The sequence below is a fragment of the Dendrobates tinctorius genome, unplaced genomic scaffold (assembly GCF_039654945.1).
Source record: "Dendrobates tinctorius isolate UK_male_01 unplaced genomic scaffold, ASM3965494v1 ptg000143l, whole genome shotgun sequence".
Lineage (NCBI taxonomy): Eukaryota > Metazoa > Chordata > Amphibia > Anura > Dendrobatidae > Dendrobates > Dendrobates tinctorius.
The window spans coordinates 32531439-32675617 of NW_027361810.1; the positions used below are offsets into that span (position 1 = coordinate 32531439).

At 44.7% G+C, this 144179-nt stretch overlaps 1 protein-coding gene across 1 annotated transcript; it reads left to right on the top strand.

Annotated features, from left to right (window-relative positions):
• The first annotated feature begins 15194 nt into the window (after nt 1–15194).
• PSMD14 (proteasome 26S subunit, non-ATPase 14) lies at nt 15195–101241 on the top strand. Its single transcript, XM_073545731.1, has 11 exons — nt 15195–15350; nt 29735–29786; nt 47359–47430; nt 50854–50973; nt 53243–53313; nt 57149–57299; nt 86156–86263; nt 93328–93402; nt 94404–94529; nt 97490–97552; nt 100610–101241. The coding sequence occupies exons 2-11, from the start codon at nt 29739–29741 to the stop codon at nt 100706–100708; spliced, it is 933 nt and encodes a 310-aa protein (XP_073401832.1). The 5' UTR covers nt 15195–15350; nt 29735–29738; the 3' UTR covers nt 100709–101241.
• The last annotated feature ends 42938 nt before the right edge of the window (nt 101242–144179 follow it).

Consider the following 144179-nt stretch of genomic DNA (forward strand, 5'->3'; position numbering starts at 1 on the left):
ATGTATAGTATAAAACATAATCAAACAATAAGGGGGAGAAGGAGGGGGGATGGGGGGGTGGGGAGGGGGGAAGGAAAGGGGGAAAGGGAAGGGGAGAACAGACAAAGGAAGGGGGAAACAATCAGCATCTCATTCAGGTAGTTGGAATCCACCGGGCAACCGACACAGAGTTGGCAATATCATAATGTCAGAAACTAAATCAAGAAATCTTGCTGATTGTTTCCCCCTTCCTTTGTCTGTTTTCCCCTTCCCTTTCCCCCCTTCCTTCCCCCCTCTCCCCTTAACCCCCACCCCCCCCTCCATCCCCCCTCCTTCTCCCTTGTTTTCTATTATTACATGGATATACAGCTTTTGCTCTTTTTGTCCACACCTGGAGTATGTCATATGCATTATGCTAATTAGTTGCTATATGGTATATTTGTCATGCAATCTATTGTATCACCAATGAATTATTATTATTATTTAGTTATTTAATTGTTTGATAAATCGCGGATGCGTCACTTCCGGTCAGATGGCGCCGCCACTTCCGGTTTCTCCGGTATTTAACTGGCATCTTCATTTCACTGGTTATGCCCCCTGATGAAGAACTAACCCTCCGAAACGCGCGTCAGGGTGGGTGCTTGGACACTGGAAGCCGCTGGGAGTTGTCATCAGGTATATTACATTTGGTTCCTATACCACTATTGTGGCGCCCCTATGGTTAATTTGCACATTTGTGTGGCGTGAGCGCTATATTTGTAAGACATCTCTATTTGAGGACATAGTGGATCTGTGTGTATATCATTATATTATTATATTATTATTACCTCAGACCGGCTCTCCAGTTCCAGACCCCTTTGCTGCTATGCCCATTTTGTTTTGGTTATGACACTGCATTGTCCCTGTACCCCTACCTGTCCATTGTCTTTTGATATATGTAATTATCAACACTAATAAACTTACATTTTATGATATTAAGTGTGGACCTTTTGTCGCTTGTTTCTGGAGCTTTGCTCACGTGTTTTGTCATATAGTGAACATAGTAAATACTCAAAAGCCAATTGTGGAATTGCACTTTTTTTTCAATTTCAATGCACGTTGATTTTTTTTTCCCTTTTTCCAGTATGCTATATGGTAAAGTCAATGGTGTCACTCAAAAGTACAACTTGTCCCACAGAAAACAAGCCCTCATACAGCTATGTGAACAGAAAAATAAAAAAGTTATGGCTCTTGGAAGATGGAGAGGAAAAAACAAAAATGTAAAATTGCACAAGGGTGAAGGGGTTAAAATACTTGTAATAGCCATATAATAGCAGCATGAACGCACCCTGAAGGCTTCATTCTTTGAATGTTCATGATGGGTTTACTAACAAACTAAAAAAAAACCTATCTGTAAAATGTAATTAGGGTTAGTGTACCTCTTTAATTCCAGTGTAGACAGTTCTCAGGTAGAACTTACAAGGCATTTAGTTCAACATTTCCACTAGTGACCACGTAAGAGTGTAGGAAGATGGACCGGGTCGGTGGTGCTTCTCTTGTGCCGGTCTCGGAACCAAAGGGACTGTCACCATTATTGCAGGGGGGGAAAACATTTAGACCTGGATCAACCTTTGCACTGGACTAAAGAGGGCATGACTGATATAAAAGGGGCTGTGCGCGGGAAGACAGAGTACGCAGCAGTAGACAGTTCACTCTCACTCCTTGAGACGACGCCTCAACAATGTCGCTCTCTGCCGTACGCTACCTGGCACCTCTGCTGACCATGAGGGAATTGACTACATGCCCTCACCTACCTCTGAGACGGAATTGACCGTGTGTGCCGTTCCGCAGACTAACGTGGGAGCGCGGCCCACTTCTGAACAGTACTATCAGCTGGAGCTGGATGGCTTACATCCCACCTCCGCCACTGAACTTTGTGGTACTCTGGCGGAACCAGAGACTGCTGCAGGGCCTCGCTCAAGGGAACCCGGACACACTACTCCCGTCACGAGACAGTGTCTTGATTATCTTCAGGACCAAGCAAGAGACTTCACGTGCTTTCTTCGGTGCCACTGTGGAAAAACAAGCCTGCACCGCCCTGAGAACTTCAGATAAGTTTGCCAGTTACTTAGATAACTGTCTTTGTTTCCCCTGTTTTCATGCATTTTGCTTCCACCCCCTTCATCACCAATACTCTCCCTGCGTGGAATATCCCCTGTAATAAGCCCCTTTTAACTCTAGATCTGCCTCATGCTCATCACTGCATCCCATGTCCCTGTGCTTTACTACAAGAGCACAATACAGGATATATTGTCGTAGGGATTTTGGAACAGCTGGATCATGCTTACTAATTCAAATTTAGATTAATTGAAGTAGATAATCCTATAAAACGTTCTTCCAACTGACTCTCCAGTATGTTTAACCTACTATGTTAAATATTTTTGGGTCATTCTTAATTAATACAAGGAGTCCTGTGTTCAGCATCCTCATCTCCTAGACCCCCTTCACACGTCAGAGTCTCCAGTATGTGTGGTGACAGTTTCCACATGTACTGGAGACACTTACACATGTAGAACCATTCAAATCTATGGGTCCGCACACTTGTCAGTGTGCCAGTGTGTTTCTATGGACTGTGTCTATAAATAGATGGAAAAAAAACGCGTGGGGTTCCACTTAATTTACCTAACTAGCTGAGGTAAAGCAGACAGCTGGGGGTTGTTATTATTCTGGGGAGGAGCCAATATCCATAAAGGTTCCTAGCCTATTAATACCAGCTTACAGATGTCTATGTAGCCTTCACTCATTAGTAAAAAAGGGATCCCCCAAAAAAGGACTTGGAGTCCTTCTCTATTTTTAATAACCAGCAAAGGCTAAACAAACAGCTCTGGGTTTATATTAAAAGCCTGTGAAGGGGCCAGAGATATTGTTCCCCCAGGCTACCAACATCAGCCCTCAGCTGGCCCCAAAAAGCCGCATCCATAAGATGCGTCAACTCTGGAGCTTAGCCTCGTTCTTCCCACTTGCCCTGTGGCGGTGGCAAGTGGGGTAATATTTGTGGGGTTGATGTCAGCCTGTATTGTCAGCTGACATCAATTCCAGGGGTTAGTAATGAAGAGGAGCCTATAAGACACCCCCATTACAAACCCGATAGTAAATTTTGAAATAAACACATAGCAATAATAAATTCCTTTATTTGAAATAAAACAAAACACCCTGTTTTACAAATTTATTTAAAAATAAAAATGCAAAGTTATACTCACCTTTACACCTAATCCACATATTCTTGCTATGTGTTTATTTCAAAACTTACTATGTGGCTTGTAAAGGGGGTGTCTTATACTGTAGATGCTTCTCCATTACTAACCCCTGGGCTTGATGTCACAGAGATGGATTACGGTATGGGACATTATGGATTATCTTCACGTCGGACAGGTGAGGGATATGGTTATTTATTATTTTTGGTGGGGTTTTTTAGAGCGGACATGGGCATCAGAGGATTATCTTCACGTCTGACAGGTGTGCACCACTATTATATACAATGGGTGTGCGTGTGTCCATATTTTCAGCCCTTAAAAACCGAACCTCATACGGACACAAAAAACAGATGTGTGCAGGGGGCCTAAGTCAGAGTATAAGTGGTTACAAAGAGCGTCTCTCTCTCTTTGAGGACCTGTCCTGTATGACACAGACAGCTCAGTGATATGAATGGCTGTGTGTGGTGTCTGTTTGTCTTTGTGTCTCTGTGTATGTGATTTAGTGTACAATGCATGGACTATTGGTGGTATATACATAGATGAACAAAAGGATAACAATGTTTTGCACTTTTGGCTTTCAGGCTCCATTTCTCACCATCCAGTACTGCTTCGGATGTGAGACTACCATCATTTTATAGACAATAATCTTGGCTATATTATACATAAATTTGACTTGCAACTATTTTGCATGTGATTAGTTATGCAGATTCTTGTCATGTCACTGCATTGTTTCTGTTTTGATCCTTAAAAATCAAAATTTTAGGGGAGGAAAAGGTGGGATTTTGGCTTAATGTCATAAATATACTGTAACTGTACCTTTTCCTTGTTGTTAAAATTGTTAAATTAATAAAAATAGTTTAAAAAAAAAAATCAAAATTTTTAATTTTTCGTTAGTATTTTGTGAACCCACCTTTGGTTTTCAACACTGTCTGAATCCTTCTGGTCATGCTCTCAATCAGATACAAGCATGTCTCGACTGAAATCTGATCCCAGGTCTCTTCTGCATGTTCCCAAAGTTTGTGCATACTAGTCTACTCACTTGGGTATATATAGCTTTCGCTTCAACTCTACCCACAAGTATTCAATCGGGTTGAGATCTGGGAACTGTGGGGGCCAATCCAGCACTACTTCATTGTCAGTGAACTATTTCTTCACCAGTCTCGATGCTTGCGTCGGATCATTGTCCTGCTGGAACCCTATGTTGTCCTTTTCATACCCATAGTACTCGAATGAATGAAGTAACTCGTCTTCTAGGATGCTCACATATAGCTCAGCATTGAGACCACTATCAATCTTAGTCAAGTATCCAACGCCTTTGGCTGTGAAACAATCCCATATCATCAGGCTTCCTCCACTGAACATGACAGTTCCTTCAATTTCTCAATCCATTGGCCTCTTTTTCCTTTGTTTCTTCCAGACCTAGTTGTACAAATCAGAACTTAGTCTATTGACTTTCGACTCATCGTTCCAAATCACCCATTTTCAATCTTCTACTGTCCACTTCTCGTACTTTTTTGCAAAGTCGAGCCGGCACTTCTTATGATAATATTGGAGTCGAAGCTTCTTCACCTTTTTTGGGCCACCATTCCAGACCTGTGTAACGTATGTCGCATGGTGCTTACATGGACGTCTGTGATCTCACTATTATGAAGCATACGAGTCACCTCCACTGCTGTTTTTGTTGAGCCAGAATTGATAAATCTTGGGATGAGCCAACTTGTTGACTCTGATATTTTCCTGGACGTCCACCTCTTGGCTTCTGAATGGATGGACTTCATTTCATATTCTTCCAACTGTCACGGCGCTCACATGATGCAGATTGACCATTTTATTGGCCAAGAGACTGCTATCAATGAGCTGGATGATGCTGTTTCTCTTTTCTTAGGAAATCTACTTCACAGCTGCTCTTCAGTTTCGAAACAGTGACCTTTTACTTGGGAATCAACCTAATATCACGCTGAGCTGCTAGAGAATGTGAGAACAGGTTGTAATTTGTAGTATACAGGAAGAAAATTATTTTCCACCACCTTGAGCAAAACAGTAACAATGCGGTGACATGACAAGGATCTAATCATATGCTAAAAAGTTACAAGTCAAATTTATGTATGAGATAGCCAAGATGATTGTCTATAAAATGATGGTTGTGTCACTTTCAAAGCAGTAGTGGATGGTGAGATATGGAGCCCTGTCCTCAAACCAAACATCCAAGCACTTGCCACCTCCTGCCGCCCCCAACTCAAACAATAATACATGTAAACACGTCACTAAACGCCCAACGAACGAGGAAAATACTGCTCATTCATTAGATGATTGGGTTGTTTATAGTGGAAAGGTTTGCTGGGTGAGAGACTACTGTTAAGGAGTCTAATGGGGCAAGGATTTTAAAAGGAAAGGATCGATATTGACTTATAGTATTGCTATTTCCAATATGCGGCACTAGAGACTCCACTCTCTTGCTCCATGAAAAGGTCATTTGAAAATTCCCTAGACCCTCTATTCTGCAAAAGTGATGATGACATACTGTAAAGATTAACAAAGGAACCTCTGCATGGATTCTGGGCAGAAAAGGTGAAATATAGGTAAGACCCTATTCAATTTTTCATATGTGTGGTTGAGAAAAAACGCTCCAGGAAGGGCAAGGAGAAGACTTTTATTTTTTTTTTATTTTTTTTATAGAGGGCACCTGTCAGCAGTTTTATAGCTCAAACTGTTATATAGGGATTAGGGAGAAATTTAAAGACATATCCAAATATAGTTCCAGTAATAATGATTACTTTAGAAAGAGAAGTTTTAACAACTCCTGCATTGTAGGCAAATTACTCTCCAACTGTCCACTGGGCATTTCTTCACCAGGCGAGTGTCCTGAAATCTTGGTGGTAAACCTTAGGATCCAAACATGATCAATATCTCTTATATGCCCTTCTTCATCTACTATTCCCTCCAAGATTAGAGTATTCTGTACATATAAATTGCTGACCAATCATTAACATAGGTATTCCCTACCTCCCATATAGCATAGCAGAGGGTATAAGCCACAGTACAAGACACAGATACATACAGTATTTGCCCCTGGATAATCATTAAAGTGAAGGTCTTGAGAGTTGCATCCCACCAATCACACGTTGATGACCTTTGTTCCTATTGGTAGCAGATTGGCACTGATGTTATCAGTGTACTCCAGATTCGAGATAGTGTTTGCAAGCTCAATAGAAATGATCTTGTAAGCACTGCATCTATGTGGCCACCACTGCTAGACTGCAGCAGTGGCCGGTGCTCTAGGCAATATGCTATAATCAATAAATTACAAAAAAGGAAGATCTCTTGACCACTGTCTCAAATTTTAATAACATGTAAATTAGAAAGTTGCTTATTTTTATGCTCACTTTCCCATTATACCCAACTTTGAAGATGGGCACAATTTACTTTAAATTATAACTTTACAAATACGCTGTGCCAGCTTTTTCCATGTTCTTTCCTAAATTCATAGATACAGACATTTTTTATTCCATAAACCAGATAATCTGGCATTTGCTTCAACACAGAACTGTAATAAAAAACTAGAATTTCAGCAGAGAGAACCAATAAGGAAAACAAAAAAAAGTAAAGTTTTCCCAAAGTTACTACACATTTCATCTAGAAAAGTATATAAAATCAAAGAATAAGTACCGTAATCTTCGTTCCTCTATACAATGATTTTTTTTTTCTTTTTGCACTCGTTCTTCTTGACCAGAATAAAAATGAGAAATAAACTGCGCTTATCAATACAAACCCCAAACCGACTCGTATCCAACATGTTCTGAATAGTATTGATGCAAATAATTTGCACTAAGAAAAGAAATGGCAAAGAGACAGACAGACAGCTGCAAAACTGGAAAAGAAATGGACACATAGCATGAGGAATAGTCATCCTAACATAAGCAAACATAAACAGATGGGAGCAGAAATATAGCAGTGAGAAAGAGCGGCACTGAATTACCAGAGTACACATTACATACTCACAGATAGCAGTGAAGAATCAACAGATTTTCTCTTAATATAGCCTACATTGGAGTCTTTGACTTTACTGGAACATCAACATTTTATTTGCATTTTTATCCTACCCTATGGATTTGTAATTATCGCCAGCCCAAAACTCCTGCGGGTATTAAAGAGATGAGGAAATTTTAAATATTTATAAAGAAATCTTCATCATAAACCTTTTATAATAAATCAGTTAGAGAATTTTAATCTCTTCAAGGGAATGTCCCTTTTTTCGGATCTTCTAAAACTATCCTAATCACTCCAGTGTGCGGGACCTAGCTACATGTGTTCAGTTTCCCATCAGCGCCATTCGGGGATGAAACTTGTAGCTGCTGTATTTTTAAGTATGACAGCTTTTTTTGTGCAATTGTTGCACCATATACAAAGCGTGATACTTTTTTGTACTAAAAAGTCGCAAAAACTGTTCAAGATGTTAAAAAAAGACCATTTTTGCTTTGCGCCAAGTTTATGAACCGCAAGTGCAATTTTGAAGAATTTGGCACAAAAGAAGGCAATGGATACACGCCAAAAAAGGAAAGTGAATTAAAGAACAAATACAAATGATGAACCCGGGCCCAGGAGTCTTAAATTAGACCTAGTAGCTGGGTCGCCCTCCCAGGGCCGTGGGGTACTCGGCACCGGGCCGGCGTCAGGGGGAATGTGTCACAGCAGCGGTGACACGGTCCGTGGCCCTGGGCGCCCAAGTAATCAATGGGAGTTTTATAATGTAGTTTAAGTGGAATAGTTAGTGACGCCACCTGTGGTGCTCGGCAAGGGAGGTGTTAGGCCAACGCTGCATGCGGATCCTCTAGGGCTGGTGGTGTGTTGCAGCATAGATGGTGTAGCTCCCCACAGGTGAAGCTTTAGCCCCAGGGCCGTGTAGTTGCAATGGATAAGGAGAGGTGCAGGCGGTGTAAATGATGGTACCCAGATGTAGCGGTGCTGAGCGGGTTGGCACAAGAATGAATGGAGGACACCGGGGCTTGTAGTTCCAAAGCTTTACTCACAGTCTGCGATACACAAGGGTGCCTGCCTCCGGGCCGTGTCCTCCGGGTCAGAGACTCAGTCAACCTCCAGGCAAGATGGAACACTCCCCTCCAACACTCCGCCAACATGTGCCTTTCTGAACGACTCCTCTATAGCGCCTTAAAGTGTGAAGATCTCCTAGTACTGAGTTACACTGGAGTTCCTCCTGACTGATGTTCCCAAGAACTCTACTTGTACGGCAGACAGCTGTAGCCTGATTCGGGGACTCCCTTCTCCTGAGTCCCGGCTCTCTATCCAGTTGCTGTTGTGCCCCAAGTCTTAGATGGGAGTAGTGCATTTACAGCCAACTACTCCACCGGTGTCTGCTGCAGAACCATAAGTGTCCATACAACCTCGGGGACCGGGCTCCGGCCTTGCGCTGAGAACCTATAGGCATGGTTCCTCTTCTAACTCACGTCCTCTCTGTTCTCCTTACTCCTTCGTTCCGTACTTGTCTTTCTCTCTCTTTTGGAAGCTTAGGTTTCAGTTCTACGTCTTTCTCCTTCTTTTCTTTTCCCGTGCCAGCTGGCTCATGTCACTGAGGCAGCTGCAGCACTCCTTCCTCCATCCCTTCTTCCAAGGATCCTCACTCCTGTCTGAGTGACTTCCTACCCGACTGACCTTCTGTCAGACTGACCTGTCATCCTACACTTTCCCACTCTTTTATGTATCTTAACTCCACCCACCTCCCAGCACATCCAGTGTTCCAAGCAGGGAACCACCAAAGGTGCTCTGCTACTCTCTAAGCACTGAGCCTCAATGTGGTTGTGCAGAACTACCCTGTTGTGTGGGGTGCGAGTGTTGGAAAGGCATTCCCACCTTACCTGGACGGTGGGACACTACACCTTAGGAGAAGGTGCAGTACCTCTGTGGCGACTGAGCCTCAGGGGCGCCACATAGCCAGTGTGAAAATTGCAAGATTTTTTAATATTTTTAAATAACATATTGTCACAGGTTTACCACGACAGAAAGGAGCCAGGAGACTGTAGCGTCTGAACTCTCCTACTCCTGCACTGAATAGAAGCACTTCATCTTCTTATTAAATGGTGTAAATTTCTTTGGACAGTGCAGGGTTTAATCTGATCTCTTGAGAACTCTTGGAGCTAAGGCTCTCAGCTGTGCACTGTTAGCCACTCCCATCCCCTATATAATCTGGGTCCTGACTGACACACACCTTCAGAGCTAGCTTATGCTTCATGGCTAGGAGGATAGGTTGTGGTGGTTATTTGAGTAGTCGGTTGTTGGATTTATCTTTGACAGTTGCTTGGTTTTATGAGTGTGATAATTCCTTTTATTCTCTTACTTTGGTTTAACCCCATCCTTCACTCTCTGATGCATTCCTCTGTTACATGTGAGTGTATATTTGTATGTTTGGTATTTTCCGTTACTCCAGTTCGTATTACCTTGTTAGTCTGTTTGGTGTATTACGGTGCACTACTACTGCCCTCTTCCCTGGGTGGGGGAAGGGTACCGACTGAAGGTAGATTCAGGAGATAAGGCAAGGTACGTGGCCCTGGCATTTTCACCTTCAGAAGTAACCCGGGGAACTGGGCGAGTAAAGGCGCCCCCTAGTGTTAGGGACAGGGAAGGAGCCTCTTTTCCAGGGACACTTAACAGAGTCGTAAACCACAAATATGAAAAAAATAAATTTAAAGAGAGACTGTCACCATTAAAAAGCAGTCCAATTTGCTGTCTTTAAGTTTTAGAGCAGTAGGAGAAGAGTAGATTGATATATACCTTTGTGAGAAAAGATTCAGTATAATCTGTGATTTAGTCAGTTAAACCTCTGCTCTTTCTGGGATTTTGGGTCTAGTGGGCGGTCCTATCAGTGCCTGACAGCTTTCTTTGTATAATGCATAAAGAGATAGCTGTCAATCACTGATAGGACCGCCCACTGGACCCAGAATATCAGAAAGAGCAGAGGATTAAATGATTAAATCACAGATTATACTGAATCTTTTCTCTTCTGCTCCGAGTGCTGTGTCCCTATTATAACTTATGACACTGGAAAGCAGCAGTCAATCGGTCGCTGCTCATCAGCGGCAGCTTTCACCATTCCGTCTGCGCGTACTATCCATAGGATATGTCATCAATATCATATTATAGGGGTCCGACATCCAGCACTCACTCCGATCATCAGTTCTCATTGCTGGTGGATCCTGGATGTTAGCACATGAGCAGCTGCATAGCACTGTTCCATCAACTTTGTAGTGACCACTGCAGGGTAGGAGCAGATATACAGTAGTAATCATAGTAGCCAACACCTGGCATGCAATGGCACTCATGGTAACTTTCTTGATGGCAGTGGCTGAAATTAATGTGGACTTTGCTCCAACAAACTGTCAAAGGTCAACATAAATACCAGGTAGCGTAGTAATCACCAATAAGCCTGATTCACACATTCGATAGTCATGATCTAAGTATGGACCAAGATGTCCGGGCCAGCCACGGGTCTCCTACCTGAAATCCAATATCTCAATAAGAATGTAGAGTCTGGATCAGGAGACCTGCAGCTGGCCCAGACATTGCAACCCATAACTGGACAATGAATGTCAGGTTTGTGAAGCCAGACTTAAAGAGAATGTCCATAAACAAAAAATTATCATATTTCTATAGAAAAGGTGATCTTTCGGGGTCCAACTGTTGGGACCCGTGTAACGTGGCACGGGACAGTAGTCATGGGCGAGGTACTTGTGTTTCACATGCTGGTATGCTACATGAAAATGTGGGTACTGGCTGTGTGTGAGGACTTTAACTATGGGGGCGCTTTTGTGATGGTGACTTATGCTGGCTAACTATAACATTGGAAGGAAGTATGTACAGAGAATAGCGGGTGAAAATCTTCATGGACGTCTCTCTTAACACATGGAACATCTTTATACACATTCTTTCTTTCTTTACTTCCTAGACTTAACCCAGCACAAGGCTTCGGCAGCTTCCCTTGTCCCCAGTAATGACACTACAATTCAGTAAGCGAGACTCCTAATTCTCAACCCGCGGCTTCGCATCCTTTCCCCTTAGGGGAGCTACTTCTGGTCTGTACTTAGCTTCTTTGCTTGCCGATACCATGGAACTGGGTCACCCTCCCAGGGCTGTGGGGTACTCGGTACCGGGCCGGTGTCAATGGGATGTGTCACGGCAGCTGTGACCCGGTCCGTGGCCCTGGGCACCCAAGTAATGGGGGAATGTATTTAATGAAATGGAATAGTTCGTGACGCCACCTGTGGTGTTTGGCAAGCAAGATGTTAAGCCAACGCTGCGTGCAGATCCTCTGGGGCTGATGGTGTGTTGCAGCATAGATGGTGTAGCTCCCCACAGGTGAAGCTGTAACCCCAGGGCAGTGTATAGACGCAGGCGGTGTGAGGAATGTTGGTACCCAGATGTAGCAGTGCTGACGGTGTTGGCGCACAAAGGAATGGAAGACACCAGGGCTTGTAGTTCCAAAGCTTTACTCACAGTTCGTGGTACACACTGGTGCCCGCCTCTGTGCCGTGTCCTCCGGGGCAGAGACTCAATCAACCTCCCGGGCAAGTCAGGATTCTCCTCTCCAACACTCCGCCAACATGTACCTTTCGACGACTCCTCTATTGCGCTTTTTAGTGTGAAGAGCTCCAGTACCGTGGTACTCTGAAGTTCCTCCTGTCAGATGTTCCTAACAACTCTCCTTGTACGGCAGACTGCTGTAGCCTACTTCGGGGACTCCCTTTATCCTGAGTCCCGGCTCTCTATACAGATGCTGTTGTGCCCCAAGTCTTAGATGGGAGTAGTGCATTTACAGCCAACTACTCCACCGGTGTCTGCTGCAGAACCATAAGTGTCCATACAACCTCGGGGACAGGGCCCCAGCCTTGCCCTGAGAACCTATAGGCAGGGTTCCTCTTCCAACCCACAACTCCTCTCTGTTCTCCTACTCCTTCGTTCCGCGCTGTCCCTTCTCTCTCTTGTGGAAGCTTAGGTTGCAGTTCTACATCTTTCTCCTTCTGTTCCTTTCCCGTGCCAGCTGGCTCAGGTCACTGAGGCAGCTGCAGCACTCCTTCCTCCATCCCTCCTTCCAGGGATCCGTCCTCAGTCTCTCCTGACTGACTGACCCTCAGACTCATCTCAGACTGATCTCTCAGACTGATCTGTAATTCTAAACTTTCCCACTATTTTATATCTAACTCCACCCACCTCCCAGCACATCTCGTGTTACGAAGCAAGGACCCACAAAAGGTGCTCTGCTATCCTCTAAGCATGGAGCTGCAATCTGGTCCATTGCTGAACTATCCTGTGTGTGGGTGCAGGTGTTGGAGTGTGGAAAGGAGCTCCCAACTTACCTAGGTGGTGGGGCACTACACCTTAGGAGGTGCAGTACCTCTGTGGCGACTGAGCCTCAGGGGCGCCACAGAACTACCACACGGGGCACTCGCTTCCTCTCGTGTTTGCGGTTCTGATTCATCCTGTTACCTCCTTGGCTTGCAAACTCGGGACCGCTAGGCCTCCTGTCCCAGATCCCTTCTCCAGTGAATCACTCACTCCTTCGATCAGTTTCCCTCGTCTCTACTCTTGATGACGCTATCCTTTGTCTTGGTCTCCTCTCACTTCAGGGACATCCAATTCATTTGGTCCTGCTCACTGTTCAGACCATAGGTCTGCTTCCACTCCACGGTGTGCCCTATCTACCTTCCTGAGAGGAAAATGTCTCAGCACCTTCACTTTTATCGCTCCCACTCTGGGCTAGTCCCAACTGTTAAACCTAACTGTCCCTAATAGCTCCCTACTGCTGGGCAGATTGCAATATATCACAAATAACACACATTACTAAACATGTCAAACATTAAATACATTGCAGCAATGCATATGTCTTTCAGGGGAAATGGGGGCAACACTTCTATCTTCTCACAACTGCATTGATCGGCATAACGGGGAACACTTAAGGATAAATTCACACATACATGTGAGGGTTACTATCTGAGGGAAACAAACTCAACTGGTCATGGTGGTGTCCGAGGACCCCCACCATCAATGTCGATATGGATCGCCCAGCGTGACAGGGCATTCCAGGGCCGTGGAGTACTCGGAGCCAGGCCCGGTGGATTTCAATGGGAGATGTCACGTAGCTGTGACCCGGTCCGTGGCCCTGGGCGTCCATTGTAAAAAGGGGAATGTTGAGTGTGCAGATGATGATTAAAGTTTATTAGTGAATGATTCGTGACACCACCTGTGGTGTTCGGCAATGAAGATGTTAAGCCGACGCTGCAAACAGATCCTCTGGGACATATGGTGTGGTGCAGCAATGATGGCATAGCCCTCCACAGGCAGGGCTGTAGTCCCAGGGCAGTGTAGATGGAGAGATAGGGAGGAGACGTAGATGGTGCGGGTCAGGCACAGCGATGTAGCCGTGCTGAGTGTGCTGGAGCAGGAATAAGTGGAGGACACCAGGGCATGCAGTTCCAAAGCTTTACTCACAGTCTGTTGTGCATACAGGTGCCCGCCTCAGTGCCGTGTCCTCCAGGTCAGGAGCTCAGCCAACTTCCAGGCAAGATGAAGTACTCCTTTCCATCACTCCGCCAACATATGTGCCTTTTCTGAACGTCTCCCTCCTTAGCGCTCGTAGTGAAGTACTCACAGTACTGAGTTACACTGGAGTTCCTCCTGTCAGATGTTCCTATGACCTCTACTTGTATGGCAGACAGCTGTAGCCTGCTTCGGGGACTCCTTGTTACTAAGTCCCGGCTCACTCACGTTGCTGTTGTGCCCCCAAGTCTTGTGAGGGAATAAAGTGGTGACAACTTCTATTCCTCCGGTGTCTGCTGCAGGACCATTAGTATCCATACAACCTCGGGGACCGGACCCCGGCCATGCGCTTAGAACTTGAGGAAGGGCTCTGCTCTTACCCTAATCCTTAGTTCTCTTCTTCTCCTTACGTTCCGTACAAATCTTTCTTTCTTAAGGAGAATTAGGCTTTCTGAATATCTCTTTCCTGTGCCAGCAGTCTCAGGTCACTGAAGACTGCTGCAGCACTTCCTTCCATCCATCCCACTCAGGGGATCCTCTCTCTGACTCCTAGTCAGACTGACTCCTAATGAACTCCCGCTCTTTTGTGCAGACTAAGCTCCATCCGCCTCCCAGCATTCTTCGTGTTCCAACTTTCCAAGCAGGGAGCCACCAAAGGTGCTTTGCTACACTACTATGTTGTGTGGAATGCAGGTGTTGGAGTGTGGTCAGGGGTCTCCACCTTACCTGGATGGTGGGGTACCACACCTCAGGAGGAGGTGCAGTACCTCTGTGGCGACTGAACCCTCAGGGGCGCCACAGATAGGTGATAACACACAGTGCGTTTGATCCAAATTACGGTATTGATTCCGCACCAAAATCCTCATAAAAATGGTTAAAATTCCCTTAAAATAATCCTCCCATTACTTTCATGGGAAAACATGCCTTTAGAGGAAACTGTGAAGGCTTTTTTTCTGCAATTAAAAAACACAAAACACGGCGATTCAAGTTGCATTTTATGAGCAGAAAATATCGACTGAAATTAAATGAAAGCGGAAAAATTGAGCCCCTCACATTTCAATGTCATTTTCCCGTGAAGATATTTCGGACAGGAAAATTAAGCTAAAAAATAATCTGTGTGAACATTCCCTTATCGTAGCATTGTCGCGCGCATGTAAACAAAAATCAGCTTCCCTTCTGCCTACAGGATGCTGACTGGTACCTATTTTATAATTATTTTCAAATAACAACATACACATCTATAGGAATAGTGGGGTGCCCAGTGGCCATTTTGTCGTAGCGTTTCTATTACTTAAATAAGGAAAGGCTCACGAAACATGGCTCCTGTGCTGCGGACACTTTATGTCAATTGTGCTTTCCTCTAATGTTCCATGAAAACGTACGTCACCTGCAGAGTATTACGGCTGACGTAAACGACGTAATAGCTTATGCGTTCTCTGATTGGCTGTACGGAAAGGAGCGGAAGTGACGTTTTAGTGCACCCGGAAGTTCACTGGACGCATTGCTTTGAATGAAATTCGGCTGATTCACTGCCGTTGCCGGAGAAAAGAGAGTTCAGAAAAACCTTCATTCTTCTGCAGAGAAATTTATTGACAGGTAAGGCGCCCGCTAGACGCCACCAAACCGCTGCATTGCCGCTAACGTGCTGCTAATGAGGCGCATAGGTGAGCGTGTTTTAGGACTAGGCCGCAGCTTCATCCTGGGACTCGAGTATTGATTCACACCGAGCGTTGTACGGGGCTGCGGCGTTCACTGGCAGGTCCATTATGGAGGATCCCAGTATTATTTTCCATGCCCGTCTCTTACCGCTGATATTCGGGAGGGCAGAGGTGTCATGTGGAAGGAAATGCCGACTCATGCTGCCTCCTCTGGCTGCTGCTTCTAGTCACTGACTGCTGGAAGAGGTATTGAAAATGGGGGAAAACAAGAGCACAAAGGAGGAAATTTACAGAAATCGTCAGCGCAAGGGGGAAAGCTGGATTGTTGCCAATAGCAACTAGATTCAATGTCTGACGGGACCTTTAAAACAAAAATACTGGGACCTTACAGGTTGCTATAGTGACTAATGTTTTACAGGGTAAAAGGGAGCTGCAAAGTCCAAGAAGAAGCAAAAGGGATCTGAAAAAGTCACCTTCACTGCAATATATTAAAATCCATAAAGTAAAAAATTAGGCGTGCTTCAGGCCGTGGGACGTGCTTCGGGCGCTGGCCGTGGGACGTGCTTTCGGGCGCAGCCGTGGGACGGGCGCAGCCGTGGGACGTGCTTTCGGGCGCAGCCGTGGGACGGGCGCAGCCGTGGGACGTGCTTTCGGGCGCTGCCCCTGGCCGTAGGGAGTGCTTCGGGCGCTGCCCCTGGCCGTGGGACGTGCTTCGGGCGCTGCCCCTGGCCGTAGGGAGTGCTTCGGGCTCAGGCCGTGGGACACGTATCACATCAGATGCAATATGTTAATGACATTTCACTCTAGCTCTGCTGGAATCAGGATCTGAGTATCTGTGCTCTGTTCCTCTCACATGAGAGGATCGGAGCACGACTGTGGAAGAGACTGAGAAATTAATTTCTCCATCTCATCTGCTGCCAGCGTTGGTGGGAATTACACTGCACTCGGGTGATATCCGAGTACACTGCAATGTTTCACACGCACCCATAGAATTGCAATCTGAATTCAGCATGCTGCTTTATTTTTCCTGTCCAATCCGAGCAATGACATTTCTATCCAGCTCTATAGTGACAGCGGTTTGTGTGGGGAGGGCCCGTTTCTCAAAATAAACTTCGCTGTCATTGGCGGGACCTGCATCTACGATAGCTATGACCTATCTCGTGGAAGTGCCATAGATTTACTACATTTGAATACCTGTTTAACTTATCCCCTATCTATAATGTAGGGGAAATATATTCATAGCTGGGGTTCCGACTGCTGTGAGTCCCCATCTTCATTAGAGTGAAGGTTCCCATGCTTGGCCTGTGCTCTAATTCTCCATGGGAATTCTAGAGAAAGGGAGTTCAGCGCTCGGCGCTTTCCTGCAGTCCCATAGTAAGTCAATGCAGTCGAAGTCCAGATTGCTAAAGAAGCCTTATAGAGCTTCATTCTCTGAATCACAGGGTGTTTCAGCAGGTTGACCCCCAGAGATCATTAGATTATCACCAATTCTGTGGATACAGAATAATTAAAAATGTAAGGAATAACCCTTTAATTTCAGAAGCCTGTGATACACACACTAAAAAGCTCCTTGGAGCCTCCAGTTGCTTCTCACTGCATAACTGTTCTCTTTGATCAGACCTTTTATTACGTGTCCTTAAGTTTGGTGGTAAATGTTTTTTCTTGAAGTATACCTGTTGGGATAACTAAACATTTTAGGGGAAGTTTCTATGTCACAGAAATCAGTTGGGTATTACAGTACCAGCACTGTGAATAAGACTTAAAGGGGTTAACCCACAAACAAAGTTAATTTTAAAGTTGATTTTAATCAATACATCTTGGAGTAATAATACTTTCCACAATTGTATATGTTTAAATAAAATGTTCAGCTGTGATCCCGTGCTGTCCTGTCTGTATACTCTTTTGCTTCCACCCTGCCCAGTAGCTGTGGTAGGATCAACCCATGTTCCTGCACAATCAGACACAGCCATTACACAGTACATAGCAAGGGCACATTTGTAAGATTTTCTCAGCACGGGAAATGTTTTTGTTTTTATATATATATATATATATATATATATATATATATCACATCCAATTGTGGAAGTTATTATTATTCCATTATCTATTTGTTAATATGAATTTTGTTCATGGGAAAGTCCCTTTAACTAAGTCTCATTCCGCATAAAATATCTACAGTGTATATTAACTAGTACTGAGGATTTGGAATCTGCAGCATCACTTTATGCGGCTTACAGGCATCCATGTTTCCAGGTTTGATTCCTGACTGCAATATGTAGACTGGCCTTGGCTCTCCTGACCCCAACTCAAAAAAAAAAAAAAAAAAAAAAAAGCCATAAAGACCTATACAAGGCTGTTTAGTTTGTTCAGGTCATAAAATTTTCACTTGTGAATCTGGCTGTGTTCTGCAGTTGTCCACTATCATTTTAACAACCTTGCATAGATGAAAACTAGAAGCTATTATATGAAACTCTAATATATTTTATCAGAGAATTTTGATTTGGTTTTTTTTTTTGCCACTTCTTCCCTTCACCATTACCTTACTCTTTTCATCTACTCTGAAAAAGCAGTTCAACTCTGTCTTGGTCACTCTGAGGGGGGGTCAGGCTACATTCCCTAATATATAAACGTGCACTGCGCTAAAGCTGCTGCTGTATAAATAAAGGAAAATCTATTAACAATAATGGGTAATAAAACAAAGTTGAAAGTGCGGCATACAAATGAAATCCTGCCCACCTTCAATCAGAGCGGTACTTCGGTAGCAGAGAGTCCTTGGCGCTGGAGCAGGAAGACGTGATCTGACCAGGCACCGGGAATCACATAAGATCGTGCCGACACGTGAAAGGAGTGTGATGTACCAGACGGAGGGAGGCTGGGGACCGGAGAGCGTCCTCCCCTGGATGGCATTACATCAGCAGCGCGTCGTTCGGCCGGCGTACGCCAGTTTTTGGGAGGGCAGGTGGGAGCCATCCAGGGGAGGACGCTCTCCGGTCCCCAGCCTCCCTCCGTCTGGTACACCACATTCCTTTCACGTGTCGGCACGATCTTGTGTGATTCCCGGGGCCTGGTCAGATCACGTCTTCCTGCTCCAGTGCCAAGGGCTCTCTGCTACCGAAGTACCGCTTTGATTGAAGGTGGGCAGGATTTCATTTGTATGCTGCACTTTCAACTTTGTTTTATTACCCATTATTGTTAATAGATTTTCCTTTATTTATACAGCAGCAGCTTTAGCGCAGTGCACGATCTATTATATTTTGGAACTACTACTATTGCCAGTCATTTGCACAGTAACGGCCTGTAGCACTTGCAGCTTTAGCAGTTACCGCCGGTGTATTACGGTTATATTTATTTTTTACATTCCCTTATAGTTACTCTTGGGGGGGGGTGCAAAAACAAGCATTGGCAGAATTTTCTGCAGTTATTGAAATTTGTCCCAGAGCTGGATTCACAGCTACACTGCTCAGAACTGTCTTTCTTGCTGCTGCCAATCCTGAACATGTGCTAAACGACTCAGAGACAACTAGGTTTCTGTGTATGGGACGCATCATTAGCAGCTTGTCTCCTTCCTCCCTTTAGGTCAGAGACAACTGAAAATGAGAGCCTGTAGAGTAGGAAGCTAGTGAAAATGCAGGATACAAGTCATGTAGTTACCAGAAATAGTCTTGTTCCTCATGTACATACACAGGACAGCTCATTGGTAAAAAAAAAAAATACCTGCAATGACAGGTCCACTTTTAAAGTGTAACCAAATGTTGAAATAATGTTTTAAGAAATCCTAGTAAAGTAAGATGTTTTGAATGGTGGAAGATTGTGTGAGTAAAGTTGGTGAAAATCTGTTCGCTGGAGTAAGTCAATCAGCAATGACAGTACTTTGTGACCACTGGACAGTAGCTATGAGAACTGCCTCCCATCACCTGGCGTCCACAGCTATACTTGTATATTAGCTGGCCTGTTGCAAGGTCAGGTGTGTCCCTTCACATCAATATCATCATGCCAGGCCATATGATCAAAATAAGAGGTGATGGATGATTCTGCTAGTGACGCTCTCATTTAGAACACAGTAGCACTCAGCAAAGTCAAGCACTGATGTGTATGGGCAAATCGGGACCAGTCGCTGTGGGGCAAACAATCGGTCAGTCAACAGCTATCTAATCTGTATAGCCAGCTTTAGGCTTGGTTCACATGAATGTATTATATAGTCCGTATATAGGTTAAAATGCTCACACCCAAACTTTTAGCCTAATATATTCTTATGACATTTAGTTTGGTTCAGGATTCCCAGTCTGAGCTTGTAGAGGTCTATATACCAGTCGTGCAGTGCATTCATGAGAATGTTCCTTTAGGCTCTTATTCACACGAATTATGGAAAACTTCTGTTCTTCCTTGTAGTCTGTATATTCCATTGTTCTCTAGCCTAATGCCAGTGGTGTATAGAGGCTTGAACTGACGGTCCATGATGATGAAGTGTGCACATGTGAATTGGCCCATTGACTCTAATGGTTAATTATTTGTGCCAGTGCTGTCTGTTGTTCACCCTTGAGAGTACTCGCACGGGAAAATAGTTTGTGTGAATACAACCACAGCAGACCCAGAGATACTATGAAGGGTGTTAATAGCTGCCCCATTATAGTAGAAGGTTGATTGTTGAAAAAATAATCCCGATTGACCCTACAAGGCCATTTGTGCCTTTATGGATGTCAAAATAAAGGCCCCGTCACACATAGCGACTCACCAGCAATCCCAACAACGATATCAACGTGTCAGGATCGCTGGTGAGTCGCTACATGATCACAGGTGAGCTGCCAAACAGACAGCTTCACCAGCGATCAGTACTTTAGTTACCAGCGCGCTGATGCAGGGAGCTGGTACTAGGGTACACATCGGGTTTCTAAGGGGCGTGTGTCACTTAGAAACCCGATGTATACCTTGGTTGCCAGCTCCCTGCATCAGCGAGCTGGTAACTAAGGTACACAGAGGGTTTCTAAGCACAGCGCCGTGCTTAGAAACCCTGCGTTTACCTTAGTTATCAGCTGATCGCTGGTCTCCCGCCTGTCACACGCAGCAATGCGTGCTGGCCAGCAAGAGACCAGCGACCAAAAAAATGTCCAGGGCTTTCCAACAGCGATCAGCGATACCGACAGGGGGGCAGGTCGCTGTCACACACAGCGATCTCGCTGGTGAGATCGCTGTTACGTCACAAAACTTGTGACTGGGGGCCCTAAGGCAATAACGGTAATACACCCATCTGGGCCAAAACTGTAGCTATGCCTCTTCTGCCCTAAACTGTGTCTAATGCATGAAAATGGATATTGCACATAATTTTAATGTTCATTTTATTTTTAATATTTTTTTTGTAGTATTTTTCCTTTAGTGGGACTTTTTGTGCTGGTAATGAAGGCTCACATGATGGCATTTACGGCCATATTTTGTCGTTTGTAATATGTCTGAAAATCGCGGCCTGTCCGCGAATCACAAATTCTTAAAGTGATCGCTAACAGTATCCTAGGTATATATTATGCCATTAGTTCAGGTCATAATATTCTCAGTCTGGATCAGAATATTGGCAGCAATACAGATAAAATATGGCCAAAATGTGAGTTTTTTTTGATGACCCTTGTCCACTGCTGAAAGTTCTTACAGTTGGCACATCAGAGCTAGACTATGGAGCGATGGCCTGAAAATTTCCAAGATCTCAATCTGATTGTCTGTGAGATCTGCGTGGGAGGTTCCAACTCACTAAATACTATAGTTCATCAGATTTTGCATAAATCAACAGTACAATTAAATATAAGAAACTTTGTTCTATATCTTATCTGAGAAATATACTCCCCTGCGCCCTTTTTCCTCCCCTCCGCAACTCCATTTTCACTCTGAAAAACAGCTATCTTCCTTGTTCAAAGCAAGCTGCCTATCAGTGTCTATGGAGAGAGTGTGAAAGAAGGAGAGAGAGAGAGAGACCATGCTGGATTCACAGCTACACTGCTCCTAACTGTTGTATAATGTCCTTTATGTTGCTGTTACTGAACATGTGCCAAATAGGGACAAGGGAGTAATTTTTATGTATGCTATGAATAAGAAAAATCATAATAGCTACCCATTAGCTAAGAGACAACTAAAATTTAGATGTAGAGCCTGCAAATAAATCCAGTAGATTTCTCAATATTGGTTCAAAGTAAAGCAGTCATTGCTTTTAATTTTCTAAGGGGCTTTGGAAATGTAACAATAGAATCTTATTGGTTGCTACTAGTAATAGCTTCATCTTTTATTTGGACAAATCTTGATAAATCTCCCCCTTTTAATTGAATGACATAAACAAAACTTCATCTCGAGCTCTGAGATGCCTCCTTTTGTAATTTCACTTTGCCAAAAATGATGACTGATATGTGACATCGCAGCAGCGTCCTCATCAATGCATGGTTGTGACATAAACATCCGGGACGAGGCTCTCAGACTTCAGTGTCTGTTGTCATTCTTCCCTTAATGTCAGACTATACTTCATTCTTCCAGTGTAGTGGTAGACGTAGATATTGGATGACTTCCATGCAAAGAGTGTTTTTTTTTTTTTTTGTTTTTTTTTTTTTCCTTTTAATTCAAGAGCATATGTGTTCTTTAAAAATAATCAGAATTACCAAACATATCATTGTTCCCAGTGATATCTCAGGCTTGCAGACTTGTATATCTGGAGAATGTGCTGTTTCTTATGTAGAAATTATTTATATATAGTGTGTGTCTATGGTATATGTCTATGGTCGTCTTAGTCTAATGACTTCTACAATATTTGTCATAAATACGGCTGCTGTGCTTTTATCAAGCAAAAAACGGGCCACAAAAAATGTGTGAATCTTCGTTTCCAAATTGGGTTGATGAGCGGCACTTTTTGTCGGCACTTCACAGCCAGGACATGGGAATGTTTCCAATACTAATGAATGCCAGTGCGACGTCATCTGCGCCATTTGCCTCCTGATGCCAACGTTACAGCCCTTTTAAAGGGCTGTAATTTGGTGCCCAAAGACTTCGACCAAGAGATGGCCTCTGTCAAGCAGTGTGGTACAGCAGCGTGCCACCTGTTGTGCCCACAGCTCCTGTATCTTACAGAGCCATAGGGAACGTGTGTGTGGCATGTCTTTCTCCTTGTCTCCTGTATATGTTTACACAGCATTAAAAACAGAAAATTGCACCTGCCGATTTGGTTGTGATTCAGGCTGGCTTCACACTTTCGACATTCACGGTCTGAATGTGGCCCTCAATATGTGGATCGGCTACAGGTCTACTTATCCGACCACACATCCTTATCTGTGCCTATAAGGTAGTAGAGTTCTGGGCAGGAGACCCGCAACTGGTCTGGACGTCATTTCCTGTACTCCTACTCTTAATGTCGGACTTGTGAAACTGACCTTACTTTTATTTACATGCCAACTATCCAGAAGGCTTTTTTTGGTCTCTCTTAGCTTCAGAAGAGGCAGCTACCCCCTCTGTGGGTAGGGATCTTGCTAGTTACTAATGGGAATTGTGCACTTTTTTTGACAAGCTGATTGAAAAACAAGATATCTTTGTTTTATAAATGTAATAAATATGAATACAAAGTACGAAATGTATATGTAATGTCAGTTGTGGGATGGTGAGAGATCAAAAAAAGTAAACAGATTTTTTTATTATTAAAGAACAAATTGTGTTCATTCTGATTTCCTTTAAATGTATTGCCTATTAGTAGTTTAGTTAACCCCTTCACTACCAAGGGTGGTTTGCACGTTAACTACCGGGCCAATTTTTACAATTCTGACCACTGTACCTTTATGAGGTCATAACTCTGGAACGCTTTCATGGATCCCGGTGATTCTGACATTGTTTTCTCGTGACATATTGTACTTCATGTTAGTGGTAAAATTGCATTCAAATAACTTGCGTTTATTTGTGAAAAAAACGGAAATTTGGCGAAAATTTCGCAATTTTCCAACTTTGAATTTTTATGCCCTTAAATCACAGCGATACGGCACACAAAAAACTTAATACATAACATTTCCCACATGTTTACTTTACATCAGCACAATTTTGGAACCAAAATTTTTTGTTAGGAAGTTATAAGGGTTAAAAATTGACCAGCGATTTCTCATTTTTGCAACACCATTTTATTTTTAGGGACCACTTCACATTTGAAGCCACTTTGAGGGGTCTATATGATAGAAAATACCCAAAAGTGACACCATTCTAAAAACTGCACCCCTTAAGGTGCTTAAAACCACATTCAAGAAGTTTATTAACCCTTTAGGTGCGTCACAGGAATTTTTTGAATATTAAAAAAAAAAATGAACATTTAACTTTTTTTCACAAAAAAAATACTTCAGGTTAAATTTTCTTTATTTTACCAAGGGTAACAGGAGAAATTGAACTGCAAAAGTTATTGTGCAATTTGTCCTGAGTACGCTGATACCTGATATGTGGGGGGAACCACTGTTTCGGCGCATGGCAGAGCTCAGAATGGAAGGAGCGCCGTTTGACTTTTTCAATGCAAAATTGGCTGGAATTCTGATCGGACGCCATGTCATTTTTGGCGAGCCCCTGATGTACCTAAACAGTGGAAACCCCCTACAAGTGACCCCATTTTGGAAACTAGACCCCCCAAGGAACTTATCTAGATGTGTGGTGAGAACTTTGAACCCACAAGGGTTTCACAGAAGTTTATAACATACAGCGGTACAATTAAAAAATCATATTTTTTCAACAAAAATGATCTTTTCACCCCCAATTTTTATTTTTCCAAGGGTAACAGGACCCTAAAAGTTATTGTGCAATTTGTCCTGAGTATGCTGATACCCCATATGTGGGGGTAAACCACTATTTGGGCGCATAGCAGAGCTCGGAAGGGAAGCAGCGCCATTTGACGTTTTTGGCTAGAATTGAGATCGGACACCATGTCGCGATTGGAAAACCCCTGATGTACCAAAACAGTGGAAACCCCCCACAAATGACACCATTTTGGAGTCTAGACCCCCCAAGGAACTTATCTAGATGTGTGGTGAGAACTTTGAACCCCCAAGGGCTTCACAGAAGTTTATAACGTACAGCAGTACAATTAAAAAATCATATTTTTTCCACAAAAATGATCTTTTCACCCTCAATTCTTATTTTTCCAAAAGTAACAGGACCCTAAAAGATATTGTGCAATTTATCCTGAGTACGCTGATACCCCACATGTGGGTGTAAACCACTATTTGGGCGTATGGCAGAGCTCGGAAGGGAAGCAGCGCCATTTGACGTTTTTGGCTGGAATTGAGATCGGACACCATGTCGCGTTAGGAAAGCCCCTGATGTACCAAAACAGTAGAAACCCCCCACAAATGACACCATTTTGGAAACTAGACCCCCCAAGGAACTTATCTAGATGTGTGGTGAGCACTTTGAACCCCCCAGTGCTTCACTGAAGTGTATAACGTCCGGGCGTGAAAATAAAAAAAATCGTATTTTTTCCACAAACATGATATTTTAGTCCCCATTTTTTTATTTTCCCAAGGGTACCAGGAGAAATTGGACCCCAAAAGTTGTTGTCCAATTTGTCCTGAGTACGCTGATACCTCATATGTGGGAGAAAACTACTGTATGGGCACACGTCGGGGCTCGGAAGGGAAGTAGTGACGTTTTGGAATGCAGACTTTGATGGAATGGTCTGCGGGTGTCATGTTGCGTTTGGAGAGCCCCTGATGTACCTAAACAGTGGAAACCCCCCACAAGTGACCCCATTATGGAAACTAGACCCCCTAATGAACTTATCTAGATGTGTGGTGAGCACTTTGAACCCCCAAGTGCTTCACAGAAGTTTATAACGCCTGGGCGTGAAAATAAAAAAAAACAATTTTTTCCGCAAAATTATATTTTTGCCCCCAATTTTTTATTTTCCTAAGGGTAACAGGAGAAATTGGACCCCAAAAGTTGTTTTGTAATTTGTCCTGAGTAGGCTGATACCCTACATGTGGGGGTAAAACACTGTTTGGGCACATGGCAGAGCTTGGAAGGGAAGGAGCACCATTTGACTTTTTCAACGCAGAATTGGCTGGAATTGAGATCAGACGCCATGTTGCCTTTGGAGAGCACCTGATGTGCCCAAACAGTGGAAACCCCCAATTATAACTCCAACCCTAACCTCAACACACCCCTAACCCTAATCTGAACCCTAGCCCTAACCCTAACCCTAGCGGGAAAATGGAAATAAATACATTTTCTTTTAGTTTTATTATTTTTCCCTAACTAAGGGGGTGATAACGGGGGGTTTGATTTACGATTTATGGCGGTTTTTATGTTTGGCGGCTGTCGCACGCTAAAAGACGCTTTTTATTGTAAAAATAGTTTTTGCATCACCACATATTGTGAGCTATAATTTTTCCGTATTTTGACCCACCGAGTCATGTGAGGTCTTATTTTTTGTGGGACGAGTTGACGTTTTTATTGGTACCATTTTCGGGCACGTGACATTTTTTGATCGCTTTTTATTCCGATTTTTGGGACGCAGAATGAACAAAAACCAGCATTTCATGAATTTCTTTTGGGGGGTGCGTTTACACCGTTCCGCGTGCGGTAAAATTGATAAAGCGGATTTATTCTTCGGGTCAGTACGGTTACAGCGATACCTCATTTAGGTCGTTTTTTTATGTTTTGTCGGTTTTTTGCAATGAAAACAATTTTATATAAAAAAATAATTATTTTTGTATCGCTTTATTCTGCGAGCTATAACTTTTTTATTTTTTTGCGGATGATGCTGTATGGCGGCTCGTTTTTTGCGGTACCATGCATATTTATATGCGTCTTTTTGATCGCGCGTTATTGCATTTTTTGTTCGGTGGTATGATAATAAATCATTATTTTTTGCTTCGTTTTTTATTTTTATTTTTTAAGGGGTTCGCTAAAGGGGTCAACTAATGGGACAGTTTTATAGGGCAGGTCATTACGGACGCGGCGATACCAAATATGTGTACTTTTATTGTTTTTGGGTTTTTTTTTTTATTTTGAAAAAATGGATTTATTGGGGAATATTTTTTTTTTTTTTTACTAATTTATTTAGCGTTTTTTTTTTTGTTTGTTTTTTTTTAATTTTTAACACTTTTTTTTTTTTTTTTTTTTTTTTTTTTTTACTTTATTACCTTGTCCCAGGTGGGACATCACTGTCCTGTGACAGATCGCTGATCTGTCACATCACAGATCACTGTGACAGAGCAGCAATCTGTCACAGGCAATGCTGCAGACTTCCTCATGCCTGCGCTTTGCAGGCAGTGAGGAAGTCAGCTCCCTGCAGGCCCCCGTCGCCATCTTGGATCCGGGGGCCTGTAGGGAATAAGCCCCCCGCAGCAGCGCTGCACATTGCGCTGCCGTGGGGGGCTCAGGGAAGCACGGAGGGAGCCCCCTCCCTGCTGATGCTTCCCTTTAACCCCCGGTACACCGCGATCGCGTTTGATCGCGGTGTGCAAGGGGTTAACGTGTCGGGGGCGGTCCGTGACCGCCCCTGACACATTGTGCCGGGTGTCAGCTATGATAGTTAGCTGACACTCGGCCGCGATCAGCGGCGCTCACCACGTGGGCGCCGCTGATCGCGATGATGTAATATTCCGTCCATGGTAATTAGGTCCATGGTCACATGGACGGAATATTACGTCAATTGTAGGTAAGGGGTTAAAGAGGGAACCTGTCACCATTTTTTTTTTTTTTTTTTTCTTAAATGTCTGAACAAAGCACAGATGCTGATTAAGATGCTAGTCTTAGTACTGACATGACAAGTCTGGTTACGTTATAAAGGTAGGTAACCTGTCAACAGCTTTGAGGACTTTTTTTTTTCTTAAAAGTATGTATTCTTTTCTTGTCTTAAAATCACTGTTTGCAGTTGTGTTTCATTAAATGGAATCCATCAGCAGGTTTTTGCTATGTAATCTGACAGTAGCATGATGTAGGGACAGAGACCCTGATTCCAGCGACGTATCACTCAGTTTACTGGGTGCAGAAGTTGTGATTGAGTCAATTTTCACTGCTGCAGATCTAGCAGAGCTCTAAATGCTGAGCCGTGTAACCCCCTACCTATCACAGCTTTCTGTGTATCATGGCAGAAAGCTACCAATCAGTGGTACGAGCGTGGTTGGACTGCAAGACACCAGGACAGTTGTCCTCTATTGATAATCTCCTTCCGATAAAAGACTGATTGCATTGAAACAGCAAAGCACAATCTATTAAGTGACACATTATGGTGCTCTGATTACATAAGAATAACCTGTTGACCGGTTACTTTTAAGAAGTTTGAACAGTTCCAAAATTCTGGCATAAAACTAAGGTTTTAAGGTTCAATATATCACCTTACATCTAATCCCTGAAGCCCTTGTCTCCTGTAGAAAATAAAAAAACTCACGTCAACGCCTAATCCTCGATGTCCATGTCACCTGGAAAAGAGAAAAATAATAAACCACCATATCCCTCACCTATCCGCTCTTCCAGTGTGTAGCGCTGAGCTGCGGTGAGAAAGTTCACCGTAGCTCATCAGCTGGTGAGCCCCGGTCATCTCACGACAACACCGCTGCGTGACCAAGTTCTCATGCAGCAGCGCCGTCGGTGAGTTCATCGGGGCTCATCAGCTGATGAACTGCAGTGAACTTTCTCACCACAGCTGAGCGAGCGCTGCACACTGCAGGAGCAATTCCCTCCTGTGTCAGTGTGTAGCCCGCTGTCCATCAGATGTGACTGCTCTCAAAGTCATCAGGATTGGCGCTGGACATTATGGATTATCTCTTAACTTCGTACAGGTGTGGAATATGGTTGCTTTTGTTATTTTAATTCATTTACTGGCTCCAGTGGACCGGGTGATGATGTGAGTATGGTTTAATTTAGAGTTCATAAAGGTGTCTGTGTCATTTGTTCAAATAAAGGACTTTATTCTGGGTATGTGGTTTGTTTTTTTTTTTTTTGTTTTTTTTTTGTTTTTTTTGTATTTTTATTCAACATCACTATGGGATTAGTAATTGGGGCATCGAATCCTCTTCATTACTAACCTTTGGGCTTGATGTCACCTGACAATCCAAAAGTGACATCAACCCCCCCAACTATCACTCCACTTTCCACCGTGCCAGGTCAAGTTTAAAGAGCAAGGCTAAGTGCCAGATTTGATGCATTTTATGGATGTGCCATTTCTGGGGCAGCTGAGAGCTGATGTTTTTAGTCTCGGATGGGGCCAGTATCCATGACCCCTTCCCAGGCTATTAATATCAGCCTGCAGCTATCTGCCTAGCCATTGCTGGTTATTAATTACAGGGGAATTCTACTTCATGTCTTTTTTTTCTTGGGGGGGGGGGGGGTCTCCTTTTTAATAACCAGTAAAGGCTAAGTATACAGCAGTGAGTTGATATTAATAGCATGGGAAGCTTCATGGTTATTACCCTTTTTCCGGGCTTAAAACATCTTCCCCCATCTGTCTGCTTTCCCTCTGCTGGTTAATAAAGTTTTTTTGGGCTCCCATGCCATTTTTTTAAAGAAAATAATTTAGTAATCAAATACGTGTACAGTAAGCTATACAAGCACTGTACTAATTATATATGTCAAAAACATCTTTATCTATCTATTCTATGTGTATATGTCCTATTCTGTAGGGTCACGCTGTGATTTTTACTGTACGCGGTGAACATCGGGAAGTTCGCTGATCCCAGCCGAACCAAAGCTGTAAAAGGTTCGCTCATCTCTAATTCTGAACGAGGCCTTACTCTGTCCACATTTGTAATGTAAAACAATTTTTCAAACCTCCCAAAACTTTTAAACGCCCAAAAAAGCAAACTTGTCTTTAAAATAATGACCTTATCATTTTGCTTTAAAGTTAATTTATTTTTTTCGCTTCCTATCCTTCCACTTGCAGTTTTGATGAAAAGTGACAAGCGTAAAGTTAATTAGTGAAGGATGTACTAATGAGAATGTTAATCTTTAAAGAAGATGTAAAAGTCAGGATATTTCTGTCCTAACAGCGCACTTGGCAATCAGAACTCATCCATCCAGGCAATGCTTTCAGTGACATGCTCTTTAAGAGATAAAAAAAAATTTACCTTTTCAGTTAAAATACTGCATCAAAAACAACTTTTTTTTTTATGACTTATGGTAACTAAACGTAAAGACGCAAACACTGTCTGTTAATTAGCGGAGGAGACAGCTTCTTGAATTAATATGTGGCGTTAATTAACAGGAAGACTGATGTTGTGTTGTAATTACCACCAATATTTTTGGCATACTGAGTGATTGAAGGTGAATGTCGTTTCACTGATAAGGTGCACGTCATTTCTTATTTGGTTTTTTTTTTTTTTTTTCTTATTATAGGAAAATGGATCGACTCCTAAGGCTCGGAGGAGGTATGCCTGGACTTGGGCAGGTCAGTAGATATTTATTTATTTTTTTAATCACAAAGTTGCATTATACTTTTTAGATATATCATAAGGTCAATTGGTTTAAAGGGAATCTGTCATCCTTTTTTTGACCTATTAGCTGCCGGCATAGACATCGGGAGCTTATCTACAGCATTCTGTAATGCTGTAGATAAGCCCCCGATGTAACCTGAAAGAGAAGAAAAACACGTTATATTATACTCACCGAGGTGGGCGGTCCGGTCCGATGGGTGTTGCGGTCCGGCGCCTCCCTTCTTCATGCAATGACGCCCTCTTCTCCCGTCCTGAAATGGCGCAGGCGCATTGCTCTGCCCTGTTGAGGGCAGAGCAGAATTCTGCAGTGCGCAGTCGCCAGACCTCTCCCGACGCCTGCGCACTGCAGAATTCTGCTCTGCCCTCAACAGGGCAGAGCAATGCGCCGGAGCCAGAACCATTTCAGGACGGGAGAAGAGGGCGTCATCGCATGAAGAAGGGAGGCGCCGGACCGCCCACCTCGGTGAGTATAATATAGCGTGTTTTTCTTCTCTTTCAGGTTACATCGGGGGCTTATCTACAGCATTACAGAATGCTGTAGATAAGCCCCCGATGTCTATGCCAGCAGCTAATAGGCCAAAAGAAGGGTGACAGATTCCTTTTAAGCTGTTAATAATTAGTGTCGTTGTGTTTTTTTTTTGTTTTTTTTTGGGTTGTCCATTGTCTGATAACCCCTTTTTAACAGCCCCAAGAACAAAACGTATTTACCTTCCGGAGCTGCGATACTTTTGTAATCTCCATGCTGTCTTTCCTAGAAGTCTTGTGATGTTGTCATGTAACGCCGCTGCAGCCAGACAGCAGCCACTGATCGACTTCAGCCTTCTCTATTCTGGTAGAATTGTCTGTGCCAGGCTGAAAGCAATGACATCCCGACCGCTGTAGCCACTGATTGGCTGCAGGGTTAGGTGATTAGTGGTGGGGTCTTCATCACTTCCGTTCTGATGGCGCTTGACACGGGGAGAATTATGTTAGTAAGTGTATACCGTACTCGTTTTCTTTTTCTTTTTTTTTTTTCCATCAGAATAGCTTTCCGCTGATCACTTAAAAAATGTAGTGGTAATCCCATTAAATCTACCATAAGTTTTTGGATGACCACTGGATAGGGTGAAAAACTTAATCTAAGGCCGAGAGCACACATGCGAGAAACTTGGATGAGTTTTGCATCTTAATACCCTGCACTGCTGCCGACACTCGGAGAGGAGCGTGCAGCATGTATTTCCATGCAGCCGCACGCTCTGCTCCTGAGCGCCAGATATTAAGATGTAAGACTCATCCGAGTTTCTCGCATGTGTGATCCCGGCCTAAACCATTATTTACGTGTTCGACCGTAGGGCTCATTCATACCTAATTTTTAAAGATCCATATTAAAGGTTTTGTCTATGTCATCAATTATTTTAAAACTAACCCATGAATATTCTTTTTTTTTTTTAAGGTGCTTACCTATCAGACCCCCGCAATTCCTTGGTACTGCTGTCTGCCTTGCTTCCTCTTTTGAGGAAAGATGTCAGGCACTAAGGCCTGTTTCACATTTCCGTTTGTTGCCATCAGTCAAAATCCGCCGTTTTGCAAAAAAAAACAAAAAACGGATCCGCCATTCTTTTTGGCGGATCCATTTTTTTTCCTATTGACTTGCATTAGCGTCGGATTTTGACGGATGATCATCCGTTGGATCCTTTTTTTGACGGATCCGTCAAAATATTGGCGTCCGCTGACTTGAGTGGACGGACAATGAAACGTTTTTTGTATGCGTCAAAATAGCGGATAGCAACGGATCCGCCGATATCCGCCATTTGTTATAATGGTCGCCTATGGGCGGCGGATCCGTTGCCAACCGTTCTTTGACGGAATCCGGCAACGGATCCGCTTTTTGACACTGAGCATGCCCGGAAGAATTTCCATGCCAGAAATTTAACGCCAAATTCCGTTCTGGCGGCAGAAAAATTTTCTCTCTCATACTTTTTTATTATTACTTTCAGACCACCAAGGGCCCAATCATTGAGGGTAACCCCTTTAGTTGTATTTTTGTTTTCTTACTTTGGAAAGATACCAATACATTCAGTTTTCTTCACCTTATTGATTTTTTTTTTTCTTTTCCCCCCATATACTTGGTAGTTTTTGAATATGCTACATGTTCCAGCACGCCTATGGGTGGGTGCTGTGTTGAGTCAAGTGAAGTCAGTGGGTTGAATCTTAAAGCACTTATTTACATTGTTCACATTTGTAAATTTGTTCTCTTTTTTTTTTTTTTTTTTTTTTTTTTTGGTTTTTCATCAGTGTTATAAAAGTATGAAAGATGAAAAAATTAACGAAAATTATTAATAAAAAGACTCAGACCACTCAGAAAACAATACATAACTAAAATATGACACTGCAACAAGAACAAATTGTTTAAAAAAAAAACCAAAAAAAAAAAACCTGTATTGCTAGTGTGAGTGAGCCCTGATTTTTGGACTTGATATATTCCACGTATGGTGACATTCAGGGGTCATCTTAGACTCGCATGGTGGCTGCACAGAACTGCTGAGGAAAATCTTTGTCTAAAGCCGATGACCTCCTCAGTCCGCACAGGAATAAGGCGAATCAGTGATGGATTTTGTTTTTGGACTCGCTCTTTAGTGGTGGTGGTCACCTTTTGGCAGCATTTTCATTTTTTAAATACTCGTATTTTGGGCTAAAAAATCGTTTTTGTAATTGGGTCTCGGTAAAAATTTTGAAACTTTTTCTCTCCCAAAGTCTGTTTTTTTTTTTTTTTTGCTGGCTGCACAATGAGTAATCTAAGGATTGGACATTGAGCTCATTCCCCACTTACCAATTGGAGAGTTTCTAACTTTTTAGCAGTTAATAATAATAATAAATAAATAAAGCTTCTCTCAGCTGAATTCTGGCCATAGACCACATCAAAGTTTGCTTTTCCAAGCTCTTTGTTTCCGTGCACATTCAAACAATGCAACTTTTTTTATTGAACCTGAACTACAAAAATTATTTTTTTTTCTGGCCCCAAATACATACATTTAAGAAAAATCAACAGAATTATTATATTTTTTTTTAATGTTTACTTCATCACCCATATCTGGCATGAAAAGATACCTTTTCAAGAAGATCTGGTGGCACAACCTAACCCGTAAACTGGGCAGATGACGTTGCCCGCCTGTGATCTTTGTCGACCTTTGTGTAAAGGAGACCTAGGAAAAGTCGAAAAAGGGGTTTCTCACCTTGTTTGTGCCCTCGGAGTTCTCAATGCGCATTTTAATGATGTCACAATTAACTTTCTTTAATTCCAGCTTCTGTCATCTGTCTTCTTGAAATGTGAGAAAATGTGTCTGAAAGGTCGACATATGGGCTTCATACAATTGATTCTGCCGAGAAATTAGCAAAATGTTAATTTAGCGCTCCTTAGGAAACATGTAGCGTAAATCATATGCACAGTGCAACAAATAACACTTTCTTGTCCTGTTTGTAGTCTGCAATTGTCTGTAAGTTGAAAAAGCACTTTATTTTTATTTTTATTTTCTTCTCCTGCTTCTGCACTTGACTTCATTCTCGGGTGCTGGTAATCTGTATTGGTCATGTGGTGGACACCGGGGTTACTTCACACGGGACGGACAAATGCACGGCAAATCTGATACAAATATTAAATTTCTATTAGAATTGTATATCATTTCATAATTATTTGCTTTCAGAGAAATTTGAGGAAAATTTTAGGTAAATTTTAGTATCTTTTTATAACAAATTATTACAGACTATCCACTTCATGAAGGACTCTGACCGAAGCTTGTTCAACAGCCGTGGTTTATGTCACCCCTCTATCAGGGGCGGGCTATTAATTTTCCCGAGGGGCCACGAGAGACAGTTACTGTTGTGGAGGGCCAAACGAATAGGCTGAAATCAGTTTGTTCTGCTCCATTTTAATATTAACATTAATTGTAATTATTTTCTTTTAATATTAACTGTATCACTTAATATTGAGCAGAATTAAGTTTGCGGACACCCCCCTATATACCATATGAGCCCCCATATATCCCCTCTGTATACAGTGTGAGCCCCCTCATAGCCCTTCCAGTTGTGCTCAAAAGTTTGCATACCCCGGCAGAATTTTTGCTTTCTTGGCCTTTTTTCATAGAATAGGAATGAAGACACCAAAAGACTTCAAGCTGTCATTGATGTTAGAGGGGGCAAAACATGGTATTAAGAAATGGGGTATGTAAACTATTGATCAGGGTCATTTGGATGTTTTGGGTTGTCATTATGATTTAAAAAGAGAAAACACAGTAGTTTGACAATAAATGGCTTCACCCAACCACTAACCATGAGTGGAGAAAAAGTTTTGGTGTTATCATTCATTTTCTCTGGAAAAAAAGGCCAAGAGTGCAAAAACTTCTGACGGGGTATGTAAACTTTTGAGCACAACTGTGTGTATACAGTGTGAGCGCGCCCGCAGCCCCTGTGTGTATACAGTGTGAGCGCGCCCGCAGCCCCTGTGTGTATACAGTGTGAGCGCGCCCGCAGCCCCTGTGTGTATACAGTGTGAGCGCGCCCGCAGCCCCTGTGTGTATACAGTGTGAGCGCGCCCGCAGCCCCTGTGTGTGTGTACAGTGTGAGCGCGCCCGCAGCCCCTGTGTGTATACAGTGTGAGCGCGCCCGCAGCCCCAGTGTGTATACAGTGTGAGCGCGCCCGCAGCCCCTGTGTGTATACAGTGTGAGCGCGCCCGCAGCCCGTGTGTATACAGTGTGAGCGCGCCCGCAGCCCCTGTGTGTATACAGTGTGAGCGCGCCCGCAGCCCCTGTGTGTATACAGTGTGAGCGCGCCCGCAGCCCCTGTGTGTGAGCGCGCCCGCAGCCCCTGTGTGTGAGCGCGCCCGCAGCCCCTGTGTGTATACAGTGTGAGCGTGCCCGCAGCCCCTGTGTGTATACAGTGTGAGCGCGCCCGCAGCCCCTGTGTGTATACAGTGTGAGCGTGCCCGCAGCCCCTGTGTGTATACAGTGTGAGCGCGCCCGCAGCCCCTGTGTGCAGTGTGAGCGCGCCCGCAGCCCCTGTGTGTGAGCGCGCCCGCAGCCCCTGTGTGTGTGCAGTGTGAGCGCGCCCGCAGCCCCTGTGTGTGTGCAGTGTGAGCGCGCCCGCAGCCCGTGTGTGTGCAGTGTGAGCGCGCCCGCAGCCCCTGTGTGTGCAGTGTGAGCGCGCCCGCAGCCCCTGTGTGTGCAGTGTGAGCGCGCCCGCAGCCCCTGTGTGTGCAGTGTGAGCGCGCCCGCAGCCCCTGTGTGTGCAGTGTGAGCGCGCCCGCAGCCCCTGTGTGTGTGCAGTGTGAGCGCGCCCGCAGCCCCTGTGTGTGTGCAGTGTGAGCGCGCCCGCAGCCCCTGTGTGTGTGCAGTGTGAGCGCGCCCGCAGCCCCTGTGTGTGTGCAGTGTGAGCGCGCCCGCAGCCCCTGTGTGTGTGCAGTGTGAGCGCGCCCGCAGCCCCTGTGTGTGTGCAGTGTGAGCGCGCCCGCAGCCCCTGTGTGTGTGCAGTGTGAGCGCGCCCGCAGCCCCTGTGTGTGTGCAGTGTGAGCGCGCCCGCAGCCCCTGTGTGTGTGCAGTGTGAGCGCGCCCGCAGCCCCTGTGTGTGTGCAGTGTGAGCGCGCCCACACGCACGCAGCTCCCCTATATACAAGAGGATGTGGATCGCGGTGACAGTGGTTTGTAATGGACTGCTGGCAAGGGCATGGTGAGTCCCTTCTGCTGTTTCGGTCCTCAGGCTGACTGTTCCAGTCTGGAGGGTTCAATGTACTTTACCCAGCTCTAGTCTATATTGAAAGAGGAGAAATCTGTGAAAATCTGCATCGGAAACTTGACATACTGTACCTATTTCAAATCCTTATTACAGGCTTATTTCCTTACACAGAAATTCTGCAGCGCGTTGCTATAATCTTTTAAGATCTCATTCGTTCCTGCACTATTTTGACGTTTCCCTACTCTACAGTGGTGATTAATGCTGCACCCGTGGGCCCATTATATATATATATATATATATATATATATATATATATATATATATATATATATATAAAATTTTTTTAACCTTTTGGAGGTGTTAGGGTGAGTGCACACAGTGCGGAATCATCTGCGGATTTTTCTGCTCATATTTGTAGGTGAAACCGCAGGTAAAAGTGACCTGCGGTTTTCCCCTGCGCTTTGACACCTGTACAATGGAACAGGTGTCAAACTGCTGTGGAATCCGCAGAAAGAATTGACATGCTGCGGATTTAAAACGGCGGAAAAAATCCACAGCATGTGCACAGAGGTTTTGAAATCCCATTGGCTATCATGGTACTGTACATTGCTTGCGGATCCACAGCAGAATCCGCAACGTGTGCACATACCCTTAGGGTTTAGTTTTTTCTTTAAATTGTATATACAATAATAAAAATGATTAAAAAAAATAGATATAAATTATACTTGGCCGCATTGGTTAATGGCAACTCGCGTTCTAGCTAATCTCCGCTTCCGCTACAAGTGGCTGGACACGCCTGGTCAGTAATCAATAGCCATAGCCAGCGACTGGCTGAGCGGGTGTTTTTGGTGTGTTGAGATAGAACCAGGTGAGTGGTGGCATTTAAAAAAAAAAAAAAAAAATTAAAATTACATTTAAAAAGTTTCCGGCAACCTGAGTGACTGCAAACAATAATACTGAAGTCTGTGAAACATAGAAAGGTAATCGATTCAGAAACTATAAGCTGATAATGAAAAGTTGTTGAAAGTTAGCTTCTCCCCCTTTAAAGGAATGATGCTGCTTTCCCTTTAAATAATGAAAGCTGAACCCAATTCTGTTCCCAGTGTCATGCTCTTTGATTTGGCGAGGTAGGCGACTCGCATGGCACTAGCCACTAGATTTCCTTACACAGTTGCCAATTATCTATCATGTTCTCCCATCTGTGAGTGTATTTTATCAGATGGGATAGTTGGGACACTTCCAGGATAGGGCAACGTGGATGGCACTCAAACCTTATCACTCGGAAAGTGAATTCTGAGGCATGGGGCTTGTCATTAAATGGATAGAAATGAAACTGTTTTCTACAGCTTGTGAGAACACAGTCATAATATATATGCAGACCTGGAAGACCTGCCAGTTACACAAGAGTTTCCGATCCGCTCATGATTGAGGCTCAAGCCTGATGCATTCGCGGGACATCTGAGTATCTGGTTTTGCAGTCTACATATATTACAATTACGTCTATGGCTTGCCTCCAAGAGTACAACCACGTGGCAGCATCAGGAAGCCTCCTAGCATATACAGTATCGGAAATGTTAGGGTTCTTTTACACTTGCCTTGTTTTTTTGCGGGCCGTTTTTGCGTCCCCAATAGATTTCTATGGGGCCTCAAAAACGTCCCGCAAAAATTAGTCGGTACGCCGTGTGGCCGTGAGGGCCGTATTTACGGCCGTGAAAAAATATTGAGCTTGCTCGATGTTTTTCACGGCTTACGGACCCGGCCCCCATTTTAATCAATGGTGCCGCAAAAACGGAAGCTTGTTTTTGTGGTACACCGTATTTGCTGAACGCCATTTTTTTTCTTTTTTTTCTTTTTCAGCCAACTTTTTAAAAGGTAAAAAAAGCAATCCGAAAAAGATATTTGCGGCCCGTTTTTGCAGGCAGACTGTGAAAATTACGGCAATACGGCCCGCAAAAATCATGGGAAGTGTAAAAGAAGCCTAATCAATAGACCTCCATTTACCTGACGTTGCCAAAGAGTATCCTTTTGCCCTATGGTGGGCTTGCATCAGGAATATAAACTGCAAGGGGTGCATTCTAGTAATGAGCGAACATGCTCCGATAAGGTGTTATGCCTGCATGCTTGGGTGCTTACTGAGTGCTCGAAAAATGTTTGAGTCCCCAAGGCGGCATGTCTCACGGCTCTTCGACAGCTGCAACACATGAATGGTTTGCCTGTTTGTTAGGAAATCCCTACATGGGTTGCAGCTGTCGAACAGCCGAGAGACTTGCAGCCACGTGGACTCAAACATATTTTTTGAGCATGCCAAAGTCACTCGGTTAGCACCCGAGCATTCTCAGATAACACCTCATCTGAGCTGACCTTAAAAATATCCAAAAAGACATATAAACATAGTTATAGGGGTTTTCCCATCATATAAAGATCAATAACCGGTGGGTTCTACTAAAATATACAACCAAAGTCAGGGTACAAATTACCCAGAAAAACATCACTCAAGAGTATAAAATATACAAAATTTTATTAAAGATTAAATGTAAAAAAAGACATGAACTAGAGAGTAAATGGGACACGTATGAGGATTCAAAAGGGTATAAAATCAAGTAGATAAAGGAGGGAGGGGGTTTTCACAAAGTAAAGGGTAGCCAGGTAGTGTATATCAGACAAAGTAGGGAATGATAATGAACTTCCATGATTAAGAATTTGCATGTAAGAGGTATGATACCGTAAATCATAGTACAGACTATTAAGATCGTTTAGTGACACAAATAATCAGTCCGTCTAAATGTATATCATGCAGTATAATATTGGAAGACAACATTAAAAAGACTTAATCACTCCATATCTAATATAAAGGTAGTAAAGAGCTTACCCATATTGAGGTGAAGGAACACTACATACAGCCACCAGTGCCCCGACGCACGTTTCGCTGCTACTCATTCTCAAGGGGATTGTGTTATCCGAGCTGGTTCGCTCATCACTACTGCAGTCCCACCTGACGCTTGGAGGCCAAAAAATACTTTGTTTTTGTTTTTTTGTCCCACATGAGATGATTAGTGATAGTTGGAGATTTTTGTATTGAGACCTGGGAGCTTCAAGTTGTGCCACTGGATGATATATGTTGGTATACATATACTTTGGCGTCCGTCTAAGGCGTGACCGAAATCCATTCAACGTGTACTACCAACTTGCACGCAAGTCTCACCGAAGACTCGCAACAATTTTAGGGCTGTGATCTGCCAATAACAAATAAAAAGGCCATGCAACTTGTAATATAGTCTGGATCTAAAGTTACTTGCAACCTGAGACAAAATATTAGATTTTTTTGTGTTGTCCTTATCCCATTAACAAGTATTAAATACAGCAATCGCGATGTTCATATCACGATACCAGCAACGCCGTGTACTCCTAGTTCCCCAGTCAAAAAGGGTCTTCACATGAAAACAGCAATTTGCAAATTGATTGCAGTGAGAGTTGTAGCTTTTCATACTTGCTCTCCATCAGAAAAATGGATCTGCGGCCATTTTAAACAAAACAAAAAAAAAAAAAACAAATTAACTAATGTTCAGGATTTTTATACAGTCAATTTACTGTATATAATGGAGCAGTAAGATATTTTCTGAATTGAACAAATAGGTTCAGGACATATGGCAAAGTGTGTGTGTGTGTGTGTGTGGTTTTTTTTTTTTTTTTTGTTTTTTTTCTTTTCTTTTGAACTGATGCAGGCCAGGCGATCAAATGATCGCAGAGTGTCTGATACCGCTGCCAATACCGGTTATCGCTGGTGGATCTTCCTTCTGGCCATACAATACACAGGAACAACAGCTGTATGTAGCAGCTTCAGCTCCATGAAGGACTTCTTACAAGGAGACCTCCCATGAGGGAATGTCATGAAGGACTTCCTTACAAGGAGACCTCCCATGAGGGAATGTCATGAAGGACTTCCTTACAAGGAGACCTCCCATGAGGGAATGTCATGAAGGACTTCCTTACAAGGAGACCTCCCATGAGGGAATGTCATGAAGGACTTCCTTACAAGGAGACCTCCCATGAGGGAATGTCATGAAGGACTTCCTTACAAGGAGACCTCCCATGAGGGAATGTCATGAAGGACTTCCTTACAAGGAGACCTCCCATGAGGGAATGTCATGAAGGACTTCCTTACAAGGAGACCTCCCATGAGGGAATGTCATGAAGGACTTCCTTACAAGGAGACCTCCCATGAGGGAATGTCATGAAGGACTTCCTTACAAGGAGACCTCCCATGAGGGAATGTCATGAAGGACTTCCTTACAAGGAGACCTCCCATGAGGGAATGTCATGAAGGACTTCCTTACAAGGAGACCTCCCATGAGGGAATGTCATGAAGGACTTCCTTACAAGGAGACCTCCCATGAGGGAATGTCATGAAGGACTTCCTTACAAGGAGACCTCCCATGAGGGAATGTCATGAAGGACTTCCTTACAAGGAGACCTCCCATGAGGGAATGTCATGTAGGACTTCCTTACAAGGAGACCTCCCATGAGGGAATGTCATGTAGGACTTCCTTACAAGGAGACCTCCCATGAGTGAATGTCATGTAGGACTTCCTTACAAGGAGACCTCCCATGAGGGAATGTCATGAAGGACTTCCTTACAAGGAGACCCCCCATGTGTGACAACCATATTTTTGGTGTCATGTCCATGAAGGACTTCTTACAAGGAGACCAAACCCCCCCCCCCCCCCCCCCCCCCCCTGTGTGACATCCATGAAGGACTTCCTTATAAGGAGACCTCCCCTGTGTGACAGACAAATTTTCTAATCGGCAACCTGGGCAATGGATGTCGTTGTGTGACAACCCCCTTTTTAATATAGCATTGTACATCTATGTCTTCATTTTATAGAAGGATTAAATCATGTATAGCTCTAGGTCCACTTATCTTCACCTTCTATTTTTACAGAGGCGGAACATCAACCCTGAGACAATTACGGACAATTCATGTCTGAGCCAAGTATAACCTCTTACCCGTAACAATGCTGGTTTTATATCCAAGCGTCGTTAGGAGAGCCAGTAATTGGTGTGAGAAGCCGGTGCCGTCTCTCTGCCTGTACGGCAGTGGGCAGCGCTTATCCTCGTTATCCCATGAACATAGAATAGCTGCCATTTCTGACATCATTAGGGTCATTAAGGACTTGATTTATAGAAAAAAAGTCACACCTTCTTATTCCCTTGTGTGATTTCCTCATTGTTTGTCTTTAAAGTAACTGGAAAAATGCATTGTTTTAATGTGGACAATCATTAAATACATGTTTGCAGCCCGTTCCTCACTGTAGAAAACGACTATGGCGCGTTGGTATTAGCAGATTGTAGGGGGTAGATGTGACTGCTTTGGCCAGTTTATCAATAGGCTGCCCCAGTATATTGGGTGATAATTGCTGTAAAAGTATCCAGAGACCGAGTTGCTCATTGTTTCTTATTTACAAAATATACGGAAACGCAACCCGTCCTACTCTTCACCTTTGTCGAAGGAGACTTGCACATAAAACTCAGTGAGCACATAACAAAACTGATTAAGAGGTAAATTTTCATTACGGGGGGGGGGGGGATTTAGACGCCTACAGGTGGAAAGAAGTGGCCACCAATTTTTTTTTTTTCTTTAAAGTTAATCCAGTATGTCATTTTGATGGAGTTTACGGTTACCACACTTTTACCATACATATAGTATGGACCCTATGGGTGCTTAAAAACCAGTTCATTAAGCATAGATTCTTTTGTAGGAAGCTCATATACGTTTACTCAGTTAGTAGTATCTTGCAATCCACCGTCAACTCCATTTTTTATTTCTTTGATGAGGTTCTCTACTCCACAGGCCTATACTGTACCTCAACCTGCCTCGTAATTTATGCAATGCACATTAATTCTTTTTTTTCTCTACCAGATTTTGTGAGATTATCGTAGCTGTCTATGCTCTACATCTCCTTTCAAGAAACACAATATTTTTTTTCCCCCAAATAATAAAAAGTTAGCTTTGTGTCAGAATTGCAGAAAAGTTCATAGGAAAACTCTTTGAGAAAAGCCATATTCAGAGCACGGATGAAGATGGCATCAAGGACCAAAAATGCACAAAAACTGTGATGAAACTCTTATTTCCTAATGGACTCAAAGCTGATATCTGGCCGTAGCGGTTTATAACCATTAACTAGTGGGTAGTGATGAACGAGTATGCTCGGATTAGGTGCCATCCGAACATCCTCGTGTGCTAATACGAGTGTCTTCGGCATGCTAGAATACTATGTTTGAGTCGCTGCTGCATGTGTCGCGGCTGTTTGACACAGCATTACAGCTGCGTAGAAATATATGCTGTCACACTCGGCTCAGGCAAATGGTCTACAAAAAAAAAAAACGCCAACATTATAAACAGTTTGAAAACTGTAATGGGTTCATGCTCTGTCCTTGAAAAACGGATTCCCGAGTGAGGCCTAAGGGCTCATACTCACTTGCGAGAGATTCGCACGAAAACCTGGCACAGCCGCCTGCACTCGGACCGGAGCGTGCAGCTACATGTATGTCTATACAGCCGCATGCTCCGGTCCGAGTGCCAGCGGCAGGGCCAGGTTTTCGTGCGAGTCTCTCGCAAGTGAGTATGAGCCCTAACAAGCAGTGTCTCCAGCTTTGATGGACCTGCTGTGGCTTCACGTAATAACACATTTCCCCTCTGGTGGTCACTGCAATGGAAATGTTCATCCAATGGCAGCCGTTTGAAGCAGAATGCACCGTCTTGGCCGTAAGATCCTTGACGATCAACTGATTTCTAGCTCTTTCTGATGATAAAAGGAACTCTAACCCAACTGTAGTAGAAGGGTCAATAATGGTCATATTTCGCCTCAACCCCTTGATAACAGTAGTAGTGCCGATTCATTACCTACTTTATGATCATGTCAAAAGGCAGACATAAATATTTTCTTAAAAATAATGCTAATTTTACTCCTTTGAATTTTTTTGGGGAGCAGTCAATTTTTTTTCCATTGTCATAGGACACTTGGACTCTCTATACAATCTCGGGGTCGCTTGTATGTCAAGGGCCAGCTTTAGGGACAATACTCATCAGCAGCCTTTTAATTATTGTTCTTCGCTTTTGTTTAACGTCGCCGAGTTAAATTTTCAATGCGACGCTTACAAGCCAACGGTTGATCCGTCGAAGGGTTAAACCAGCAGGAAAGAATTCATTTCCACTTTAATGACCCAGCCTTGCTGGGCTTGGACAATGGGGAACATGCTTCTGACTTGTACTCCTATTGCCAATTAACACCTCCGATAACAGGTTGCCTCCGCTCGGCACCGAAGCGGTCCGCGGTAGTTTACATGCAGCTTGTTTTTTCACACTACTCGTTTAATGCTCACGAAATTAAAGCATTAAAAGTCTGGCTCCTCGACTACGGAACAAACCTAGCACATCCGCAGCCCTCCCCGAATGTATACGGTATTTGTATATTTTTATGCCGATTACCGCTCACTTTTCCTTTTTTATTATAAATCAGCCGTGGAAAAATGTAAAGATCCTAATTGCTCTTGAAGTTTTGCACTCTGCTGGAGAACTCTGGACCCGAACAATCGGCCAAATGTGATATTTCTTCCGCTCATTATCTAGGTATCGTTTTTATCTATTGACTTCGACATTTTTTTTTTTTAACCTTTTTCCTTAGAACAGTCTGGTGTAAAATGAAGCCTAAACTAATATAAAGTTACAGTAAAAAAAGAAAAACAGATATTCAACGCTGCGTACAAAAAAAAGTGTATTATTAACGTAGCCCTTGTTAATATTCATTACTTCTGTACGATTATTTACCGCAAACACAGTTCAGCGTCTGATTACAGCTTTCTTATCAGTCGTTTTGACTCTTGTTTAATCAGCAGGTATTTAATAAACCTGGCGAAGTAAGTGACGGAAGTTCACACTAACAGGAAGGTGAAGTAAAGCGGCTAATAGTGTTAATAAATTTGCTAAAAGACCTGAGCAGATAACACATTAGGTTTGTGCTGTTACCGTCTGAAATGCCTTCTGTAGCACTTTGTCAACAAGTACTGCCCATGTGAAAAAGATGAGGCAGAGCGCCGACTTCCAGCGTATTCCTGTACCAGCACGTGGTGTTTTTTTTTTTTTCTTTTTTCTCTTTAAATGACATGCTTACAAAAAAAAATGAGTGTATGGTTCGTAAAACCGTTTTGGGTGCAAATTGATCTTTTTTTTTTTATATATTTTTTTTTTTTTTTTTTGTGTATTGGATTTCATCATAGCGGTGAATACGAGGATAATACATTTTTTTTTTTTTTTTTTCTCCATAGTCATAGCCTGTATTAAAAAAATAAGTTGAGTAAATATTAGCAAAAAAAAAAAAAAAAGGTTTAAAAAAAAGTAGTTAAAGCAGATTGCGCCAAATTTTTGATGGTATCAAATTGTCGACTCATTCAGCGGAGACCATTTGTAGACAGAAATGCTCTTGTACAATGTGATGTATCTGAATACACGAACTCTGGTAGGATAAGATATTTTATTATGAAGGGATTTTCTTCTAAAAGCAATTTTGTCTTGAAATATGATGGTGTACGGAGCCACTAATCTGTGGCACACAGTGTGCCTACTACACCATGGTGATGTACTTTAGTAAACCCTTGTGTCGCTCTCTTAATTCTTTGCCTACTGCTTTTGTCTTTACACAGTTTTAGCATACGAGTTCTATCCGTGTTTTTCACAGATGGCACTCGCACCTTTAACAGTCTATGGGGCTGTTCACGTGTCCGTCATTTTTTTTGCAGACCGAGTGGTCCGTGCAAAATCGCAGAGAAATGTCCGATGTTGACCCAAGTGTGGGATCAAAATCGGTAATGCAAGTCTATGGGTCCATCAAAACAATGGACGGTATGCTGTTGCCATCATGGACTAAGAGATGGTGGAGAAACTTTTTTTTTGGGGGGGGAGTTTGTTTGCTCCTTGTTCGAGAAAAACTGATGAAACTTTGACCTCACTGATGGTAAAAACTGATCCTGACCAAATTCTGACTCTCTGGGGGTGGAAACACTGATAAAAGTAGAACCTATTTTTCTCGTTCACGAAAATCACTGACGTGTGAATGAGGCTTCACTTGAGGCTATGTCGATTATGACACAGTCCTGGCACACACATGTTTATTTCCGAAAAGAAAGGGGAATTGGGTGTAATTTCACACAAAAATGGGCCGGACAAAATTTTTGGCACCTTTTCAAAATTGTGGGTGGTAAACTCCTTTGTTGCAAGCATGTGATGCTTGTTCAAACTCGCCTGTGGCAAGTAACAGGTGCGGGCAATGTGAAAACCACACCTGAAATCAGATAAAAGGTGAGACGTTGACTTAATCTTTGCATTGTGTGTCTGTGTGTGCCACACTAAGCATGGAGAAAAGGAAGAGGCGTTTGAACGAGCATCACATACTTGAAACAAAGTTGTTTACCCACGATTTTTGAATGGTGCCAACAATTTTGTCTGGACAATTTTGGGGTTTTGTGTGACACTGTCCAGATTGTGTGTTGTTTCCCCCCCCCCCCTCTTTTTCTTTTGTGCTGTTCAAATACACACAAAGGAAATAAACATGTCTATAACAAAACATGTAATTGCAATCATTTTCTGGGAAAATATATATATTTATTTTTTATTTTATTTTTTTGCGGCCATACATTGCTTTTTGTATTACATAGGTTTCTGATGACCGCAATTAAGTTAATTTTTTTATGTCTCATGATGTGATAAGTACCTTTCATACATTGCATAAGTTCACAATTGATCATGTATTTATTTCTTTAAGGGAAGTTGAGTAAAATCTTCGCTTATAGTCTTCATTTTATTCCCTGGTCTCCAATAGAAAGAAACACCCTAGGTAGTAGGGAGTAGAAATGGTCCTGAGCATAGGTGATCTGAAATGACTTTCTCTGCTCTTCCCAATTACATTATCATGATATCATCATTATCCTGGGCTGCGAGTTAGTGGAAGCCCGGGATAAGGCGCTCCAGGTCTCAGATTGTTTCTACCTCCTGAGTGAAGGCTGTGATTATTGCCCTGCAGGCAGGTCAGTTCTCTGGCTAACACTTTTAGACAGTTAAAGGCAGATTGTAGCAGCTATACTTTTTTTTTTTTTCTTCCTAGAGAAATCAGTCAGATCGATTTCCAAGTGTCTTGTAACTGACCTTTCACCAGAAAGCAGAAGAATTCATTTTGTTCTCATTTCGTTATTATTTTTATTTCTTCTAAACTCTTCTTTACATCCTTATATTTTCTGATGTGGATTTAGACTCGCACTTATAGGTCAGTTGCAGAACAAAATGAAATTACTTTAGTTCTCTAGGTGCCTGAAAAATCAATATTAAATTGGATTTCCGATAATACTTGCAGGCAGTGGCATAACTAGAGTTTGATGGTCCCTGGTGCAAAATTTGGACGTGGTCCCCCACCTACATGTTGGTCAGATGCATGGGTCCTTGTAGGATTGTAGATACTATAAAGACATGCATGTTTGCCCCCCCATGTAATAATATCCTACATTCTGGGCCCCTTCCTGGTATACTGTGTCCCATTCTGATACAGCGCCCCCCATCCTGGTCCCCTACTGTTATGTAGTACACTGTAAAAAAACAAAAAAAAACTTATTACGACCGTCCTCTGCTTCCACGACATGCGGCGACATCCTCCTCTATACCCGACCTAGAAGGCAGCAGCTGACTTCGATCGGCTGCGCATGACGTCACTGTCAAGCCGACATCTGCTGCCAGCCTCTACTTGAAAGCGTGTATTGCAGTGCAGGGAGCCGGCGGGTCTCTGCACCACAATATATTTTCAGTTGAATGTGTATTTGAGGATGCATATACAGGTGAAAGTGGTGTTGGTGGACACTCCTCCTACACAGTCGCAGTCACACATTCGCAGTCGTTAAACCCCTGTTTAAAGGCATATTGCAATCTTGTGCTTTATGCTCTGTCCGCATAACTTTTATTTTAGTTCTCCGTCTTTGCTCGTCCAGCATTGCCAGTTATTGCTGACCACCTGTAGCAGCAATGTCACCCACTACATTATTTAACTGCTGCCTCTGATAACTGGGCTCAGCGGTCTTAAGCAGTCTCTCTTACATGAACACCTCTAGAGCACCAGCTGGTGAATAAAACTAATCTATTTTTTTTTTTTTTTAACTGGTCAAGCCTGAGAACCTTAAAAAAAAAAAAAATAATTATATTCTTGGGGAAAAAAAAAACACTTAATGAACTGGATAACCACTTTAATGTTGTGTTTTTTTTTGTTTTTTTAATTGGTTGTCATTCTTAAATAAACGACAGTGCAAGAACGGTGCCAATCATCGCTGGGTCTTCCGAGGCTCGTTAGACATGGTTTTTCTATGTCAGCTCTGCAGTTAATTAGTGACCGCTTTTGAGCTGCTGCCTATGCAGAGTGTACAAAGAAATCTGCCAATCGGTGGTGTGGGCGGGGTAACACAGAGCTCAGCATTCAGAGAACTGCTAGCGCAGCAGCAGAGAAAACTGCAGCAAGCAGCCCAGTAAGTGGTCATTAATCTGGGTCTCTGCCCTTAACATCAAGTTGCTCTTAGATGTTGTAGCAAAAGCCCGGTGACCAATTCCCTTTTAGAAGGGGGTTGTCCAGGTAGTGGAAGCATAGTCCTGATAAAGTGAAGAGTAAAGGTATCACTTTGATTTACGGCAGACTTTTGTGAAGTTCTCCTCCTTATTGTATCGTAGTGGAGTAGTATGTACCATACATGGTAGTGGCATGAAGTATTTTATTACTTACATTCTGACATCTTTTTAGGGTCCTCCCACCGATGCCCCTGCAGTGGACACAGCCGAGCAAGTGTACATTTCTTCTCTTGCATTGCTTAAAGTAAGTATGTATCTATGTGTGTTTGTCAAAATTGCTTTCCTAAGCTTTAATCCTACAATTTCCATGTGTTAAAGGGGTTGTCCGCTACTAAAACAAACCTTTCTCACTCTGATCGTTTGACCTCATTAAAATAATAACACTTATAGTCATCTCCGTCACCGTTCCAGCAGTTTCGGCACTCGCGTTGCCGGTGCTCACGTGCAGTTATGACACCTGAGCCCTGTGCCCAATCAGCGCTGGCTTCACCGTCCCCTCCTTCAGACATATAAGTAATGAACATGGTGTGAGAGCTGTGGCTGGCTGCTTGCTTCCTCTTGTCTCCATCCAAAGGCGTAGACAGTGACTCCTGCTCTGATTGGGCGCAGGGCTCGGGTGTCATAACCGCACTTGAGCCCCGGCCGGGAACGCGAGTGGTGACACTGCTGGAAGACAAGTATTGATGTTTTTATTTTAATATGGGCAAACGTTCAGATTGAGAAGGGGTGGTCCCTTGTAAACCGCCCTAAAGTAAGTAAAAGTAAGCCGAACCCGCCGATTTTAAGGCTGTGTGCACACGCTGCGGATTCCGCTGCGTTTCCGCAGCGGTTTTGGCCGTTGCGGACACGCAGCAGTTTTAGCTGCGGTGTACAGTACCATTCATTTGAATGGGAAAAAAAAAACGCTGTGCCGACGCTGCGGAAAAAACCACGCGGATTTGCTGCGGTTTTGAATCCGCAGAAAGAATTGCATGTCAATTCTTTCTGCGGAAACCGCTGCGGGTTCCTATCTCCACCATTGTGGAGATAGTGAATCCGCAGGACCAAACCGCAGGCAAAACCGCAGATAATCCGCAGGTCTTTGGACCTGCGGATTATCTGCGGTTTTTGCAAAATCCGTGCAGATTAATCCGCAGCGGATTCCGCAGCGTGTGCACGTACCCTAACAGGATCGGATGCCCATCTAATATGTACTGTATGTGGACCTCACATCTGCTCCCAGATGGATTAGCAGAGGACATAAGGATCAAGCAGTAGATCAATTACGCGATCCTTTCGTTCCACAGGTTAGATGTTGCCAGATTAATGGCACTATTCACTTTCCATATAATGTACTGAAAAATAGGGAAAAAAACACATTTTTAAGTGAGGTGAAGTGGTGAAAACACAATTCCACCATTGTTTTGTTTGTTTATTTTTTACAGCGTTCTTTGTACTGTGAAAGGAACCTTTTACCTTGATTCTTTAGTTCAGTGTGAATACAGTGATGCCAAACATGGCGTTTTATTAACAAATTCACTAGCTCAAAAAAAAAATCAGAATTTTTTTTTTACACAATTTTTTTCTTGTCCCTCGAGATTTTGAATCTTTGATCATTGGATTGCTTGCACAGTATACTGTAATATTTATATAAATTATCTATTTTTATTGAATCTGAAGGCAGCATAATATAGAGGCAGAGATCCTGATTTCAGAGATTATTCTGCGCTGCTGATGAAATGTATGTGATTATTGTTATGCTGTAATGTCTATTGTCTGTACAAATCCCCTCTGAAATGTAAAGTGCTGCGGAATATGTCGGCGCTATAGAAATACAATTTATTGTTATATTATTAAATGACAAGCCACGATGAGTCACTCCGACTCCTTCTTTGTGGTTGTCCTGAAGGAAGAGTCAGAGTGACTCCGAAACGTGTTGACATTAAACCAGCAATTATTCTTCTCATCGTGACTTGTCGTTTAATCAGCAACGCAGGATACTTCCATCAACCTTGACATATTTGTATATACGTTAGTTCCTTTGGAAGCTGTGGTAGATGTTATTTAAGCAATTTTAGGGGTTGTCTCACCCAACACCATGGGATGAGTACCTCCCACCCTTTTGTTTTCTCCTTTCTTTATTTGTATGCTTGATTCCAGTGATGGGTCACTTGATCAGCATCTTACTGTAGTTTCATTGCAATTAGTGTTTTATCAGCAGCAGATTATCACTACATGACTAAAGGCCCCATTACATTTAGCGATGCACCAGCGATCCCGACAACAATACGACCCGGTCAGGATCGCTGGTGCATTGCTAAATGGTCGCTAGTGAGCTTCCAAACAGGCAGATCTCACAGCGATGCAGCAGCGGTCGATACTCACTTGTCAGACGCGGCGATGATGACCATCTTCCGCCTGCGTCCATGGAGTCGCTTGTCGGCGCCAGCAGGGAGGCCGGTCGGAGGTGAGTGTCACATGTAGCGATATCGCTACCGATATCGCTTGCTGCGTCACAAAATCGGTGACGCTTTAGCGATATCGCTATGTGTAAAGCCCCCTTAACTCTCCTGCCAGGCAGTCCTTCTAATCTGTGCAACCCCCGCCCCACCACTGATTGGCAGCTTGCCACAATGTACATATGAAGCAGCCAATCAGGGGTGTGGGTGGAGTTAGACACCCCTCAACAGTCATAGCACTGCTACACATACAGCAGGGAAGACAGGGATTCTATCACAACTCTACCAAGCAGCCCAGTCAGTGACACCTCTCTAGAATCAGTTTCTCTGCCACTACGTCATGCTGCTCTCAGATTACATGGCAACATTTTGCTGACAGATTCGCTTTAAGAAGCCTATCTCATCCACTGTGCATAATGTGGCAAAGTTTATGCTGCATGACAAGCATCCAAAAATATCAATGTAAGTTGTGCACTAATATTTTTTTTTAGCTTATTTTTTTTTTTTTTTGTTTAAGGGGAACCTGTCACCTCTTTTTTGGCCTACCAGCTAAAAATCTCATTTGAGTGTCAGCTATGTGTTCCACAACTAGTTCTGACTCCCCATGTGTCACCAATACAAACCTTTTTCATTTGTACTGCGCTGTATGGCAATCTGCTCGGCCCGGTCCGATGGGCGTTGTCTGTTCCGTCACTCCACCCCTCTTCGGCTTGCTGTACGCATTCTTCGCTGTGCCTGATTTTCGGTTTTGCCCTCAGTTGTGCAAAGCATACTGCGCACGCACGAGGTCACATTTCAATGCGCACACGCAAAATCCGTACTCGATCTGCGATCTTCACAGCAAGCCGAGGAGGGGTGGAGTGACGGAACAGAGGCAACACCCATCGGACCGGACCGAACAGATTAACATACAGCACGGGACAAATAAAAAAGGTTTTTATGGGTGATTCATGGGGAGTCAGGGGGTTTCAGAACTAGTTATGGAACGCATAGCTGACACTCAATTAAATGATATTTTTAGCTGGAGGTGACAGGTTCCCTTTAAAATAAAAATACTACTTTCATAAAAATGCCACACTGACATATACATAAAATATAGTACAAATACTGCTGGTTGTAACACCCCTTTAAGGGGAGTCTTGCTATGTGGCATTATTAAGAAATGCATTGCATGCTCCAGTTAGACAGAAATCACATGCGTCCTGTTAATGGAACTTTTCTCATTCCAGATGCTAAAGCATGGCCGGGCCGGTGTCCCAATGGAAGTCATGGGCCTGATGCTGGGAGAATTTGTGGATGACTACACTGTCAGAGTCATTGATGTATTTGCCATGCCCCAGTCTGGAACTGTAAGTCCTCTTAATATATAAAGTGCATCTGTTTAATAGTTAATTGTAACCTGAAAGCACCGCGGGGAAAAAATAAAAATAGAAATCTACAAATGTAAAAGTAATGAGCAAAACAAGAGAATACATGTAGAGCCAAAAATTACCACCAATAATAAAAGACAAATATATTCTTTATTAATCAATACAAATATTAAATGCCAACAATATAGGCCACTGGAGGGGAAAAAGGGACAAAAAAACGTACTGCAGGTACATACGGGAGTGCACAGAGAACAGCAGAGACCAAAAATATTAAGTATATTAATCTCTCATATATAGAGAGTAACGGGTAAGTATATAGCAATACATATGTATATCAAGATGGGGCAAGTAAATAAGGTGCACATACAGAAGATATACAAATTAGCATGCGGTAATGAAAGTGACGCTTATCCATGGTCACCGGTCTGTCAGTGCGCCTCCTCGCAGACCAGGAAAAAAATGGCAAATGTCACTTACCGTATTTTGCGGATTATAAGATGCACCGGATTATGAGATGCACCACAAATTGAGGAGAAAAATAGGAAAAAAAACCTTTTTTTAAAAAAAAAAAAATAAAATGGTGGTGCTTCTTATCTTGTTATTTACCGGGGGTGGTGGCTGCGGTGAAGCGGGGTCCCAGGGTCGCTGCTGGAGGAGGCAAGAGCGTTGCAGCAGGCCCCAGGCTGGGATGAGGCGGTGCTGCGGGGGCTCTGCCAACATCTTGTGAAAGTCCAAAGCCCCCGCAGTTACATGGTTTCGTATGCAATAGACTGGACCCTGGGGAAAATGGCTGCCGGCCGGGGGATCTCGGTAGATGAGACCTCAGCACTCATCAAGATCTCGGTAGATGAGGTCTCATTTCCCGAGATCTCCATCTGTGCATGCTCCGCCCCCGCCCGACGGTCATTTTCCCAGAGTCCAGTCTACTGCATAGGAATCCATCTAACTGCGGGGGCTCTGGGCTTTCACAAGATGTCGGCAGACACACACACACACACACACACACATCCCCCCCCCCCCTCCCCCTCTGCAGCACCGAACACACACAGTGGCGCGCCGCACTGCACATCCGGACACCCTCTCTCATCCCAGCCTGCGACCGGTAAAGTATATCCACATTATAACACGCACCCCCATTTCCCCTCCCACATTTGGGGGGAAAACAACTGCGTCTTATAATCGGAAAAATACGGTTACCGTATTTCACACACAAAAAAACTAAAAATGGTCCAGGCAAGATTGTTGGCACCCTCAACTTAATATTTGGTTACACACGCTTTGGAATAAATAACTGCAATCAATCGCTTCCTATTACGATCAACAAGCTTCTTACACCTCTCAACTGAAATTTTGGACGCAAACCCAGCTTTCTGACCTTGGGCCGCTACATTGCAACCCAAAATCCTTTGGTAATCTTCAGATTTCATGATGCCTTGAGCACACATATATATGTGTATAGTGTGTATAATATCCCAAAAAACATTTTTATAACATGTTGTGTTTTTTTTTTTTGTTTTTTTGTTATTTGTTATACACACAGTTGCAATCACATACTAAAATTCAGCCATGATTTATACATTGAGCTCAACAAATCTGCATGCAGCAAGCTCTATCTGATGGCTAGTGCCAAAAAATATAATAAAAATAACTTAATAAAGTGTGTGTAAATAATAAGGGCACACGTGTATGAGTAAATACATGGATTTGTTACCCAGAATACAAACATCCTTTCATCTTGAGACATTACATAGTTGTTTTTACAGTATGTGCAGTTCACGCTGTGACCCAAAAATTGCTTCCCTGTCCCCCATCTGAGCCTCTGTTCCTGCCTCCATCCTAGATGTGTGCTGCTTGTGAACAGCCTTTTTCCATAATGCCATCGCTAATGTTTGGATTGGCCTTACTCATAACTGTGTAGGCTTTCTACAAAACTGTCATGTTTGTCACAAATTGCTCCATTTGCTAATTAACTTGATTTTAGAAGATGAATCCGGCTTCCTGTAACAGTTTTGTGTCTTGTTTTGTAACAGCGATAACCCTTTACTAGTAGATATCTGAACAGCTTGGATTGCAACTTTCATTCCATGTTGCAAATATTGAAAGGAATTGTGCATATTCTCATTTTTTGCACATTGCAAATCTCCCGAATAAAAAAAAAAAAAAAGCCAACAACAATGTCCTTTAGGAATTCGGATGACAACGTGGGTGAAGATGTGAAATAACTGTGGCGGGGGTTTGTATTTTGTAGGGAGTCAGCGTGGAGGCGGTGGATCCCGTGTTTCAGGCTAAAATGTTGGACATGTTGAAGCAAACCGGAAGGTAAGACCATAAGCATATTAACACTAATAAATGCCTCCAGCATTTACCCCGTCCTTTCTGGTATTGGTGTATGGAATGGGCTAAGGAGCAGAGCCTCCATCTTGCCTGCCAGGTGCTGGCTCTGTTACACAGCTGGCATCTGCTTGTAACAGCAGCGGTCAAAGCTTTCTCTGATCGCTGGTGTTTTAATGACCGACATTGGCATTTCAGTAACATGATTGCCATTGACTCCCCACAATGCAATCGTGGGGTGCCTATGGGTTATTTTGGCAGCCAGTGGCCTGCTGAAGAACCCACCCCCATGGCTGCCATCTTGGTTCTATCTATGAAGGCTACGTCATTCATGGGCGTCATCAGAGAACTACAATCTGACTATACCTAGACAATGCTATGGTATTGCAGTAAATGGATCGCAGGTTCATGTCCTCTAAGACAGTGTTCCCCAACTCCGGTCCTCAAGGCCCACCAACAGGTCATGTTTTCAGGATTTCCTTAGTATTGCACAGGTGATAATTCCATCACCTGGACAGACAAGAATTCAAACACCTGAGCAATATTAAGGAAATCCTGAAAACATGACCTGTTGTTGGCTCTTGAGGACCGGAGTTCTGGAACGCTGCTCTAAGGTGAATAAAGGAAAAAAATAAATGAAAAAAAATGTAATCACATTTACCCCACTTTTGAAATTTAAAAAAAAAAAAAAAACTATTTGGTATTGCAGCATACATAAGTCAGATCAAGAAATAAAATGAATTAAACTGTACGGAAAACACAAGAGAAAAAGAAATCAAAATGTTATCGTGTTTTTTCATTTGTTTTATCTCAACCCCCCAAAAAAAGTGTTCATAACTTTTTATACCCCACGATGAACAGCATAAATATACACCTCCCCCCCAAAAAAAAAAAAAAAAACAATGGAAGAATTGCACTATCGTCACCGTTTCACTGCACTTGATGTCATGGTGTCATTAACAACTGCAATTGATCTCTCGGAAAACAAACCCTCATGCATTGGAAAAAATAAAAAAAAGTTACTGCTCTTAGAAGAAGTGGAGGAAATAATAAAAGGAATTAAATATTATTCTCACTAAAAACGCTATGCTTTTGGGATGACATCCACTCTGTCCATTTTCCACACACGAGATACATGTGAGGTGTTCTTTGGAGGCTCCTGTAGAGCTTCTTTTCGCTGCTTGTGTCTGCCTAAAGTATATGAGGCACATGGTGGTTTGAAGTGTAGGGATTTTTTTTTTTTTTTTTATTTCAGATTTCAGATCCGCAATAGCGGTCATTTCCCACTGCGGTTTTCTATCCTCAGCATGCGGCCAATATTGTGACTAGTCTCATCTGCTGTGCTGCTATAGTAATGCTCAGCTGATTTTTTTTTTTTTTTTTGCACAGATCCTCCATGTAGTCACATACCCTTAGGCGTAAGTTTTTCAAATACTTGTTTTATCTGTATTTTTCATCCATACTTCACGTATCCGTGATAAGAGAAGCTTGGAATTTTCTTTTTTCTTTTGCATCTGAAAAAGCAGATTTCACACTGATGGTAAAAATCATATCCTGCACATCGGGGGCTGCCATTTTTATTTGCTGGTGTGTAAAGGCCCCGTCACACACAGCGATCTCTCCAGCGATATCGCTGTATGTGACATGGATCAGCGACCGGCCCCCCCTGCCGGGTATCGCTGATCGCGCTCCAATGTCCTGGGCCATTTTTTGATCGTTGGTCTCCCGCTGCGTGTGGCAGCGAGAGATCAGCGACGCAGGACGCTGGTTTCCAGGGTAAACAGCGGGTATCTAAGAGCCGCGCGGCTCTTAGATACCCGCTGTTTACGTTGGTAACCAGCGTGCTCGCTGGTCCTGATCGCTGGAGGGGCTGTCTATGTCCCAACGATCCCATCCATGTCGGATCGTTGGTGGGATCGCTGGGACATCGTTATGTGTAACGGGGCCTTAAGTGTCTGAGCACAACACTTGTACACACCGTAAATACGGCAGCTCCAGGCCTTGTGAGATTGCACTTTTAGACCATTAAAAAAAGTTAATATATATTTTTTTTTTATTATTAAAATATTAGTACTTAATGTTTTTTCAATTGTTAGGCCTCTTTCACACATCAGTTTTTCGCCGTCAGGCGCGATCCGGCTTTTTTTTGTAAAACCGGATCTGGCAAAATGCAATGCCGGATCCAGTTTTTCCCCATTGACTTGCATTAGCGCCGGATCGTGCCGGATGGCATTGCGTTTCATCCGTTTTTTGCCGGATCCAGCTACTTGTCTCATTCCGGTGTCAGGAAAAAACGGCTACTGTAACGTTTTTTGTCTCCGGCAAAAAAGCCGGAAACGCCGGATCCGACGCTTCCGGCTCTTTGCCACAATGAAAGTCTATGGGCTCCGGAATGCGCCGGATCCAGAAAAAGACGGATCCAGCCACCGGATCCGTTTTTTTAAGTCTGCGCATGCTCAGATCCAATTGGCCAGCCCCCAGGAAACAGATATAACCTGCTAGACGGATCCGGCAGAAAAACGGATCCGTTTCTACAGTTCTCCAAAATTTATGCTGGATCCGTTTTTTCTAAAAATAGCCGGATCCTGCCTGACGGCAAAAAACTGATGTGTGAAAGTAGCCTTAGGGAAAAAACTTTTTTTGATGCATTCCACTTAAGTACAATCATGCCTCTCCATTCACTCCCGACTGACGTGGGAAAGAGCAGGACATCTGGATTGGGTAAATTCCCAGCAATCTTATCTGTGGCTAATAAATGACACTTTTGTGGGAAAACCTTTTGAAGTGCACAGGTTAAATTAAACAAACGCGTATAATATACATAGAAAAAGGTCTGTTTACTTTTATTCCAAAGAAGGTGGAAATAGAATGCAAAGATTAGATGCCGAACCAAACTGTCTCAGCTGAATTTATTTTTATTTTCATAGCTTGTATAGCGCCATTAATTCCACAGTGATCTACAGATATCGCCATCGCTGTCCTCACTGGGGCTCACAACCTAAATGTCTTTGTAGTGTGGGAGGAAACCCACGGGGAGAACATACAAACTCCTTGCAGGTATTGTCTTTTGTGGGATTTGAACCCAGGACCCCAGCATTGCAATGCTGCACTGCTATCCACTGAGCCACCATGCTGTCATTCCCACTATCGCTAGCCCAGGTGTCGCTGGTCCCGCTGCTGTCATTCTTGCACACGCTAATACTTGCGGTTCAGTATCGCACGTGAGAAGGTAGTGAGATTTGCAGTCATGGTTGGTCCTAATTGCTTTATTAGTAAACAGTCCTGTCTGGCGAATCGCCAAATGCTAATCCGGCTCATCATCATCATCCCCATCTTCTATGCAGTTTTATTCTTTACCTCTCAACAGTTGTCATGTACGCGCTCAAAATTCTTATACTGCAAGAGGAGAGAAAAAAAAAAAACTTCAAAATTAATGTTAGCAAAAGGCTCAGCAGCTGAGCGGAACAGTGCAAATTGCTTTTTGACTGGGTTCCTAGTTGTACTGCTGGTTTAATTGATATTTAAAGAGAAGATATTTACTCAAGTGCTGAAAGGGTAAAAACTGGCTCAGGGAAGGTGTGGTAACAGGGTGAAGTACTGAAAGCACGATCTACTACCGCTAATGTGTATCCCTTAATGATAGCACTCCTTTGTCACACTTATTCATGTTCATGCTTTCTCATGGCGAACATTCCTAATGGCGCCTCTTTCACACCGTTCAATTTCCTCTTTCCAGTTCTAATTTATACCCTGTGTTAGTTTTAATGCCTCTTTCCATATCGCAACCGTGTTTGGAAACCTGAGCCCCGTCTTCTCGTTCCAGGCCTGAGATGGTGGTCGGATGGTACCACAGTCACCCCGGTTTTGGTTGCTGGCTCTCCGGAGTTGATATCAACACCCAGCAGAGCTTCGAAGCCTTATCCGAACGAGCCGTAGCCGTGGTAGTCGATCCCATTCAGAGTGTTAAAGGAAAGGTAAAGTACAAGCTGTTTATTTACCAGCTCGGTCATGTAAATGTTGCATGTGTGTATTTTTTTTTTTTTCTGTAATTTTCCACATTTTTTTTATTTTTTTAGATTTCTTTTTTTTTTTTTTTTTTTTTTCCAAATACTTCGATGAGTAATTACAACATTGCCTTCTTCCCAAGAGCCTTGTTTGTCCGTGCTTGAGATGGCTCATGTAGCATGAATGAGCCGTCTCATCCCTTTTGGTTAATCGGACACTGATGACTTTTTTTTTTTTTTTTTTTAAATAAAATGTTAGAGAGTTTTTAAGGATTATTGGGTTGTTTCTCAATCCCATCGGGCCGTAGACTTTCCCCTAAATATCTCGGCACAACCCTTCCACTCCGAAGGATTTAGTCTACAAGATGTTTAAAGTTTCCCCCCCGAAGACCATGTCCCCCAGCACCTCACTTATTTTTTTTCCTCTTTTTTTTTTTCTCGTCAGAAAGCACCAATGAGTAATTTCAACACGTCTATTGCCTTTGAAAATAAATTAACTTGCAAAGCGTATCGGGTTGTAGTTGTCCTTTGTTTAAGTCTCTTTTGTTCTTGTTTGGTTTCCTTTTTGCTTTTTTTTTTTTTTTTTTTTTTATTATTTCGCTTCAGCCCCATATGCCATTTTCCTATTTCCTGCCTCGTGACAGCAGGGTGCAGGTCTATTATCACCTTCACAGAGCTGTCTGCAAATGTGAGAGGCAATTCGATTTTGCTCAGCCACAGGGAGAGTGGATTAGATAAAAAATATAAAAAAAAAAATTAAAAATCCGAAGCTCCTGAAATTGGCTGGAATGGTTTACTGCTTTAAGACGCTGCTGAGGTGTCTTGTTGGAACATGTCACTTCCATTGTAATGTAAAATAATAGATATGATAAAATGATCGCAATGCATTATTAGAGAAGTTTGCCTTCCCCTTAAAATAGCTCGTCATTATGGAGCTCGCTAAACATCGCGCTCCGCAGCGCAAGCACCAACACTTTTTTTTTTTTTCTGTTTTGGGGGGAGGGGGTAAGGTATATGATACATAGAAGCTGTTCATTGGCATATATCACTGGGGGAACGAAAAACATTTATTTCACAAGTTGACTTAAGTTTTAATTGCTGTGAATGTAGTATATTACCCGAGAAATAATTGCTTTTTGCTGGGGTGGGGGTAAGCGGAATGTCTTGAATGACTGGGCCCTAATTAACTAATAAACTAATTGGTTCAGCAATGTTTAATTAGCAAACATATTGGATCGCTGTCTGGGGTAATTTGGGACTGCTAATGTTTAAGAACTATTTGGCAGCCCATAGAACATTGTACAGTCCCCGTCATTGAAGAGACGAACCTCAGTCCTATTCTGTAAGTGATATCACATGATAACGCTAACGTATTGCCCTTAGAATTTATATTTTTCTACCAAGAAGTAATTTATATGCTCGCAGGTGCATGAAATACATCTATATGTTATTCATTCTAACTGTAAGTCCTAACTAGCTAAAGCCGATTAGAACCTAGGAGGACTTGTTTTACAGAAAAATAAATAAAAATAAACCGGTGCAGTAAATGATTGTAGTGTAAGCCCAGATTTACAGGGCAGAATTTACCCATGTAGTCATCCTCTGTGTAAATATCAATGAGGAACTGAGCATAATGTCTAAATAGATATGTAACAGATGGATATAATATAAATGAAATAGATAAGGGATAGATGCATATGGGAAGGATGGGTGGCTATGGAATGGATCCATTTGAAATGGTATGGGGGTGGTTGAGTGGATTGTGATGGCTAAGGGATAGATGGATATGTGCTGGATGGATTGATGAATGTGTGATGGAGGGATGGCTAGGAGATAGATGGGATGAATGTGGGATGGAGGGACGTTAGGAGATGTATGAATGCATGATGGAAGGATGACTAGAAGATGGATGTGGGATGAAATGACGACTAGGAGATGGATGGCTGTGGGATTAATGGATGGATGTGGGATGGAGAGACTGCTAGTAGACGGATAGATGTGGGATGGAGGGGCGGCTAGCAGAAGGATGTGGGATGGAGGGACGGCTAGGAGATGGATGCGGGATGGAGGGACGGCTAGGAGATGGATGCGGGATGGAGGGACGGCTAGGAGATGGATGCGGGATGGAGGGACGGCTAGGAGATGGATGCGGGATGGAGGGATGGCTAGGAGATGGATGCGGGATGGAGGGACGGCTAGGAGATGGGTGCGGGATGGAGGGACGGCTAGAAGATGGATGCGGGATGGAGGGACGGCTAGGAGATGGATGCGGGATGGAGGGACGGCTAGGAGATGGATGCGGGATGGAGGGACGGCCAGGAGATGGATGCGGGATGGAGGGACGGCCAGGAGATGGATGCGGGATGGAGGGACGGCCAGGAGATGGATGTGGGATGGAGGGACAGCTTGGAGGTGGAAGGATGTGAGATGGAGGGACGGCTAGGAGATGGATGGATTTTGAATGGAAGGGCGGCTAGGAGGTGAATGGATGTGGGATGGAAGGACGGCTCCGAGACTGATGGATGTATGATGGAAGAACAGCTAGGGGACAGACTGATATGGGGACAGATAGACGTAGGAACTGCTAGTAGACGGATGAATGTAAGATGGAGGGACGTCTAGGAAACTGATAGATTTAGAATGACTGGATTAGATAGCAATAAGAGATGCCTTTATAGACATGATATAGATGGATGGGTATAGTATAGATATACCGTAATTCATGTATATGATGTGATCTAGTTGGATGGATAGCCATGAGATGGATATTATATGGATGGAGGAGTAGATAGTTATAAATGGTTTGATGGTGAGATTACAAACACCCAAGTCTTGTAGAAAGGAGCTTGTGATGATAAGTACCTGGTTCTGTCTGATATCTGGGAGAGACATTGGGTCACACCTTAGGCAGTCTAGATCAGTCTGTATTGATCCTGCAATACAAAGGGCTGGTAAATAGCACTGATTGCACAGACAGATAAGAAGATGGATCTTATTTATGTACTGATGTGTGGTTATTTTTAGATAACTTTCCTTGAACTGAAATTGTTATTGAAGTTCACATAAATGTGTTACATAAAATAATTTTGCTGCTTTTATTTTTTTGCACCCCATGTTTCAGCTTTTTCCCTGCAGCCTTGAATGGGTTAACCCTGACTGCCACTTATAGGTATTTCCAAGTTGTGTAGTAAATAGAGTTGAAGTGATGAATCCTCCAAGGAAACGGTGAGAAAATGCACATACTCCAAGGAATCTGTTTTCTGCAGCCAAAATTGACTCGGTATAAATAATTTGAAGGCGTCTTAACTTCGAGCACACAATCACATCATTTCACTGATATTCCTTTGGCATGAGCCCGTTTCAGTTGTTTGTGCTTTTCAGCGAAAATGGCATAAAACATCCTGATTTCCCTGAATTTTTTATGCCTAGGGGCTTACGGCCGACGGGAGATGATGTTTATCACTCATGGCCGCCTGACAGAGCACAGCAGCAGAAGTAACGTACCCAGAGCTGCGCTCGCAGGGTCACATGTCCACCATAAATGTTTAAAGATCCTGCAGGCTTCTCAAGGAGCTGATGGCTGATCTGTTGCAGGTGATAAAAGATGTTTAGATGGGACATTAGTTGGTGTTTTTTTTTCCTTCTTATTCCACACCTGGCAAATCAACAATGCTTGTCTGATCACAGAATACATTACAATAACATGGTCGACTTAAAATCGCACTGGTGCGCGCAGGTTCCCGAAAGTGGCGAATCAAACGCAGCCCTGATATCCCTGGGAAAAGCAAGCGGCGGGCATACTTCTGGTGTATGTAATATCCTGCCGAGTAAATTACAGAGCACGGTACCATCGCGCTTTCCGTTCTGTAAGCTTTCCTTAGTCACAGGCCCATTTTTATGCTTTCATCATTAAGGCTACTTTCACATTTCCGTTTTGAAGCATCAGGCGCGATGCGGCGAAAAATGGAAAAACCGGATCCGGCGCCTGCTGCCACCGGATCCAGCTTTTTTCCCATAGACTTACATTATCGCCGCATTGCGCCTGATGGCCATGCGGCGTGTCCGGCTTTAGCCGGAAACGGCAAAAAATGCCTGTCCTGTGTCTGCAAAAAAACGTTCAATGCAACGTTTTTTTACAGCGCCGGACCGATTTTTTGCAGAGCGCATGCGCGAAGACTCTCTTCCCTCTCCCTCTCCTGCACCTTATCCGGCAAAAACAGATGATCCGGCGGGCTGCGGCTCTGACAACTTTTCGCCGCAGCCCACCGGATTTAAAATCCGGAAATGTGAAAGTAGCCTTAATTTTTCTGATTACGGTAGTCTTTATTAGCCTGCAGTTACACATCTGTTCGACACGTCCTGCTGCTCTCCTTTTTTTTTTTTTTTTCCATGAACATCACACTCATGGTTGTATTGACTCATAGTACACATCCCGGGTCCTTGTCTCCAGTCCGTGAGGCTCAGAGCAGGTCCTTTTCTCATACGTTTTGCGGCTCAGTTTTGGCCTGTAAGGCTATGTTCACACTTTGCGTTTGCATTTCTGCAGGCAAAACCTGCTCGAAACTGCTACAAAAAAAGCAGGTTTTGCTGCGTTTTTGTTGTCTTTTTTTTTTTGCATGCTGATAGTTTATCATTATACAATTTCCTTAAGGTTTTTGCACACAAAAACGCAGCGATAACAATACCTGCATATTTTTTTTTTTTTTGCAGCGTTGAGTGAAGTGACATGCTGCAGTTTTCCAAATCGGTCAGGAAAATAAAACCAAGCTGTGTGCGTGAGATTTATGAAATCTCCTAGGCTTTGCTGGTACTATAAAACACAGCTTATAGTTTGCATTAAAAAAACGCAGCAAAAACGCAACATGTGAACACAGCCTAAACAGGACATGTCGGCAAAATTTTGGTTTGTAAAGTAAAAACATGGCTCTAATGGTGCTTTCATGCAGATTAAAGTGATGCTTTTTTTTTTTTAATAAAGAAATTTGTGTTCACGTTCTCAAGTAATCACCCATTGATGTTACCCGCTAATGAGACGCAAGTACAGCAGGATGGAGGTTACACTTGGTCTTCTCTTGCCAGTCCAAATTATCGCCATACCCCCCCCCCCCCCCCATCTGCCTCTGGTCTTCTACAGGTCACTGCATTTTCTCCTTCGTCTCATTGGGGGACACAGGTACTGTGGGTGTATGCTACCGGCATCTGGAGGCTAACACTAGGCAAACAAAGCAAGGTTAGCTCCTCACTCGCCCTAACTACGGGTGGAAACCAGTTTTTTGCTTAGTGTCTATGGAGGCACACGTCTGGTCTTTTTTCTCCAGACTTTTTTGTTCCATGAAGATTAGAAGGGGCAACGGATCCTATTGAAAGGGTCCGATTTCCCCAAACCAACAACGGGCGAGCATCATCTCCACGTATCCTTTCCCGCACCGTGGGACAAATCTGGGAAATTACCCAGAATTTTTTATTTTAGTTTGTTTTTTTTCTTTTATTTTTTTCTAAGAAGATGAGACAGGGGCAACGGATCCTATTGAAAGGGTCCGATTTCCCCAAACCATCAACGGGCGAGCACGTGAGAGTGTCCCTCCACGTATCCTCTTCCGCGACGTGGGACATTATGCCGGACCTAGCCCTGTCCACCCCTAGGTACAGAAGCCATGGGCTATACAGAGGCACAAAACGGTCCGAGCTGCCCCCACTGCTCCACCAACGCAAGACGGAGGTGCTGCAAGGCGGCGGACGGTCCCTCTCCTCGGCTTGGCTGGGCGGAGTTTGGGTGCCTGCACCGTCCTGGATCCCCCCACCAACCCCGGTTTCCCTGGTTTGCCTACCTGTGGAGTTATTCGGATGAAGGTACTGGGCATGGGGTGGTCTCGGCACCTGCTAGCTGAGGGCGTTCATCAGATGTGGGGGCTCCTGGGCAGCAGCAGGCAGTGGGGGTTTTTTCCCTGCCCCTCCTTAACTAGTGGGGCCGGAGAAAGAAGGAAAAAAAGAAAGTCATAGCAGCGCTGGCGCCGCATCGGTCGCTACGGCGATGCCGCGACCACCGTGGGCAGTGTTAAATTTAGGCCCCGGTTTTTGGTCAGGCTAGGCCACGGCGGAAGTTCCCGGCCGCGCAGCGTCACTTCCGGGGGGCCGCCCCCTGGAGCTGGGCGGGCGCCGGATTAAGTTTAGACCCTGGCTTCAGATCGGGGTAGGCTGCAACCAGAGAAGTGGCGGCCTGCCCCACGGAGGATTGTTGTTGCTGCGGTGTGCTTCAACTGTGCGGGGGACGCAGAACAGGTGAGGACAGCTTCGCTGCGGAGGCCCACTAGAGACTAAGGGGGCTCCTCCCTCTCCTTTAGAGAGCGAAAAGGAAAAGAAAAAAAGAGGTTTTATATATAATATATATATATACCACCGCCTGGCAGCAGTATGGCTGGGAAAGGGAAGACGCACACCTTTCTATATGCTGCATGCATTTCGTGTAGGGCTGCGTTTCCGCGAGCGCAGAGCGGCAAATTGTGCGAGGTCTGCGACTCTGAACGTGCCCAGGAGCGCCCCCCGGCGTCTGAGCCCAGAGAACCGAATGCTCCCGAATGGGCTCGGTCATTGTCACAGTCTATGGCTTTGCTTACAAAGGTGATCGAGTCCCTTCACGCCCCAAAGGGGGGCAAGGATAGGGGCTCGCTTATCTGGGAAGGGTCCTCCTCACAGGAACATCCGGCCTGCAGGGGCCGCTCCCATGCCAGACAGGTGCGAAGGAAACTAACCCGCACGAGGTCCCCTGACTGATCCGGTGCCTCGGCATCCAGGAGTGCAGCATCACGCTCCCTTTCACCAGCGAGCGAACAGAGTTCAGATCATGACTCAGACGAGCCATTTGATCTAGATACACCGGGGTGTCGGGAGACAGTGGACAGTCTCATTGAAGCTGTCAGTCAGACCCTGGGGATTGAGGATGGGGCTACCTTGGCCTCGAGCCATAAGGTAGCCTTTAAGCGGGCCAGGCAACCGCATAGAGTATTTGGCACTCACCCAGAATTTGAGGACATAATGCATCGGCACAGAGAACGCCCAGATAGGCGCTTCTCGGGCCAGAAGGCTGTAGAGGCAAGATATCCCTTTGCCCCAGAACTCTGTAAAAAATGGGCGGAATCCCCTGTAATGGACCCCCCAGTGTCACGCCTGGCCTCGAAGTTTCTGTTATCGGTGCCTAGTGGCTCGTTCGTTAAGGACCCCACTGATAGGCTCATAGAGAGCCTGGCACGATCAGTTTTTGAGGTATCAGGCTCAGCGCGCGCGCGCTCCCTCGTTCGCGGCAACATGGGTAGCCAAAGCATGATGTCATGGTCAGAGGCTTTGAGTAAGGCTTTGCAGGATAGAGACCTGCCTGCGGTGGTGTCTGAGGTCGCAAGTCAGATTGCCATGGCGGGAGACTACTTAATTAATGCTTCTTTGGATGCAGCCAATTGTGCAGAATTTGCAGCCGCTAACGCGAAAGCCATTAGGAGAGCCCTCTGGTTAAGAACCTGGCGAGCCGATTCAATCTCCAAGAAGTCCATGACTTCCTTGCCCTATCAGGGAAGGCCGCCTGTTCGGGGAAGAGTTAGATCAATTCATCTCTGATGCTACAGGAGGAAAAAGCAGCTCCCTCCCGCAGCAAAAGGTTAAACAGCCTTTTCGCCAGGCCCCGGCATGTTTTCGAGCCTTTCGCAACATCGGGTGGATGGCATGAGCCAGCCTGGCCGGTCCAGCTCGCTCCAACCAGGATAGGGAGCGACAGGTTTCATATAGACCCAATCCAGGGGGAAGGATGCGCCCTCGCCAGCCCAGGTCGAGAGGTGCCAGGGCCCAGAGGCCCGCAGCCAAATGACTCGGAGCCCCTGGGAGGCGACACCAGCAGGGTGGGCGGCCGCCTTCTCTTTTTTCGTCATGTTTGGGCCAAGGTAGCACACGACTCATGGGGGACGGAACTAGTGTCTTTGGGGTACAAAATAGAATTCATTAGGTACCCCCAACACGGTTTTTTCTCTCCCGACTTCCCAAGGTAAGGTCCCGGGCAAAGGCGCTGCAAGGGGCCATCGATGCACTCCAATACAACGGAGTCATTGTTCCCGTACCAGAGCTCCTTTTGAGCCGCTTCAGTATATCTGTCGTACCTCTCCTGGAAGGTGGTATTTTTGGTAGCCATTACTTCCGTTAGCCGCCAGCTTCAAGACTCGTCTCTGTCTTGCCGGGCACCTTTTCTCATTTTCTTCAAGGATAAGGTGGTCCTTAGACCTGCTCCCCCCTTTCTGCCGAAGGTCGTGTTTTCATTCCACATCAATACATCAATGAGGACATTGTCTTGCCTTCGTTTTGTCCAGCGCCAGTACATCGTGTGGAAAAAGCTCTTCACGCTTTAGACCTGGTGAGAGCACTCAAGAGGTACGTGTCACGGACGGCACCCTTTCGTCAGACGGGCACGCTATTCGTGCTCCCTGAAGGGCAAAGGAAGGGACTTGCTGCCTCGAAATCGACCATAGCCAGATGGATCCGTTCAACTATTCAGGAGGCTTATCGTATCAGAGGTGCGCCGATTTCTTCGTGGATCAAACAAGGGGAAGGAAGAAAGAGACAGACTTCCTGACAACAAAACTGGTCAATGAATAAAATTGCTTTATTGAGGATACAGGGCAAAGGACTATACCATAAAAAATTGTAACAGTTGGTAAATTGTCATAAAAAAGGTACCAGAGGTCCTCACATGTCAAACAAATGTAACCCAAATGGGAAGGACAAAAAAAGAAACACACACAGAAATGTTATGACAACCCCACAAGGTATAAAGTGGGAGCAAAAACCCACTCAGTGTAGCAGTGATGTCATTATATGATATAGCACACAGTCATGACATACCCACCGGGTACCTGGTCCTTTCACCTGTCGTTGTGCACGGACACTTTAATTGGTAATGTAGGACAGATTTACATATGTATTTTCTCTTGTCATGACCCTGTGCAATCCATACTTAGGGATACTACTGCCATATACAGTGGGCTTTGTTCCCACACTACCCTCTGTATGTCATGACTGTGTGCTATATCATATAATGACATCACTGCTACACTGAGTGGGTTTTTGCTCCCACTTTATACCTTGTGGGGTTGTCATAACATTTCTGTGTGTGTTTCTTTTTTTGTCCTTCCCATTTGGGTTACATTTGTTTGACATGTGAGGACCTCTGGTACCTTTTTTTATGACAATTTACCAACTGTTACAATTTTTTATGGTATAGTCCTTTGCCCTGTATCCTCAATAAAGCAATTTTATTCATTGACCAGTTTTGTTAGGAAGTCTGTCTCTTTCTTCCTTCCCCTTGTTTGCATTTGTTTGACAAACGGTCTTCACTTAGTCCATAACATCATATACATTATGGGTTATCATCATTTCCTTAGTGGGTAACATACATTATACTTTATACCCTATTACGTTAGTTATGTTGGTGTGTGTGCCATTTTTATTTCTCTTCGTGGATCAAAGCGCACTCGGGCAGTGGGCGCCTCTTGGGCGCTTCGACATCAGGCTTCAGTGAAGCAGGTTTGCAAAGCAGCAACCTGGTCCAGCCTGCACACGTTTACTAAACATTACAATGTCCATACTCAGGCCTCAGCGGATGCGAGCCTGGGTAGAAGGATTATCCAAACAGCGGTGTCGCACCTTTAAGACAAGAGGTGCATGTAGCTTGGATCGGTGAGTCAATCTCCCACCCAGGTACTGCTTTAGGACGTCCCACAGTACCTATGTCCCCCAATGAGACGAAGGAGAAACATGGATTTTTGTGAGTACTCACCGTAAATCCTTTTCTCCGAGATGCTCATTGGGGGGACACAGCATCCACCCTATTAGCCGGTTGGCTCGTGTTTATTTAATTAATGTGCTTTTTTTCATGAATGTCAGAGTGGTCCCTTGCCAGACACATTATTTACTGCATTAAGGCTGATTGTTATTGTTCTCCTACTGCTTTTGCACTAAACTGGTTTCCGCCCGCAGTTAGGGCGAGGGTGTATACGGCGGGGGAGGAGCTAACCTTGTGTTGTTTGCCTAGTGTCAGCCTCCAGATGGCGGTAGCATGCACCCACAGTACATGTGTCCCCCAATGAGCGTCTCGGAGAAAAGGATTTTACGGTAAGTACTCACAAAAATCCATGTTTCAGTGACATGCCTGTTTTACCCAAAATAACACTCTGGTCCCGACACGGTCGCTGGTGGCACCTACACAGATAAATTATCTATTCAACTATGTCATATGGAAGTGATGGCGCATGCTCCCTCAGCAAAGGCGGTGCCTGCCAAAATCTCAGTGCAAGAGGCCTGGTGCACTATTCCACCACCCACTGACTTTTTTTTTTTTTTTTTTTTTTTTTTTTACGCTCCGCCTCCCACACTCATGATTTGACAGTGCTGACATTTTAGGCACAAAGGCACACTGAGCCGCTTGGCCACACTAAAGATGCACCAAGCACCGTAATTGGCATATTCGCTTAAACATGCGTTTCGTCAGAACAGAAGTAGCGATTAGAAGACTAAAGATGCAATTGTTATAAAAGCTATATCCCTTGTGTGCCTAGTTTATACTGTTAGCTTGGGATCTCTTTAAGGGGATTTTGAGATAAGTTAAAAAAAAAAAAAAAAAAAAAAGGAGCTCAGAACTCTAAAGAAATGGCTAGAAATCTTTTTTTTTTTTTTTTTTTTTTTTCCCCAGATTTTTTTACTCTGAAATATTTCAGTGCCAAGATTATAAATTATTAAATTTAGAAATGTAAACGATGACAGGTCAAACATGCGGCGAAACCTTAGTCACTGGTGGTGCTCGTACAGATTTAGGCTGTGTGCACACGCTGCGGAATCCGCTGCGGATTAATCCGCGCGGATTTTCAAAATCCGCAGATAAATCCGCAGTTCAAAATACCTGCAGTTTATCCTGCGGTTTTGCCCTGCGGTTTTACCATCTCCACAATGGAGGAGATGGTAAACCGCTGCGGAATCCGCAGAAAGAATTGACATGTCAATTCTTTCTGCGGTTTAGAACCTGCAGAAAGAATTGACATGTCAATTCTTTCTGCGGTTTAGAATCCGCAGAAAATCCGCGCGGAAAATTCAGCAGCATCTGAACTGCGGTTTCCATTTCCCATAGGGAATAATGGTACTGTACACCGCAGCAGAAACTGCTGCGGATCCGCAGGGAAAAATCCGCTGCGGAACCGCAGCAGAATCCGCAGCGTGTGCACACACCCTAAAAGGGAAGCTGTTACCAGATTTTTGCCACCTAATCAGAGAGCAGCATGATGTAAAAACAGACACCCTCATTCCAGCCATGTATCACTTAGTGGGCTGCTTAGTATAGATTTTATATAATCATTGTTTTATCAGCAGAAAGTTATCACTAGAGGACTTAGTAAAAATGCTACCATGTAGTCCTCTGTATTCATGAGCCCTGTATAACTTCGCCCACACCACTGATTGACAGCTTTGTGCACATTGTGCATAGGCAGAAATTTGTCGATCATTGGTGTGAGTGAGATTATACAGAGCTCACCATTCGGAGAACTTGTAAATTGCCAGTAGAGAAAACAGATTTTATCAAAATGACAGCAAGCAGACCAGTAAGTGACACATCACTGGAATCAGGGTTTCTGCTCTTACTTTCTGCTGCTCTCATATGGAGTAGCAAAAACCTGCTAACGCATAGCTGACCCTTTGACTCCTCGCTTAGCCGGTGGCTTTTTTTCCCCTCCAACTTCCCCGTACACATGTCAGCTAGGCACACGCATGTTTAGAATGGGGACAGATAAAAAAGCCACCGGAGTTATTTCTGCCACTTAACTTGTTTTCCTCTATCATCTGCGGTCTATCTGAGTCATCAAATCCCAGTTCACAGAGTACCCTAAAATCTGCAGGTTCTAGTAACTTTTCTCTAATGTGCTTGGCCACCTTGTTAGTCCCCCAGAATCGTCCATGCTAGGTTAGATTTTGTTGTTTGGTGGACCCAAACCTCCAAATCAGTCTTCTCAGAAATCGCATCGGAATCAATCACCATTACTGAACCTCAAGCTGATGTTCATAGCTATAAATTAGAATTAAGTACCAGGAAAAGTTAGTCCTTACAACCAAGGACTTGTGGGCTCATGTTGCGCTTAACCGAATTCCCAGTAAGTCAGGCTCACCGCTATAAAATGCCGCGGTCTAGCACTGCTTCTTATCAACGCAAGAAGTGTTAATTTGTCCCCCAGACAACAAATCGCGATGCCTCCTATGGAAGCCTGGCAGGTGTGCCGTGTTCTCTTCTCACCATATTTTGTCCTGTGTACTAGTGTTGTTGGGGTTTTTCGCATACCGATACTTTTGGTCTATCGTTGTAGCATTTGTGTTACATGCTTTTAGTCTGGTGAGAAGTGATAAATTACTTCCCATTATTTGCTGCCGCTGTTCTTCTGTAGCCTCATGACTTGACTCTATTACTACTAAGCTGGTGTTAAGTCTCTGGGTGCCAGAGAACTGTTTTTTTGTCCGTGATGTGCTTTTTCTTTTTATTTATTTATTTTTTTTTTTTTTGGAGTTTCTCAGCTTTATTTAAGGTTGTCTTTTTTTTATTTATTTATTTTTTTTCCAGATTGTCCAATGTATTTTGAAGACCTCAGCTTAAAATTTTTATAACACTGCATAGTATCCTGAAGATCTCTTGAATTTTTTTTAGTATATGCGTTACTGTGGTTTTTGTCCTTCCCGAAGGCTGCTTACAGGCAAATCTGCTCCCTAAGTGGTCTACTTTCTTACACATGAACCAAAAAGAGTTTGAGTTCCAACTCAAAGTGTACGAAGTCACACCAGCCATTGCTCCATAGATGGGAGAGGTGTGTGGGTGACATAGATGAAAACATGATGATATTTTGTTTTTCGTACGGACCAAATCCATTCAAGTAGATGCCCAACCATTTAAAGGGAACCTGTCACCAGTTTTGTCAGCTAAAACTATCATGTTATTCAGCGCCTGTTCGGTATTCCATAAATGGTTATATAACCCCCTGTATTACCCTCCCAAAATCTTTAGAAGTTCTCCCGCACTGTATGTTAATCCTGTCAGTCCGGTGGGTGTTCATTCTGTGCTCTCTATCCCTGTTTGCGATCCTCCTGCCTTGATTGATGTGGATGACTCCTCCTGCATCATCCACGTTGCCTGGTGAAATCTTGCGCCTGCACACTAAGCTTTGCACTACTGCGGGCGCATGCGCACTTATGTTTTCGGCTCTGCCCGCAGGAGAGCAAAGCGTACTGCACTGCGCAGGCAGGATTTCATCGGGCAATGTGGATGACTCAGTAGGCGTTCCCCGCATCAATCAAGGTAGGACGACCTCGAGCTGCAGCTGGGAGGAGGGATCGAGAGCACAGAATGGACACCCACCAGGCCGACAGGATTAACATACAGGCATCTACTGCGCTCATCTGATATGCTAATGGGCGCACAGTGCTTCACTCAGAGCCACGTATGTCTGCAATTTGCGGATGTGACTAACCCTAAAGTTTTAATACGGGCATGTGAACTTCAGCTGTTGGCTGAATAATCATTTGGCCGACAACTATTTCTTCTGGATCTCAAACATATAACGAAAGGAAGAAGTCCCTTCCAGACAGTGAAATGATGGCTAATTGGGCATTTTATATGCCCATCCCTTCTATCCTCCTTCGGGAGATTGTTTGCCCAAAGCGTGTGCTGCCCGAACATAATCCACGGCCGTTCACACACATAGTGTTCATGCAGGAGCTATCTTTATTCAGTATGCTAATGTGGGTGTTCAGTGCACTCTTCAGTGTGGCCGAAAGCTGAGTGCACTGTTCCACTCCTTTCAATTATCACGCCTTACTCTCTATTGATTGACAGCGCTCACTTGCCCTGAGCGTGCTTGTGTGTTCCAGCTCAGCTACTGCACGGACACTGTGTGCTCGCTCCCAGTTCAGGAAGCGCTCGCTCTGGGCAAGAGAGTGCTGGTGAGCATGAGTGGAACGGTGCACTCAGCGCTTGGCCATACCGAAGGTTACACCAAAATTTTCAAATAGTATCGAGATAGTTTTCTGTTTTTATAGGGGGCTACTTCTCCTATCTGTATGTCTGCTTGGTGATAAAGTTCCTTTAAAATTAAGGAAATATCGAAGATTTTAGATCTCGTATATGCTTTTTGTGATATTTACAGGAACATGTGTTCTCTGTGCCTCAAAAATAAATTTGAAGCAGATGATAAAAACAATTGTTGCAAATGTATGTAAAATTTGGAGATCATTTAGCATTTGCAGATATTCTGGCACATGGAAACCTTCTTTTTTTTTTTTTTTTTTTTTTAAATGAAAATATTGTATTACTAATCCGTGGGTCAGTCACCTCCCATCTCGGTATAGGATAAATATGGATTTCGGCTCCTTTTTCCTTTTTTTTTTTTTTTTTTTTTTTTTTTTTTTTTTATTTTATTTTATTTTCCAAGGCATAATGATTTCACCAAGAAGAAGGCAGATGTACAAAAAAGATGTAGCTTCTATTTTCCTATTGACAGCTTCCAAATATTTAGTATTTAATTCCAAGAGTTGCAATTAGTACAGCAAACCATGGTACTCCAAGCACACATCCCACAAGCTAATTATGTTAGCGAGGTCAGAGAAAATACATATTTTCCGGAAAAATAAAAGGGCTGTATTAGTGAGCGTGTCTCCCATCTTGGCTGTTAGATCACAGTATGTTGATCTGGAGTATAATGTGTACAATTTCACAAATTTGTCTGATAACAGGGGAGAAAAAAAAATAAAATAAAATTGGTGCGCGCGATTGTGTTTATTTTACTAACCAGTATATTCACAGCAATCACTTCCAAATATCTCCGCAGTAAAGATGTGTTAATTACAAAACAGACAAGGTCTTCTATTATATTAAATCTACTAACAAGAAGACAGCAGGAATCACACATTTAAATAGCATCATCAACCCTTCTTTTAGCGCAGTGTTTTGATCCGCGAGTTATGCGTAGACCAAAGGTGCTATTAAAAGACTGATCGTATAAAGCAGGCAGCGTTGCGCGAGCTGAATGCATTCAGCAAGCAAGCAGACCTTTAGCCGCTATTTTAACAAGACGTTAGAATTAGAAGCCATCATATACCGCCGATTCATGCGGCGGTTAATAACGAGAGGTTTCCCCAAGCTAGGCCGGGCGCTAATGGCTTTGTTAGAAATTGTCTATTCCAACAATGACCCCAAGAAGTCTCAAGGCGCATCGATAAATGAACGGAGGATAGGAATCTGGGGAGGTCTCGTATGTGGGAAGTTACCTTGGTTCTTTGAAGGGGAGGTAGCTCCTCCGCTTCTGGAAGGTTGAACAAACGATCGTTGATCCCGTTATTTCGTGAATGTATAAGGTTTTATTTTTCTTTAACTGTATCTGGAAGAATAAAATTCCCATCGTTTTTCCTAAGGGTAAACGCACACTGTGGAGAATTTCTGCTTGGATTTGTGTAATAAAGGACCATCTTACCGAGACTTTAAAAATCCCCGTCTACACAGGTATAAGTTCTTCTGTGGTGCAGATTTTCAAATCCATAGAATGTCAATTCTTGATGCAAGTTTCGTCATCTGTTTATGATGAGACTCGGCAAGATCTGCATCAAAATCGGCATGTAGCACGTGAAGATTCCCACAGCAAAATTCTCAGCAAATCTGCAACATGTCGGTGCTCTTTGCTGCAGGAATACTGAGGACACGATGCAGAAATTCCACATCACGACTAAGAGCTTGTCTCCAAGTGGATTTTCTGCCTGGATTTTTGGACGTAAAATCCACAGCAGTTCACTGTAGCGGCAAAGCGAATGAGCACTCAAAAATCTCATCCACTCACTGCAGATAATTTTCCTTGAAGAAACTGATTTGCCATCCGTAATTTCAAATCTGCAGTACGTCAACTTTTTTTTTGTTTTTTTGTTTTTTTTTTTGGCTGGTTTACTTTTCAAATTCCGTGTCAGCATGGCAGTATAATTCTTTGTAAAATGTTTTTATTCTCAGTCTCTACCCACTTAGCCTGATTGACAGCTCCTCAATGTCCCTCCTCTCTGCTGAGATCTCACACAGTTCAGTGCAAGCTGTAGCAATCAATCAGGCTGCGTGAATAGAGACCGAATATACTTGGACTATTGAGACTCGTTAAATGTTCATCTTAATGCCATTCTGACAAGGATTTTCAGAGTAAATTAACCAGTCTAATCAGGTCTAAGAGATCTATTTGATAATATATGGAGTTGGTATTGTGAAATATGGTGAGCGATCCATTATAAATAAGGATTCTATGAGTTAAGCTACAGATTTTTTTTTTTTTTCCCTTTTAATAGAGCAGTAAAACTATGTGTGTGTGTGTGTATATATTATACAGTACAGACCAAAAGTTTGGACACACCTTCTCGTTCAAAGAGCTTTCTTTATTTTCATGACTATGAAAATTGTAGATTCACTCTGAAGGCATCAAAACTATGAATTTACACATGTGGAATTATATAATTAACAAAAAAAAAGTGTGAAACAGCTGAAAACATGTCTTATATTCTAGGTTCTTCGAAGTAGCCACCTTTTGCTTTGATTACTGCTTTGCACACTCTTGGCATTCTCTTGATGAGCTTCAAGAGGTAGTCACCGGAAATGGTCTTCCAACAATCTTGAAGGAGTTCCCAGAGATGCTTAGCACTTGTTGGCCCTTTTGCCTTCACTCTGCGGTCCAGCTCACCACAAACCATCTCGATTCGGTTCAGGTCCGGTGTCTGTGGAGGCCAGGTCATCTGGCGTAGCACCCCATCACTTTCCTCCTTGGTCAAATAGCCCTTACACAGCCTGGAGGTGTATTTGGGGTCATTGTCCTGTTGAAAAATAAATGATGGTCCAACTAAACGCAAACCGGATGGAATAGCATGCCGCTGCAAGATGCTGTGGTAGCCATGCTGGTTCAGTATGCCTTCAATTTTGAATAAATCCCCAACAGTGTCACCAGCAAAGCACCCCCACACCATCACACCTCCTCCTCCATGTTTCACGGTGGGAACCAGGCATGTAGAGTCCATCCATTCACCTTTTCTGCATCGCACAAAGACACGGTGGTTGGAACCAAAGATCTCAAATTTGGACTCATCAGACCAAAGCACAGATTTCCACTGGTCTAATGTCCATTCCTTGTGTTCTTTAGCCCAAACAAGTCTCTTCTGCTTGTTGCCTGTCCTTAGCAGTGGTTTCCTAGCAGCTATTTTACCATGAAGGCCTGCTGCACAAAGTCTCCTCTTAACAGTTGTAGAGATGTGTCTGCTGCTAGAACTCTGTGTGGCATTGACCTGGTCTCTAATCTGAGCTGCTGTTAACCTGCGATTTCTGAGGCTGGTGACTAGGATGAACTTATCCTCCGCAGCAGAGGTGACTCTTGGTCTTCCTTTCCTGGGGCGGTCCTCATGTGAGCCAGTTTCTTTGTAACGCTTGATGGTTTTTGCCACTGCACTTGGGGACACTTTCAAAGTTTTCCCAATTTTTCGGACTGACTAACCTTCATTTCTTAAAGTAATGATGGCCACTCGTTTTTCTTCACTTAGCTGCTTTTTTCTTGCTATAATACAAATTCTAACAGTCTATTCAGTAGGACTATTACCTGAGTATCCTCCAGACTTCTGCACAACACAACTGATGGTCCCAACCTAATTTATAAGGCAAGAAATCCCACTTATTAAACCTCAATACAAAAAATGGTGGGGGGAACAAGAGGCGCAATAGTGCCCTATCACTAGTGACACTTAAAGTATGAGCGGTTTAATACAGTTCCACTCACCTATTCCAGTTGTGTAACCCACAACTGGCTTGAGAGCATATCACAGAATCAGCTGCTGCAGGACCTCCACCAACCATCACACGTGGAAAAAACCTTCAGAAAGTTGTGGGAAGCAACCTTCCTCAGGAATACCCCTGAGGAAGGTGCCAGGAAGGGCGCCAAAACGCGTAGGAGGAAATAAAGGAGTACACTGCTACAACATCTTGTATCCCAGGTGATTTGTGAATCTCGGCTAGCGCGGACTGCAACACACCCTGCTTCCCACAACTTTCTGAACACTTATTAAACCTGACAGGGCACACCTGTGAAGTGAAAACCATTTCCGGTGACTACCTCTTGAAGCTCATCAAGAGAATGCCAAGAGTGTACAAAGCAGTAATTAAAACAAAAGGTGGCTACTTTGAAGAACCTAGAATATAAGACATTTCCAGTTGTATCACACTTTTTTGTTAATTATATAATTCCACATGTTAATTCCTAGTTTTGATGCCTTCAGAGTGAATCTACAATTTTCATAGTCATGAAAATAAAGAAAACTCTTTGAGTGAGAAGGTGTGTCCAAACTATTGGTCTGTGTGTGTATGTATATGTATATATATATATATATATATATATATATATATATATATATATATATATATATATTATATATATAAACCTATGCAAAAAAAAAAAAAAAAGTAAATCTAACTGCAACAAAAAATCAATCCTTTTTATAATTAACATCACTTGCATTTATATTTTTATACTATGTTGTTAATATCGGAGTAAAGAGCAATCCTATTTAGGCTTTGCGTGTATTTATAACAAGAGTTTGATGCTCCCCCCTAGAATTATAAGACATGAAAACAACATTTGTGCATGTGAGGGCTCCTCGAGCGGCTCCTGCAAATGCCCAATGGGGCATTTTCCTCGTAGTTTAATTAACACCTTATTTTGCCCACAACTCATTAAAGCGCTGGACATGAATGAGATGAGTAGATTTAGTTTTGCTGTTCTGCTGTAAAAATAAATAAATAAATTACCGGGCTTCTGACTGCACAGAGAGCAATTATATCCTTACAGACGTGTCCACGTGCTGCCATATCTGCGTGTGCCTCTATACATTCATATGTCTGCGGAACAGAAACAATTTGCGCACCATTTTTGTTTCTAATTTTGCATTGCGGGTTGTTCAGTGGACTCGTTCTTGTAAGATTGTTGCTATAGTGATTATAGTGATGCCATATTTATTTGAACTTCCCCCAAAAAATGCTGTTTGCGACAAACAATCTGCTTGTAGATATGCGAATAATGAGCAGATACATATGGAAATATTGATGGATTCATGCGAATACCAAAGAAGGTCTGCATTGTGTTTTTCCAAGGCAGAATTATCACTTGGCAAATACCTAAGTGATTGAATCGGTCTTTTTAATTTTTGTGATACAAAACCAAAATATGTTTGTAAAGGTGCTATTGACATGAAATTCTCACCAGATGTCTGTAACAACCCATTCAATCCATACAGGCAAAGAAATCAAACCACAGATGTCCATAAATTAAAGGGGTATTCCCATCTCCAGTATCCTATCCTAATATGTAGACGGTGTAATAATATTAGCAATTACCTCCAATTAGAAATGTAGTATAGTTTTTCTGGTTCACTAGATCTTTCCTCATGTGCAGGAATTGCAGGACCTTAGGTATCTATGGTTACATCCAATCATAGTGACAACTAGCTGTTAGTGGTCACTATGGATACCGAAGGTCCTGCAATTCCTGCACATGAGGAAAGCGACATAGTGAATCAGAAGAACTATACTACATTTCTAATTGGAGGTATTTACTAATATTATTAGACCTACTACGTATTGGGATAGGATCTTGGAGATGGGAATATTCCTTTAAGTTATGTGTAATAATGAGAAATGACAAAGGGAAAAAGTATTGAGCAGTTGAAGAGGTGCAAAAAGCCCTGGAAGACGCATACACACATTATATACGTAATTAGTATTAAACGCAGAGAACACTGTACCACACAAAGTTTATAAGTTTTGGGACACACGTCTTGGTCATTGAACAGAAATCTTGCATTCCCATCGTCCCCGGAGTATAATGTCCGGACCCACCCGCCATGCCATCTGCCTTTACTAACATGTGTCTGATGGATGCTGGTGAAGCACTCACTGATATCAGTGCAATCCTGTAATAGGCGCCACCGGTGTAACAAGTCCATCCATGACATTTCCTCCCTCCTAAATATTTCCCCATCACTTGTGAGTGATAATATTGAGAAATGGGGAAAAAAGCACAGCAATTCGGCCATATAAAGTTGCAGCACAGGGTCACCCAGTGCTGAGGCGCATGAAAGTCACCAACGTTCTGCTGAGTCCAAACAACATGTGTCATTAAAACCAGCATAAAAAAAACCTGAGTGATTTATCATGGGTTACTATGGCTGAGCAGATGCATGCAAACCTTACATCGCCAAGCATTGGGCGAGAGGGGGGTCATAAAAGACCCTTGACCTGTAATGTGGGCTACAATGCTTTTTGTTCTTTTAGTGGATTGTTCTTGCACTTTTTGTATGGTTGAAATGTACAGATTTGGTGTTGGGTTTACCAAGGGGATACAGTAGAGTTGAGCAAAAAGATTAGCACCATGTTGGTTCAGTAGCCATGTTGGTAGCCAGTGGCCACCAGAACTCTACGGACCTCCTACTACCTGTGGCATCCCTCCGGATTACGGTAGTGGGCCACGTAACCTCACTACTGATTTGGACCAGGATCTTTTTTCTCCAGTATACAGTATAGGGTCTATTCATGAGACCTAACACGCACCCGACGATCAGATAAGCCATATGCCTAGCTATATACTAGCACATTATAATGCTAGCGTAGAGTTAAATGATATAAAATTAGTAGTGTATTAATTATTGCAGACGACTTTAACGTCCAGATGTTTATAGAAAGTTCTGCCTGTTATTTCTTCCCAGCGCTATTTCTGTACAGAGTCGGGCTCTGTGTCATAGATGGTGACATATGGGACTAATATCATGAGCACTGTCTAAATTTAAATTGTGCACCAGAGATCTGATGCTGTGCAGTCTGTTAAGTTTTCTTCTTGTTTTTTGTCGCTTAATCTTAAAGCTTAGCGACGTTAATACCGTGCATTGTACAAAGAGCGAAGACTTGTTCTTAGTCCAGAGTGGCTCTTTATAAAGTGCAGCCTTTCCGTAGACCTGGACTATGCAACTTATGGTTCTCCAGATGTTGTAAAACTACAACTCCTAGCTTTACCTTTAGATTGTTCATGTGCTGGGACTTCGGATACTTACATACGGTACATACTAGGCCTTATACTAGACTGATACTTCCTGTTATTTATAGAAGACTCTTCAGCAGTCTCATTATCATCACAGACAGGATTACAATGACAGGTGACACAGTAGATAACACTAGATCCACCATTTACACAGGTCATCTCCTCTTCCCCCTCCTGTACAATGACTGATAACACCTCAATATACAGTAGGTAACACAGGATCCATCATTCACAATGTGATGTCACAGCTCACTTCCTCCCCTTCTTATACAATGACTAAGTCTATATACAGTAGATAACACAGGATGCACCATTCATGATACATGATGTCACAGCTCACCTCCTCCTCCTATGCAATGACTGATAACACCTCGAGATACAGTAGATATCACAGGATCCACAATCACCTTCTCCTCCTGTGCAATGATTGTAAACGCCTGTGTACATACTACCATGTTTCTCCGAAAATAAGACAGGGTCCTATATTTTTTGCTCCAAAAGTAGAGTTAGGGCTTATTTTCAGTGAATGTCTTTTTTTTTTTTTTTTTCTCCATGAACAACAATCCATATTTGTCCTTGAATAAAAAAAAAAAAATCAACATTTATTCCAATCTAATCGTGATCACACACTGCACATACGGTACAGACCCGCTGGTCTCCACTTCAGTTCCTCCTGCAGCTAAAGGACCTTTGGTGACATCATGGTCACATGACTTATGTTCTCAAAGGTCGTTAAGCCGTTTAAACCTCAGACTAGAAATACTCAGGACCCCTAAGAGACTGGCGGCCCTGAGAAATTGCCCTTTTTTTGTTTCCTATAACGCTGACCCTGCATACCATCCTGTCTCCTTTTCCATTCCTCTAGACTCCTGCAGGTGTAAAAAAAAAAAAAAAAATTTGGTGACCTAATGGTCACTTGACTGTGATGTCAACAAAGGTCCTTAAGCTGTCTTAACCTCTAAAGAGAAATACTCAGGGGGGGGCAGCCTGGGCGATTGTCCAGATCTCACCCCCCACCCTCCCCCCAAACACCGGTCCTGACTGTATCTAAGTTTTATTTTTAGAGCAGGGCTTATATTTCAAGCATAATTCAAAAATCCTGTAAAATCATGCTATGACGTGTTTTTTGAGGTAGGTTTTATTGTCTAGAAAAAAAAATATAAATGACGTAGGACTCGCAATAGGTGATGTCACAGCTCGCCTCCCCCTCCTGTGCAATGACCAATAACTAGTGATGAGCGAGCATGCACGTTGTTCTGGTTTACCCGAGCATGCTCGGGTGGTCTCTGAGTATTTGGCATGCTCGGAGATTTAGTTTGTCACCGCAGTTGCATGATTTGCGGCTACTTGACAGCTTGAATACATGCGGGGATTGCCTGTTAGTTAGGGAATTCCCACATGTATTCAGGCTGACAAGTAGCTGCAAATCATGCAGCTGTGGCAACAGAAACTAAATCTCCGAGCACTTCCACATACTCGGAGACCACCTGAGCATGCTCGGGTAAACCAGAGCAATGAGCATACTCGCTCATCACTACCAATAACACCTCGATATACAGTAAATAACACAGGATCCTTCATTCACATTAGGTCATGTCACAGCTCCCCCCCCCCCCCGTGCAATGACCAGTAACACCTCCTATATACAGTAGATAAAACAGGATCCATCATTCACAATAGGTGATGTCACAGCTCACCTCCTCTTTCAGTAAAATGACTGATAACACCTCTATATACAGTTGATAACATGACAGCCACCATTCACAATAGGTGGTCACATGTTGCCTCCTTCCCCTTCTGTACAATGACAGATAACCTCTTTATATGTAGTAGAAAACAGACTACACCATTCACAAAAGGTGAAGGCACAGATCACCCGCTCCACCTCCCTTCTCAATGATTTTTCCTCTTATAGGAGCATGTTTAGATTAGAAGCTCAGAAGATTTCTATACAAACATATGATGTCAGTTCCTTTCTGCTAATGTCCGTGTCACCATCAAGAAGTAGGAAGCTTAAAGGGATTGTCCAGGATTGCGATGACTGTCTTCAGTCAGTCTATGAACTTGAATAGCCATCTTGCTTCTTCTCAGTCTTTCTGTCCTTGTAATGGAAATCTGGTGTCCTAGGACAGTCTCCCTGGTGAGCTTGTGCTTATACATAGGAGCCATCAGAACTGGCAGATGTAAGGTCCCCCCTATAAGTAATTGCCCACCCTACTGGCGATATGCATTGTACATTTTACGCTCTTTCATTACATTATAATGATTTCCGTGAAGTCATTCAAAAGAAAATTGTGAATTGTTCCCCCGCTTTAATGGTGCTTTTCCAAGCAGATAAAACAGGAGCACGTCCAAAAGTTGTACATAAGGTTTTCAAATCTGTGGGAGACCAATCATGTGCATAAAGATGACAAGGAATTGGAATCCAGAATCCGAAGAAGCACAGACTGCTTTGGCTCGGGCAGCGCTGTTCTGCATCTTCGTACTATGCTTGAATTTCATTGTGAAAATCCAAGGATATTTACCACCACGCTTACCCATAGAGTTGGTGTGATGATATTGTTTATATCTCGGGATACAAAGTCACCCTAAAAAAGCAAATGTTCCCATAGAGCCACGAGCTCTTCCCTGGATCAATATTCATTGAGGCCTGACCAGCCCCATTGACTCTTATATGGATTTTTGAGGTTTTGCTCCTTTTGACAGGTAGATTAGCATTGTCACGAGTGCTATTATTGTTCTTTATTAGTTTATAGTTTATAAGTTTATGCTTAGAACATACACTGCCCTTCACCTCTCCAAACAAACCTATTTCAACACCCTCATCACCTCACTGTCCAATAACCCGAAACATCTCTTTGACACTTTTCATTCTCTACTCAACCCAAGAGTACAGGCCCCAATCACGGAGCTCCGAGCTGACGATCTGGCCAATTACTTAAAGAAAAAATTGACCAGATTCGACTGGGAGACAATTTCCTATCACCTCTTACCATGCACCGTCCTCCCTCCCCCACTCCATCTAGCTCACTCTCTGATTTTGAACCAGTCACAGAAGAAGTAGTAAGCAGGCTCCTTGCATCTTCTCGCCCAACCACTTGCCCTAGTGACCCATTTCCGTCACATCTCCTCCAGTGCCTTTCCCCTGCTGTCACCCCTCACCTAACTAAAATATTTAACCTCTCTCTCTTCTGGTATCTTTCCCTCCTCATTTAAGCATGCCATCATACATCCACTACTTAAAAAAACCATCCCTCGACCAAAACTGTGCCGCTAACTATAGACCTGTCTCTAATCTTCCCTTCATCTCTAAACTCCTGGAACGCCTGGTCCACTCCCGTCTTATCCGTTATCTCTTTGATAACTCTCTTCTCGACCCTCTCCAATCCGGTTTCCGCTCTTTACACTCTACTGAAACTGCCCTCACTAAAGTCTCTAATGATCTACTAACAGCTAAATCAAATGGTCATTACTCCATGCTAATTCTCTTGGATCTCTCTGCAGCATTCGACACTGTGGATCATCAGATCCTCCTCACTATGCTCCGTTCCATTGGCCTCAAGGACACCGTTCTCTCCTGGTTCTCCTCCTATCTCTCTGACCGCTCCTTTACTGTATCTTTTGCCGGTTCCTCCTCCTCTCACCTTCCCCTTACTGTTGGAGTTCCTCAAGGATCGGTTCTAGGCCCCCTCCTCTTCTCCTTGTACACTGCCCCTATTGGTCAAACAATCAGTAGATTTGTTTCCAGTACCATCTCTATGCTGATGACACCCAATTATACGCTTCTTCTCCTGACAACGCCAGCCTTTCTAGAAAACACCGGCGATTGTCTAAACGCTGTGTCTAACATCATGTCCTCACTATATCTGAAACTGAACCTGTCAAAGACTGAACTCCTGGTGTTTCCTCCCTCTACTAATGTACCTATACCCGACATTGCCATTTCCGTGTGTGGTTCCACTATTACTCCCCAGCAACAGGCCCGCTGTCTTGGGGTCATACTTGACTCCAAGCTTTCCTTTTCCCCCCACATTCGATCACTGGCTCGCTCTTGTCATCTGCACCTCAAAAACATTTCTAGAATTCGACCTTTTCTTACTTTTGACTCTGCAAAAACTCTTACTGTTTCTCTTATTCATTCTCGTCTCGACTATTGTAACTCTCTTCTAATCTGTCTCCCTCTTACCAAACTCTCCTCTCTCCAATCTGTCTTGAATGCTGCAGCCAGGATCACGTTCCTCACAATCGTTACACCGATGCCTCTACCTTGTGCCAGTCATTACACTTGCTACCCATCCACTCCAGAATTCAGTATAAACTTATTACCCTCACCCACAAAGCCCTCCATGGCTCAGCACCACCCTACATCTCCTCCCTTGCTTCAGTATCAACCCGCGCCCTCCGTTCTGCTGATGACCTGAGGTTAGCATCCTCAATAGTCAGAACCTCCCACTCCCGTCTCCAAGACTTTACACTTGCTGCGCCAATTCTTTGGAATGCAGTTCCCAGGTCAATACGATTAATCCCCAAAATTTTAAACGTGCCCTGAAAACTCATTTATTCAGACTGGCCTATCGCCTCAGCACATTAACCTAATCTATCCCTGTGTGGCACAGCCAAAAGTTTTACCATAGCCAGGTTCCCCGCATCATGTTCCCACATGCTTTATGCATCCATTAGCCCTCTGTGTCTGTACTGTTACACACTTAACATTATGGCTGGTCCATACAATCAGGGCAACTGTTACCTCCCACCTTTCGTGTCTACCTCTTTCCTCATAGACTGTAAGCTTGCGAGCAGGGCCCTCATTCCTCTTGGTATCTGTTATGATCTATGTGATTATTGTTATGCTGTAATGTCTATCGTCTGTACAAGTCCCCTCTGAAATGTAAAGTGCTGCGGAATATGTCGGCGCTATAGAAATAAAATTTATTATTATTAAAAAAAACATGAAACCTCATAATTGCCAATACACCATTTTCCAGCAACCGTAGGGGAACATATTTTATGGTGACATTGTTGTCCGGTGCTGCCCAAGACTGGGGTCATTAGACAAATAAGCTAGGCCCGAGTCTGAGAAACCTCTGATCCCGAATGTTGGACCCTTCAGTCACTATTTTGAAGAGCGATTGGGGAGGACTTCCGACTTCTATCAATCAACTCGGGGTATCTGTAGCGGGAAACCAGGGCTGTTAGTAGACTAAGGCCGGGGTCTCGCGAGCGCAATGCAAGAAACTCGTGCGAGTCTCTCGCATCAATACCCGGCACTGCCGCTGGCGGTTCAGACCAGAGCGTTCAGCTGCGTAGAAATACATGCAGCCGCACACTCCGGTCCCGAGTGCCTGGTATTGAGGCGAGAGATTCGCACAAGTTTCTCGCATTACAGTCGCAAGTGAGACCCTGGCCTAAAGCTGCCCATATCAATCCAGCCGCCACGGGAACTGCAAACATTAAATTGGTGGTGGTGTCCGGTGTCGTACCCCTCCACCGCCACCACCACGAAACTTACATTGAAGAAGTACCCTAGGGGAAAAAAAGCATTTATATGTATTCTACCAATCCGCACTTGAAAAAAAAATGTCTGCTTCAGCACCATTGCTCCAGTGGTCATCACTTGTCCGGCAGCAATGACATCATATCTCTGCAGCCAGTTGCTTCTATGATAAGTGAACAGGTCATTGCCTTCCGCCTTGTCAGTTTGTTTAAGCTGTGCGCATGTAGAGTAGGTCGGAAAGTCAGCTAATAGGTGTTGTAAATGTTTGACTCGACATTCTAAAGATTTGCCCCATTTATCAGAATAGTGTGAACAACGTCGATAACTCTGGGGCCGTCTCGTCAAATTTTGCACTGTCTAAGGCTGTGTGCACACGCTGCGGATTAGGTGCGGATTCTGTAAAATCCGCAGGTGAAACCGCAGGTCAAAATACCTGCGGATTGCTCTGCGGTTTTGCCCTGCGGTTTTTCATCTCCTCAATGGAGGAGATGGCAAACCGCAGGAGAATCCGCAGAAAGAATTGACATGTCAATTCTTTCTGCGGATTGAAAACCGCAGATAATCCGCGCGGAAAATTCCGCACCGTCTGCACTGCGGTTTTTGATTCCCATAGGGAATCATGGTACTGTACACCGCAGTAGAAACTGCTGCGGGTCCGCAGCGGCCAAAACCGTTGCGGAACCGCAGCAAAATCCGCAGCGTGTGCACACAGCCTAAGAATTCAGGTATTTACACGTTAAATATTTGCTGCAAACATTTCTGCTGCAAAAACCGTGTCTCTTGGCAGGAAAAAACGCAGCGTAAAATTTGAGCGGTTTTGCAGCATTTGCTTGCGTCTTTCCCGTTTATTAGAATCAGTAAAAATCTGCATGGGAAAAAAATAAGCAACGTGAGCATATGACTTAAGGAATCTCATTCACTTTGCCGGGACTAGGAAATGGCTTCAGTATTTGTGGCAAAACAGCGCAGGAAAACGTATTAAATGCTTATCGTGTGCACATACACGTAGGTTATGCTCACACAAAGCGTTTTTGCTGAACCTTTTTCTGCAGCCAAAACCTGTTCTCTTGGCAGTAAAAACACCATTCAAGTCTCGCATTTTTCCAATGTTTTTGATGTCTTTCCTCACCTCGATTTTTGGGTGCGGACTACGTTTACTTTATCTACGATGCGCGTTTAATAATGTTAGTTTTATTCAACAAATATGCCAAAAAAAAAAGTTTCATTTTTTTGCATATTTTTTTTTTTTTCCCCATTGCTGTCCATGGGTAAAAAAATACACAAAGTGTGGATGAGATTTCTGAAATCTCATAGCATTCGCTGGTACTGTTAAAAAAAAAAAAAAAAAAAAAAAAAATAGCTTTTAGTTTGCATAAAAAAAGCCGTAAGAGAAAAACCGCTGCGTGTGAATGTAGCCTTAGATTGGATTTGATAAAATTACTTTGTGTTCTTGGTATTGATTTACTTTTTTGACCTTCCTGCCACGAGAGCTCATATTTGTCGGACTTTGTTCTTTTGAAGACGAGATCGTCCGTCCCGTAAGAGCTGCATTGGTATTTAGGGAAAACGGCCAAAGAGAAAAAAACCAGATTGTCAGCCGACAGACATGATTGGCCAGAATTTCTGAAAGCCATCTGATTTGGAGAATTGTTCCTCGCTGGCTATAATTTTGTTGTCATGTCACATATCTTCCTTCTGTAATTGATGTGACAGGGCTGGGCCCGGACCCGCTCCCCGAGCTTGTGCTCACTTTCTTGTTGAGCCTCTCGCTGACATTGAAGATAAGATGGCACTCGGGTGTCTCCTCTGCAGAAAGCATCAACCATAATCCGTAATTCCCTGAAAAAAAAATCAGCTTATCCATACTTATTTTTATATATGGATGTAAAAAACACAGTTATTTGTTGGGGGGGGGGGGGGGGGGGGGGGAGTTTGTTCTTTTTTGTTTTCTTTTCTTTTCTTTTTTCTTTTCTTTTTTTTTTTCCTTCCAGAGCGATATAAGTGTCCTGATGGTTCCCACAGCGGGGGGCGGTTTTTTATTAATATTGTAATTAAATGAGTGTTGGGAGCGGCGCCAAGATTTATGCAAGCGGATCGTGCAGTGACCACTGTTGTTCATTTCTAGAGTCCAAGCAGGAATTGACGTGACAGGTTTTTGTTTTTTTTGTTTCTTTTAACAGGTTGTTATTGACGCCTTCAGATTAATCAATGCCAACATGATGGTTTTGGGACACGAACCAAGGCAAACCACTTCCAACCTTGGGCACTTGAACAAGCCGTCTATACAGGTAGGTCAATGGGAACAAAGGAGCGGTAAATGAGGCACGCTGCCGACGGCAAATATGTATTCACACATGAGAGATCACTGTTGTCATTTTTTGCATAAAAATATTTAAAAAAATGACTATTTTTATTCAACTTTTTGCAGTACCATAGAGATGTGAGATATGGATTGGCACAAATAAAAAAACAAATTTAATAGCATATAATGTTTGCCTAAACAGAAAAGCATACATATTGAAATATTTTCAAATGAAAATTATTATTGATGACTTGTTCTTAGAAGTTGACGTGAGTGTAAGCAAAGGTGCAGTACCAGAGCGTAGCCACTACACTTTATATGGCGCTGTGGTGCACCGCCTTCTTACGCCGTTTACATCCAGCTGCAGACCGCTAATTGGTTGGGGTGGCGGATCCCAACCGATCTGATAATGATGACCTCTCCTAAGGGCGATGGCAGTATAAATCGGACCACAATGCTCAGGCTGGCCAACGACTCTCCTGACTTAAGTGTTTCAGCTGCATAGAAATACATGAAGCTGTCATGCTTGGGTTGGAGCAGCCGACCAGTCTGACCTCAGTCCAATTTATACGGGAGTGAATATAGAAGTCCTGGAAAATTCCTATGATTTAGAGGACTGGCCAATATGGACATCCTCCAGATAGTATAGCACTCCTAGCTAGTGAGGGAGTAGCAGCAGATAAGTGGGGATGTCTAAAGCCCCCCAGTACACATTAGATGAATGTCCATCAAGTGATGGTTCGGCCAACAGCTCTCCCGTTTCCACCATATTCGGCGATGCTCAGCTCGGCAGAGCGTTCCTATGTTCTCAGTGAGAGCCGCTGACAGACAACATAAGGATCTGCCACCGATATTCAGAAGCATGGATCCTTCTCTTTCTGCGCTCATCTGTCAGAAGAGAGTCGGGAGGCCCCATATACAAATTAGTGTCGACGGCTATCGGCGGGTTCAGCTGAGTTTAGTCTAATGTATATTGAAGCCTTGGGCTGCGTTCACACATGACAGCAGTGTTCCATTTTTCTTACCTGATCATAAAAGCTGCAATGTTTGTGTTGCATTTTTTGGGAAATCGTGGCAAAAATTATGCATTTCTTAACACAGTTGCTGCAATAAACTGCACTGAGCCTACAACGTGTGAACGCTGCCTTAAGAGTTCAAAGGGACTTTTACTTTATTCCTAATCTCCATGTTGACCCCGGCCTAACGGGGTTAACAAGAAGTGTATTACTCTAATAATGTTACTACGTTTTCCTCATTCTCTCGCTTGGCGTTTTGCTTTTTTTCTGCTCTAATGGACGGCAGTGTTGACTAAACCACCAGAAGAGGCCTCTGAGTCGGCCTTCATCCCTCCCCATGGTCCCGTACGTTAGCCAGACCAAGCAGAGCTGCTGCACCCCTGCAGTGTCAGACCACCTCTTGTTGTCATAGCACATGTTTAGAGACCGGGCAGTATATTATTGTATGGCTCCGATGCGTCCAGATTGGTGTTTGGCACACAAGTCTCGATTAAGGGTGCGAATAGAGTAAGATGCCCCTAATTCATTAGAGGTGTTCCCATATAACTGCAAAAAATAAAAATCTCTGAGAGACTAGGGAAGAATTATTAGTTGTGTGGTGCTGCGGTGTGCGTTCCATGTTGGAGCGCATCGGGAGTACCTCGTACCTCCTGTTCCGTTGCGGATCATGTGCGACATGCGCATGGTCGGTCGGTATACGTCCTCACATATACTTGTGAAATTGCCAACCACAGAACAAAATCTCTTGCACAATGAATACATATATATTGATTGGTCTGATTTGTTTTACAGGGAGGGGGAATGAGCATACATAATATATGATAAAGAAAGTAAACAGACAGAATGTAAATTAAGATAAGATAATCCTTTAATCGTCCCACCATGGGGAAATTCAGAGCATTACAGCAGGAACAAGTACAGATGCATAAAGGCATTACATTGACAGTAGGTGGGTACATATACGAAGGAAAAAAAAAAAAATTAGGTGTAATATGCTGATGCCTTATCGCAGGGTTCCCCAACTCCAGTCCTCAAGGCCCACCAACAGATCATGTTTTCAGGATTTCCTTTGTATTGCCCAGGTGAAGCAATTATCACCTGAGCAATACTAGGGAAATCCTGAAAACATGACCTGTTGGTGGGCCTTGAGGACTGGAGTTGGGGAACCCTGCCTTATCGCATCAAGAAGTTATAGCCAGATAAAATCCCCAAAATAGAGGCCATAAAGATACAATGGAATGAATATAGGGTTAATGTTCATATTCCCCCCCATAAGAACTAATTATTAGTTAAGGGGCAGAATAGTGGCAAAAATCAAGTGAAAAAAGGAAAAAATATTATTCCCATCTCCAAGATCCTATCCCCAATATGTAGTAGGTGTAATAGTAATATTAGCATTTTTCTCCAATTAGAAATGTAGTATAGTTCTTCCAATGTGCTATGTAACTTACCCTGTGTCAGGGATTGCAGTAGCTTAGGTATCCATGGCTGCGACCCCCTGATATAGTGACAGTTAGTGCTTAGTGGTCATAACTAGAGATGAGCGAATATCTTCGGCTCCCTCCTTATTCGGCAAGCTATAGCGCTTACCGAAGAAGCTGCATCAGGAACCCGGGTACCTGGAGCGCTGCCGATGATCAGCTGCATGTGTAGCGGCTGTGTGACAGTGACAGCACATGCATGGAGAACCTGTTTGTTGTGATTGTCACACAGCCGCGACACATGCAGCTGCGGCACCGAACAGCCGATTATCGGGAGCGCTCCAGGTAACGGGGTTCCCGATGCAGCTTCTTCGGTAAGCGCTGTAGCTTGCCAAATAAGGAGGGAGCCGAAGATATTCGCTCCTCTCTAGTTATAACTACCGTATGTATATCTTAGCTGCTGCAATGCCCTGCACATGAAGTAATAGACATAGTGAATCAGAAGAACTAAACTACATTTCTAATTGGAGGAATTTGCTAATATTATTATTGCACCTACTACATGTTGGAATAGGATCTTGGAGATGGGAATTCCCCTTTTTAAGGATTTTAGCTCCTCTTCCAGCTGACGTGCGTCACTTTTCAATGAATATCTAGGGCCCGTATACAGTCAGGCCCCTTTTTCTCTAGATTCTGTAAATTGTGAATAAAGGTAACACACCATTTGCTGTTTATTGTACCTCTATACCGGGCGGCACACTGACACCCCCCCCCCCCCCCCCCTGCTAATTTATCTATTGTTTACCCACTCCATTCCATAATTGGTTACCTGACTGTGTCACATACTTAGGATGATATTGGTACAACACCTAGCCACCTTCCATCCCACCACTTAAGTCCTGCCTAAACTTTATTTCTTTTTGTTTTATTTGATTGTTGGCTTCCAAAATTATACTTTTATAGCTGTAAAACAAAAATTTGTGGCATTTATATTTTGCAATTGACGCAATTCTGAACTTCTGGGCAAGAGCTCCTGGGGTGCACATTGCCAAATTCATATTTCCCAGGTGGCATACAGTGGCAGCCATGAGATTTGCCAATTATTGCGAAAGATCACAGCTCTGATTAAAAGACCTATATTTACAACATGTATATAGCTATTATATATTAGTTTTAATGCCTCATTTGTTATAAGTGTGATCTTCAGGAGTACACCTGTCCCCGGCCTCCTGCCTGCTGTAGAGGCGCGCTCCTGATTGACAGTTCTGGCCAGCAGCATGGTTACGCCATTGGCCCTCAATCATGTGCTCTCCTTTTCTGCAAGGAAGATCTGCCCAACTTTACAGCAGCGCTTACAATCTCTATATCACAGAGCCCTCCTCGCCTAGTACACCTGCCACCTCTTATATGCTGCAGAAGAGGCCGGTAACATAGGAAACAAACAGTACACAGTGAAACTAAAAATCACCCCCTTTGTGAACGGAGATGGATTTTTTTATTTTTTTTTTTACGAAGAAGTGAATTGCAAAGTTTTGTTGTTATTTGTTTTTACAATTTTAGCTATTTATCATGATGACAATTACCCCTTTATCAGGTGTATTGAGTTATCGCACAGACATAGAAAAAGGGTTGTAAGGGTTAAGCACTTTTGGAAGAAAGTGTATAAAGTGAAATACATAATTAACCACTATCCTTTTACATTGTCGTAATCGTTGATCTCTGGAATATTCCGTAGTGTATAAAAATAATAAGTTCCCACATTACATCACAGTATTATTTTTTTAAAATTTTTTTCATAATTTTTTATTTTATTTTCAGTACTGCAGAAAATAAAATTGGGTAATCCTTTTCCTTAGTGGCTTAATAATGCCTCCTCTGTGGAGCTGAAATCCTAAACCTGTGTTGTTGTAGATGGAGCCCATAGTCGGGGGATTTGTGGCTTTCACGCTATTGTTGAGGTCTGGCGATATCCCATTTATTTTTGGAAGTTTGGAGTCCTTGCATTTTTGTTTTGTTTTTTTTTAGGATTTGTTTTGTGCTCTTTTCTTTCTTGCCATCATGTAGATTAAATGAAAAGAATGAAGTGCCGTAATCGGGCTCCATACCCTGCACTATTATATGTAAGCACAGATTGTCTTGATGTTTTTAAGTGAGGCCGGACAAGTCCATACTTGCTGCTTTCCAGAGAATACAATACACCGGACCCTTTAGCCACAGATAATGACCTTCAGCGTAAACATTTCGCTCCTTCATTATCACTCAGAAGGGTTGAGACCGTTCTGCACTTCGCCGTTGCACCTCAGGTTCTACTAATTGAACATAACAAGCGCCTGCTTTTGCCATGTTAAAATAATTAGTCTTATTTCTTAATTTTCATAATTGTTATCTCTACAAGACAGTAATTAGGCTGTAAAAGATCTGCCAGAAACTTATTTCCAGTTTTCTTTTCTTTCCTCTCTCTCTTAGCGATATGTTTATTGTGCATTCATTTTATATAGATGTTTAGGAGGCAAATACCCAGAAACTAGAGAGTTTATTAGCAGTGCATGCTACAGTCGTCGTCTATAGACAGGATGTCATACGTATGGTACAGGCGTATGGATCAGGAGCTGAGCCTGCTCCATATAGTTTAGGCGCTGGCAGTGTTATACAGCCGGCACCTGCCTCTAACTCCAGCAGTTAGAGTGGTTTCCATTCACTGTTCTTTAACCACATAAATTTCAGTATCGGCACCTGTTTCCCCCACAACACCCCAGTAGGGTGCATATGGGATGTCATGCGAGTCTCAAGCCTGCTGAAGACCCCTGTCGCCAATATCTTTGGTTGTTGCTGTGGCTGGGCTTCTTGGGAGATCGGTATTTTACTATTCTGCGATGGTGTGGTAGCGATCCAAAGACTTCACTTTTAAGTCCCCTATGGGGACTAAAATATTAAGTGAAAAGTAATAAAACTAAAAGGTTAAATCACTCCACTCTTCTCCATCAAAACATGAAGGAATTAAAAAATAGACATATCCAGTATCGCCGTGTCTATAAAAATCTGATCTATCATAGAATAAAATTGTTTAACCCATAACGTTAAGGACATTAAAAAAAGAAGACCTCAAAGCACCTGAATGCTTGTTTTTTCTCCTTCAAAAAATGTGATAAAAATGATCACATTTATATGCGCCAAGTGGTACCAATAAAAACCATCGCTCCTCACACAAACATCAAACCTTCATACAGTTCTATTGATTGACTGCTCTCCCAAAATGGCAACACAGACTAAAATGTTTTTTTGTTCTTACAAAGTATAAATCTTTTTTTTTTTTTTTTTTTTTTTTTTTTTTACCGTTTAAAGTAATAAAAAACCCTGTTTGGTAACCCCCATAATCATACTGACCGTTAGTCATGTGTAAACAAAAATCCCAGTTGCATTCTAGATGCCAGGGTGGTTAGGGTCCCGTTACACATAGCGACGCACCAGCGATCCTGACAACGTTATGACCTGGTTAGGATCGCTGGTGTGTCGCTACATGATCGCTGGTGAGCTGTCAGAGGCAGACTCACCAGAGATCAGGACTAGCGAGGACACGGATAACTAAGCGCGTGCGTTGCTTAGTTACCCGCTGTGTACCTTGGATAGCAGCTCCCAGCACAAGCACGCAGGTATCCAGGGTACACAGCGGGTAACTAAACGACGTGCGCGCTTAGTTACCCGCTGTTTACCTTGGATACCAGCTCCCAGCGTCTGCTTACAGCGCTGGGAGCTCGCTGATCGATGGTCTCCCGCTGCCACACGCAGCGATGTGCGCTGGTCAGCAGGAGACCAACGATCAAAAAATGGCCCAGGACATTAGAGCACGATCAGCGATACCCAGACGGGGGGGCCGGTCACTGATAAGTGTCACACACAGCGAGGTCGCTGCTGAGGTCGCTGTTGCGTCACAAAACTTGTGACTCAGCAGCGATCTCGCTTAGTGTGACGGGGGCTTAACACTGATTGCGACCTGCCCCAAACAAGGAAAAATCAACTCCAAATAACATAGGAAAAAATAGGAGGAAGCAGGAGTATCACATACTTATAGTAAAAAAATATATAAACGTTATTTAAGTATTTTTATAAAATGACAATCAAGGGAAATGACGAAGTACAAGAACGGACACATACAAACAGAGCACTTAACCTGTCTCTGGAGGTTTTTTTTTCCTCCTCCTAGTGTCGGCCTCTTTCACTGTCTGTGTGACATCAGGTGCCAGGCAAGGAAATCCGACTACTGACCAAGCTAAAGAGGCTGGTGCTTGAGGTTGAGCCTCGTTAAGGGCTTTGCCATGCCCAAAGCACTTAATGCTGCATTTACATGTGACATTTAACAAAAAAAAAAACCCACAAATTACCCGAATGTAGCAACAGATGAAAGATATAAAAGTGTCAGTGGATTTGGTTTACAAAGATCTACATGCCCATATATGAGGTTTGGGGGGTGTTGATCTTCTGAACAGATTCCTCTTAAGGGATTGATGTGAAAGTTGAACGAGTCTTAACCAAACAGTTGAACTCTAGGAAAATAATATTTCCAGTCTTTACTGTATCTGTAACCTTTTATCTGATGCCAATTTGTTTTTCCATAGGCTTTAATTCACGGTCTGAACAGACATTACTACTCTATAACCATTAACTACAGGAAGAACGAACTGGAACAGAAGGTGAGTGTTCCTACTGCCGTTACCGAGTGTTATCTGGGTATGCGTTCATCCCGCTACAGAAGACCATGGAAAGAAGTGCAGAGCCACGTGCGCTGGTTTTTATTAAGGGTACGTGCACACGCTGCGGTTTGGGGTGCGGATTTGGGCACGCGGATTTTGTAAAATCTGCAGGTGAAAAGACCTGCGGTTCTGCCCTGGAGTTTTTCATCTCCACAATGAAGGAGATGGCAAACCGCAGCGGAATCCGCAGAAAGAATTGACATGTCAATTCTTTCTGCGGTTTCAAAACCGCACGGAAAAATCCGCACCGTCTGCACTGCGCTTTTTTATTCCCATAGGGAATAATGGTACTGTACACCGCAGCAAAAACTGCTGCAGACCCGCTGTGGCCAAATCCGCTGCGGAACCGCAGCTGAATCCGCAGCGTGTGCACACACCCTGAGGGGTTGTGTCCCATATTGCATTTATCTTACGTAATCCTATAAAAAGTAATTGGACCATGTCTGGTAGGGTTCCCTCGTCCCGGACAGGCAGAACCCTATAGAAATAAAAGCAAAGAGGCCGCTGTGAACAGTATCTGCCAACCATAAATCAGGGGACTGGACGTCTGACTTGTTCACGGTTGCGCTGTAAGCCCTGTCGCGTAGAATAACAATTCTACAAGTTAAAGGGTTATTGCCAAGAGAAGTTATTCCCTATCCATAGGACAGGGGATAACTTGCTGATCGCTGGGGCCCCCCGGTGATCCTGAGAACTAAGCTCCAGAGCCCACCAGTCTTTGCAGCCCTGTCCTGAATGGAATGGAGGGGTTTATGCCCAACTTCCACTGCCTTCATTGTGTATGGGACTGTCGGAAATTATGCCCCGTCATCTGCGCAGTAATGAGACGTGATGTTAGTTTGTCATTTTGTGCTCATGTTGTCAGAATTAAAATTGCTTTATTAACAGCATTTTATTTTCTTAGTGTTGTAAAAGTTTTGTTTTTTTTTTTCTCCATGCAGATGCTGTTGAACTTGCACAAGAAAAGCTGGATGGAGGGGCTTACACTTCAAGACTACAGTGAACACTGTAAACTCAATGAGACGGTGGTGAAGGAGATGTTAGAACTTGCCAAGAATTATAATAAGGTATCCGGTACAAGTTTTAAGACTTTGTCCATCTTAGTACATATGGAAACTTCTATGGATCGCCTATTCATTAAAGGCCATCAATAGTGTTGATACGGATCGATTTGCAGGACCCGATCGAGCGGACGGGTTATCGATCTGTGACCGCTGGATTGCAGTCCAGCAAACCGCCTCCTATCTGACGGTATCCGCAGCTCTTCTTTTGATTAGCGTCATGCCGCAACTATGTCTTCACGCCAGACTGGGCAATCAAAATGGATATGGGAAGCCGTCCGGTAAGAGGCGGTTTGCAGGGCTCCCATCCGACGGTGATAATTACTGTTGCAGCCGCTGTCATGTGAGTTGATTCTTGCCATCTCTAGCCATTAATATTCAAGTTATGGAAAACCCTATTAAGGTTAGTAAACACCTTTTTGGGATTTTTTTTTTTTTTTTATAAAACACCCTTTAACTTATTTAACTCGGGTCCTCTGACCACATGGAAGTTGAGCTGAACATTAATGTGGTCATAAATCGGCATAGAGGAGCTAAGTCAGATAAAAGTGTTATGAAGTCCTGCTATAAGAATGAGCTTACTGACTGATTCTTAGTTAACTTAATTCTGCTGCTAGCATTGTGCAGGGAATAAAGACAAAATGGTTCAACATTTTCAATGAATACCCAATTGTAAAATGTATTTGTAGCCAAAAATGCATGCATTTAAATTTTATTAAAAAAGAACGTTTGCCTTCTATATCTTCTGTCTATTGCTGTCTGCAGAATTGGTTAACTGATAAACGCTCATCAAAACGAGCTCACTGTCAGATACTCCAGCTCATTCTGCAAGTAGCAATGTGCAGGGAAAAGAACTGCCAAAACAAGCCAAACAGTGCAACATTTTTAATGGAGCTCAATAGAAAAAATGATTTTGGGCCCAAATTATATGCATGTATCGATCTATCTCCTTGGAGGTCTCCAATTCCTTTTAAGTAAAATATTTACTCCATCGCTCTATTTCTCCAGTTCAGTGACTGATGGGAGAGTTTACGCTCTCAATTAAATTGAAGTGGGTAAAATGGCGCTGTGTTCCCCTCTCTCGGTCTGCACTTTCTCTCCCCTGCTCTGCCTGTGCCCCCCCCATCAGTCTGTTCGCTCCCCCCTTCCTCGCCGGCCTGTTCTCTTTCCCTTCCTCGCCGGCCTGCACGCTTTCCCTTCCTCGCCGGCCTGCGCTCTTTCCCTTCCTCGCCGGCCTGCGCTCTTTCCCTTCCTCGCCGGCCTGCGCTCTTTCCCTTCCTCGCCGGCCTGCGCTCTTTCCCTTCCTCGCCGGCCTGCGCTCTTTCCCTTCCTCGCCGGCCTGCGCTCTTTCCCTTCCTCGCCGGCCTGCGCTCTTTCCCTTCCTCGCCGGCCTGCGCTCTTTCCCTTCCTCGCCGGCCTGCGCTCTTTCCCTTCCTCGCCGGCCTGCGCTCTTTCCCTTCCTCGCCGGCCTGCGCTCTTTCCCTTCCTCGCCGGCCTGCGCCCTTTCCCTTCCTCGCCGGCCTGCGCTGTTTCCCTGAGTGTTGGGGTCCCCATGCGGTGGGCTCTTGATTAGTATCTGAGTCTGTAGCGTGTTGTCATTTCAGTCCTTGTTTTCTAATGTGGCTGCTGCCAGTGGATTGGAGGGGGTGTCAGGCATGGCATTGAGACACTTTCTCTGTAGCTTTGAGAGACATGAAGGTGACATCTCTCTTGTGCTTTCAGTGTCACAGTCTGCGTTAGGCGGGGGGAAAATAGTTTTTTTTTTTTCTTTCTTTCTGCAAATTTGATAGGTGCACATTTCCTTATTTGAAAGCTTGTAGAAATCCCGAGGAAGGAGCGCGACAGTCATATATTTATTTTGCTGCTAAAAAATGTAACGATACAGATAGAAACGTACAATGCATTTACAGAAGGGAACGCTGATGTCTGTGTTATTTATTTTGTTACATCCATCATCTCATATTGTAAGATTTCTACTTGTCTGTAAATGTGGACTTGCCTACGTCTTGTAGCCCCTTTTATTATGCTACATGGATGGTTTGGAGTGAAAGGTTGGAAACCTTCTGGGTTTTATTTTCAGATCAGAATCGCCTTAAAGAGGTTGTCTCGTGACTGACATTAATGGTCTATGCACGGGATGTGTCATAAATGTCTAGTTGATGTGGGTCCCAATTCTAGGACCGGTTCCTATTTCCACAATGCGGGTTCCCTCCAATTCCTTGTTCTAAATAGCGGAGTGATGAGATATGGCCACACTGGATTCAGTGGTACGGCTGGCCCAAATTCAGCTGAGACGTTTGACCATTAGGCGTAAGGGATATATTATTTATGTATCTCAGAAGTAGATGCCGAATAATTGACCCACTCTTATCTCCAGAATGTGTCCCCTGATCCTCAGTTCCGATTGGTCAATGTGCCGTTCTCTCAGTTGGCATCTGCAATTATTAGACATTTATACTGTATCCCCTGATCCTTCTTTCCAGGTGGGCAAAGTGCTACACTGTATTAAGCAGTGAGCTTGAGGGTGCTGAGCATGTTCGTATCGTATGTGCATGACTTTGCCAAGGAAGCGCAGCTATTTCTCCTGTCTCTGCGGCACTAGTTGGAACAGGGGGTTTGGGTGATCCCATTACTGGAGTTGGGATCCGCGTTTAATAGACGTTTACATCATATCCCCTTTAAGGCTATGTTCACATCACCTTTGGCCCTCTAGGATACACGCAGTAGGCCGATAGACTTTATAGAGTTTTTTTTTTTTTGCATCTGCCATGCTGGTGTACTTTGATTTCATTACTGTCTGCAGCAGTAGGTGCAGCATCATACAAGTCAATTTTTCAGGAAAGGAGTGTGACCTCTCCGGTACCCTTGTGAAGCCGGGAGGCCGCTTTCTGTAGCACACCTCTTCTGCTATCACTATTTTTTATCTTTTTAAACCTTTGCAAATTATTTTCCTCACTTGTTTTCAGGCTGTGGAAGAGGAAGATAAGATGACGCCCGAGCAGCTCGCCATTAAGAATGTTGGTAAACAGGTAGGTGACCTCTGTACTCCACCTCGGAAAGCGTCAGAATAGTAGTGGCAGTGAAATGACTTTGAGTAGTTCTTTTGCCAGCTCCATCTCCAGCCCGTTACCAATTTTAAGGGGCGTTGTGAATATGGTTTCTCTGAATCATACAATGAAGTGTTAAACTACTTTCTAATTTACTCCCAGATCCTCGTTATTTTCAGGATTTTGATTATCAGTGAATGGAAAAATGATTTATATTCATAGAGCAAAAACTGTAGAGTCCCAGAGCGTCACACACGTCTGCAGCCCGACACTATCTTTCAGTGCATGTAAGGACGATCCGTCTGCGATTGTTGTATTTAGATCACACAGGATTGCCAGTACTATTACTGCTTATGATGCTGCAGTTTCTGTGCTGTTGCCTATGTATTAAATGCTGTGAGAGGGTACAGGGCATAGGAGGGGTATGATGCTGCAGTTTCTGTACTGTAGCCTATGTATTAGATGCTGTGAGAGGGTAGAGGGCATAGGAGGGCTATGAGGCTGCAGTTTCCGTGCTGTAGCCCATGTATATTGTGAGATAGAGGGCACGTGAGGGGTATCATGCTGCAGTTTCTGTGCTGTAGCCTATGTATTAGATGCTGTGAGAGGGTAGAGGGCATAGGAGGGGTATGATGCTGCAGTTTCTGTGCTGTTGCCTATGTATTAGATGCTGTGAGAGGGTACAGGGCATAGGAGGGGTATGATGCTGCAGTTTCTGTGCTGTTGCCTATGTATTAGATGCTGTGAGAGGGTACAGGGCATAGGAGGGGTATGATGCAGTTTCTGTGCTGTTGCCTATGTATTAGATGCTGTGAGAGGGTACAGAGCATAGGAGGGGTATGATGCTGCAGTTTCTGTGCTGTTGCCTATGTATTAGGTGCTGTGAGAGGGTAGAGGGCATAGGAGGGGTATGATGCTGCAGTTTCTGCACTGTAGCCTATGTATTAGATGAAGTGAGAGGGTTGAGGGCATAGGAGGGGTATGATACTGCAGTTTCTGTACTGTAGTCTATGTATTAGATGCCGAAAGAGGGCACAGGAGGGGTATGATGCTGCAGTTTCTGTGCTGTAGCCTATGTATTTGATGCCGTAAGAGGGTAGAGGGCACAGGAGGGGTATGATGCTGCAGTTTCTGCACTGTAGCCTATGTATTAGATGAAGTGAGAGGGTAGAGGGCATAGGAGGGGTATGATGCTGCAGTTTCTGTACTGTAGTCTATGTATTAGATGCCGAAAGAGGGCACAGGAGGGGTATGATGCTGCAGTTTCTGTGCTGTAGCCTATGTATTAGATGCCGTAAGAGGGTAGAGGGCACAGGAGGGGTATGATGCTGCAGTTTCTGCACTGTAGCCTATGTATTAGATGAAGTGAGAGGGTAGAGGGCATAGGAGGGGTATGATGCTGCAGTTTCTGTACTGTAGTCTATGTATTAGATGCCGAAAGAGGGCACAGGAGGGGTATGATGCTGCAGTTTCTGTGCTGTAGCCTATGTATTAGATGCCGTAAGAGGGTAGAGGGCACAGGAGGGGTATGATGCTGCAGTTTCTGCACTGTAGCCTATGTATTAGATGAAGTGAGAGGGTTGAGGGCATAGGAGGGGTATGATGCTGCAGTTTCTGTACTGTAGTCTATGTATTAGATGCCGAAAGAGGGCACAGGAGGGGTATGATGCTGCAGTTTCTGTGCTGTAGCCTATGTATTAGATGCCGTAAGAGGGTAGAGGGCACAGGAGGGGTATGATGCTGCAGTTTCTGTGCTGTAGCCTATGTATTAGATGCCGTAAGAGGGTAGAGGGCACAGGAGGGGTATGATGCTGCAGTTTCTGTGCTGTAGCCTATGTATTAGATGCCGTAAGAGGGTAGAGGGCACAGGAGGGGTATGATGCTGCAGTTTCTGTACTGTAGTCTATGTATTAGGTGCCGTAAGAGGGCACAGGAGGGGTATGATGCTGCAGTTTCCGTGCTGTAGCCTATGTATTAGATTCTATGGGGGTAGAGGTCACAGGAGGGGTATGATGCTGCAGTTTCCGTGCTGTAGCCTATGTATTAGATGCTATGGGGGTAGAGGTCACAGGAGCGGTATTATGCTGCAGTTTCGTTCTATAACCTATGTATTAGATGCTGTGAGAGGGTAGAGGGCACAGGAGGGGTATGATGCTGCAGTTTCTGTGCTGTAGCCCATGTATTATATTCTGTGAGATAGTAGAGGGCACAGGAGGGCTATGAGGCTGCAGTTTCTGTGTGTTAGATGCTGTGAAGGGAAGGTAGAGGTCACAGGAGGGGTATGATGCTGCCGTTTGGGAGGGTGGAAGGGGCAGACATCCAAAGCAAAAAGTTGCTACAAAAAATGGAAACTGTGATACTGTAACTTCTGTTGACACCACTTTGCTTTTTCCAAGCTCCCAAGTTGATTGCCATTGTAGTCAGCAAAACCATTTTCTGTGATTAGACGACCCTAAGTTTGCATTCATATGTTTGTATCAAGCTAAAGTGTACTTACTCTTTCACAAAACTTTGACACATCCTAAGAGACTTGTCAAAAGTTTGGATTGATGGGTGTCCTAGTTCTTAAACCCCCACTGATCACTAAAATGAAGGAATAGAAACACTTGGCTTCATCTACAGTGCTGTGCAAATTAATTGCGACAAAGCATTTTTTTAAGTAAAATCGTAAGTTGGTTACCAGTCAGTGATTCAAACCAGTTTTAACTGCTTTGAACTGGCACTCACACCTGTTCAAAGCAGTTAAAACTGGTTTGAATCACTGACTGGTAACCAACTTACGATTTTACTTAAAAAAATGCTTTGTCCCAATTAATTTGCACAGCACTGTAGGTTCTCAGACTTTCTGTTGTACCGCCATCTTCGGTCTCTAAGGAGAGCAGCGCTCGGCAGAGTTTCTGCCCCTTTAAGCGATCACTCGGGGCTCAGCACCTGGAGCCAATCAGAACTGACATGTCAAAAGTTTTGTAAAAGTGCAGCTAACTTGATGCTGCTGTTACATACACCATGTTGACTATTTTTATCTTTCAACTCTCACAGGATCCCAAACGTCACTTGGAGGAACATGTGGATGTTCTGATGACCTCAAACATCGTCCAGTGTTTAGCAGCCATGTTGGACACAGTCGTATTTAAATAGCGGTTTCGTGAAGCGCTCCTCTTTTGTTTTGCTTAAGTGGTTTATGTATGGAGACCACAGTCGGCCTTCCAGACAGTCACGTTCCTTCATAATATGTTGTATCTGTTGCAGTCAGGTTCATTTCTGAGGTTGGTTTTGATATATTTCCTGACGTTGACTCTTTTATTATGAAATGAACCTATTCTGGTGAAATCCTCTGTAGATAACGGGGTTATATGGACACGAATCAGGCATGCATCCGGTGCCGTGGAAATAATGCTCGTTCTGTACCAGTTATCAACTATTTCACTTTGCTCAAAGACATCCAAGAACATGAACTGCAGCCTCAGATGGGGACATCTGGCACTGGTGATGACCTGGGAGCAGCACAGTAACACCTCCCCAACTCCCCACCTAATTACTTCTACTCCTAAATGTCAGGGACGTTCCAGACTACAAAGTTCTTTAAACATTCTTGTATTAAGTCTGCATTTATTATTTGGGAAATCCATGCTGCTGCTGTCGCTGCATAATAAAACTACAATTACACCTTTCCCGTTCTTTGTATTGTTTATTTTCTCCTTCGTCTCATTGGGGGACACAGAGACTGTGGGTGTGTGCTTCTGCCGTCTGGAGGCCGACACTAAGTATACAAAAAAAGAGTTAGCTCCTCCTCCGCCGCATACACCCTCGCCCCCAGGCCGGGCGTAACTCAGTTTTTTGCTTAGTGTCTGATGGAGGCACACGCAGTCTGGAGCTCCAGACTAGATTTTTTTTTTTTTTTTTTTTCTCCCTTTTCTATGAAGATAAGACAGGGGCGACGGATCCTATAGAGAGGGTCCGATCTCCCCAAATCATCAACGGGCGACCACGTGTGAGTAACCCTCCACGTGTCCTCTCCCGCACCGAGGGACACATCTGGGACTTTTTCCCAGACAACCATTTTTCTTTTTTATTTTGTAAAGAGGGGCAACGCATCCTGATAAGAGGATTTGGTTTCCCCATAACCTCAACAGGCGAGCACGTGTTAGCAGAACCCAGGGGTCAGCCTCCACGTTGTTCCTCTCCTACAACACAATTTATAGAGGCCCCTTCCACCCCTAGGTAGTGAGTCCAGGGGTTGAGTTGGAGGCGCAGGTGAGCCAAGGGAACTAGTCACTGGACGTGGCCGAGTACAGGGGGAAGAAGCCGGTACCAAAACCCTCCCCCTCCCTGCCGGGGATGGAGCCCACGGCGGAAGGTCCTGCTCACCTTTAATATCAGGGAGATCCGTCTCTCGCTCACCCGTCGCCTCTCTCCCGGAGCGCACCGCAAGTTTGCCCCCGGTGAGTAACGGTAGAGGCCGAGGCCGTTTGCCCAGAGTGGCGCTGCACCCATGTGTACCGGAGTGCGGCCGGAAGCCCGCCGGCGGCCGCGGCCCCCGCTGCAGGAGGAGGCCCGTGAGTATCGCGCGAGGCCCCGCCCGCCGACTTCCGGTGGTAGCCGGAAGTCCCGCCCACTGACGTCTGGCAGGTCAGGGGGTGGAGAGTGGCGGGCGCACAAGTCCCGGAGCGGAGACTTCCGCCCTACCACCTCGCGTCCACGCATCCGGAGTTTCCCGGGGTACTTCAAACAGGAGTGGGACGCTGCTGGTGGGTAAGTGCAACTCCGTTTGGAGAACCGCACTGGTTGTCAGGGAAGGGGTTACCCTCCTCCTCCTTCTACCCTGCCTTCAGCTTGTGCAAATATGTCTGCCAAAGGGAAAGCTCACTCTTTCCTATACGCGGTTTGCGTGTCTTGTGGGGTCAGGCTGCCAAAGGCACAGGCGGGTAAATTTTGTGAAGCCTGCGAGTCGGAGCGCGCCCAGGAGCCCCCCACTGTTTCAGAACCCAGGGGTCAGGACCCCCCGGAATGGGCGGTGTCTTTATCGCATTCTATGCTGTCCCTTACAAGGGCAATTGAATCCCTTCGAGGCCCGGGCAGGGACAAGGATGGTGGTCTGCCAGCGGAAGATAGCTCGTCCTCGTCTCAGGATCCTCCAACCGTTAGAGGCCGCTCCAGTACCAGGCAAGCTCATATCAAAAGGGCTCGTTCCCCGTTGGCCGGGGCTTCGGCGGCGGGTATTAGGGCATCTCGTTCCCCGTCGCTGAGCTCAGGGAGCGATCAGGATGAGGGCGAGGAGGAGGAGGCCTGGAATCTAGAAAGCCTGGGGTACCAGGACTCGGTGGACAGTCTCATTGAGGCAGTCAACCAGACATTAGAGATCGAGGACGATGTGCCCACAGCCTCAGGTCACAAGGTCTCTTTCAAGAAATCCAGGCGACCACATAGAAGGTTTGCCACGCATCCGGAGTTTGAGGAGCTAGTCCAGAAACATAGAGAACACCCGGATAAGCGTTTTGCAATGCAAAAAGCGCTGCAAGCAAAGTATCCGTTTCCTCCTGAGCTCCATAAGGGATGGGTAGAGTCGCCAGTAGTGGACCCACCGGTATCACGTTTAGCATCAAGATCGCTATTGTCGATACCCAGTGTTTCTTCTATAAAGGACCCAACTGATCGCCTCATGGACGGGCTTGCCCGCTCAGTATATGAGGCAGCAGGGTCGGCTCTGGCCCCCTCCTTTGCGGCAACTTGGGTGGCTAAAGCCATGGTTTCATGGGGGGACGCTCTGTATAAGACCCTCCAAGACAGGGATCTGCCCGCGGAGGTCTTGGAGGTGGCAAATCAGATATCAGGAGCGAGTGATTATCTTGTCAGCGCCTCACTGGACGCGGCCGAGTGTTCAGCTGTGGCGGCAGCAAATGCGATCGCCATTAGGCGTGCATTATGGCTGAGGTTGTGGAAAGCGGATTCCATCTCTAAAAAATCCTTAACCTCATTACCTTTTCAGGGCAATCGGCTGTTCGGTGAGAAGCTTGATAGGCTTATCTCAGAAGCCACAGGGGGGAGAAGTAGTTTCCTCCCGCAGCAGAGAAGTTGCCCGGCATTCAGGCAAACGCAGAGGCGTTTTCGGCCCTTTCGTAGCCCCTGGGGGGGGACTTCGGCCAGGGCATACTCCTCCGCAAACGATGGCCAGAGTAGGGAAAAGCAAACCTCTTACAGGGCCAATCCGCTGGGTAGAGGCCGAGGCCGTTTGCCCAGAGCGAGGGGGGCCAGATCCCAAAAGCCTCCAGCTAAATGACTGGAGGCGCTCCGTACCTACGGACGACAGAGTGGGCGGACGCCTACTAGGGTTCAGCCACGTTTGGGTCGCAGTGGCACGCGACACTTGGGTGGCAGAACTAATATCGTCCGGGTACAAGATAGTTTGTCGGACGCCCGCCACAGCGATTCTTCCGTTCCCGACTTTCCAAGACAGATTCGCAGGCGGAAAGTTTGTTACAGGCTATAATGACGCTACAGCGCAAAGGGGTCATCGCCCCAGTGCCGCAGGGCGAAGAGCCGCAGGGGTTTTACTCCAACCTGTTTTCGGTCCCCAAAAAAGACGGGACTGTGAGGCCAGTACTGGATCTAAAGATCCTGAACAGATTCATCAGGGTCAGGCGATTTCGGATGGAGTCCCTCCGCTCGGTCATTGCAGCCATGGATCCAGGGGAATTCCTGGCCTCGATCGATGTGCAGGATGCATATCTACATATTCCGATATTTCCCCCACACCAGAGGTTCCTGCGATTTGCGATCGGAGGACGACATTTCCAATTTGTGGCTCTGCCCTTCGGTTTAGCCACTGCCCCCAGAGTCTTTACAAAGATAATGGCGGTGGTTATGGCCATCCTGCATGCACGGGGCATAACGGTGTTACCTTACCTGGACGACCTTTTGGTAAAGGGGCCGTCGTTTCAGGAGTGCCAGGACAATGTCAGTATCACTCTGGATACCCTGGCCCGTCTAGGCTGGTTGATCAATCGGAGCAAGTCGTCCTTGGTTCCAGCCCAAAGAATCATGTTCCTAGGCATGATTTTTGACACCTCCCGGGGGCTGGTGATCCTCCCTCAGGACAAGGCGCGAAAAATCAAACAAGGGGTACGGAACCTTCTACAGCCGGGCACCAGATCCATCCGGTACGGCATGAGTGTGTTGGGCAGAATGGTGGCAGCGATGGAGGCAATCCCGTTTGCCCAGTTCCATCTCCGTCCGCTTCAGCATGCGCTCTTGTCAGCATGGGACCGGAGGCTGCTGTCTCTCAGTCATCGGTGCAAGTTGTCTCCGCTGGTCCGACGTTCACTCCGGTGGTGGACTCGCGACTCGTCTCTGGTCCAGGGGAAACCTTTTCCCCCGGAGCAGTGGTTGGTGGTGACGACCGATGCAAGCCTGCATGGTTGGGGAGCAGTTTTCCAGAAACACACAGCCCAGGGGCGGTGGTCCATTCAGGAGATAATTCTCCCGATCAACATTCTGGAGATACGGGCAATACGATTGGCCCTGCAACATTTTCAGTGTTTCCTGAGACACCGGCCGGTGCGCATTCAGTCGGACAATGCTACAGCAGTAGCATATGTCAACCATCAAGGGGGCACGCGCAGCCAGGCAGCCATGCGCGAGGTCGGGCTGGTACTGCGTTGGGCAGAGAAGAACCGCGTGGTAATTTCAGCGGTGCACATTCCGGGAGTCGAAAACTGGGCGGCAGATTTTCTCAGCCGACAGGGGGTCGCGGCAGGGGAATGGTCCCTGCACCCCGAGATCTTTCAGCAGATCTGCCAACGGTGGGGGACACCAGACGTGGACCTTATGGCATCCAGAGAGAATGCCAAAGTACAAAGGTTTGTCGCTCGATCCCTCGATCCGCAGGCAATCGCAGCAGACGCTCTGGTGCTCCCGTGGAGCCAGTTTCGTCTCCCGTACTTGTTCCCCCCCGCTGCCGCTGCTTCCAAGAGTTATCAGGAAAATAAGGAGAGAGAAGGTTCCAGCAATTCTGCTGGCCCCAGACTGGCCCCGGCGGGCCTGGTATGCAGATCTGGTCCAAATAGTGGTGGACGTACCCTGGCGTCTCCCAGATCGGCCGGACTTACTGTCCCAGGGGCCGATCTGCCATCCGAACTTAGGGGCCCTGTGTTTGACGGCGTGGCCATTGAATCTTGGCTGTTAACACAGGCAGGATTCAGGCGCGATGTGGCGGCCACGATGGTGAGTGCCCGAAAGCCTTCCTCGGCGAGAGTATATCATCGAACTTGGGAAGTTTTTTTCCGTTGGTGTAGGGATCGTGAAGTGGCTCCTCTGGTTTTTTCGATCCCCCAACGTACTGGCTTTTCTACAGGCAGGGCTGGACGCAGGGTTGGCTCCGAGTTCGCTCAGAACGCAAATCTCGGCCCTGTCGGTGCTTTTCCAACGAAAAGTCGCTTCCGTCTGGCAGGTTAGGACGTTTATGCAGGGGGTCGCACATTTAGTACCCCCCTATAAAGCGCCGACGGAATCATGGGACCTGAACTTGGTCCTCAGGGCCCTTCAGGAGGCTCCTTTCGAACCATTGCAAGAGGTCTCCTTACCTTACCTGTCCAGAAAGGTCGTTTTTCTAGTAGCTATAATGTCTATTAGGCGGATTTCGGAATTGGCGGCCTTATCTTGTAAACCGCCGTTCCTGACCTTTTATGAAGATAAGGTAGTTTTAAGGCCAGCTCCTCCCTTCTTGCCGAAGGTTGTGTCTGCATTCCATATCAACGAAGACATTGTCTTACCCTCGTTTTGCCCGGCACCGGTGCACAGGGTAGAAAAGGCTTTGCACACCCTGGATCTGGTAAGAGCTCTTAGGAGGTATGTGACAAGGACAGCGCCATTCCGCCAGACAGACTCTCTATTCGTGGTTCCAGAAGGGCGGCGGAAGGGGCTCGCTGCGTCCAGAGCAACTTTGGCCAGATGGGTTCGCCTGACGGTCCAAGAATCTTATCAAATCAGTGGCACGCCGGTTCCGGCAGGGATCAAGGCTCACTCGGCACGAGCAGTGGGTGCCTCATGGGCACTGCGACACCAGGCTTCAGCGGAGCAGGTGTGCAAAGCAGCTACCTGGTCCAGTTTGCATACGTTTGTCAAACATAACGTACATACCCAGGCATCCTCGGATGCAAGCCTGGGAAGAAAGATTCTCCAGGCAGCAGTTGCGCACCTCTAATCAGGGGCGCAAATTAGCATGGATTGGGTGAGCTAAGATCCCGCCCAGAGGACTGCTTTAGAACGTCCCACAGTCTGTGTCCCCCAATGAGACGAAGGAGAAACATGGATTTTTGTGAGTACTCACCGTAAAATCCTTTTCTCCGAGACGCTCATTGGGGGACACAGCACCCACCCTATCAGCCAGTTGGCATTTACTTATTTTGAGTTATACAAATCCTTGTACAAGGTTTAGGGTGGCCCCTTTTTCAGACATATAGTTTCTTGCCTGAGTTTAAGGCGCGTTCTCCTACTGCTTATGCACTAAACTGAGTTACGCCCGGCCTGGGGGCGAGGGTGTATGCGGCGGAGGAGGAGCTAACTCTTTTTTTGTATACTTAGTGTCGGCCTCCAGACGGCAGAAGCACACACCCACAGTCTGTGTCCCCCAATGAGCGTCTCGGAGAAAAGGATTTTACGGTGAGTACTCACAAAAATCCATGTTTTTTTTACGTAAATCATGTCTTAAGAGTTTTCCAGTTTTTGTAAAAATAAGCTTAAACATTATTTTTTTTTATTATTAATTAAGCAGATTATTGTCACCGATTGCCCCTGCTCCTTTGATTCTGGAACAATTTTTATTTTTCTTCAGTGCACCTCTGTTCCAAAGTTATGGCCGCGGGTAATAAGGCAAATGTTTTCTTCAACCAACTGGGTGAATAAAACAGAATGTTTGTGGGCTTGGCCGTGTTTTGATTGCTTTTGCTCTTCAAAAGCCGACAAGGAAGTTCTGTGGTATACGCCCAGTGGGTTGAACGGAAAATTTGCACCATTATTACTGGGGGGCATATCCAAGGAACAGAGTGGTCTGAACAAAAAGAAATTTGTTCTAAAACTCTGTTTTAGATTACAAAATCTCGTGAAAGTTCCTCTTTTTAAGGGTTTATTTTTCCACAAAGTGTTGTCAACCATTAACAGGATAGGTGAAAAACGTCTGATGGAGATCCCTGTACGAGTGGTCAGTGGAGTTCCCAGTCTGTGGGTCTCCCAGCAATCACATTTGAAGGACATTGAGTGATAGAAACTAGTGATGAGTGAGCGTGCTCACCACTTGATCATGCATCGGGGTGTGGTGCTCGAGTACCCACCCCGCATGTTTCACAGCTTTTTGAACGTCGATAAACATTCGGGGATTGCCTGTCATGCACTGTAATGCCATAGCCATATTTGTTGGCTGTCGAACATGCGGGACAGTGACCCGAGCACCCCACCCCGATTCAAGATCGAGTGGTGAGCACGCACGCTCATCACTAGGTGGAAACATCTAACCAAGTCATGTGATTGTATCTGAATTCTCAATAAAACAGGATTTCGCTATTATCCCAACTGAGCCATTTACTTCATTTAAGCAAATTAAGTCCAAAACATGACATTTTGGACTCTGCTTCTTTACAGAGATGTCCATTCTGAAGCTTGTTTTTCAGGGATTCAGACAGAAGCCCCTGACAGAATCATGAACCAGAGCACAGATATGGTTTAAGCTCTGCCTAACAGTGATGAGCGATCGTGCTCGGATAAGATGTTATCTGAGAATGCTCGAGTGCTAATAGTCACTCATCACTACGGCCTAACAAATATTCCTTTCTCCCACATGGCCAACAGCCATGTCTGCAGACCAATGAGTTCTGAATGAAATTGGATTATAAATATAGTTGCGCAAAGGCAACCAATTTCTGATTCTATATGAGCTCAGTAGAGACCAATGTTAGTCATTGGAAAAGAGAATACTGCCTTTTTGCCGTAGGACTCCACAGCAGCACAAGCCCAAGACTTGTGCAGAAGACCTAGTGCACCATTGTGATATGGCTGAAATTGGTAAACGTTTGCTAGTGCCATGATGTGTCTGAAACCGTTTCAAGTGACAAAAATAACGCTAATTTGTGACAGTCGCAAGTTTCCTTGTAACTTTACGAAGTTTTGTGGAAGTTGCAAAAAGGCTGAATTCAGATTTCCATGAAATTTGGTTCATGTACAGACTGACCGCAGCTCTTCGACCTTAACTAAAATGCAGTTAGGTCCAAATATATTTGGACGGAGACAACATTTTTCTAAATTTGGTTCTAGACATTACCACAATGAATTTTAAACAAAACAGTTCAGATGCAGTTGAAGTTCAGATTTTCAGCTTTCATTTGAGGGTATCCACATTAAAATTGGATGAAGGGTTTAGGAGTTTCAGCTCCTTAACATGCGCCACCCTGTTTTTAAAGGGACCAAAAGTAATTGGACAATTGACTCCAAGGCTATTTCATAGACAGGTGTGGGCAATCCCTTCGTTATGTCATTCCAAATTAAGCAGATAAAAGGCCTGGAGTTGATTTGAGGTGTGGTGCTTGCATTTGGAAGGTTTTGTTGTGAAGGAAACAAGCGGTCAAAGGAGCTCTCCATACAGGTGAAACAAGCCATCCTTAAGCTGCAAAAACAGAAAAAAAAACCATCCGAGAAATTGCTACAACATTAGGAGTGGCAAAATCTACAGTTTGGTACATCCTGAGAAAGAAAGAAAGCACTGGTGAACTCATGAATGCAAGAAGACCTGGGCGCCCACAGAAGACAACAGTGGTGGATGTTCGCAGAATAGTCTCCATGGTGAAGAGAAATCCCTTCACAACAGCCAACCAAGTGACCAACACTCTCCAGGAGGTCGGCGTATCAATATCCAAATCTACCATAAAGAGAAGACTGCATGAAAGTAAATACAGAGGGTTCACTGCACGGTGCAAGCCACTCATAAGCATCAAGAATCAAAAGGCTAGACTGGACTTTGCTAAAAATCATCTAAAAAAGCCAGCACAGTTCTGGAAGAACATTCTTTGGACAGATGAAACCAAGCTCAACCTCTACCAGAATGATGTAAAGAGAAAAGTATGGCGAAGGCGTGGTACAGCTCATGATCCAAAGCATACCACATCATCTGTAAAACACGGCGGAGGCAGTGTGATGGCTTGGGCATGCATGGCTGCCAGTGGCACTGGGTCACTAGTGTTTATTGATGATGTGACTCAGGACAGAAGCAGCCGCATGAATTCTGAGGTATTCAGAGCCATACTGTGTGTTCAGATCCAGCCAAATGCAGCCAAACTGGTTGGTCGTCGTTTCATACTACAGACGGACAATGACCCAAAACATAAAGCCAAAGCAATCCAGGAGTTTATTAAAGCAAAGAAGTGGAATATTCTTGAATGGCCAAGTCAGTCACCTGATCTCAACCCAATTGAGCATGCATTTCACTTGTTAAAGACTAAACTTCAGACAGAAAGGCGCACAAACAAACAGCAACTGAAAACCACCGCAGTGAAGGCCTGGCAGAGCATCAAAAAGGAGGAAACGCAGCGTCTGGTGATGTCCATGAGTTCAAGACTTCAGGCAGTCATTGCCAACAAAGGGTTTTCAACCAAGTACTAGAAATGAACATTTTATTTACAATTATTTAATCTGTCCAATTACTTTTGGTCCCTTTAAAAACAGGGTGGCACATGTTAAGGAGCTGAAACTCCTAAACCCTTCATCCAATTTTAATGTGGATACCCTCAAATGAAAGCTGAAAGTCTGAAGTTCAACTGCATCTGGATTGTTTTGTTTAAAATTCATTGTGGTAATGTCTAGAACCAAAATTAGAAAAATGTTGTCTCTGTCCAAATATATATGCACCTAACTAGTCCCATATATGCCTGTGAAGCTCAGTCTGTATACAGGTGGTATTTCACAGTTGTCTGAATACGGCCTAAGGACTTATTCAGACTTCCTTTTTTTTTTTTTGGCATATGTGAAGGATGGCACCGGCAAGATCATGCAGAAACTCACTGCTGCCACCCACTTGTGATGAATTTGCCACCCAGTCTGATGACGTCCGAGGGCTAACGTGGTAAGCTCTTCTCACTTGCACCAACGTAATGTCCCACAGCCCCTTGCGACAAGTAAGGTCAGCTTGGCACAGTTTTGCCCAAACATTCTCTGTGCAGATGGGCTCAGGAAGTCACAGGGAGTGAGGGAATGTGGCCCACGCAGTCATTGACGTGGCACCACACTCGCTCACAACCCTGAGAGAGGCCTCTTTCTCCACCAGTGAAACAGTGACTGGTCAGTCCAGTAGCACTGCCACCAGTTTCTCACTAGATTTAAGCCCAATCTGTTAACAGGATTATATATCAGGCCAGAAACTAGCCCTAGTAGCTTGGAAAGTTAAGCCAAGATCACGAATGTGTGGATTCGTGGATCGAGAAAAAAGCAACCCAAGTTTGTTACATATGTAATCACCTTAAGGATACACTAGACAAAACACTATATGCACAATGGTTATACATATACAATGGTCAGATATGCAAATTCAATAGTGGTAGGACAAAGTATGCAGAATGAGTCAGTTACCAGTGAGATGAAAGGCCTGGCTTGTGGGGATGAGCTTGCCACATGAAAGGCTGGTGGTTCCCTCCATTCCTTGACTTCTCCCCACACTGCTTTACTTGAGAATTTAACCCCTATGGGTAACTTCACTCCTGCCCTCTGTGCTGAACCTAAATCTCCTCCCCTTGTCTCTGGCAGCTAAAAACTCTAAAACCTAAGAAGGGACATAACTCCTTAATAGATGGTCCTAGGAAGGCGGTTTTGGTGCCATCGGATCCGGCCGGGCCCCTGCTAAGCATTGAAACTAAACACAGCTTGGTATCTGGTTCCTACTAGCCATTATAGGGGGGTGCTAGAGTGGATCAAGACCCTGGAAGACGTTCGGCCCATTCCATAGATCTTGAAAATTTAACCGGTGTGTGGCTAGGATAAGATCAAATTCTTGTTATAAAATCCTAGCTGTCTGAACAAAGCAGTTACACCGCATGGTTTGGAAAATAGCTAAGCTAGTGGAGGGCTGAATTTCTTATTTGACGTGGAGAAGGCTGGGCCCCCTTCTGAGCCAGGTATCCTGGTACAGCTGCACATGTTTTCAGGATTGTAAGCTGCCATCAAACCCTCCCCCTCCCATCCTTCATATCCTCCTTTAGACAGCGCTAGAGGGCAACACTTTACAGTGTTCCCCTTCTCCCCAATGCGCCAGTCCGGAAACTCCACATGTCAACATTACTGTGGTCACAGCCCTTCTTGTGGTACTGCTGGAGCGCAAGGTTGCAGCATATCAACTTCCCATTCATTCCAGATACAGTGTGTAACCAGCTGTGAGGGGTTGTGGTCCGGTTCCACGTTGAATTGGCATCCGTACAAGTATGGCTGCTGGGCCCCCACAATTGCCAGACATTCCTTCTCCATTGTTGAGTAGGTTATCTCCTGTAGGAGTCTCCTTCAGGTACAAAACTGGGTGTTCTTGGCCCGTAGAGTCGACCTGGCTGAGCACAGCACCAAGGCCAAAGTCAATGGTGTCAGTCTGTACCTGATACGGCTGTGTAAAGTCGGCTGCTTTTAGTATTGAGAAGCTGGAAAGAGTGGACTTCAGTAGTGATGGGCACGTAGCATTGTTGTTCGGGTCTCCCCAAGCATTTTCGGGTCATTTCCGAGTATTTTTGCGTGCTCGGAGATCTAGTTTTTGTCGTCTCAGCTGCATGATTTACAACTGCTAGACAAGCTGAATACATGTGGGAATTCCCTAACAAACAGGCATTCCTCACATGTATTCAGCCTGTCTAGCAGTTGCAAATCATACAGCTAAGATGACGAAAACTAAATCTCTGAGCACTAGAAAATACTCGGAGGACACCCAAGCATGCTGGGGATAACCCAAGCAATGAGTATACTCGCTCATCACTGGACTTCAGCTCCCGGAAGGCCGTCTCACAGTTTTGTCCAATCGACTGCGGAGGGCAGCTTCTTGGTGAGGTCCATCAGGGCTTTGGCAGGCTACTATAGTGGAGGGCAAGCCTCTTATAGTACTTGGTGGTGCCCAGGAAGGACATCACCTTTTTTGTTTTGGTACTGGGGGTGGGCCAGGGTGTAATGGCACCCACCGTCCCGAGCTCTGCTTTCAGAGCCCCCTGACCCCACTGCCTACCTGGTGTCCCAGGTAGTGGATCTAACTCATAACCAACTGGCACTTTTCCAGCTTAACCCCTTTACCCCCAAGGGTGGTTTGCACGTTAATGACCGGGCCAATTTTTACAATTTTGACCACTGTCCTTTTATGAGGTAATAACTCTGGAACGCTTACATGGATCCTGGTGATTCTGACATTGGTTTCTCGTGATATATTGTACTTCATGTTAGTGGTAAAATTTCAGTCATATAACTTGCGTTTACTTGTGAAAAAAACGGAAATTTGGCGAAAATTTCGCAATTTTCCTACTTTGAATTTTTATGCCCTTAAATCACAGAGGTATGGCACACAAAAAACTTAGTAAGTAACATTTCCCACATGTTTACTTACAACAGCACAATTTTGGAACCAAATTTTTTTTTAGGAAGTTATAAGGGTTAAAATTTGACCAGCAATCTCTCCATTTTACAACTTTTTTTTTTTTTTTTTTTTAAGGGACCACATCACATTTGAAGTCATTTTGAGGGGTCTATATGATAGAAAATACCCAACGGTGACACCATTCTAAAAACTGCACCACTCAAGGTGCTCAAAACCACATTCAAGAACAACCCTTCAGGTGCTTCACAGGAATTTTTTGAATGTTTAAAAAAAATGAACATTTAACTTTTTTTCACACAAATGATTTTTTTTTTTATTTTCACGCCCGGGCATTATAAACTTCTGTGAAGCCCTTGGGGGTTCAAAGTGCTCACCACACATCTAGATAACTTTTTTGGGGGGTCTAGTTTCCAAAATGGTGTCATTTGTGGGGGGGTTTCCATTGTTTAGGCACATCAGGGGCTTTCCAAACGCAGCATGGCGTCCGATCTCAATTCCAGCCGATTTTGCGTTGGAAAAGTCAAACGCCGCTCCTTCCTTTCTGAGCTCTGCCATGCGCCGAAACAGTGGTTCCCCCCCACATATCAGGTATCAGCGTACTCAGGACAAATTGCACAATAACTTTTGCAGTCCAATTTCTCCTGTTACCCTTGGTAAAATAAAAAAAATTGGACCTGAAGTAATTTTTTTTCCACAAACATGATCTTTTAGTCCCCGATTTCTTTTTTTTTTTTTTTTCTTTTTCCCAAGGGTAACAGGAGAAATTGGACCCCAAAAGTCGTTGTCCAATTTGTCCGGAGTACAATGATATCCCATATATGGGAGAAAACTACTTTATGGGCACATGTCGGGGCTCGGAAGGGAAGTAGTGACGTTTTGGAATACAGAATTTGATGGAATGGACTGCGGGTGTAATGTTGTCTTTGGAGAGCCCCTGATGTGCCTAAACTGTGGAAACCCCCATAAATGACCCTATTTTGGAAACTAGACCCACCCCAAGGAACTTAGCTAGATGTGTGGTAAACACTTTGAACCCCCCAAGTGCTTCACAGAAGTTTATAACGTAGAGCCATAAAAATAAAAAAAATATTTTTTTCCACAAAAATGATGATTTTTGCCCCCAATTTTTTTTATTTTCCCAAGGGTAACAGGAGAAATTGGACCCCAAAAGTTGCTGTGCAATTTGTCCTGAGTACGCTGATACCCCATATGTGGGGGTAAACCACTGTTTGGGCGCATGAAAGAGGTTGGAAGGGAAGGAGCACCGTTTGACTTTTTCAACGCCGAATTGGCTGGAATTGAGATCAGACGCCATGTTGCGTTTGGAGAGCACCTGATGTGCCCAAACAGTGGAAACCCCTCAATTCTAACTCCAACCCTAAGCACAACACACCCCTAACCTTAATCTCAGCCCTAGCCCTAACCCTAATGGGAAAATGGAAAAAAATACATTTTTTTAAAATGTTATTATTTTTCTACAACTAAGGGGGTTTGATTTACTATACGAAGAACTTGCAGTCTTCATTGGCCCCCATCTCCTCCCTCTCATGTCCTGATTCTGCACTGAAGCATTACAATGAAACACTTCAAACTGCCCTGGATGAATTTGCACCTGCTATAAATAGAACACCACAACTGATGGAGACAACCCTGGCACACCCTGCAAACACTCTTCCTGCAGCGGTGCTCCAGGTGCGCCGAACATCTGTGGAGAAAATCCAATCTACACGAAGATTTCATCCATTATAAGTTTATGCTTAGAACATACAACACTGCCCTTCACCTCTCCAAGCAAACCTATTTCAACACCCTCATCACCTCACTGTCCAAAAACCCGAAACGTCTCTTTGACACTTTTCATTCTCTACTCAACCCAAGAGTACAGGCCCCAACCACGGAGCTCCGAGCTGACGATCTGGCCAATTACTTCAAAGAAAAAATTGACCAGATCCGACAGGAAATTATCTCCCAATCACCTCATACCATGCACTGTCCTCCCTCCCCCACTGCATCTAGCTCACTCTCTGATTTTGAACCAGTCACAGAAGAAGTAGTAAACAGGCTCCTTGCATCTTCTCGCCCAACCACTTGCATCAGTGATCCATTTCCATCACATCTCTTCCAGTCCCTTTCCCCTGCTGTTAAGCCTCGCCTAACTAAAATATTTAACCTCTCTCTCTTCTGGTATCTTTCCCTCATTTAAGTATGCCATCATACATCCACTACTTAAAAAACCATCCCTCGACCAAAACTGTGCCGCTAACTATAGACCTGTCTCTAATCTTCCCTTCATCTCTAAACTCCTGGAACGCCTGGTCCACGCCCGTCTTATCCGCTATCTCTCTGATAACTCTCTTCTCGACCCTCTCCAATCCGGCTTCCGCTCCTTACACTCTACTGAAACTGCCCTCACTAAAGTCTCTAATGATCTACTAACAGCTAAATCTAATGGTCATTACTCCATGTTAATTCTCTTGGATCTCTCTGCAGCATTCGACACTGTGGATCATCAGCTCCTCCTCACTATGCTCCGTACCATTGGCCTCAAGGACACCGTTCTCTCCTGGTTCTCCTCTTATCTCTCTGACCGCTCCTTTACTGTATCTTTTGCCGGTTCCTCCTCTCACCTTCCCTTTACTGTTGGGGTTCCTCAAGGATCAGTCCTAGGCCCCCTCCTCTTCTCCTTGTACACTGCCCCTATTAGTCAAACAATCAGTAGATTTGGTTTCCAGTACCATCTCTATGCTGATGACACCCAATTATACGCTTCTTCTCCTGACATCACGCCAGTCTTTCTAGAAAACACCGGCGATTGTCTAAATGCTGTGTCTAACATCATGTCCTCACTATATCTGAAACTGAACCTGTCAAAGACTGAACTCCTTGTGTTTCCTCACTCTACTAATGTACCTATACCCGACATTGCCATTTCTGTGTGTAGCTCAACTATTACTGCCCAGCAACGTGCCCGCTGTCTTGGAGTCATACTTGATTCCGAGCTTTCCTTTGCCCCCCACATTCGATCACTGGCTCGCTCTTGTCATCTGCACCTCAAAAACATTTCTAGAATTCGACCTTTTCTTACTTTTGAGTCTGCAAAAACTCTTACTGTTCCTCTTATTCATTCTCGTCTCGACTATTGTAACTCTCTTCTAATCGGTCTCTCTCTTACCAAACTCTCCCCTCTCCAATCTGTCTTGAATGCTGCAGCCAGGATAATATTCCTGACCAATCGTTACACCGATGCCTCTACCTTGTGCCAGTCATTACACTTGCTACCCATCCACTCCAGAATTCAGTATAAACTTATTACCCTCACCCACAAAGCCCTCCATGGCTCAGCACCACCCTACATCTCCTCCCTTGTTTCAGTATACCACCCTACCCGCATCCTCCGTTCTGCTGATGACCTGAGGTTAGCATCCTCAATAATCAGAACCTCCCACTCCCGTCTCCAAGACTTTACACGTGCTGCGCTAATTCTTTGGAATGCACTTCCCAGGTCAATACGATTAGTCCCCAATCCCCACAATTTTAAGCGTGCCCTGAAAACGCATTTATTCAGACTGGCCTACCACCCCAACACATTAACCTAATCTATCCCAGTGTGGCACAGCCAAAAGTTTTACCATAACCAGGTTCCCCGCATCATGTTCCCACATGCTTTATGCATCCATTAGCCCTCTGTGTCTGTACTGTTACACACTTAACATTATGGCTGGTCCATACAATCAGGGCAATTGTTACCACCCACCTTTCGTGTCTCCCTTTTTTTTTTTTTTCCTCATAGATTGTAAGCTTGCGAGCAGGGCCCTCATTCCTCTTGGTATTTGTTATAATCTATGTGATTATTGTTATGCTGTAATGTCTATCGTCTGTACAAATCCCCTCCGAAATGTAAAGTGCTGCGGAATATGTTGGTGGTATAGAAATAAAATTTATTAATTATTATATAGTAACTATTTATGGCGGTTTTTATGTTTGGCGGCTGTCGCACGCTAATAAAGACGCTTTTTATTGTAAAAATAGTTTTTGCATCACCACATTTTGAGAGCTATAATTTTTCCGTATTTTGACCCACAGAGTCATGTGAGGTCTTATTTTTTGCAGGACGACTTGACGTTTTTATTGGTTCCATTTTTGGGCAGGTGACATTTTTTGATCACTTTTTATTCTGATTTTTGAGACGCAGAATGAACAAAAACCAGCATGTCATTAATTTTTTGGGGGGTGCGTTTACAACCGATCCACGTGTGGTAAAATTGATAAAGCGGTTTTATTCTTCGGGTCAGTACGATTACAGCGATACCTCATTTATGTCTTTTTTTTATGTTTTGACGCTTTTATGCAATGAAAACAATTTTATATAAAAAATAATTATTTTTGCATCGCTTTATTCTGCGAGCTATAACTTTTTTATTTTTTCGCTGATGATGCTGTATGGCAGCTAATTTTTTGTTGCGGGACAAGATGACGTTTTCAGCGGTACCATGGATATTTATATCCATCTTTTTGATAGCACGTTATTGCACTTTTTGTTTGGCAGTATGATGATAAAGCATTGTTTTTTGCTTTTGTTTTTTATTTTTATTTTTTAAGGGGTTCACTAAAGGGGTTAACTAGTGGGACATTTTTATTTAAATGTTTTTTATTAAGTTTTGTGAATTTTTTAACAGGAAAGGAAAGAAAGTGGGAAAGGGTTAGGTGAGGAAAGGATACCCCTGTAAATACAGGGAGACCCCCAGATGGGGGATAGACAGGTATACAAACATAAAATACCATAATTACATCATACGTACAAAAATAAAAGCTGTAGTTGCATGTTACCTGTCCCGTCCGTAACCACTAGGTGGTCTAGGACCTATTTGGGGGCTTTACCCCCCTCGTCCTCAACCACGCAAGGTGGCTCTAGGACTGATTGGGGGTAAAAAAAAGGTTCAAACAAAGCTACAAAAGCAAATACCTGCTTAATCTACATGAATATACCAAAACAAAAAAAAAACCTAAGCACTAAAAACGTAGTTTGGACCATGTAAGGGGAAAGTACAGCTTTATTCTCAAATCTGCTCGTGGAATATAAACCTCAGATCACAATTATATCTGACATATATGTGAAAAGCTTTGAAAGGTCCCAGTGAGTCCAAGGTTTCACGATAATAAAATCCAATCGAGATCCCAAGTTCAGGTATGATGAAAACAGAGGTCTTGCACAGATGAATGTAAATTTTTGGGAAGATGATTATTAGAAATAAGTCCAGCATCTCTAAGGAAGTCTATACCATCCCGCGGAGACAGAATATGAATTATGTTTGAAGCATATCTCACGATTAATGTAGAATTTTGGGACCAATTATAGTCAATACTAGCCTGGCGAAGCTCAGTTGTTATTTGTAAAAATGACCTACGTTTTTGTATAGTGTTTTTACACAGATCCTTAAAAAAAACTAAGTTTTTATAGGGAGACGAAAGAAAACTAGAATTTTTTGTTAAACTAAGAAGGGTGTTTCTGACCCAGTTAGGATAAAATGAGACAATAACATCTCTAGTTAAGTCAGACGGCAGGGAGGAAGGTCTACGAATCCTAAATATTTTTTCAATTAGATTTTTACCTTTAGTTTCTGGAAATAAGTAAGACATCATTGAAGAAACATACTCCCTCAATCTAGTTGGTTGAACTGACTCGGGAATACCCCTGATTTTTACATTATTTTTCCTCTTCAAATCCTCAAAATTGGACAACGAACATCTGAATGAGGCAATCTCCTTCTGTATATCCCTCAAAGAATCCGAGAACTCGTGAAATTTTGATGCTTCAATAGAGGAGGAGAATTCAGATTGTTTAAACGTAGATTTTACTGTAGAGAGGGAAATATCAGGTGTAGTGTTAGGTTTTATTACATTCTCGCTGACTATAATTGAAAAGATACTTTTCATAAGTTGCTTAATCGAGTTTCCTAATATTTTAATTTTGTCTATTCCTGGGTCTCCCACATTGCTAATCCCCAGATCATTCAATGAAACTAAAAAGGTTTTGCATGATTTAATCAGGAAATCCTCAACGGGGAAACTCCCAGGAACCAATATATTATGTAGCGAGAATGGATCAGTAAATACCTCCTTAATATCAGTCTCTGTCTTTTCTTGAGCTATATCAGTTTTATCATCTTGAGAAGACATATTATTACCAGATTCTCCATTACTGATAGAGCTCTCAGACATAAAGGAACGTATCGAAGATGCCTCATCCGTATCGCTTATATCAACTGAATCAATCAGATCGTTTTCTGAGTCCCCGAGAGAGGCTACCTCCTCCCCAGAGGCCTCCGAGTCTGCATTTTCTAATTCCTCCCCACCGTCGGACAATGGTTCTGACTTATTATAATTTAGTCCCGACTGGTGATTAGAAGAAACCTCCCTATTTGTGTATAAAGCGAAAAGGTCATTTTCAAGTCGAGCAAACAAAGCACTTGACTCTTCCTTCATAGACTGGAGAATATTATCCAGCCCAAACTCTTCCTGTCTAGAGGAAACGCAAACTGATTTTTCATGAAAGCCATTTTTTTGTAGCCCCTTGTCAATACCAGAATCTACTAATAATCGCTTGTCCCCAACACTTTTTTGAAATCCCATATTGAGATCTATCCCACGGGATGATCGGGCCCCCCCATAGTACGGTGATTTTATCTCCCCATCTAATTGTTTAGTTGTGTTTAATGGTATAAATTCCGCTGCATCATGTCGCAAAGCACTATTAAGATGTTTGATAGAAGGTGTTAATGATGTAACAGGTGTACATAATGATAAATCTGCGGTAGATTTAAGTAGCGGTAGTTCAATCGTTTCGGCTCTGCTACATCTCTCCTGGAGCACTACTACAACGTCAGACTCTTTTCCCCCATTTCCCTCCTCCACTGATAGTGCTGTGCGGACACCAGAATCCAACAAAGGCGCAGGAACCTCAGCACTGCTATATTCCAATGGCCGCGCTGTTGCAACACCTGATGTAGTCATCTGACCAAAGTTCTCCCCTGAAGCCTGTATGGCTCTGACTTCAGAGGCCCCCAGCAGCCCTATGCATGCCGCTGATCGGACTCCCGACTGTCCCATAATATCCCCAGATCCACCACAGATGGGCGACCCCCCGGATCCGCTCACCGGAGAAGAAGGAAAGGAAGAAGATCCCCCGTCACGGCTCCTCCATTGTCGCGCGGCCGCGGCTTTCACCGCGATCTCCCCGCTATGATCCTTCACAGCGGGGATTGCTCCAGGTGCCGGGGACCTCACCGCTGATGTCGCAACAGATCCACGTGGGTTTCCCGGTGTAGAAGATCCATCGGAGGGCGGCACAGCTGATCCCAGCAGCGGCGCCGCAGTGTTACCACTGCCGCTCCTCTTCTGCAGCCACGTGGCTTCAGCCTTCACCGCGGTCTCCCCGCTTTGATCTTGTGAAGCGGGGACCGCTCCAGCTGCCGAGGACCACGCTGCCACACTCTCCACATGTCCACTTGGGCTTCCAGGTGTAGAGGATCCTTTTGAAGATTTCTCATCGGGTTCCATCTGCGACGCTGCAGAGACTCCACCGCCGCTTCTCCCCTGCTGCCGCGCGGCTCCAACACTTAGCGCGGTCTACCGATCTGCTCCCAAAACAGCGTCAGCCAGCCTCGGGGTCTCTCTGCATCCAAGGGAGCTCACCATTGAGGTCCGATCTGCCCTCTGGGTCTCACTGGCTCCTTGTTTTTTCCTCCCGCTGCGTTGATCTGTCACATGGCTGGGTTGTTTACATCCAGCGTGGAGGCTTGGGCCCGACAGGCTCCCCAGGCTTCTTGGACCTGTTGGGCGATCTCTTCTCACAGGAACCATTCTTTTTTTCTTGCAGCACCTCTTAGGCATCTTCTTATTAATCTGTGGCCGTTTATTCCACAAGTTAGCAGTCTTTTAGTAAGCTTAGAGTAGGGGAAAGCAGGAGCTCCTGGAAAACACGTCCGCTCTGCTCCCCTGCAAGCCACGCCCCCCAGTGGGACATTTTTATAGGGCTGGTCGTTACGGACACGGCAATACTAAATGTGTACTTTTATTGTTTTGGGGATTTTTTATTTACAAAAAATAAATTTATTAGGGAATACTGTATTAGGGATTTTTTATAAATTATATTTACACTTTTTTTTAACTTTATTTTATTGTCCCGGGGGACATTACTGTCTAGTGTCAGATCGCTGATCTGACAGTTTGCACAGCACTCTTGTCAGATCAGCGATCTGACAGGTGCTGCTGCAGGCTTTCTCAGTGCCTGCTCTCAGCAGGCACTGAAGAAGCTGCCTCCCTACAGGCCCCTGAAGGCCCCCGCGGCCATATTGGATCTGGAGGCCTGCAGGGAGGGAGGCCCTAGGAACAGCTCGATCACATCGCGCTGTTCCGAGGATCCAGGGAAGCGTGCAGGGAGCCCCCTCCCTGCCCGATGCTTCAGTGATCCCCCGGTACACTGCAATCATGTTTGATCGCAGTGTTCCAGGGGTTAATGTGCCGCGGGCGGTCCGTGACTGCCCCTGACACATAATGCCGGGTGTCAGCTGTGATAATCAGCTGACACCCGGCCGCGATCAGCGGCGCTGCCTCTGGGGGAGCCGCTGATCACTTAGATGTACTATCCCGTCCCCGGTCATACGGGCCCGGGTACCGTGGACGGGATAGTATGTCTGATGTCAGAAAGGGGTTAATGGCCAAGCCTACTTGGCAGATCCGCTCGAGCATCTGTGCCAGATACTCTAGGTCAGGGGTCTCAAACTTGGCAGAGTAAATGAGCCGCACATAAAAGAAATTAAGCTGGCGGGCCGCATTCCTTTCAAACTTAATACAGTACAAAATTATTGTTAAACAATTGTTTATTTGAACTACTATACCAATTCTATATCACTGTGCTATATTACTGCTAGGTTTAAACTTAACGGAAATTTTCAGGCTTACTCCACATGCTTATTTTATGCATGGCTGAGCTCATCCCCCTTGTATGCATGGCTGGGCTAATCACCCCCTTGAATGCATGGCTGGGCTCATCACCCTTTTATGCATGGCTGGGCTCACTCACCCTCCTCCCCCCCCCGGTTGGCTCACCCATCCTCCCCCTGGCTGGGCTCACTCATCCTCCCCCTTGTATGCATGGCTGGGCTCACTCATCCCCCCACCCGCTGGGCTCACTCATCCTCCCCCCATGTATGCATGGCTGGGCTCACTCATTCCCCCCCCTGCTGGGCTCACTGATTCCCCCCCCCCCCTTGTATTCATGGCTGGGCTCACCCGAGTCCTCGCTCGGTCCCTGCATGTATCATGTTTACGCCAGCCGATATCTTCTTCCTGTGTGAGCGGTCACGTAGTACTCCTCATTTAGGTAATGAATATGGGCGCCATGCCTACTGGAGAGGAGTGGCGTCCATATTCATTACTGTAATGAGCGGTACCACGTGACCGCCCACACAGGAAGAAGATACCGGCGCGGAGACCATTGGAGCTGCAGGCGCCGCTGGAGGTGGTGAGTATGATGTCTTCAAGAGGGAGGGGGGGAGAAGTGTCTGACCCTGGACTTATAAAAAAAAAAAAAAAAAAAACCTTGCCCAGGTGCCACCCCCCCCCCCCCCCCCGCAGCCGTGTGCAACGTGTTGACCATCCACTGAAAAGTGGCACGGCATACTTCATGCTGAAGGGCATCACTGTGGACTCGTTCTGAATGAGGTGATAAAGGCAGAGCTATGTGGGTCAAGGGAATCTGCCAATATCCCCAGCTCAGATCTATGATGGTCAGGTACTTGGCCCCGGCCAACTGATCGAGTAGGTCATCTATGCACAGCATTTAAGTACGCATCGGTGAGCGTGACACCGCAGAGTCCCCTGTTGTCCACCCAGAACCAAGTTGTCCGGTCCTTCTTTGGGACGAGGTCTATAGGCGAGGCCCAAGCGCTGCTGAATGTTTGGATGACCCCCAGCTTCAGCATTTCGTCAGTCCCCTCACGCATGTGCTGCTGTACCTCCAGGGAAACCTGATATGCTGAATGCTGTATTGGAGACTGATCCCCGTTGTCCATGAGATGGACGTCCCATTCTGGGCTTGTTGTTACGGGGACCAATACCCACATCTTTTGACCCACCTGGTAGGTCCTCTCACAAGCATTCTGGTCGTGCAATCTCTATTGGTCGGCCTGGGTTTGCGTCATATTATGCATCAGCTGTGGCAAGGCCTGCATCTTGTGACAGAAGAGAACGACATAATCAATGACCGACACTCCAGGGGTGGCTAAGTCTCCTTCCCAGAAGTCTTTCACCAGAGCCAGGGGCCCCCGCAATCGTTATACATACAGAAACTCAAAGGTGAGAACCTCCTTGAGGCCTATGGAACTTCCCGGTAGGCAAATAGCAGGTGTGGGAGGTAACGCTCCCAGTCACGTCCGTGGGAGTCGACCAACATCTTAACGTCTGCTTAAGGGTGCCATTGAACTGTTCTATAGGTCGTTAGTCTGTGGGTAGTACGGGCTGGTCACCAGATGTTGCACCTGTATCTGCCTACAAAGGGACTCTATTAGCTGCAACATGAATGAACTGGGTTCCCAGGTCGGGGAACATTTCCTGGGGAAAACCACCTAAGCAGAAAATCTCCTGTGAAACGGTGGCCACCTTGTCGGCCCGAATGGATAACAAGGTTACTGCTTCCGGGTACCAGGTGGCATAGTCTACTACTGTCAGTACAAAGCATTTCCTGGAGCTGTTGGGAGTGGCCATTGAGCCAACCAAATCCACAGCCATCCTCCTGAAAGGTTCTTCAATACTGGGCAGAATTACCTGCGGGACTTTAGGGCACCTCCCCACCTTCTCAACCCTTTGATAGGTGTTGCACAAACGGGAGTAGGCAGCCATATTGGCCCCCATTCTAGGCCAGTAGAAATTATGATCTAGCCTGCCTTTGTTTTACTGATCCCTAGATGTCCGGCCATCGGAAAATCATGTGTAACCCACAACAACTCCGCCCTAAACGGATAGGGTACTACTAACTGTCGATCCCTAAGCTACACCTCTGAACCCTGCTGGATTGTTACCCTGTACAGCCGTCCTTGGAACCAGGCCACCCACTTCAGGTCTGAGTCCAAGGAAGGCTGTGCCGCCTGCTCCTTATGAGCTTTCAAGTTGTCGTCAGTTTCCAATGCTGCCTGAACCCCTGAGTGGACGTGGCTAGAAAAGACGAGACTGCCACGTCTTGTCAGTTCCCTGGGACCTGTCTAGTGGCTTCCGTTTGACCTGGCAGCCACAGGGTTGGAAGAGAGGAAGCCATCGGACCTCTCACCGCATTCGTTTTACTCCCTCTCCAGCCGTCAAGTTTCTTGGCCTCTGGAGTTGTGTTGTTGGAATACTCGTCAGCAAGTGTCGCTGCTGCAGAGGACCCCTTTGGATTACGGTCACGGAGATACTGATGGAACTCCCCGCTCTCTGTCGTGCCTGCATGTGATCGGCCCAGCTGTTTACAGGACCACGCTGCATGCTCCAGTACTTCTTCCGGTAAGTCTCAGTGCTCAAGTTATACTGCCAGACCAGAGCCTGCTTCATATCCTCAGAGCTCAAGGAGGTCTTGCTAGGCAGGTACCCAAAGATTTTCAGGGCCTTACCCGGGAGGCGAGGAGTTACGAATCAAACCCACTGGTCCTCAGCCAGATGGTATTGATGGCAATTTTTTCAAATGCCAGCAAGGGGGGATGTCCGTCCGTAGCTTCAGGACCCGAAGCATTTGTCACTTGTTCTCACGCTGACGTGTTGCAGCTACTGCTGCCTCACGAAGTTCTGCTGCTGCCATGAGGGTCTCATAGTTGGCACCCCGTTTAATTATACTCTAAGTTGACAATTTAATTTAAAATGGTTATTATATAAAAATATAATCTCCCTTTAATTCAGAACTTCACTGCCACATATCCAGGAAGGTCTATGTCAAATACATTCGTTATATGTTACAATGATGTCTGTAGTCATATTGCCATGCATTACTGTTTTTGTTTTTTTTCCCTCCACTCGAAGCTATAATTACGTTGCTACTCTTTCCATAAAAAGCGCACTCCACAGAATTTACAGTTTCTTTGGCATCCGATACATCTTCTCTCAGCTCCCTGAGGCAAATATGTTTTCTACCTAATTTACACTTCATTAATTGTACTAACTCCTCCCCGTCAGGGTCCCTATTGCATTTCTAGCATTGTGATGAGTATTACTGCCAGTTATTGTAACTTACAGGCAGATAAAAAATATATATAATATTCATTTTATTTGCATTTTACAATTCACAAAATGTGCAAAGGATCGAAAACTCCTATCATGTTTCTAGTAAAAAGTTAAAGGTGAAGACATCTTAAACCATATAGAACTGAGAAAAGATTTTTGAAAGTTTCTTTACACAGTAAAGTAAACAAAATATCCACCTGCCTAAAGCACCATAGGGCGATGGATGGGGCATCGTAAACCATTCAAGGGATTTCAAAAATCCTATCATTGTTAAACAGTAAACCTTTAAAACTGTATAATTGTGATATAAAAATAAGTGTTGTATGAGTCCAGCTAAAGAATGAAAGCACTTATGAGTACAAGTCTATCCAATCTCTTCCCACCAAGCCTGACTATAGCTGCAGCTTGTACTTAGTAGTGTTAGATTTCAGCAGTTGCAGACTAGATGAGTGGAGATTCAGCAGCTGGGAGGAGGGACACTGAGGAACTGTCAATCAGGCTAGATGGGTGGAGATTGACAGTTCTTCAGTGTCCTTCCTCCTTGCTGCTGATTCAGGCTTTACGGCTGGAGATTCAGCAGCAGGGAGGCGAGACACTGGAGATCTGTCAATCAGGCTATGTGGGTGGAGATTCAGTAGCAGGGAGGCGAGACACTGGAGATCTGTCAATCAGGCTATGTGGGTGGAGATTCAGCGGCAGGTAGAAGAGACACTGAAGAGCTGTCAATCAGGCTAGGTGGGTGGAGATTCAGCAGCAGTTAGGAGAGACACTAGAGAGCTGTCAATCAGGCTAGGTGGCTGGAGATTTAGCAGCAGCAGGGAGGAGGGACTCTGAAGAGCTGTCAATCAGGCTAGGTGGCTGGAGATTCAGCAGCACCAGGGAGAAGGGACTCTGAAGAGCTGTCAATCAGGCTAGGTGGGTGGAGATTCAGCAGCACCAGGGAGAAGGGACTTTGAAGAGCTGTCAATCAGGCTAGGTGGGTGGAGGTTCAGCTCAGCTGGTAGGAGAGACACTGGAGAGCTGTCAATCAGGCTAGGTGGCTGGAAATTCAGCAGCAGGTAGGAGGGACAATGGAGATCTGTCAATCAGGCTAGGTGGGTGGAGATTCAACAGCAGCAGGGAGGAGGGACTCTGAAGCGTTGTCAGTCAGCTTAACTGGATGGAGATACAGCAGGGATGAGGGACATTGAGGAGCTGTCAGAACTGGAAGTATACCATGGCACTCCAGAAGGTGGTGTTCTACTAGGATCCTATCTCTTAGATCATTTGTTTGAATAGCTAGCACTCTAATGAAGTATAATATGGTATTCTTTATTTTCCACAATACAAAGTGTTATATACATCTTGGTTGTTAACGTTAACCTTCATCAGATTCAAGGATTGTGCAGTGGAGATCTAGGTAAGTATAAGACAATTAGTGAGCTGAGGAAAAAAGCTGTAATCCCCTGTAGGAGAAGGCTCCATATTGCCGTATATTGATGTCCAGCAATACTACAGAGCTATCATTTACATATCTACCCTCTTACAATAATGACATTCTCATTCTGTCCCAGTCTACACAGTAAAACTGACAAGTGATCTGCAGAAAGCAGGAAATGTCAGAATATTATGTGTGCAAACTGGTACATATCAGAATTTATCATGTGGGTGATCATATAAAAGTAATGCATGTATATAAAGCAGATTGTATGTATGTATCAAGCCACGCCCACCACTCCATAGCCAATGGAGAGCGGTGGTGGGTTGGAAGGTGCCGGGACTGACCGAGGGGATTTCGGGTGACAGCTGACAGAGGAATGGAGGATTTGGTGCTTGGGTGGCAGTGGGGGACAGTGCGGGAGCCAGGCGCAGGTAATCACCGCACCGGGGGCCGTGGAGGGGCAGAGGGAGCTCCGAGGGAGGAGGCTGCAGCCGCGGATAGGAGGGGAGTGCAGACCACTTCTCTGCGTCCTCCCCTTCTCACCGAGCGCACTCCCCCGTGTCCCCACATGACTCTGCTGCCCTCAGCCTGTCACAGCCCTATCATGGCCGGCGTGCAAGCTGGGCTCACACTGCATAGGGGGTCTCACAATACAGAAGGGGTCTCACACTGAAAGGGAAGGGGTGGTCACAATACACAAGGGGTTTCACACTGCAAGTTACTATGCCCGGGCAACGCTGGGCTCTTCAGCTAGTTATATAAATAAATTAAAAAAACTGAGGAAAATAATATCAGATCATTTCCTTTACCGTTGATCTCCAGGACATTATTTGTAAATATTTGTTATACATCCCTAGGCAAATAAATCCAGTCCTGGTGGCCACAGACCTCCAATAGCTCAATACTTGATAAGTCCAATAAATACTCCTCCACGGTGCCACGGTCAAGATGTCCCACTGATTATGACTGGAAGAGTCAATTGGATGAGTATTTTCTTTGAAGAAAAATGTTCAATTTCCGCTAACCTTGGAGGAAGCCATTAAATTATTCCTACTAGTTGTCACCATAAATTACAGTGGGTGCGGAAAGTATTCAGACCCTTTCAATTTTTCACTCTTTCATTGCAGCCATTGGGTAAATTCAAAAAAATTCATTTTTTCTCACTAATGTACACTCTGCACCCCATCTTTACTGAAAAAAAAACAGAAATGTGGAAATTTTTGCAAATTTATTAAAAAAAGAAAAACTGAAATCTCACATGGTCATAAGTATTCAGACCCTTTGCTCAGTATTGAGTAGAAGCACCTTTTGAGCTAGTACAGCCATGAGTCTTCTTGAGAATGATGCAACAAGTTTTTCACGCCTGGATTTGGGGATCCACTGCCATTCTTCCTTGCAGATCCTCTCCAGTTCCGTCAGGTTGGGTGGTGAACGTTGGTGGACAGCCATTTTCAGGTCTCTCCAGAGATGCTCAATTGGGTTTAGGTCAGGGCTCTGCCTGGGCCAGTCAGGAATGGTCACAGAGTTGTTCTCAAGCCACACCTTTGTTATTTTAGCTGTGTGCTTAGGGTCATTGTCTTGTTGGAAGGTGAACCGTTGGCCTAGTCTGAGGTCCAGAGCACTCTGGAAGAGGTTTTGATCCAGGATATCTCTGTACTTGGCCATATTTATGTTCCCTTCAAGTGCTACCAGTCGTCCTGTTCCTACAGCTGAAAAACACCCCCATAGCTTGATGCTTCCACCATCATGTTATGTTTCACTGTTGGGATTGTGTAGGGAAGTGGACTGACCTATGGACCTGTCTGAAGCAGGAAAGTGAATGTAAGAAGTGCAGTAAATACACTTGACGTGAACTGGTGTATACATGTGGGGAGACAGCTAGAAAGAGTGAAAGATGGTGTAGGATTGGGGTTTGACCACTAGAGGGAGACAAAGAACAGCAGGAAAAGGAGACAGTGCAGTACTGAGGTTTGGCCACTAGAGGGAGACAGAAGAAAGCAGGGAAAGGACTTAACAGCAGCTAATGGTAAAGAAACCGCAGAGTCATGGTGGGCGGAGTTACGGGGACTCGAGAGGGGAATCCCAGGGATGAGGAATAAAAGGGAGAGAGAGCGAGTCCAGGGGGCCAGTCCAGGAGGAGCAGTTTAGCAGAGAAGGAGACTGAAGGAGGAAGAGACAGAAAGAGGAAGAGCTCCAGAAGGGACTGGAAGGGGAGACAGTCGGGGGGGTGGCCCTGACAGTATAGCCACAGGACAGAGGAAGCCCGGGGGTACCAGATGGACAGACTCGGACAGGTGAAGCGCTGTGGTGGTAGGCCTAGGGCAGCCACAGCGATAGAACCGTGAGAGACGTCACTGTAGGAGAGAGAAGAAGGTGCAAGGTACCTGGTTTCTTCTACAGTTGTTCAGTTTGGCTGGACGACCAGGTCTTCCACATATTTCAAGAAAGTAGATGTCAATAATTACCTTAGCTTCTCTAGTGACCATCTCCCCAAGTGGATTTTAAATATTCCTTACGGGCAGTATTGGAGGGTCCGTAAGAACTGCACTAAAGACACTGATTTTTTTAAAAGAGGCTAAGATCTTGAAACATCATTTCTCAAATAAGGGTTATCCGAAGAAACTGGTGCATGATGCCTTCACCAGGGCCAGTGTGTTCTCACAAAAAAGTTGTATTGAGATATTTAAACACAAAATTGACTCATCGGACAAATCCCCTGACCTAGTGAAATGGAGCCTCATTACTACTTTTAACAATCCCATGCTTCCATACGAAACCTTCTTAAAAAATATTGGTTTATTTTAAAAGGGGATCCCGTTTTGTCAGCGCATATACCAATACAGCCAATTACTATTTTTAGGAAGAATTGGACTCTTCGCAACCTTGTTGCCCCCAGCAACACGACTGTTAGGCCCTTACCCTCATCGACCATCCAGGGACTCTCTAATCCAGGGTGTTTCGCATGTAGGGTCCCAAAATGTCTCTGTTGCACCTCCATCTTGAATGGGGTGCAAAACTTTAAATCTCGTACTACAGGCACTAGCTTTAAGATTGTCATGTCACCTGTCAGTCAAGTTATGTGATCTATTTAATAGAATGTGAATGTGGGTCGCAGTACGTTGGTCGGACAATACAGACCATGCATAACAGGCTTAATAAACATTGTCAAAACATCCGGAATGGATTCCTGCTGCATAGTCTTTCTAAACATTTTCTGCTAGCACATAATAAAAATCCGAGCTCATTAAAACTCACCATTACACTGTGTGCAGAATTATTAGGCAAATGATTATTTTGATCACATCATCCTTTTTATACATGTTGTCCTACTCCAAGCTGTATAGGCTTGAAAGCCAACTGCCAATTAGGTAAATCAGGTGTTTTGCATTTATGTGATGAGGAGGGGTGTGGTTTAATGACGTCAACACCCTATATAAAGTGTGCTTAATTATTAGGCAACTTCCTTTCCTTTGGCAAAATGGGTCAGAAGAAAGATTTGATGGACTCTGAAAAGTCAAAAATTGTGAGATGTCTTGCAGAGGGATGCAGCAGCCTTGAAATTGCCAAACTTTTGAAGCGTGATCACCGAACAAGCATGCATTTCATGGCAAATATCCAACAGGATCGCAAGAAGCATGTTGATAAAAAAAAGGCGCAAAATAACTGCCCATGAATGAAGCAAAATCAAGTGTGAAGCTGCCAAGATGCCATTTGCCACCAGTTTTGCCATATTTCAGAACTGCAACATTACTGTAGTATCAAAAAGCACAAGGTGTGCCATACTCAGGGACATGGCCAAGGTAAGGAAGGCTGAAAAACGGCCACCTTTCAACAAGAAACATAAGATAAAACGTCAAGACTGGGCCAAGAAATATCTTAAGACTGATTTTTCTAAGATTTTATGGACTGATGAAATGAGAGTGACTCTTGATGGGCCCGAGGCTAGATCAGTAAAGGGCAGAGAGCTCCACTCTGACTCAGACGCCAGCAAGGTGGAGGTGGGGTACTGGTATGGGCTGGTATCCTCAAAGATGAGCTTGTGGGACCTTTTCTGGTTGAGGATAGAGTGAAGTGTGGCGCCCCCAGGAGTATGGTCAACACACTGGCATTGCCTTCCTCCAGGGAGGGTGATGTCAGGCTTGGAAACAATGAAGGGTCTCTCTGGCAGTTAACCATAACATGCAACACAGTTCCCACTCCAGGCCAGCAGAGGGAGCTCTGAACCAGAATTGGGGGAGGACTGCTCTCTGAGGGCCAGGAAGGGAAATTAGTGTGAGGAGGGCAACGAGTGTAGACGTACGGACAGAAGCTGGAGGTTGAGCTGAGGATAGAGAGCTCCCTCCCATTGATAGCGCATGATCTGGAGTCTGGTCTCCACGGTTGTATGGATACTGAAGGTCCTGCAACAGAAACCAGAGGAATAGGAAGCTGTAAATGCTCTATTCCCAACTAAGACTCAGAGGCACAACAGCGAAGGGTGAGCCAAGAGAGATAGAAGGCTACAGCTGTCTGCCATACGAGGTAGATCCAAAAGGGAAGAAGGAGGAACTTCAGTGTAACACTGTACTGCATGTACCTCAAGTAAACGCTAGAGAGGAGACTACACAACCCATCTGACAGAGAGATTCCTAAGTTGCTTCCAGGCTAATCATCTCTTGTGCCATCTGTAATCTGGACCCTGGACTGCAATTACAAGTAAAGGTAAAGAAACTACATTCCGCTGTGTCCTTGCCTTCTTCCTGCAACTTCTTCAGCACTGCTACATCTCTGTGCCAGACACTGCACCCTCTTCCCCAACACCTATCTACACTGCCCTGGGACCAACAGCCCTGCCTGTGGAGGGCTACACCATCATTGCTGCACTACACCATCTGTCCCAGAGGATCTGTCTGCGGCGTCTGCTTAACACCTTCATTGCCGATCACCACAGGTGGTGTCACGAATCACTCATAAACTTTATTTCACCACTCATCCCCTTTTTACATGGGCGCCCAGGGCCACGGACCGGGTCACCGCTGCTGTGACGTTCCCCTCTGAAGTACCGGCCCGGTACCGAGTACCCCACAGCTCTGGGAGGGCGACCCATTTTGGCGTCACGAACAGGATTACGGAGCCCGGTATCCCGGGGTCCTGTGTGCCAGAGACTTTTTTGTGTATTGTGGACTGTTGGCGCCATTAGCCCACTGCTTGGCGCGTGTAGGAAACCAGAGAGGTGGGCCGTCATGGGAGGAGCCTGCCAAAGAGCACAAGGAAGTGAAGTGCTGCGCGGGAAGAGAGGACAGCACGCAAGAAGGGGTGGAGCTGAGGCCTACAGCCGGTAAGCCGCTCAGCTGCTCAACCCCGGGGCCTGGCAACCATTAACTAGGGGGGAAGGAGAATGTCCGAGGCACGCGCCGATGCAGCAGTGGACGCCCCCACCAGCCCCTCAGCGCCGCAAGATGCAGTGCCCAATGCGGCTGCGGCTCCAATAGCACCCACCGTAGCGGTCCCCATAATGCCGCTGTCTATGCCTTACATACCGGGAGCAGCATGGCTACTGCAGTATTCAGGGGAGTCACATACCCTTATTGAATTCAAGGAGAGACTGTGCAGTTTATTTGAAATGTATCCTCTGTCTGAAAGCCAGAAGGTGAACATCCTTATTGGGCAGCTAACAGGTGCAGCACAGAGAGAAGTAAAAGCCTGGCAGGACACTGACAGAGAGACTGTTAAAAAGATCCTGGCTAAGCTAAGAAGCACCTTTGACACGCGCACTGCAGCTGAAATCAAGATGAGATTCTTTGGGTGTAAGTAGAAAGCGCAGGACAGTATACGGGACTAAGCTCTTAACCTGCAGGAGGCGCTGAGAGCCGTCAAGCAGATTGATCCAGACAGTGTGAAAGATGGAGACGGAAAAAGGAGCAGTTTATTGAAGGACTCTTATCCAGTACCCACAGAGCACAGCTGCACATCATAGCCCTACAAAACCCTGACCTAGACTTTGCTAATTTCAAAGACAGGGCTATCCGGGTGCTGCATGAACCAAATGTCAGCTGTCCAGCGCCCTCTAGGCGCCCAGCGATTACATACCACCAGGAAGCAACATCTTTCCTTTCCATCCCTGTGGAGGCTGATGCACAGACTCTGGACAAAGATCCATCTGCAGAACTGCGTCTTCAGGTCCAGGAGTTGACCAAGGGTATGGCTGCACTTGCTAAAACCGTGCAGTCCCTGCAGGTATCCTCCAAGGAGAAGATCCAGCTCGCCTCCAGTCCAGAGGATGTCCCATGGCTAAAGAAGAAGAGGATCCCGCCACTCCGAGGAAGGAACAACGATCGCTATGACCAGGATGGACGTCCCATCTGTCCTCACTGCCACAAGGCAGGCCACATCGCAAGATTCTGTTATTTAAAGGAGCAACCCCTGGGGCAGAGGGCCAACCCCCAGGAGTAGGACCACAAGGCCCAAAGAACTGGCGAGCCAAGTATGTTGGAGGGAAGACCAGTCCTCCCAGTGGTTATTGATGGTATCCCCAAGAACGCTTTGCTGGACACTGGCTCCCAGGTGACAACTATGCCTTATATCCTTTACAACCGGTATTGGGCTGATTCTGAACTTACTCGCGGCCCAAGTGATGAACTCACAGTAGTTGCCAGTAATGGTCAGTCTTTACCGCAAGTGGGATGTAAAGAAATTACTGTTAAAGTGGGTAAAGTTAAAATCTCAAGGTCTGATAGTTGTGGATATTGATCGACGAGAATATAACCCAATGATGATTCTTGGTAAATAATGTGATTGAAAATTGTCTTTCCGAGGTTATTGTCTTGTTGCAACAGGTGGCTGAGACTGCTGGTTCCAGTGAACAACGAGTCCTGCAGAAGGAGATCAGAGCCCTGATGCAAAGACAGCAGGTAGAGCTCTCTGGCGGAGAAATTGGCAGCGTCAGAGTGAGGCTGGTTTCACATTAGCGTTAAAACAACGCTGCGCACTGCGTCGGTAAGCCCCGCCCCGATCCGGCTCCCTGCCCGCCCCATCCGGGATCACCGCCTACGATCGCATTTGCATGCTGCATTTCGGCGCGCACGGCGCACCATCATAAGTGCGCAGCACGCTACTTTCACACTGGCAGCGCATGATCTGCGCACCCTATGCTAAAGATAGGGTGCGCCGATCGCATGCGTGAAAATGCGATAGTAGGCGGTGATCCCGGATGGGGCGGGCAGGGAGTCGGATCGGGGCGGGGCTTACCGATGCAGTGCGCAGCGTTGTTTTAACGCTAATGTGAAACCAGCCTTAGTGATTCTTTCCCAATTGCAATACCCCCCAGATGTGAAATATTGATTTGGTGTCGGGCAGCCATGGGCCTCAGAGGAAAAGATTACCAGGCATTGGTAGAGCCAGTATACTCTGATAGCAGGCCCACTGTCCTGACAGCAAGAGGGGTAGTTGATGTACATAAAGGAAGAGTACCTGTACGCCTTTTGAATTGTGGGGAGGAGGAGGCCACAATACCTCGGTATGCCACAGTTGCTAAGCTGCTCACTGTCAGTAATAATGCAATGCAGGCAGCAGAGCCCTCGATCTCATCCGACCAGGTGGAGGACAATGGCTCTGTAAAGCAGAGGGAGGAGTGGTGTCAGCAACTGCAGGTGGAAACTGACTCCACCCCTTCATACCAAAAGAATGGGGTTTACAGTGACCCAGGAGTATGAGCGGGTATTCAGCAAACACCCTCTAGATTTTGGGAAGGCAAAAGGGGTTCAACATCATATCCCCACTGGAGATCATCCCCCTGTGGGGAAGCTGACTTGATGGACAGACGTGTCTGGTAGAAGGAGGGGACGGTTTGTGCACTAGGGACAGAGATTGACAGGTTAGAAAGGTAACTGCAGGGAAAGACAGAAAAGGGAGTGCAGTACCGTGAATTGACCACAAGATGGCAGGGGGGAGTAGTACTGAACTTAACATCAGCTTAGGGCTTAGGAATCCGCTTAGTCATGGGGGGCGGGGAGATAGGAGCCCCGGGTGGGAAATTCCCCTGTGAGAGGGGATAAATAGGAGAAGATGGGGCTCCAGGAGAGATTAGTCCCGGGAGGAGCTCAGAAGCAGATTGGAAAGGGAGAAGAGCTCGGCCAGGGGGACGGACAAAGGAGAGACAGTCAGGTGGGTGGCCCTGACCTGACGGACCACAGGACAGGCAAGAAGAAGAGACAGCCAGGGGGACACCCTGACACAACGGACCGCAGGGCAGACGAGGCCCCGGGGGTACCGATTGGAAGACGACCTCAGGCAGGTGAAGCGCTGGGGGTAGATTGGTCTAGGACAACCCCCAGTGAAAGATGCGCAAGGTGCGTTACTGCGACTGGAGCTGAAGAATAGGTACCTGGCCTGGCGATACAGTGGTGTAAAGAAACTGCGGTGCATGTTTGGTGGTCATCAGGAGGACGACAAATAAATCCGGAACTGTTACAAGTGGAACTGTCTCCGTCTCGTCTTTGCCTCGTCTGGTAAGCAGTGGTCCACCCCCCAATCCGGCCCCCACCACACCCCCATAAAAGAAAGGTACCGGTCTATACCCCCAACACAATACCAATGTGCCAAAGGTATGTTGAGAGAGATGTAGGAAGCTGGGGTGATCAGAGACAGTTGTAGCCACTGGGCAGCTCCAATAGTTGTAAAGAAAAAGGATGGTACCATGAGACTGTGTGTTGATTACAGGAAAATTAACAGCATTACACATAATGATGCCTACCCATTACCCAGAATTGAGAAATCATTGGCTGCACTTAAAACTGCTAACTATTTTTCCACCATCTCACTAGTGGATATTGGCAGGTTCCCGTGGCAGAGGCAGACAAGGAGAAAACAGCATTTACCACCCCAATGGGTCTCTGTGAGTTCAACTATATGCCATTCGGGCTCTGCACCGCCCCAGGAACATTTCAACGGCTGATGGAGTGCTGCCTGGGACACAAGAACTTCGAGATGGTCCTGTTGTACCCTGATGATGTCATTGTTTTCTCCAAGACTTATGAAGACCATCTGAAGCACCTGGCTGAGGTGTTTGAAGCCTTGTCCAACTTTGGCCTGAAGGTGAAGCCTTCCAAATGCCACCTCCTGAAGCCCAAGGTTCAGTACCTCGGTCATGTAGTGAGCGCAGAAGGTGTGGCACCAGATCCTGACAAAGTCACGTTCATCCGGGACTGGCCGAAGTCCAGCAACCTCCATGAGATACGCCAATTCCTCGGGTTGGTAGGCTATTACCGAAGGTTCATCAAGGGCTTCTCTGAAATAGCCACTCCTATGCAAAATCTTCTGGTGGGGCAGTCCAAGAAAGCCAAACAGAAAAGTTCCACATTTGAATGGACTGAGGAGTTGGAGAGGTCCTTCACCTGACTGAAGATGGCTCTCACAAGAGATGAAGTTCTGGCCTACCCAGATTATGACCAACCCTTTGTGTTGTATACTGATGCCAGCAACGTGGGACTTGGAGCAGTACTGTCACAGGTACAGAATGGCAAAGAAAGAGTGATCTCTTATGCCAGCAGGAAGCTTCGTCCCACTGAAAGGAACTCTGACAACTACAGTTCCTTCAAGCTGGAGTTCCTCGCCATAGTCTGGGCTGTGACTGAAAGATTCAAGCATTACCTAGCTTCAGCCAAGTTTACCATCTTCACGGACAACAACCCGTTGACTCACTTGGAAACTGCCAAGCTAGGTGCAATGGAGCAGCGATGGATGGCTCGGCTGTCTAACTATGAATTTACCATCAAGTACCGAGCAGGGCACAAGAATGCCAATGCTGATGCGCTGTCCAGGATGCCTAATCTGCCAGATGCAGGAGAAGACCCTGAGGCACTCGAAGAAGTAGAGTTACCTCCCTTCCACCAGCCAATTGCGGCCCAACGTGCCCAAGGAGTGAGAAACAGATGGTCTGGCTTGAAAGAGGTCACCCTAAATCCATTGCCTCATCATGACTGGGCAGAAACGCAGGATAGCGACCCCGCAGTCCACCTGGTGAAGGAGCTACTGTCACAAGCTGACTCACGCCCGGATTCAGATGCTCCTGAAAAAACCCAGCAGTTGAGGAAGGAAAGAGGCATTCTGTTCATCTATGAAGGAAAGCAACTGTGCCGGAGGAGTATCAATGCCCGCACTCATGAGCTGGTCTGGCAGGTGGTAGTCCCAAAGACAGAAGCATCAATGGTCTTGGAAGCATACCATAATGGAGCTGGACACTTCGGATGGAATAAGTTGGAAGCCTTGGTCCGGGAGAGATTTTACTGGGCTGGTATGAGGAAAGCCATTGAAAATTGGTGCCGGGAGTGTGGACAATGCAACCTGCGCAGAAAGGACCGTAACAGCCAACAAGCTCCTTTGCAGCCAATAATAACCAAACAGCCACTCGAGTTGGTCGCCCTGGACCATGTGAAGTTGGTCCCAAGCCGTTCAGGCTACATTTATGCTCTTACCATCGTTGACCACTACTCAAGATTCTTGGTAGTTGTGCCTGTCAAGGATCAAACAGCCAGGACAGCAGCCAGAGCATTCCAACAGCACTTTTGTGACCACACGGATACCCCGAGCGAGTGCTTACAGATCAAGGTCCAGCCTTTGAGGCGGAAGTGTTCCAGGAATTCTGTAACTTGTACGGTTGTAAGAAGATCAGGACATCACCGTACCATCCACAGACCAATGGCATGTGTGAAAAGATGAACCAGGTGGTGGTCGACCTACTGAAGACCTTGCCCTTGGAAGAAAGGAATCTGTGGCCAGAAAAGTTGCCAGATCTGGTAGACCTCTACAATCACATTCCTGTGAATTCCACCAACTGCACTCCAGCCTTCCTCATGAGAGCGAGGCCTGGTAAGCTGACTATTGATTTGGATATGGGAGTCCTGACACCTGAAGTGACATCACCAGATGCTGACTGGGATACAGAGAGGCAGCAACAGTACAGAAGAGTACAAGAGTGTGTGGAAAAGTCTAGCTCAGGCAAGACAAAAACAAGAGAGGTACTACAATCAGCATGCACCTGCAGTTCCCTTGTCACCAGGAGAAGAAGTCCTAAAGAGGAAAAGATGGATGCATAAGTTGGATGACCAATGGGAAGCTGAACCCTACTCCATTCTACCTTCAAACTTTGACAATACCAAGGTGTGCCTTATTAGTAAGGTTGGAGGAGAAACCTCAGCAGCAATATCAAGGGATCATTTGAAATTATGCCCTGACCAGTTAAAGGAAAGAATGGAAGAACAAAGTAACATCCAACCCATAGAAGAAGAAAAGGTCAGCACTATACTTGGAGAATTCCCTGCAAACTGGACTAAAGTAAATGATGAAATAGTGGTGCCAGTGTTGACATTTCCCCAAATGGTAGTACAAGAAGAAGTGACTCAAGAAAATCCTGAAAATCAGGCAGCAGATGCCACACCAGCAGTGGAGCCAGAGAACCCTCGCCCTGCCAGTGGTGAATCTGTCATGTCCACAGTGAGTAGAAGTGGTCCTAGGAAATCTAGTATTCCTGTGCTACGCAGAACCACCAGTAATGTATCCAGTACATCACACGCTGCACCAGTAGTTAGCATCAGGCAACCAGTAAGATCCTCAACCACGCCAGTGTTACGTAGATCTACCCGTACTACTCAAGGTATACCACCCCTTAGATTCCGCATATGAATAAGTTAAAGCAGTGTAAGTGTTAACATGTATATATGTAACTGTTCAAATTTTGTGCCTACAGATATTCTATAAGAAATTTCCTTTTTGTGTTTTCCTGTTTGTGTTATGGACATTTTGTCCACTGGACTAGGTGCGGTCACTAACTTTGTACATAGTTCACCATTTGCCCAGAAATGGACCATGGACATTGATGCATGGACTTATCATCACAGGACTATTTTTGGAGCCTTTGGTTTTTATAATTTTTCATTTTTCTAAATCTTGTACATTTATATTTGTTATTTGTTTACAGTCATATGTTAAAGTTTGGGCACCCCTATTAATATTAACCTTTTTTCTTTATAACAATTTTGGTTTTTGCAACAGCTATTTCAGTTTCATATATCTAATAACTGATGGACTCAGTTATATTTCTGGATTCAAATGAGGTTTATTGTACTAACAGAAAATGTGCAATCTGCATTTAAACAAAATTTGACCGGTGCAAAAGTATGGGCACCCTTATCATTTTCTTGATTTGAACACTCCTAACTACTTTTTACTGACTTCCTGAAGCACTAAATTGGTTTTGTAACATCACTGAGCTTTGAACTTCATAGCCAGGTGTATCAAATCATGAGAAAAGGTATTTAAGGTGGCCACTTGCAAGTAGTATTTGATTCTCCTATGAAGAGTGGCATCATGGGCTCCTCAAAACAACTCTCAAATGATCTGAACACAAAGATTATTCAACATAGCTTTTCAGGGGAAGGATACAAAAAGTTGTCTCACAGATTTAACCTGTCAGTTTCCACTGTGAGGAACATAGTAAGGAAATGGAAGAACACAGGTACAGTTCTTGTTAAGCCCAGAAGTGGCAGGCCAAGAAAAATATCAGAAAGGCAGAGAAGAAGAATGGTGAGAACAGTCAAGGACAATCCACAGACCACCTCCAAAGACCTGCAGCATCATCTTGCGTCAGATGGTGTCATTGTGCATCGGTCAACAATACAGCGCACTTTGCACAAGGAGAAGCTGTATGGGAGAGTGATGCGAAAGAAGCCGTTTCTGCAAGCACGCCACAAACAGAGTCGCCTGAGGTATGCAAAAGCACATTTGGACAAGCCAGTTACATTTTGGAAGAAGGTCCTGTGGACTGATGAAACAAAAATTGAGTTGTTTGGTCATACAAAAAGGCGCTATGCATGGAGGCTAAAAAACACAGCATTCCAAGAAAAACACTTGCTACCCACAGTAAAATTTGGTGGAGGTTCCATCATGCTTTGGGGCTGTGTGGCCAATACCGACACCGGGAATCTTGTTAAAGTTGAGGGTCACATGGATTCAACTCAGTATCAGCAGATTCTTGACAATAATGTGCAAGAATCAGTGACGAAGTTGAAGTTACGCAGGGGATGGATATTTCAGCAAGACAATGATCCAAAACACCGCTCAAAATCTACTCAGGCATTCATGCAGAGGAACAATTACAATGTTCTGGAATGGCCATCCCAGTCCCCAGACCTGAATATCATTGAACATCTGTGGGATGATTTGAAGCGGGCTGTCCATGCTCGGCGACCATCAAACTTAACTGAACTGGAATTGTTTTGTAAACAGGAATGGTCACAAATACCGTCATCCAGGAACTCATTAATAGCTACAGGAAGCGACTAGAGGCTGTTATTTTTGCAAAAGGAGGATCTACGAAATGTTAATGTCACTTTTATGTTGAGGTGCCCATACTTTTGCACTGGTCAAATTTTGTTAAAATGCAGATTGTACATTTTCTGTTAGTACAATAAACCTCATTTGAATCCAGAAATATAACTGAGTCCATCAGTTATTAGATATATGAAACTGAAATAGCTGTTACAAAAGCCAAAATTGTTATAAAGAAAAAAGGTTAACATTAATAGGGGTGCCCAAACTTTAACATATGACTGTATATGTTGTGTATGTTTTTCATCAGCCCAGGAGTGCTGAATTGCACTAGAGGGGAATGTCGCGCCTCCAGGAGTATGGTCGCCACACTGGCATTGCCTTCCTCCAGGGAGGGTGATGTCAGGCTTGGAAACAATGAAGGGTCTCTCTGGCAGTTAACCATAACATGCAACACAGTTCCCACTCCAGGCCAGCAGAGGGAGCTCTGAACCAGAATTGGGGGAGGAGTGCTCTCTGAGGGCCAGGAAGGGAAATTAGTTAGTGTGAGGAGGCCAACGAGTGTAGACGTGCAGAGAGAAGCTGGAGGTTGAGCTGAGGATAGAGAGCTCCCTCCCAGTGATAGCGCATGATCTGGAGTCTGGTCTCCACGGTTGTATGGATACTGAAGGTCCTGCAACAGAAACCAGAGGAATAGGAAGCTGTAAATGCTCTATTCCCAACTAAGACTTGGAGCAACAACAGTGAAGGGTGAGCCAAGAGAGATAGAAGGCTACAGCTGTCTGCCATACGAGGTAGATCCAAATGGGAAGAAGGAGGAACTTCAGTGTAACACTGTACTGCATGTACCTCAAGTAAACGCTAGAGAGGAGACTACACAACCCATCTGACAGAGAGATTCCTAAGTTGCTTCCAGGCTAATCATCTCTTGTGCCATCTGTAATCTGGACCCTGGACTGCAATTACAAGTAAAGGTAAAGAAACTACATTCTGCTGTGTCCATGCCTTCGTCCTTCAACTTCTTCAGCACTGCTACATCTCTGTGCCAGACACTGCACCCTCTTCCCCAACACCTATCTACACTGCCCTGGGACCAACAGCCCTGCCTGTGGAGGGCTACACCATCATTGCTGCACTATACCATCTGTCCCAGAGGATCTGTCTGCAGCGTCGGCTTAACACCTTCATTTCTGAACACCACAGGTGGTGTCACGAATCACTCATAAACTTTATTTTACCACTCAATCCCCTTTTTACATGGGCGCCCAGGGCCACGGACCAGGTCACCGCTGCTGTGACATTCCCCTCTGAAGGACCGGCCCGGTACCGAGTACCCCACAGCCCTGGGAGGGCGACCCAGAAGCTCAACTCCCAGACCTACTGCCAGTGTCTGGAAGACACCTTCTTCAAGCAGTGGTACAGGAAGAAGTCGGTATCGTTCAAGAAAAACATGATTTTCATGGAGGACAATGCTCTATCACATGCATCCAAATACTCCACAGCGTGGCTGCCCAGTAAAGGTCTAAAAGAAGAAAAAATAATGACATGGCCCCCTTTTTCACCTGATCTGAACCCCATAGAGAACCTGTGGTCCCTCATAAAATGTGAGATCTACAGGGAGTCAAAACATTACACCTCTCCGAACAGTGTCTGGGAGGCTGTGGTGGCTGCGGCACGCAATGTTGATCGTAAACAGATCAAGCAACTGACAGAATCTATGGATGGAAGGCTTTTGAGTGTCATCATAAAGAAAGGTGGCTATATTGGTCACTGATTTTTTTTTTGTTTTTGAATGTCAGAAATGTTTATTTCTAAATTTTGTGTTATATTGGTTTACCTGGTGGAAATAAACAAGCGAGATGGGTATATATTTGGTTTTATTAAGTTGCCTAATAATTCTGCACAGTAATCGTTACCTGCACAAACAGATATCCTCCTAAGATAGCCAAATCTAAAAAAAAACCCACTCCAACTTCCACAAATATTAAGTTTTGATATTTATGAGTCTTTTGGGTTGATTGAGAACATAGTTGTTGTTCAATAATAAAAAGAATCCTCTCAAATACAACTTGCCTAATAATTCTGCACGCAGTGTATAGATCATATTCTGGATGACAGGGCTGACCGCTATTATAACTTAATAAGAAGGGAGAGTTTTTGGATCTTAAACTTGGCACTCTGGCCCCAGAGAGGTTTAACCTTACAATTGAAAAAGCCAACTGATGTTTGATGTTGTTTTTCTTTTATTGAAATATATATTTCATATTTTTAATATCTTTTATTCTCCATGTTTAACTCTATTGTGATTGTTTTTATTTTTTTAATCTGTTTATCTTATTTACTTTTTGGCTGTCATTAGCATTTTAATCGTGTGTAATAATTAATTGCTTTTTATTTCCCATTGGATGTTGTTCCTTTAAATACCTGCCCCCCTTCACTTCCTGTATAATGCCACCTGAAGAAGACAGAGTTAATCTGTCGAAACGCATTGTGGACTCTTATTATAATAAATGAAGATTTTCTAAAAGCTGATCTCTGTCTTTGTGCTCCTGTGGACCGGGTAAACCCAGCTTCCCATTGCACTGAGGAGAGGCTTCCGTTGGGCCACTCTGCTATAAAGTCCCAACTGGTGGAGGGCTGCAGTGATAATTGACTTTGTAGAACTTTCTCCTATCTCCTTACTGCATCTGTGGAGCTCAGCCACAGTGATCTTGGGGTTCTTCTTTACCTCTCTCACCAAGGCTCTTCTCCCACAATTTCACAGTTTGGCTGGACGGCCAGGTCTAGGAAGACTTCTGGTGGTCCCAAACATCTTCCATTTAAGGATTATGGAGGCCACTGTGCTCTTAGGAACCTTGAGTACTGCAGAAGTTCTTTTGTAACCTTGGCCAGATGTGTGCCTTGCCATAATTCTGTCTCTGAGCTCCTTTGCCAGTTCATTTGACCTCATGATTCTCATTTGGTCTGATATGCACTGTGAGCTGTGAGGTCTAAGGCTAGGTTCACATTTGCGTCTATGTGCGCAGCGTATCATCCGCAAACGAATGCTAACGCAGCATTTTTTATCCGCATCAGCTTACGCATGATGGCAAAAAAATGCAGCATTTGCACTTTTTATGTGCATGCGTTCGATAGGAAAATGCTTTTCCAGAATTTCCTTGACACAAGCCACGCCCAGTGGAAGTGTCTCATGGAAATTCAGTATATAGACCCTTGTACAGATGAAATCCTCATCTTTTGCTGCTGTATCCAGCGTCAAGATGGATCTTCGCATCGAGAGTTTCTATCCTAATCTGGATTTGGATGTGAACTTGTTTCTTGCCTTTGCATTTGCTTGTGAACAAGAAAGGAAAAGAGGCAGATAAGATGTCGTCATCCCTTTTGGCAACACGGCATTGTTCAAGTTCAAGAGAGCCATGGAGCCAACCACTCCTTATACAGTGAGCTCCATGAAAACCGGATAAATATTTTGAGTACACGAGGATGTCTCAACAAAGCTTCAGTGATTTGCTGCTACGTGTAAAAGGAGCCATCAGCAGGCAGGACACACAGCTACGTAGAGCAATTCCTGCTGAGGAACGTCTGCTGGTGACCCTAAGGTACGTAATTTTTAAAAAGCAACGCCTGTCATAAAAATTATTGTTCAGCCATGTCCTTAATTTTTCTTTCCTTTTTCTGTTCGGCAAAACAGCTGTCATAAATATTATTGTTCTAAAAGCCATGTACTTAATGTTTTTTTCCTTTCTCTTGTCAGCAGATTCCTGGGTACCGGAGAGAGCTTATCATTGCTCCATTTTTAATTCCGAATTGACGTTTCCACCCTTTCTGGGATTGTTGCAGACACTTGCTGGGCTTTGTCTACGTGAGGAATTTATCCCCCTACCCACCTCTGAAATCTAGCAGGAAAATGCAGAAAAATTCTGGGAAATTTGTAATTTCCCAAACTGTTTGGGAGCTGTGGACGGAAACCATATTCGAATTACCAAACTCACTGGAACTGGATCTGAGAATTTTAATTATAAAAAATACTTTTCTATTGTGCTCATGGC

Excerpts from the sequence above, each read along its gene's own strand:
- PSMD14 (XM_073545731.1), top strand. The coding sequence starts at position 29,739 with ATGGATCGACTCCTAAGGCTCGGAGGAGGTATGCCTGGACTTGGGCAG. Across the intron at positions 29,787-47,358 it reads GTATGCCTGGACTTGGGCAG|GGTCCTCCCACCGATGCCCC; the intron begins GTCAGTAGATAT and ends ACATCTTTTTAG. Across the intron at positions 94,530-97,489 it reads TTGCCAAGAATTATAATAAG|GCTGTGGAAGAGGAAGATAA; the intron begins GTATCCGGTACA and ends ACTTGTTTTCAG.